At 47.3% G+C, this 144,179-nt stretch overlaps 1 protein-coding gene across 4 annotated transcripts; it reads left to right on the top strand.

Moving 5' to 3' along the window:
• Positions 1–29,078: 29,078 nt before the first annotated feature.
• Positions 29,079–137,323, top strand: PLAT (plasminogen activator, tissue type). 4 transcript variants are annotated; one of them, XM_085634076.1, is made up of 14 exons: positions 29,079–29,833; positions 80,645–80,728; positions 84,974–85,016; positions 96,237–96,365; positions 100,801–100,911; positions 101,230–101,404; positions 106,632–106,723; positions 111,247–111,421; positions 123,751–123,836; positions 125,599–125,794; positions 126,644–126,780; positions 128,098–128,238; positions 128,537–128,685; positions 135,633–137,323. In XM_085634076.1, exons 2-14 carry the CDS (start codon positions 80,672–80,674, stop codon positions 135,789–135,791), a joined length of 1,650 nt encoding a protein of 549 aa, XP_085490202.1. In that variant the 5' UTR covers positions 29,079–29,833; positions 80,645–80,671; the 3' UTR covers positions 135,792–137,323. The 4 variants fall into 4 exon arrangements, with proteins under 4 accessions (XP_085490202.1, XP_085490204.1, XP_085490201.1 ...); XM_085634078.1 differs by lacking the exon at positions 29,079–29,833 and adding an exon at positions 38,673–38,792; XM_085634075.1 differs by lacking the exon at positions 29,079–29,833 and adding an exon at positions 58,354–58,521.
• Positions 137,324–144,179: the final 6,856 nt, after the last annotated feature.

The following is a 144,179-nucleotide window of genomic DNA, read 5'->3' as shown; positions in this document are numbered from 1 at the left end:
TTTGCAATGCAATAGGTTTCGCATTTGCGAGAGTTTGAGCTGTTAGCATTGTAAATGACAATGCCTTTTATTTACGTGTTGGTTTTTAAAACAGAAATGAAAGGAATGGCTATTTACAATGCCAATAGCTTAAACTCTCGCATATGCGAGACCTATTGCATTGCAAATGCTTGTTAGTTATGCTGTAAAGTTAAATGCAAAGATTACTTTCCTTAAAATATATGTTTTTTTTAACGGTAAGTGTATGACCATCACACGTAGAAGACATTTTGCAGCATATTCATGTAATTAAAAAAAACTGATTAAAAAATATGTAACCACCCACCAGCTTGTCAAGGTCAGACTGTGAGACCGGCCTCGTGGCGTGGGCCCTCCCGACCAGCAAGTTACCCTGCAACCACGCCGAACCTCATTGATACAGCCTTCCGGCTCCCGTGGGCCAACATCCCGAGGGCCGACCAGATCCCCAACACGCATGCCCGGCCGAGGGAGAGTGAAACCCCCCCCAAACCAGACCGAGAGGCGCCGATCCTGTCACACCTCTGGTCTCTCCCCCGAGGGAGGTTTCGACCGACCACCAGGCCCCCGGGGAGCAGGCGCCTCGGCCGCTGGGTGTCTGGAGTCCCTCCCGGACCCACCTGAACAGATCAAAGGGCCGAGCGACAGGAAAACCCGGCACACCGCCCCCCAGGCACCAGACCCCTCTCCGCGAGGACTCCGGACTTCAAAGAGGAGGGGGAGTATAACAAGGGGTGCTGAAGGGACGAGAGGACAGAAGACCTGGACTGACGAGAGCCTGCTGACCTGGTCGCGGCTCGATCGCTCCCCGAACCGAAGAACGCTACCCGAACTCTGAACCATCTGAGCCCTGCTGATGCTGTCGCGGCTCCCCGAACTCTGAACCATCTGAGCCCTGCTGACGCTGACGCGGCTCCCCGAACTCCGAACCATCTGAGCCCTGCTGACGCTGTCGCGGCTCCCCGAACTCTGAACCATCTGAGCCCTGCTGACGCTGTCGCGGCTCCCCGAACTCTGAACCATCTGAGCCCTGCTGACGCTGTCGCGGCTCCCCGAACTCTGAACCATCTGAGCCCTGCTGACGCTGTCGCGGCTCCCCGAACTCTGAACCATCTGAGCCCTGCTGACGCCGTCGCGGCTCCCCGAACTACGAACCTCCGGTGCCTGCTGAGTGACTCGCGGCCCGCTCGTCCAAGAGAAACGGCAGAGATTGCCGAGAGAAGCAACATCCCCTCAGCTCGAGGATTGAGAGCTGTGCGCCGGATACCTCGCAGAGACACTGATTCAAAGACTGTCCCGCTACCCCTTTTCCCTCATCACGAGATCGCTGCAGCTTGTGGCATTAATTCTGCACCTGCCTGCCGGATCATAAAGATCCCTGACAACTACAGATAAAAGCATATTGTCTTACAACGAATTACTGTGTGGTGTCCCTCTATCCGAAGAGAGAGTAAGCGCAGTGTGTGCGATCCTAGGTACGAGACCCTTCCAGGAAGGGCCTCCCCGCTCTTGCTCGGCCTAACTCTGGGTAAGGTGGGCCTCCGGGTGGTCGGGAACGCATCCCGTAGCCTCCCCGGGGAACGCCTTCCAACATTTGGTGGCAGGCGACGGGATCCGAGCCAACACCTAGAGATCGTGCAGTAGACGGCTTACGCACTACCAAGAAGAAATGGAAGGAGAAACTTCCCTAGGTGCCGCAGGCACCAACCCGAGCACGACATTCCAAAAGGACCAGTTAGAATCTTATACGCACCGAGAACTGAAACAATTTTGCAAAGACTTTGGAATCGCTACCACCGGACTAAGCACGAAAGAGGACTTCCAGGGGGCATTAAAAACCTGGGTCGAGGCGGGAACTCCCCGGACACAAACAGAAGGAGAGCCTCCCAACGAACCACGAAGCACCCCGGGGAGGAACGGCGCCCCCGAGGAGGACCTATCCCCAGAGGAACTAGCGGACCGAGAAAGAGGTCGCAACCACGAACTAGAACTAGCAAAATTAAAAATCAAAGGAGAGCTAAAACTGGCTGAAAAAAAGCTGGCGGTGGAACAGTTACGCCTACAAGGAGAACTCGAGGAAAAGAAACGACAAAGAGAACACGAAGAAAGAAAACTCCAACTAGAGCACGAACGTAGCCTAAAAGAGATCGAGCTCAAGGCTAAGAATGCGGAGGCCAGACCCTCGGAAACCCAACCCCTCTCCTCCACCGTGGAACCAAAGGTCCACATCCCCAAAGATGTGGTGAAAGAATACTATAAGAACGACGACATCCAGCAATGGTTCAAAGCCTACGAAGTCGCCATGACCTCCCACCGAGTCCCGCAGAAAGACTGGGGGGCTGGGCTGTGGGGCCGGTTCCTGAGCGAGGGGAGAGATACCCTGCTGGACCTGCCCTCCATGGTGATGAACTCCTACAGTCACATGAAAGAGGCCCTAGTAGCCAGATATGGGCTCACCCCTGAAATGTACTGGCAACGGTTTAGAGACTGAAAGAAGGTACCACCTGGGTGGAGTACGTGAACTTTTACAGCCGGGCCTTGGATGGATGGATCAAGGGCAGCAAGGTCTCCACCTTTGAGGAGCTGTTCGACCTAATCGCATGGGAACACTTGTCCGCTAATTGCTTTGTAGAGCTGCGCCAGCACCTCCTGGACAGCAAACTCACAAACCCTCGGAAACTGGCCGTCGAGGCTGACCGGTGGGTAAACACCCGGGCCTCCCGGGGCCCCGTGGGAGACTACAGTCGCCACAGTCAGGGACCCCCCCGCCAGAGGGGCGGAGGGAATCAAGGCCGGCCAAGGGAACTCCCAGGGGGATCCCCGCTCAGCCCCCCCAGAGGACAACCTCCGCCCTTTCCAGCTCCACCTCCGGCCAGCACCGGGCCACCAGGGAGGCCGGGGCCCCGAGTGAGGATCACCTGTTTCCGACTGCCAACAGACCGGACACTATGCCAGCGACTCTCAATGTCCCATGTACCAGCGAACCGCCACAACAACCCCGCCGGCTCGACAAATGGCCTCCGTAGCCCTGGGGGAAGAGATGGAAGACTCCGAAGAATGGGAACCAGCCGCCATGGCCTTGGTCTCCCTAGGGGACCGGGAGATGGTCCCCGGAACGTCCCTGCCCGCCAACACGAAGAAGTACCGACAGCAGGTAACGGTCAACGGTCACCGCGTCGAGGGCCTCCGGGACACGGGGGCGAGTGTCACGGCGGTTCATTGTCACCTGGTCTCCGAAGATCAGATCCTGCCCGGCGCCTTTTGTCCCTGTGAGGAGGTGGGGCCGGGGCCACGATGTCCAACCCCTGTCTCACCTGGTGGACGGGGAATACGAACGCCAGAGGGACAGCGTAGGTCTCGAAACGTAGTACCGAATCGTCCGTCTACCACACCCCCCTTTCCTCTCTTCCTGCAGACGGACCTGACGCGGCACGAGGGAGGGGCTGACCCCGGAAGCAGTCCGGCTCCACCACTCAAAGGAGACCTGACCCAGGACGTAGGGTCTCGAAGCGGAGCAGGAGGAAGAGGAAGGACGATGCGAGCAGAGCAGGGAGAAGAAGAGACGAACAACCGCGAACCGGACCAGGACGAGACCGAGGCGGAGGAGCCGGAGGAGTTCTGGAGTGAGGACTGGTGGTGTCCCCCGGAGGAGGCTGTGGAGCGGCCGCAGCTCTGGAGAGTTGCGGCGGGGCCGGGTGAGTAACGACACTCCAGGGGAAAGGCTGGTAGGGTAGAGGGCGGAGGGAGGACACTGAGGGTGGGTAGGGCGGAACCGGCACGGGTGGGATCCCGGGGCACGGGTAGTTTATTCCCCCTGCACTGTTTTTTGTTGTCCTGCGTATCCCTTCGTGCTTTCCCTGAACACCGAGCGGGTCTGGCGGGTCTTGTATATCAAGCAACCGGACACAAATCCTCCTCACCAGACGTACCACTCCCCGCACGACCCTTTGGTCCATTTTCTTTTTTTTCTTTCTTAGCGTGAGCCGAATTACCCGAGTCTAGGGTGAAGTAGAGGATATACCCTCCCCTTACTATTGGTCTTTTCTTAATATACAAAGTGGAGGCACGGTGTTCCCAGTAACAGGACCAACCCACACAGAACCACGGGTGAGGTGACGGTTAAAGTAACCCTTACAATAAGTGAATCTGACACTGACGGCCCCCTGTTTCTTCTTTTCATGAGCCTTCGGGAGGAACCAACCACGGCCGAAGAAGCAAAGCAGACACCTTTGAGGTCCAACTTTGAGGAAGAAGACGACGACCAGCGTGGCCCCAGTACCTCTTCAGGAACAAGAACCGATATCTTTCCAACCCCCATAGCAAAGAGTGGCCTGTCTGACAATAAATCATTCTCACTTGGAAAATATATTCAGCCTCCGCGTCTGTATATCCGACCCGCCCTCCCACAGTCCCGTCATATCATCAGACAATTCCGAGAGCCTCTGCCGGATGGCCCTAGTCCCCTTCGAATGGGGGAGAGTCACCGGCAAGTTAAAGGTGGCGGTCCGAACCTCCCAGCCCGTGGACTGCCTCCTGGGCAACGACCTTGAGAACTCCCCGTGGGGACAAGTGGAACAAAGAGCCCATCTCGAGATGATGGGCCTACCCGAATGGGTATGCGCCGCCACGTGCTCGATGACTCTCAGAGTGCCTTCCTCTGAGGGGGGAGAAGCCCTGCTGCTAAGCACCGCCACCATCCCTGAGGTCCAGAATACGCCACCAGGGGCCAACGACCCCCTTCTGGACGAAACGACCGCTCCCGACGAAGGGTCCGTGCCTTCCGAACCCGAATCCCTGACCGAACTCGGGGACTTGCCAGAACTGGCCCAGTGGCACTGCGAAGGGGGCCCCTCCCGTGAAGAATTCTGCCAAGAACAATCCACCTGCCCGTCCCTCATTGGACCCCGACAACAGGCCGAGGCCCAAGCAGCAGGCGACCGGACCGGCACCCACTGGGTATACTGGGAAAACGGCCTCCTGTACAGCGAACAGAAGTCGGCCGAGTTGGGATCGGCCCGAGTACTAGTGGTACCCCTGCGCTTCCGAAGTCTCCTCCTGGGCCTGGCCCATGATGTACCCCTGGCCGGACACTTAGGCCAAGATAAGACCTACCAACGACTCGTCACCCACTTCTATTGGCCCAAGATGCGAGCAAATGTGGAGGCCCACTGCAAGTCCTGCCCCACGTGCCAGGCCAGCGGAAAAAGTGGGGGCAAGCGCAAGGCTCCGCTACAGCCCTTCCCAGTCGTCAGTACCCCTTTTGAGCGGGTAGGAATTGACATCGTGGGACCACTGGACCCCAAAACCGCCCAGGGCCACCGGTTCATCCTCGTCCTGGTGGATCATGCCACCCGTTATCCCGAAGCCATCCCTCTCCGCACCGTGACGGCCCCCGTGGTAGGCCGGGCCTTGATGGGGATCTTCTCCCGCGTGGGGTTCCCCCGCGAAGTCGTGAGTGACCGGGGTACGAACTTTATCTCCCGATATATAAGGTCCCTCTGGCAGCAGTGCGGAGTATCGTACAAGTTCACCACCCCGTACCACCCCCAAGGAAACGGCCTAGTCGAGCGCTTTAACAAAACACTGAAAGGAATGATCATGGGCCTCGAGGAACCCCTACGCCGGAGGTGGGACGTCCTCCTCCCATGCCTCCTGTTTGCCTACCGGGAGGTACCTTCGACCTGACAAGTGGATACTGGCAGATTACCCTCACCGAGGGAGCCAAGGAGCGCTCCGCCTTCTCCACCCCGGATGGGCACTACCGCTTTAGGGTGATGCCGTTTGGAATGAAGAATGCCCCGGCCACCTTCCAGCGGCTGGTGAACAGGGTCCTGTCCGGACTAGAGGGGTTCAGCGCAGCATACCTCGACGATATAGCGGTATTCAGCTCCCAATGGACCGAGCACGTCCAGCACCTCCGACAAGTCCTGCTGGCTCTGCGCCGGGCCGGCCTCACCATCAAAGCCAGAAAATGTCAAATTGGGCACGGCTCCGTAACCTATCTGGGGCACCAGGTGGGAAGTGGGCAGGTCGCCCCCCTCCAGCCGAAGATCGACGCCATCTTGTCCTGGGAACCCCCCACGACCCAAACGGAAGTCCGGGCCTTCCTGGGCCTCACCGGTTACTACCGGGGGTTTATTAAGAACTATGGCAGCATCGCAGGCCCCCTCACAGAACTAACCTCCAAAAAACACCCCAAGAAAGTACACTGGACTCCCTCCTGCCAGAAGGCGTTCGACGCCATGTGCGCGGCTCCGGTGCTCAAAGCACCCGACTACGCCCAGGAGTTTGTGGTCCAGACGGACGCCTCGGAACACGGCATCGGGGCAGTCCTCTCCCAGTTCGACGACAAGGGCATAGATCGGCCCATAGCCTTCATCAGCCGAAGGTTGCTGCCCCGAGAACAGCGGTGGAACACCATTGAGAGAGAGACCTTCGCAGTAGTCTGGGCCCTCAAAAAGCTACGGCCCTACCTGTTCAGAACACACTTCCGAGTACAAACGGATCACCGCCCCTTGCGGTGGTTGATGCAGATGCGAGGGGAAAACCCCAAGCTGCTACGCTGGTCCATCTCCCTCCAGGGGATGGATTTCACGGTGGAACATCGCCCCGGGACGGACCACGCCAACGCGGACGGCCTGTCCCGATTCTTCCGCTTCAGCGAGAAGAACCCCCAAGTGGATGGGTAGTTCTCCCCGCCTTTCAGTTGGGGGGGGCACGTGTGAGACCGGACTCGTGGCGTGGGCCCTCCCGACCAGCAAGTTACCCTGCAACCACGCCGAACCTCATTGATACAGCCTTCCGGCTCCCGTGGGCCAACATCCCGAGGGCCGACCAGATCCCCAACACGCATGCCCGGCCGAGGGAGAGCGAAACCCCCCCCAAACCAGACCGAGAGGCACCGATCCTGTCACACCTCTGGTCTCTCCCCCGAGGGAGGTTTCGACCGACCACCAGGCCCCCAGGGAGCAGGCGCCTCGGCCGCTGGGTGTCTGGAGTCCCTCCCGGACCCACCTGAACAGATCAAAGGGCCGAGCGACAGGAAAACCCGACACACCGCCCCCCAGGCACCAAACCCCTCTCCGCGAGGACTCCGGACTTCAAAGAGGAGGGGGAGTATAACAAGGGGTGCTGAAGGGACGAGAGGACAGAAGACCTGGACTGACGAGAGCCTGCTGACCTGGTCGCGGCTCGATCGCTCCCCGAACCGAAGAACGCTACCCGAACTCTGAACCATCTGAGCCCTGCTGACGCTGTCGCGGCTCCCCGAACTCCGAACCATCTGAGCCCTGCTGACGCTGTCGCGGCTCCCCGAACTCTGAACCATCTGAGCCCTGCTGACGCTGTCGCGGCTCCCCGAACTCTGAACCATCTGAGCCCTGCTGACGCTGTCGCGGCTCCCCGAACTCTGAACCATCTGAGCCCTGCTGACGCTGTCGCGGCTCCCCGGACTCTGAACCATCTGAGCCCTACTGACGCCGTCGCGGCTCCCCGAACTACGAACCTCCGGTGCCTGCTGAGTGACTCGCGGCCCGCTCGTCCAAGAGAAACGGCAGAGATTGCCGAGAGAAGCAACATCCCCTCAGCTCGAGGATTGAGAGCTGTGCGCCGGATACCTCGCAGAGACACTGATTCAAAGACTGTCCCGCTACCCCTTTTCCCTCATCACGAGATCGCTGCAGCTTGTGGCATTAATTCTGCACCTTCCAGGAAGGGCCTCCCCGCTCTTGCTTGGCCTAACTCTGGGAAAGGTGGGCCTCCGGGTGGTCGGGAACGCATTCCGTAGCCTCCCCGGGGAACTCCTTCCAACTCAGACCTATTGGCTTTCCCAAAGAATGTTTAGTAAAGGAGTCACCCGAGCTCTTTTTAGACTGTTTGGAACAGTCTCTTTCAAAAAGGAGTAGGTGACTAGTTACAAACTGAGCAGGGGCCAATTGAAAGGCAGTTTCCTTAACCAAAGATCGGGGGCAGGATCACCAGGTCATTGGGTAACAATTATCTTTTACATAAGTGCCTCAGTCTTTGATACTGCTGTTATTCTCTTTAGCAAATTAGGTGGAAACACAAAGAAGGTAGATGGTCTCCTATAATGCAAGATTAAAAAAAATATCCCGTTTCACTTTTTACCTCAGAGACCTCAATGTGTTCTTGAACTGTAGACACTTTAGGGTTTAGGCTAACATCGTTCTGAATCATTCACTGGTGTCACCGAGTCCTGGCATCACCAGTGAGACCCAATGACTTGTTCACAGCTTATGAAGTGAGGTGTGAGGGATGTCTGTAGTGTGTGTTTGTGTGTGTTAGTTAGTTGAGAAAAGCCTGTTAAGTGTGTATTTGTTTGAATGTCACTGACGTTTCCCCTTCTCTTGAAATGATAGTGTTTAGGGATCTTTTATTGACATGTCAGATCTGCTTTGAGTAGGACTTTTAGAGGCGCCACTGACTTGTTTAAGGATTTGACGTTGACCGTGAGTTTTCCTCGCGGGCCTGCTTGAGTCCATTGAGTTGGTATAATACAAAGAGAGTCCCCTGTATACTAATGTCTACACACAGAGACTCTCCGAATAAACCTTGAGTGATGCAACTAAAACAGTCCTGAGGAAGTCCAGTCCCCAATGGGCCTTCAGGCGACGTCCTCTCAGCGGGACAACGCAATAACCCTCCCAGATTGGGGCCATGGGAGGCTCGTAAACAGCTGATAATCAGCCGCGCTCGGCCCTGCAGGCCTTGCATGTTAGCTACTTCTTGGAAAGCCAACATGAGGTAGGGTCTGCAGCACGGGCTCTGACAGAGGCTGAGGCAGACACAGCGGAGAACTCCCCGGACTCACGAGGTTCCCGGCTCTGGTTTGCATTACTACCGCTAGGTTACCATAGCAACCCACTAGGCTTCACCATCACGGTGGAGATATCTTTCATGCAAGCACAGCATGTGTGTCTACTGTTAGAACAAGACGTACTGCGGGAGATAGTAGTGATTTGGAGCGAGATACAACATAACACGCTGTAATCTCAGTGAAAAGTCAGAGACATATGTTATAGCAAGCAAAACAGAAAGCAGCTCCACATCCGGGCCGGGGAGGAGACCTGGGAGGGCGAGGGCTGCCCGTGCATGCGCGGTACCTGTCACTTTCGCGTGCCCTGTGGCGGCGCATGCAGCCGGTGCAGACAGCGCCTGTCCCCTTCCGGGGTTCCCGTGGTGAAGAGGGAGCCCTGGCGCCAGAGGGGAAGTGCGGGAGATGAAGTCCCGGGTCCCAGGAGGGGGCCCGGGTGACGAGCGGCAGATTGCTGTGCGGGGCTCCAATGCCTAAGGAGAGAGCCCCGCGTCGTGCTGGCACTAGTGGAGCTGGAGAGCTCCGGAAGCGCCGCAGCCAGCCACCGTTCAGGAGGATTCCCCCCGCAGACCGGGTGATTGGGGGATTCTACATTTGTCCAGTGGTTGTGCCGATGAAGGCACAGTGGTAATGTTTGTTTCCTGAGCGGACCCGCCATTGCGGACCGCTCCAACAAAAGGGCGAGTTTTAAAAAAAAAGAAACGAAAGTGAAACTGCATGCTGGCTTGCGAGGGAAGGGGGACAGGAGATGTGCACGCCGCGTGGCTGTAAGCGCGTACACGGGCTCCAATCCGCCAAAAGACTGCGCGTGGCCATCTCCTGTCCCACTTCCGAGGCAAGTCAGCAACAATAGATCTCGCTAGCGACAGCAGCGCTTCGCGCTGCGTTCGCCAGGCGAGACCTAAAAAGAAATCTTGGTGTTACTTGAGTAAGGTAAAGATCCGTTGGACAAAGGATGCCGATTGTCCAAAAGCCAAGGAAAACCCTCCTACCACCACTGCCCCTAAGGCAACTGCACCCCCTAGCACAAGTACAGGTGGTGGTACAGGGAACAAGGGATTAGTAAGGTTAACCTTGGGCTCTGAGATGGGTTCTGGCCTAGTCAGAACTCTAGCTCAGGCTGTGCTTGTTTGTGATGGTGGCATGGATCTTGCCACCTTATTTGTCAGTCCCAGTAACCTGGGCACATACAGAGAGCAGCCATTGATCAATGGTAAGGAGGCCAAGGCATACAGGGACACAGGTGCAAGTGTCACTATGGTGACAGAGAACCTTGTGGGCCCTGAACAAATCATACTTGGAGAAATGTACCAAGTGACCAATGCTAACAATGTCAGGACTGATCATTCCTTGGCAGTTCTTAATTTCAGCTGGCCCTAAGAAAGTTGTGGTTAGCTCAGACCTTCCAGTGGAGTGTTTTCAGGGCATGATTTGGAAACTTCAGCCTGGGCTGAAGTAGAGTTAAGGACTCTTGCAGCATTGCTGGGCATCACTGCAAATGTGTTTGCTGTGACCAGGTCACAGGCCAAGCTGGCTAACACTGAACAGGCCTTGGATCCTGGAACAATGGACCAAGGACCTTCCAAGAGAAAGAGCAGGAGGGGTAAGGCTGTGTCTGCCCCGACTCAGTGTGGGGATCAGTCTTGTAAGGGAGATGATCTCAGTCCCTGTGAATAAACTGTCTCAGATGATCTGGAACCTGATAAGGTTGAGTTCTTGGGGACAGGGGGCCCTTCCAGGGCAGACTTTAGTTTGGAGCAGAAAACCTGCCCCTCTCTTGAACCCCTCAGATAGCAAGCTGCTGCTGAGGCTGCTGGGAGTGTCAGTGGATCTCACAAGATCTATTAAAATGAGGGACTCCTATACTCAGAGGGTAGAGACCCCAAGCCTGGTGCCACCAGGAGGTTGGTCATACCTCTGAAATTTAGGGTATTCCTACTCACCTTGGCACATGATATTCCGTTATCAGGACACCTAGGCCAGAGTAAGGCTTGGGCCAGGCTTGTCCCTCACTTTCACTGGCACCACATGTCAGAAGATACAAAGGAGTTTTGTCGCTCCTGTCCCACCTGTCAAGCCAGTGGTAAGTCAGATGGTACCACAAAGGCCCCCCTCATACCACTACCTGTGTTGGGGGTTCCCTTTGAGAGGGTTGGGATTGATATCATTGGTCCCATGAACCCTCCAACTGAATCTGGGCACAGTTATATTCTAGTGGTGGTGGACCATTCCACTAGGTATCCAGATGCAATACCCCTTAGAACTACCACAGCTCCTGTGGTGGCAAGAGCCCTCCTGGGAATTTATTCCAAAGTGGGGTTCCCTATGGAGGTCTTAACTGACAGAGGTACAAACTTCATGTCAAGTTATATCACTGCAACGTGGAAGGAGTGTGGAGCGAACTATAAGTTCACCACACCCTATCAACCACAATGCAATGGGTTAGTTGAAAGGTTCAACAAAACCATCTAGGGTATGATCATGGGCCTCCCAGGAAAGCTTAAGCAAAAATGGAATGTCCTGTTGCCCTGCCTTCTCTTTGCCTACAGAGAGGTCCCACAAAAGGGGGTTGTCTACAACCCTTTTTAACTTTTGTTTGGGCATCCAGTTAGGGGTCCCTTGTGTTTGGTGAAGGAGGGATGGGAGTTACCTCTCAAACCTCCCAAACAAGACATCGTGGACTATGTACTTGGTCTCCGCTCCAAGATGGCTGAGTACATGAAGAAGGCAAGTAAAAACCTTGAGGCAAGTCAAGAATTTCAAAAGGCTTGGCATGGCCAAAAGGCTGTGCTGACTGTTTTACAGCCAGGACAGAAGGTTTGGGTGTTGGAGCCTGTGGCCCCAGCAGCTCTCAAAGACAAATGGAGTGGACCCCATACCATACTTGAGCAGAAGGGAGAGGTCACCCACCTGGTGGACCTTGGTACTCCCAGGAGCCCACACAGGGTGCTCCATGTGAACAGGCTCAAGCCATACATTGACAGGGCTGACATGGGCTTGCACATGGCAACTGATGAGGGACAGGAGGAAGAGAGTGACCCTCTTCCTGACCTCCTTTCACAGAACCCTGATGATGGATCAGTGATGGTGTAGTCTTGGCAGACAGGCTCACTGGTCAACAGCAGATTGATTGTAGGAAAGTCCTCAATCAATACAGGCATTTGTTTTCTCTGAACCCAGTCAAACCACCTGGTGTACCCATGAAGTGGACACAGGTGAGAGTCTACCTGTTAAGAATAAAATCCACAGGCAGTCTGACCATGTCAGAGATTGCACCAGGACAGAGGTGCAAAAGATGCTTGCATTGGGAGTAATTAAGGCCTCAGATAGCCCCAGGGCTAGCCCAGTAGTCCTGGTACCTAAACCTCACACCCAGGGTGGTAAGAGAGAGATGAGGTTTTGTGTGGACTACAGGGGACTCAATGCAGTCACTAGGACTGATGCTCACCCTAATCCTAGGGCAGATGAGCTTATTGATATTCTGGCCTCAGCCAAGTATCTAAGTACATTTGACCTAACTGCTGGCTATTGGCAAATCAGACTAACTGAGGATGCCAAACCAAAAACAGCATTTTCAACACCTAGTGGGCATTATCAATTTATTGTGATGCCCTTTGGTTTGAAGAATGCACCTGCCACATTCCAAAGGCTGGAGAACAAAGTCCTTACAGGCCTGGAAGCCTATAGTGCAGCATATCATGATGATATAGCTTTCTTTAGCTCCACCTGGGAGGATCACCTGGCCCACCTGAAGAATGATTTAGAGGCTCTCCAGAAAGCAGGCCTCGCTATCAAGGCTACTAAGTGCCAGGTAGGGCAGAGCAAGGTTGTGTACCCGGGCCACCTTGTGGGTGGAGGCCAGGTTCAACCATTACAGAGCAAAATCCAGACCATCATGGACTGGGTTGCTCCAACTACCCAGACTCAGGTTAGAGCTTTCTTGGGCCTGAATGAGTATAACAGGAGATTTGTTGAAGGATAAGGGTCTATAGTTACTCCCTTAAATGATCTCATACCAAAAAGAATGCCCAAGAAGGTTCAGTGGACAGTTAGCTGTCAGAAAGCATTTGATGATCTCAAGCAGGCCATGTGCACTGCTCCCATTCTGCAAAGTCCTGACTACTCCAAATAATTTATTGTCCAAACAGATGCATCTGAGTTGGGGGTAGGGGCTGTGTTGTCACACCTTAATGCAGAGGGTCAGGATCAGCCAGTAGCTTTTTATCAGCAGAAGGTTGACCCCCAGAGAGAAACGTTGGTCAGCTATAGAGAGGGAAGACTTTGCTGTGGTCTGGGGCCTGAAGAAGCTGAGGCCATACCTGTTTGGCACTCACTTCATTGTTCAGACAGACCATAAGCCCCTCCTATGGCTAACACAGATGAAGGGTGAAAACCCCAAACTTTTGAGGTCCATTTCTCTACAGGGGATGGACTATACCGTGAAACATAGACCTCGGAGTAACCATGCCAATGCAGATGGACTTTCCAGATATTTCCTCTTAGAAAATGGAGACTCAACTGGGCAAGGTTAGTCTCATCTCCTTACATTTGGGGGGTGGTGTAGGAAAGTAGGATCTGCTTCTTATGGTTACCCCCACTTTTAGCTTCATGTTATACTGTTTTTGACTAGTCTGACTGAGATCCTGCTAATCAGGAACCCAGTCTATCTGCTTTCTCCTAAACCAGTTATGTTATGTACTTAGGTACACTCCAGATTGGATAGTGGGATACCCTTGTCAGTTCCCAGTATATGGTACCCATGTAGCCAGGGCATAGGTACCCCCAGAGGCCTCCCATGGGCTGAAGCATGTATTATGCCACCCATGAGAGGCCATGCAAAATGGATCTACAGGCCTGCCATTGCAGCCTGTGTAAGTTGGTGCATGCACCACTTACTTGAGATATAGGTTTACTATATCTAAGGGTCACTACACTTAAAACCTATAAATAACCCATATAGCAGGCCTTGACAATCCTGAAGGGAGGGTGCTTGGTTCTAAGTGAAAGGGTGCCACTGCATGAGCAGGACACTCCTGCAGCCTACGGAGTCCATTCTCCCGGGTTGTTGGTGCTGCAGCCATTTACTTCATATAGAGTGGCATTACGCGACCGCATGATGACAAACTCTAAAATGGCTGAAAGTAACACTATCTGGTTTATTATCAAACATTGTGGAAAATACCCCCACACTGGTAACCGATGTGGGAGGTATGATTCCACCCCTCAGAAATGAGCTTTGTGAGGATCCTGGTATTCCCGGTACCAGCCTTCTAGTCCCAGGCAGCCCAAAAGCGCTGCTGCTGACCAGAGACACATTTCTGCCCTCCTGCTGCTGAGCCAAGCTCGAGCAGGGGAAGGCAGAACAATAGGCATCCTGTCACAGGGAGGTGTGACCACCTCCCAGACAGGATTTAGTGTATTAGGCCTGGATGGGTGCACTTGCCATCGACCGAAAGTCTGCATGAGGGGCACATTTGGTGTCCCTGTGCATAGTCCAGTTCAAATCAGTCCTGGGAGCCGTTGTCTCCTGCTCTGGTGCGAAACTGGACAAAGAACATGGGAGTAACCTCCCCACTGTCCAGACCCTCCCCTGGGAGGGTACCCTGAATCTGTCCAACCCTCTACCGTGGGTACAAAAGAGCTTACCTAGATTCAATGTGGACAAGATTCTGAACCAGAAACCACTGAACTTCAACCATCTGGACACTCTGGACTTCGCTGGACTTCGTTTGGGCCCAACTTCGTCTCCCACTCCGTGCAAAGCATCCTCTGTGCCCGTGCACCATACAGGCTCCATGCAAGACCTGTGGTTCATCAAGGACAACTGAAGATATCTCCCTTGGAGTGAAGTAGTCACTCCCCTGCAACCGCAGGCACCACATCACGATTGACCGGTCTACTGCTCCTGAGCTCCTATGGACTCTGAAGGCTCCAGCAACACAGGAGGTGAGTTTCCAAGTCCCTCGAAGGTCAGAGCTGCCGTTTTACCAAGTTTGAGGTCAGAATCCCTCGTGGGGGCTGCAATACCCGTACCCCTGTGCATGCATACTTTTGCAAGTGCATATGCTTGTTGGCGTTTCCAAAACAAGTGCACTGGGCTCCGAGTAGCCGCATCCTCTGACACCATTTCTTACAAAGAACTCCGGCCTCCTCACATCGAGTGCCTCATGGGCTGCTGCTTTGTGAAACTGCTCCAGGTCCCCTCGTGACCCCAGTGCCTCCAGCCTGTGGGTCCTCTTGAGGGTCAATACTGCTCTTCTTAGGCTCTCCTGGTTGCTCCCGGCCTGCCCTGACTCCCCTATGTTTGGTGAGTCTCCTGGACCATTCTGGTCCAAACCGTAACCTTTCTTGACCTTCTTTCTGGGTTGCCGCTGCCAAGGCTTGTTGGTGCTCCCGCCAGACACCGACCCCTCAGCACTTGACATCCTTTGTAGGACTGCTCGAATCTGGCTCCTGGTCATCCTCGAAGTCTCCTGGTCCCGGTGGCTGCAGAGTCAAGAACCCCCCGCAATGCACCTGAAGCACCCGACATCGGTGGGCATTTGTCTACCGAGCTCCTGGTCACTACTGAGTGACCCAGGCTCTGTCCCCTCTGCTTTCAGGTACTCTTCAACAAGAATCCACCCTTGGATTCCGACAGACACTTTTCTTCTTCCCAGCAGTAGCTATTCTTCGAAGTCCTCAATAGAGATCGACGGCGATTTCCGACGCCACTTCAGACCTATGTACCCGGCTTCCCTGGGATAGGTAACTCTGGTACTACGATATCCACGGGTGGGGTGGCTCTCCAACCTCCTAACTTCCATGGGGTTTCTTCAAAGTCCACTTAGAAGGGTCCTTAAACTTTAAAACTGCAACCTCGACTCTCCCATAGAATTGTACGGCCCACCCAGTCGTGTTCCCACACTGCACCCGTTCTCCGTGGGGTCCCTACTTACTCACTTCTTTGGGTGGTTCCTTGGGGTCTCAGTGATTCTACATCCTGTAGACACTGTCTTGGCTCGAGTCATGGTTCTTATACCACTATTTTAGTATATGGTTTGGTCTCCCCCTGGAGCGCACTGTGTATTAGTGCTATTTACTATTGTTACTGTGCTACGGTATTGTGTGCTTTGTGATTATCTGAATGTAGCAGATACTTTATGGTGCTTAGTGTGTGTTATATTAATAAATACATATTTTTATAACTACTGTGTGGTTCTCCTTTCATGTAACCAATACTATATGGTTGCATTCTAGTAAAACAGGCTGCTTAATATTCCTCAAGACTAAGCTTGAAGGCTGCTCTCCACAGCTACCACTTGGATAGCTTTCTAAGGTTATCTTTGACCTCTTAAATCACCATGGGGATTACCAGCATGAGAGCAGCGCCTGGATTGGTGCAGGGGCGTCTGGGGGCCTGTGATCAGGAGAAGAGCACCAAGGCAGCAGGCGGAGAGATGGCAGGTACGTTTTAATTTTAATGTATTTATTATTGTACCCCGCGCTGCCTCACCACTTTTCCTTCCTGGCATCCGCCACTGCCTTGGTCTCCATCATCGCCCATTATGCCCCTTCTCCTGTTGACTGCCATCCATCTCTACCTACAATTTCATCATCCTGAGCGGGTGTTAAGATGCTAGACCATAGTCAAAAGATCCGATGATCCAGTGCCCCCTGATTATTCCACAGCATCCTCCATTGGCCCTGACTGCCACTGCAGTTCCTTCCACGATCAGCAACCGATGCAAGTTTGGTGCTTTCTTCCCTGACTCACAGGCTATCTTGGCACTAAGGGCAGTCCAGTGAGTCCTCTTTCAGATCAGACTACAGGCAATGTTCTCTCAATTCTGGGGAGAGTTGGCTGTCAGTGTGACACCAACCCTTGGCTGCAGTAGTCTCTGAGTATTCTGTGGAGTACCACCTCCATGGTAGAAAAGATCACAACAACATACAACAAAGCGTCTTGATCTCCCATCTTTTTACAGATTTCTCATTCAGCTGATTTGTATTTCAGGTCTGCTTATTTGGAACCGGTTTGGGTCAGTTCCGTTTTCATGTGTCGGCACGAGGCCACCTTCTAGACCTGTCATCCATTTAGCACCCCAAAAGCAGCAGAAGCCCTGAAGAAGCAGCCTGTTTTGTTTCGAAACATATTTTGGCAAATATGATGTTGATTATGTTGGCTCCAGATTATATTCTATGCAGATTATATTCTATGTAACCTCTGAAAAAGACAAGCAATTGGTGTTGGAAATTATTATCTTTATTGCAATTGCCATTATCATGCTATCGGAATAATAAATAAGAATCAATCGTAGAATATGAGAAATGTTTGATTATTACATTTAAATATGAATGACAGTAGCTCCCTAGGAAATAGAATTGTTCATTTTGAAAATACTAATCAGGCTGGGCACTGGTAAAGTAGGTGGTAGCTTGCACAGGGCCATTATTATATTTGCCTAGATACATTGTACCTTCTAGACCAGTGCTTAATTTGTGAAATATTAAGTGCCAGGTCTCTGACCAGGAGGCCACTGCAGCTTGCACCACCCATCGCCCCTGTCAGCGCTGCCAAAACAACTACTAACCATCTCTCTCGCATGTAAATGCGACAGTTCCGATTATTCCAGGTCCCCCAAAGCTAAAGGAATGGCTGGGGAGGCAGGTATTAGTAATTGTTTAATGTATATTATTTTCCTAAACAACTGTTATACTGCTCATCTCTAAATGACATGAGCAGTGCCACCTTGTGGCAGACTGCCCTAAGTGTGGTGTTGACAAATAGGTGCTGGTGCAGAGCACCGGAAACCAATTAAGTGCCGGTGCTCAGCACCGGAAAGCTCCGGCTCAAATTAAGCACTGTTCTAGACCTAGCTTTTGTCTGAAGTGCTGCACTGCCCAGCAGAACAGAGTCCAGGTGGAGTGCCTACCACAGAAATACAAAGAGGTGTAAGCAAGTGGCATCCAGCTATTTACGACCCCTCCTCACAGAGATCAGGAAGACAGACAAGATCTGAGCCCCTTCAAAGGACTCCTTTCCCTAACAATCAATACTGTATGCCTCTCCATGCACCACCTGCCATCTATCTGATGGCTGCTGCAATCAGATTCTTTTACAGCCCAATGTATTAGGAAGGGACCATCATTAAACAACAAAAGAGTTTGTACTACAGAAGAACTAATCTAACGTGTGTAAGTGTACAAGACAAATCACTCTATTTTGATAAAAGAACCCTCGCTCACCAACCTGGTTGGTGACATGCTTCATCATAGGGCTCCACCAGGGGTGCCTACTGACACCCAGGTGTGCTTCGACGCTGAACTAGAGCGGAGCTTGAAGCTGATTGTATACTTATCAAAAAAAACAAATCTTAATGTGATAAGTGAAAAAGTGTGTGAGATTAAAAAGTGCAAAGGTTTTAACCAAAAAGGAAGGGACCAGACACTTCTGAAGAAAGCCTAGCTCCTCTTTCCTCACTATAGCATCTGGTGTCCCCCCGCCCACCCCCCGATCCCCCTATCTAGAAGACACCAGCTATAAACATAAGAGGGCTTATTTACAAGCCCCTTGTGCCGCTGGTGCATCACTTTTTGTGACGCACCAGCAACGTAGTGTGCTGGCAGATATTTAAAAGGCCACGCAGAGCCACCCTGTGTGGCTTTTCATGGCCTTGTAAATATGGCTCCTTTTCACGTATCACTTTTTGAGAACGGGGCGTGCCATGGGTGTTGCTGTGGGTGTTCCCATGAATTCTGCTGCATTCCCAGAGTTACAATATTTTGTAAACCTGGGAATGCGTCAGAATCCTATGACTCCTCAGAGGAGGCGTAAGGAGGCGCAACAAGGAGAAAAACTTTTATTTTTCCTTGTTTTTCTCTCTTTCTATGTGTGCTGCATTCCACAGCACACATAGAAAGAGGAAAACACCATCAATGATTGTTTTTGTGCAGGAAGGTATCCCTTCCTGCACAAAAATAATCATCCCCGCAATGCAGACACAATTGCACCATGGTGCAAGGGTGCCTGCATTGGCGTATGGCAGCCAGTTGTGCACCAGCGCAGGGGAAAGCACAGGGATGCGTCATATCGTTGTAAATATCAGATATCCCTGTGCTTTTAAAATTATGCAGCTTGGTGCAGCAAAATGGTTTGCAGCACTGTGCTGCATCATTTTGTTGTAAAGGAGGCCGTGGGTGTCTGGGCGAAGCAAACTCTCCTCCATCCTTTACCCTGGTCCAAGCTGTGGGCTTCCAAAATGGAACCCGCAGACCTGTATCACTCGTGCATGTCACACTATCAATCCAAGCACACACACACATGTACAACGTGCGGGATGTCGATGCTCCTGATCCCGTGTACATTGTGAGCAGTTTAAATTTAGATGAATGAGCCGGTAAGCGTACATTCATATCTCACTGGTAAAAAGGGGAGTTACTATAACTCACTATTGTGGTGTGCTGCCACCACTGGACTCCATGCATGAAACCTGTGACGGACAGTAGTCCTCCGTAGGTACGAGCGCTTGGTGCTCCCTACCTTATTAAGAACCAGGTGCAGAAACGATCACTCCTGGGCTTAGGTCTTTGCGCCCACACAAGATTAGTTTGTGGCGTGACCAAAAATCCAAAACACTCAAAAACCAGGATTATAGGTACGTGCAGTTTGCAGGTAACATTACCGTCCCAACAGGGACCAAGAAAGGAAAAAGAAGAAAATGTGGGGAAAAGGTCACAGAGATAGAAACAAAAAGAAACAGTGTGCAGGAGGTAGAAAAGTAAGAAAAAAACATTGAAAAGTGCCAATAGAGCTGGCTTTAGCAAGCTGGTGATGACTAAAAACATTTTTTAATAGCAGCTGTATGCCACAAAATAAAGGGGGAACTTTCCAATGCCTAATCATGGAAGCCACATGCTTGCAGTACAAATGTTAACATAAAACCAATACCCACTGCATATAGCTTTAACAGAGCAGTACAGGGGGTTCCTAATAGAAAGGTGTATTTGCAAAATGTTTAGAAAACCTTTTATTTTTAGTGCACATCACAGGAAAATATTTTTCTTAATTCTGCAAAGAAAATGTTTTGTTGGCTTTGAATTATTGTAACCTGCAGATAAAATGTAAACACAGAAAGGATGACTAAAAACATAAAATAATTATAAAGCATGGAATGAAAGGATTTGCGAAATAAAATATTGGCCACAATTGATGGCATTGAAGTGCACTTCTTTTTAGGTGGATGTACACAAGTGATGAGAAGAAATGCTGTCATTATGTGTTAGAAAGCCAATGGATGAAGTAGGCTGACCCATTGCCCCATACGGTATGTTGTGGTGAATGGATGCAGAATGTGATTGACATTTGACCAAACTAATTAATGAAGAGTGCTGACCCAAAGGCCTTCTACCTATGTATATTTTTTTTTTTTTTTTTTAAACCTTTATTGCACACAAGAATCAATACAAACATGGGCCTACAACCACCAGGGCCGGCCGCTAATATGTACATGTTTAACAACATCAAGAAAGCGATGGGCCCCCTGGGGCTCAGCTGAGTTGACAGAATACTGAGTGCACCTCAGAAGGTATCCGGAGACATAAATTTTGAGAAATACAAACAAAAGAAAAGTAAAATAACACCAAAAGACAAGGCGGAAATCATCGAGAAAGAGGCGTCTAACCACGGCTGGGGGTCCACACAGTACCAAATCCATCCTCGGGTGGTCAATGATGATGATCAAGGGGGAGGTGGGGGCGACGGGAGAGCCACAACCATCTGCAGATGAAATGCAATAGTCCGGGAACCTCAGGATCAGGGGGACAAGTCAGCATCAGATGAGTCCACGAGGGGGGGTGTGCAGATGTTCCCACGGTACGCGTTCCATTGGCCCCAAATTCTGCCCCACGCCCCCGGCTTGCCCCGGGCCACATACACAGTCTTCTCTCTGCACATGCACCAGTCCATGTTCTCCTTCCATACTGACACAGTGGGAGGCCGCCGGGAACCCCAAAGCTGTGCGATGTCCCTCTTAGCAACCATGTTCCCGAGGGCCGCCCACCGAGTCTGAGCCGCGTTATAATCGTTAGGCTCCCACACGTTCAGCACACATCGGCGAACCTCAGGCAACAGGGCGACCCCAGTGACACTTTCCATGACCGCGTGCACCCGGCGCCAATACTCCGCAACCTCACGGCACTCCCAGAGAACATGGAGAAAAGTGGCGCTGAGCCCACAGCCGCGCCTACAGAGCCCGTCCTCGGAGAAACCCATCAGAACTAAACGAGGGCCCGTCACGTAGACACGGTGAAGAATTTTAAGCTGAACAAGACGGAGACGCGCGGGTATAGCCACCTCCTTAGGGGAGGACAGCGCAGACTGCCAGTCCTCGTCGTCCAGTTCCACCCCATCTCCGATCCACTCCTCCCGCAGATGCACGAGGAGATCCGCCCGAATGTTTATTAGTTTTTTATAGATAAGGGAAATAGTACTGTCGGGCAAGTGACCGTCGAGTATGCGGTCCTCGAGTGGCGAAGACACAGGGACTGCAGTCCCCGCTCCGATGGCCGAGAGCAAAGCGTGGCGAACCTGAACGTACCGAAAGAACTCCCTCTCACTCAATTCGTACTCACTCTGCAGCGCAGCGAAGGATTTAACCGCACCCTTCACCCAAAGGTCACCTACTCTGCTGATGCTACCTATGTATATTTATATGTATTTGTTTTTAATGACATGAAGCTAGTGAGACAACTAAAGCCGTCCCTATGCCATATATAGAAGGAGATGAGAAAAGTGAAAGCAAGGAAAGAAACTGAAAGACAGGAAGAGAAGGTGAAAGAAAAGTGGTTATCTATGCATTTCACAGTGGCATAAAAAGTTGGACCATATTTTATTCCACAATATGTTTCTTACATATATGATCATTAACATCCTCAACTTGTCTGACGTAACCTTATCCTATCCTCGTTGTTCTGTCTCACGCAAATATACTTTTATTTCTACCCCAAAGGTAATGCTCTGATGTCTCATGGAACAAAGGTCTTGCTAAATAAAAATGCACAATTAAATAAAAAAGAAAAAAGGGTGAAAGGCAGTAAAGATGATAGAATGGTGAAAGGAAGGGAGAGTGTAATGAAGAGTGAAATAACTGGAGGATGAAAGGATGAGTAGATGGAATGGTGAAAGCAAGGATAGGTAGAAGGAATGGTGGAAGGAACCGTGTGTGAATAGAAGGGTGAACAGATAAGAGAGATGGATGGATGCATGGATGAATGGATGATGGGTAGATGGAGGTTTGAAAGGACGGATGTCAGGGTGACAGGATGGATGCGTGGATGGGTGGATGGAGGACACATGGGGGGGATGGATGGGAAGTTTGAACATATGGTTCAAAGGATGCATTGAAGGAAGTGTAGATGAATGGAAGGAAGGGTGAAAGGATGTATGGGTGGTAAGCGGAGAGGGTGGCTAGATGGATATGTGAATGAACAAGTGGATGAAAAATACGAAAATAGAAATGTTAGATAAATGGGTGGATTGAAGAACGGGTAGAAATGCGAAGGTGTGTATGGGTGTATGTGTGAAGGCTCAAGGATGAATGCGTGGATAGATAGCTGGAAGAACTTATTAAAGGCAAAGGGGTACTCTTTTAAGGAGGGTTCGAATCACTTCCCTCGGTGCCATCTGCGGTATGGGGTGGGATGTATTTTAAGTCTGTCCACTCCTTGATTGTGCCCAGTATTGCTCTCACCAATCTAACTCTCTCCACGCCTCTCTTCAGTAACATCTAACTCCGTTTATCTCTCCCCACGCTACTTAGCCTATGGTGGAAAATGCAGAGGTGTCTATCCTGGACAGGGCTCACTCATCCTGGGGCTGTGAAAGTGAGGCAAGACGTCTCCCCTCCTGCCTGTCCTGGGCAGGAATCATCTGGCCTGGAGCTGAGCTGTGACACCGCCTTCCACTGGTCTGCTGGTCCTCAATGGGCCTGGACAGACCAGCATCTCTCCCACCAGACCACTGGTCACCTTCCGTTGGCTTGCGCAGTGCCATTTTCCTCCTCCCACCTTCACGCAGTCAGGAGCAGACTTCCCCATCCCACCACTCTCCTAGTCATGGGGTCTGGTCTGTACCACATGTTCCTGTCTGACTCCTTTCCCTCCCATTGCTGCGAGTTTGGGCTCCAGAGAGATGTTGTTGGCTAGAGTGTTTTGAGCCTGGGTTCAGCCAGATGTTCCCCTGTGGTGGCGTGGCTCCTCCTGGGCCCCCTCTGGTGTGTGGCATGCCTGGGGAGGCTGGTTCTTTCCAGAGATGAGCTGGTCCTGGCTGGTGTATCCTGTGACGTGGGTGTGTCTCCTTCCTCCCAAAACCTCAGCACAGATTGAGCAGAGATTGGTGTGCAGTGGAAAGAGGGGGCAGAGTCTGTAGTCTGGCTGCCAGTCTCCCTGCACAGCACACAGCATGGATGTGGTTAGTCTTTCGTTTTTATCTAGCGCTCACACTGCTTCCTTCGCTGTTTCCATTGCGCGTTTCGTATACTCCTGACTACCAAAAGGCAATAGTGCAAAAAGCGCATTTAGGGGTGGATTTTGAAACCTTTTGCACTCGGTTAGCGTCACAAAAGTGATGCTAACCAGCACAATTTTTATTTTAGTTACTTTCCAGCGCAAAACTTCTTTTGCGCTGGAAAGTACCTTAACGGTAGCGCAAAGTTGCGCAAAGCACTGTTTTCTGTTACTTACCGCCAAGCGGAGTTACATGGGTGGTACATGAGCGTTCCCATACAACCACCCATGGCTTTTGACACAAAACCCTAGCTACAAAGAATTGTAGACAGGGTTTTGCGCCAAAAGTTAAGACCATTTCAAACGAGGCACTAACAGGAGAAATGTTTTTTTCTCCTTTCTTTTCCGGCTTTGCATGTGTGCTGCGCTGTGCAGCACACGTACAAAGTGGTAAAAGCTTTTAAACTTGTATAGGTATGGTATTTTTTACAGGAAGGGTACCCTTCCTATACAAAACCTACACTGGACCCAAGCACACACCCTAACTCTGTGGTGGTACGGTGTGTGCGTGGCGCTCTGCAACTGAAATCAGCGCCTGCGCTACGGATAGAGGAGGACAGAGCCATATCTCTGAAGATATGGCTCTCTACTGCTCCCTCCCTGTCAAGCAACACAGCACAACCTCTTTGGACGCTGCACTGCCTTGTGTGTAGTTTTTGAAAATCTGCCCCTCTGTGTTCTATACAGCTCCCATCGCCATCCTGATGTCTGTATGCAGCACGGAATGTATGGATCTTCGGCATTTCGAAACGTTTGGTTCCAGAAATGTGTTCTGTAACAGCCAGGTAAATATTTTTTACTGTATCATCTTCATTTGGAATGAAGTATTTGTACAGTGCTTATGACCTCTGTGTGGGGCGCTGAAGTGCTCACCCATATGGCTGACGATACACAATTTGGGGTGTGCAGTCGGAAGGGTGTTCTTGTTTTGATCCTACATGGGAAGTGTTTCCATGTTGTGCGTGATGACTACCGAGGTGTGGTTATCATATTATGGATTGAGGCACCTAGCTGTGTGATGGGTTTGGAATGTGAGCGACAGACGTGCAAGTTATAATTGTAAGGAGTAGTAAAGCATAAAGGCAGCTACACTGCACCGGCTAGGCCATAGGGCCAGCAAGATGCTGACAGGGCCGGAGTGGCCTTTTACTCCATCGGGCATCTTCCCAGTGGGCTCTTGCCATTGGAGGCCAGTTCAGAAGGCCCAGGGCTGCTCCTGGTGTCTCTGTCACTTTCCCTAGCTCCTCCAGATTAACTGCAGCAGGCACAGGTGGCTTCAAGAGGGAAAGAGAATGGAGAGTAAAGAGAAGGAAAGCAAGAGAATAGGTGCATAGAGGAAAGGAGTAGGGCAGGTTCCAGCATTTGTGCCAGGGCTGCTTCTGCTTCCCCAGGCAAGCCCTGGAAGCTCAGTGTGTGTACATCAAAAAGAGGGGGAATCAAAGAAGGCCCAACAATCCCTATGGCAGCATGTGCCAGACACAGGCACTGTGAACAGTCTTGCTCCTCTCATTCTTTTGCCTGCTCATCACCCTGAAGTCTGCTTATCTCCAGGCTGGTCTCTCAGTCTGCCGCCTTCCTATAGTTCGACAGCCACCCAGCAACCTCTCAGTCTCCTCGCAGAGCCCTCAGTGCCCACCACCCAGCGGTCTGTCCTTCTACCTCCTGTTTAACAGCCACCCTCTTCCTCCTGAGCCCTCTGTCTGTCGACTTCCCCTTCAGAAACAGCCATGTCTCGCCTCTCAGCAGAACGAAACTTCTCCCTGCGTCAACAGTGGCGTAGCAAAGAGATTGTGAGGCGGGGCGGTCCGCCCCAGATGGCAAGAGTTTTGGAAGCCCGCTCTTACCTGCGGCATCTCCAGCAGCCTCCACCCCCTTCTTTTACATAGGGCCACGTGGTGGCCGCCGCGGGGACTACCACAGGTAGCAAGTAGTCTAGATATGCCACTGCGCGTAATTGCAGAGATAGCCTCATTATCACCTTGCTGTCTCCTGGGCGCCATCTGTTACTCTTCTTCTGTACTGGCTTCTTACCACCTATTACTGCCCCCTCTGGTGCCTCTATAGCTCCTTGTATAGACAACATGCTCCCATTTCTCTCCTTACGCACCCTCTGTTACTACATACACATTCCCCTTACCTTGTTAGAGAACAAGTTTTTCTGCAACTGACTTGCTCACATGAAGACCAGAAGGTGGTTCTTCTAGGCCAGTGGTTCTTAACATTTTGACTTCTGTGGACCCCCACTTAATCATTAGTGCAATCTGGAGTTCCCCACTGAAGCATTATTGGAATTTGGTGGGTCCCCAACTGAGTCATTCGTGGAATCCAGGGACCAAAGCCTAAGCAATTTTGAGAATTTGAGCTGGTGTTTACTTTTCCTCCTCTGACTTCAAGTGAGAGAATTCATCTGACAATCTCGTGGTGTAAAAGAAAAAGTTATTTTCTAGCACACAACAACATTTAAATGTTTGTAAATGAACTGTGCAAATATTTCAGAATATATCAGAATTAGAAAAGCACAAACAAAGCATATTTTTTTGTAATTCTCAAGTGTGCTGGAGGCAAACATTTTAAGAAGATCAACAAAGAAAATCCATACTCTAGGTAATGCCATTTCATGCATTATTGTTTGTATGCAATATAGTTTTATCAGTAGAACTGTATGTCTGTGCAAACGTAATGGTCATTTCAATTGAAAATGTGTTGTCTGTAATGACAGTGCATCACCACACTATGCATGCTCCACTCTAAGCCACTCAACTCTATGACACTCTACTCCACTCTGTGCCATTCTACCACCCTTTACTCTGCGCCACTCCCCTCTATGCCACTCCGCAACACTCTATGCCACTCTACTCTACGACACACTACTCTACTCCATTACACGCTACATCACTCCACTCTATGACACTCTTCTCTACTCTATGCCATTCCACTCTAAGCCACGCCACCTCATTCTATGACACTCCACGCTGTGCCACTTCGCTCTACGGCATTCCACTCTAGGACACACTACTCTACTTTACTCTATGCCACTCCACCAGTAGCAGCTCGTAGTGGGAATGCTGCGGGGTGGGGCAGGGGAGGGGCAGGGTGGGGGATAGTAAACTCTGGCATATGGCCGACCAAAGGTAAGTACATAACTAAATAAATCAAACAAATTACATTGTGCGCGCTGCAATGCCATTTGCGTTGCAGCATGCGCAATGTCATTCGTTTTATTTATTTAGTTATGTACTTATCTCCGCTTGGCCGTATGCCGGAGTTTACTAACCCCCACCCTGCCCTTCCCCCGCCCCGCCTCACCACCCCGCAGCACTCCCACTACGAGCCGCTACTGCACTCCACTCTGCGCTACTCTACGCAACTCTACTCTACGACACTCTATGCCACTCAACTCTTGCGCCACTCCACTCTATGACACTCTACGACACTTAATTCTAGGATGCTTCACTCTAGGTCACTCTACTCTACTTTATGACACTCCACAACACTTTATTCCACTCCATGCCACTCCACTCTACAACACTCTATGCGACTCTGCGACACTCTATGCCACTCCACCCTACTACACTCCACTCTATGACACTCCACTCTATACCACTTTACTCCACTCTACGCTATGCCACTCTACTCTACAACACTTTACTCCACTCTACGGCACTTTACTACACTGTACACTATACCACTTCAATTTACGTCACTGCCCTCTACAACACTCTGTTCCACTCTGCACCATTCCACTCTAAGGCACTCTACACCATTCTACGCTGTTCTTTGGCACTTAACTCTAGGCCCCACCACTCCACTCTATGACTCTACTTCACTTTACGCCACTACACTCTACAACACTCCTCTCTACAACACTCTTTGCCACACCACATTACTCCACTTTACTCCACTCTACGCTATGCTGCTCCCCAACACTTTCCTTCACTCTACGCTATGCCATTCTACTCTACAATACTCTACTCCACTCTACGCAACTCCCTCTATGCCACTCCATGCCACTTCACTCTACTGTACGCCACTCCACTCCACTCTACTCCACTCCACAACACACTACTCCAATCTAGACCCCTACACCACCCCACTCTATGCCACTCCACTCTATGACACTATACGCCACCCAGCCCCACTCTACGCCCCTCCACTTAACCCCACTCTGCACCACTTCACTCCACAACACTGTAATCCACATCACTCCACTCTATTTCACAGCACTCCACTCTAGGTCATTCAACTCTATGCCACTCCACTCTACAGCACTCTACTCCACTTTCTGGCACTCCACTCTACTCTACGCCCCTCCACTCTACGACACTCTACTCAACTCCATCTATGCCACTCCATGCCACTGAACTTCACTCTACGCCACTCCACTCCACGACACAACAAACTAGTGAACTCAACTCCACTACTACACTCTATGCCACTCTGCTACAAGCCACCCTACTCTATGCCGTTCCACTCTACGACACTCAATGCCACTCAAATCCACTCTGTACCCCTCCACTCTATGCCCTCCATTCTACGCCACTCTATGCCACTCTACTCCACGCCACTGTACACCACTCCACTATACACCACTCCTCTCGACACGATTCTACAGCACTCCACTCTATCTATGACACTTCTCTCTACTCCATGACACTCCACTCCACATTACTCCACTCTACACCACTCTACAACACTCTGCTGCACTCTATGGGCCTCCACTCTTCAACACTCTATGCCCCTCCACTCTACGGCACTCCACTGTACTCTACGCCACTCTCCTCTACACCGTTAACTTTTAGTTATGTTGAACAGCAGCCACGCTGGTGTACAACATGGGTAAAACACATTGACAAAGTTAATAGAGCTTGTAATAGGAAAGGCCTATTGGATTTGCCAATGCTTGTTTCACTTTTTCCTGTTTCGTAAACCCTTTTTTTGTTCTCTCTCTGCTTTCCCTATCTCCTCTCGTTTTCTCTTCCTACACATTCAGCTTTCTATTTTCTTTCTCCTCTCACTCTGTTTTTGTCTCTGTCTCTGCTCCACATTCTTTCTTTTTCTAGTATTTTACTGAAGTCTCTCCTTTCTGTTGCAACCAGTCTCCGTGTTTCCTCTACTTCCGGCCTTTCTTTGCTGTTTCCTTCCTGTCTCAATATTTATTCTCTCCGTGCGGTCTTCCTGTATTTCTCCCCGCTCTCTTCTCCTCTCAGCGTTTCTTTTTCCTCCCTCTATTCCCTCTGCTCGCTATGTCTCCTCCAGCTTTCGCTCTCCATCTCCTGTCTGTGTTCCCTCGCCTCCCTCTACAGCTGCCCTTTCCCTGCCTCTCTCCCTTATCTCCACCCTGCTGGGCTCTGTTAATCTCGTCACTCCTGCTGGATCACGGAGTCACATTCCTGGTGCTTTCACTGTAAATATTTTCAGTTAAGCTGATTTAATATCAGTTTGAGTTCTTTCCTGGCACCAGGGAGGGACTGAAATAATTAGACTCACCCCTCTCCCCCCCTATAGGCTGTGAGGTCACTGGCACCTGCCCGCTGACCCGGTGAATAACTGATGGGCTGAGAGCCCGGCCACAGACACCCTCCGCCCACGCCTGTCCCGCATCAGTGCTCCATACCCCGCTCCCATCCTCGGAGGAGCGTCCATCAGTGCCATCTTCACTCACAACCCCTCCCCTTACTTCCTGGTGAGTGCCCCCTCTTCTCCCAGCCCCTCCCCTGCTGCTCAAAAGCTTAAGATGGACTGAGGCAGCCCTTGGTGGCCAGAGCTCAGTCAAGGCGCTGAGGAGAGGAAGACTGTCAACCGAGACTGAGGAGGCACCCAAGGCATCGTGTGAGACTGAGGGACAGCAGAGGCCATACCTGAGGCGTCCTGGGAGACTGAGGGACAGCAGAGGCCAGATCTGAGGCGTCCTGTGAGACTGAGGGACAGCAGAGGCCATACCTGAGGCGTCCTGGGAGACTGAGGGACAGCAGAGGCCAGATCTGAGGCGTCCAGGGAGACTGAGGGACAGCGGAGGCGCCCGTGAGACTGAGGGACAACAGAGGCCAGACCTGAGGCGTCCTGGGGGACTGAGGGACAGCAGAGGCCAGACCTGAGGCTTCATGTAAGACTGAGGGACAGAAGAGGCGTCCAGGGAGACTGAGGGACAGCAGAGACGTCCAGGGAGACTGAGGGAGAGCAAAAGCGTCCAGGGAGACTGAGGGACAGCACAGACGTCCGAAGAATCTCAACGGGGCATACAGTGAAAGTCTAGGACCCAGAAACGTGCTAGAGACTTCCAAGGAAAATAGAGCGTCTAGGGAGGGTCCACGTGACAGCCAGGGAGCATCAACGAAACAGAAGACATCAAGAGAGAGCGGAGACATCCAGAGCCTTGTGAAGCCTGGTACAGCCGGGGGCACAAGAGACACCCAGGGTCACCGAAGGACCGCAGAGGAGGTAAGCGTCCTGTCTGGGTGCATGCAGTTACATGTGTACAGAGCTCCTTACCCCCATGGGGGGCTTGTGTGAGGCGTGCTCACCTGGGAAGCGTTTGGTGTCGTCCGTGGGGGTCTGGCCGGTGCTGTTATCCCGTCTTGGTTCGCAGCACTTACAGCGCCGTCGTGGGGGAAAGACAGACAGAGCGCGTGCAGTTTACATTAATCGGTTACTGAGAATGACTCCGCACGTCCCGTAATGAATTCTGGGTGACGGCCAAAGCCATCAGTCCACATCTGGGGCTGGACCCAGCAGACGAGACTGAAGCTCTTTGCAGCCTCGGAGCCACAGGTGAGGGACAGGCTGGAGAATCCCTCGCAGGGACTGGGTTAGAGTCACCATGGTACAAGCCTTTATTTTAACAAGATGGGTTATAAATATAATGCTTGATAGTGTCTAGTAGAGAGCTTTGTGCATGAAGCAGCTGTTATGGAAGAGATAGCGCATGAAAGGCCCCAGCTGTGGTGCTGGGCGGCAGGCCTCTTCGTGGGTTGGTTGCCTGGCTCTTAGTAGCTTGCTGGACTGTTTGAGCAGGGTTGATGGTGGCTCTATGCAGGGCTTTAAGTGGGGTGAAAAAACTGAGGGCTCTCTCTGTGGGGTGTGGCCGATGTAATCAAGAGCATGGCTTAAAACATGTGAGCTAAAAATCTGTGCTTGGCATAGTGTGCTGCCCGACTGGTGTTTTGCTGCGTCTGTCAGTGCACCCAGGTGGATATAGAAAACAAGAAACATTACACCTACAATGGCCATGGACTATTGACTTTGCCAATGGCAGTTAGTTTCATATGCTAAATAAGCAACGATTATGGATTGGCTTCCTAGTATATAATATTGAAAATGCTTCAGTTGTGCCATTATGAGACAGGTAAACGAGTCTCTTTGACCTTTCATCAAAGGCAGTGAAGGGTGGAACTGCTGCAGAGTTAAATAGAAATCCACCCTGAGGATAGAGGCAAAAACGGAGAGCTCGATAGGGACCCGTCTCGGTACCTGCTTTTCAGAACTGCCGGTGCTGAGCACCGGCAGGACCCGGCCCACTTAAAGCCCTGGCTCTATGAATATTGAGGCGTGTCCTTGGTAGTCCATCTTGGGGGAGGCCCGGGAGGGCGGCACAGAAGCCCCGCTCGGGTCACCCGGTAGAGGCGCCGGTGATAAATGCCCTAGCGGGACATCCTATGGTTGTTAGCTCTCATGCAGTCTGCCGTGTGGCACACCCCTGCATCCCTGCTGTGAACTCTCTTCCTTAATCCATTGCAATTTACACCTCACTGCAGTTCGGATATAATTCCTTAACTCGTGCAGTTTGTAGAGACAATTTAAATGTTCTATCAAGACATAAATGTTAATCGCTTTTATTGAAACCTAGTCGGATTGTGGCTCAAACAGCGAACACGGACGAAGCCACTAGGGTTTGCTTAGAGTGAAAGGGTTTACCACTCTTCACTGAAGCACAGAGGGGCAGTGCATGTTTCTCTCAGAAGCGGAAAAGGGACAGTGTAACAAGGTGCTAGAACAAGATGCACGCTCACACGGAGACACTGAAGGCAGATAGGTCAAAACAACGCACCTTATAACCGGATACAAGTTACAGTTCGAAAAACCCCATAGGGACACAGCGTGGAGCATCTCAGCCTCAGCAGTGCAAGCATCAGTTGTACACATAAGAGATGGAGCACAGTGCAAGCTTCAATCACAGAGAGCAGGAACGTCATGCACTGTTGCTGTGCAGGGTGCATAGGACAGTGAGATAGTACTGCAAGCAAACTTACACACACTTATGAGAAGTACAACAAAGACTCCAGCAGGACACGCTTTCTCACATGCGCATGCTCACACGTGAAGTACAACACAGAGCAGCGGGACAAGCTTTCTTACATGCGCTCGCACTCACACACACACACGAGAAGTACAACACAGACAGCAGCAGGACAAGCTTTCTCACATGCTTGTGCACTCACACACACACACATGAGAAGTACAACACAGACAGCAGCAGGACAGGCTTTCTTACATGCGCACGCACTCACACACACACACGAGAAGTACAACACAGACAGCAGCAGGAAAAGCTTTCTTACATGTGCACGCACTCACACACACATGAGAAGTACAACACAGACAGCAGCAGGACAAACTTTCTCACATGCGTGCACACTCACACACACATGAGAAGTACAACACAGACAGCAGCATGACAAGCTTTCTTACATGTGCACGCACTCACACACACATGAGAAGTACAACACAGACAGCAGCATAACAAGCTTTCTCACATGTGCACGCACTCACACACACATGAGAAGTACAACACAGACAGCAGGATGACAAGCTTTCTTACATGTGCACGCACTCACACACACACGAGAAGTACAACACAGATAGCAGTAGGACAAGCTTTCTCACTTGCACACGCACTCACACACACGCATGCAAGAAGTACAACACAGACAGCAGCAGGACAAGCTTTCTCACATGTGCACGCATTCACACCCACACAAAAGGAGTACAACACAGACAGCAGCAGAACAAGCTTTCTCACTCGCGTGCACACACATACGAGGAGTACATCACAGACAGCATCACACACACAAGTACAACAAGGACAGCAGCAGGAAAGCTTTCTCGCACGCGCGTGTGCGCGCTGACACATTCACACACACACGGGAAGTACACCACAGGCAGCAGCAGGACAAGCTTCCTCACACGCACACACACACATAAGTACAACACAGACAGCAGCAGGACAAGCTTTCTCACATGTGCACGCACTCACACACACACGAGAAGTACAACACAGATAGCAGTAGGACAAGCTTTCTCACTTGCACACGCACTCACACACACGCATGCAAGAAGTACAACACAGACAGCAGCAGGACAAGCTTTCTCACATGTGCACGCACTCACACACACACGAGAAGTACAACACAGATAGCAGTAGGACAAGCTTTCTCACTTGCACGCGCACTCACACACACGCATGCAAGAAGTACAACACAGACAGCAGCAGGACAAGCTTTCTCACATGTGCACGCATTCACACCCACACAAAAGAAGTACAACACAGACAGCAGCAGAACAAGCTTTCTCACTCGCGTGCACACACATACGAGGAGTACATCACAGACAGCATCACACACACAAGTACAACAAGGACAGCAGCAGGAAAGCTTTCTCGCACGCGCGTGTGCGCGCTGACACATTCACACACACACGGGAAGTACACCACAGGCAGCAGCAGGACAAGCTTCCTCACACGCACACACACACATAAGTACAACACAGACAGCAGCAGGACAAGCTTTCTCACATGTGCACGCACTCACACACACACGAGAAGTACAACACAGATAGCAGTAGGACAAGCTTTCTCACTTGCACGCGCACTCACACACACGCATGCAAGAAGTACAACACAGACAGCAGCAGGACAAGCTTTCTCACATGTGCACGCATTCACACCCACACAAAAGAAGTACAACACAGACAGCAGCAGAACAAGCTTTCTCACTCGCGTGCACACACATACGAGGAGTACATCACAGACAGCATCACACACACAAGTACAACAAGGACAGCAGCAGGAAAGCTTTCTCGCACGCGCGTGTGCGCGTTTACACATTTACACACACACAGGAATTACACCACAGGCAGCAGCAGGACAAGCTTCCTCACACACGCGCACACACACATGTACACACACGATAAGTACAACACAGACAGCAGCAGGACAAGCTTTCTCACACACGTGCACACACAGGAAGAATTTGCTGTTCTTATTTTACACTGTATTTGATTGCTGGGGAATACTCTGACTGAGCGCTGGCGCGCCATGCCCATTGGGCGCACAGGGCTTCAGCCCCCCGCCCCCCCCTCCTGTCGGGTGTGTCAGCCCAGGCTGAGACAGCTTCCAGGGTTGGCGAGCGTCTTATCGCAGCCACACTCGAGTACTTCACAGGCGGACAACATTGCACTACAGAACTCACCCTGGAAACCAGCAACCAGAGGGATGTGGAAATCACTCGACACATACCTAGACTTCTACGAACCCCCATGAAACCAATTCGTCCCGGCGACACACCCCCCCCGACCCCTTTAAGTGCGGTAAAAAGAAGGTAACTGTGCGCAATCACTATGGCCCTACGGATCGGTTGGACTGACGAGTCTCCCTAACTCGCCATAAGCAAGCGAGGGATGTGGCGGCTTGATCAGGCGTTTAAAAGTCTCACAATTACTGAGCCGTTCTTGTGTACTTCTTTCACCCCTTTCTCTCCTGCTTTTTTCTATCATCTTTTTTCTTGTTCTCACTAAACCACGTCAGGTGGGGTTAGCTAAGCATATGTTTCGAAGGGACTGTTAACACTGTTGTACAAACTACGATTGGCTAACCTTGTAACAGAAATGCTAATGTCTTGTCTATAAAAATTAATAAAATACTTTGAAATTAAAAAAAAGACAATTTTCTTGTTAATGAGGCTTTGTTGTGTTTTCACCCCTTCTTAGAGCCCCCGCATCTCCACTCTGCCTATTGCTGGAAGAATTAGCCCCCCCCCCCCCACGCTGCACCCCCCCACGAAATTTTCCTTGAATTAGAGCGTTGGAAGATTCTCTTTACCCTGCATTAGGTCATAGAGGTGAATTACTATGATTACTCCCATGTATCTTAAATAATTGATTACTTCTGCCCACTGTACGGCTGCTCTGGTTACTTTACTGCATGTGATAATGGAAGCCGGAAGGTCACTCTGCCTACTTTATTATTTCCTGGGTTAACTTGGAGCTAACACCAGCTGGGTTGTCTCTAGCTTTACCTGCACTGTGTTCAAGGAGGTCATTCTGAATGAGTTACATCACCTTCAGTTACAGAAGAAGAATGATTTATTCTGGGGTAAATAACAGAATGCAGCTCCTGTAATTACTTTGCACTGCATTGGCTGATAGGGGAGTAATCCAATTACTTTGCCACTGACCGGGTTACTAAAAAAAATAGTTTTACTCTGAATTAGATTACAGAAATAAAGTACTCTCTGTGCTTTACCTTTTATTGGTTTACAGAAGATACCTTTGAGTCATTTACTCTTGAGTAATATTTCAGAAAATTTTTCTGATTACTTTATCCTGCATTAAATTACAGGAGACAATTGCCGTAACTCTTTTTGCTCACATTAGACTAGGGAAGATTACTCCAAGTATGTTGCCATGGCCTGGTACGAACATTTAAATTAATGGATTTACTTTGCATTAGATTTGACAAATAGACACCTCTAATTACTTTATCCTTTTCTTGATTACAGAATATTCATTTGAATATGATATTACAGGATGAGATTACTTTATACAGTATTTGATTACTGTAGATTACCCTGATTGCTTTACTGCAGATTACATTACAGAGAATATTGCCCCGATTACTATCATTCATTAGATTCATTTTTGATTTGATTTATATACCCGTTATCTGGTTACAAAAAGTGATTATTCCATTTACTCAGGTGTTTGTTTGTTTGCTAAGCGCGACTACTCACCCGTAAGGGTCTCAAGGCGCTTGGGGTGGGGGGGGGGGTCGCAGGTTGCAGTCCATCAAGGAGGGGGTCTGTCGAAGAGCCAGGTTTTGAGGTTTCTTGCGAAGATGGGATTTACTGGACCCATGGCTGAGTTACAGGAGACTCCTTTGATTGGTTTACTCTGCATTAGATCACAGGATGCAATTATTCAGGTTATCGTACAGTAGGCGGTGGTCAAACTATGCAAGACACGCAAGCCCATGGTCTAGCACCAGAACAGACCATCAGCCGAGTACTTTTTACTGTAGATCGGTTAAAACCCATACACCCCGCCTGCCCACTCATGGAAACGCAGCAATAAAACAAAGGATACTGTAGTAATATCCTTAATTCATATTTCAAGTCTCACTTAAAACAGGTTTGGAGAGAGCCAAAGACCTGCACCTCCACTGTGACAGTGATGTATCCACTGTGACAGTGATGTACCCTGCGGACAACCTTAAAAAGCTTGTCATTCACATTGTTTGCCAACAGGTCACATGAACCAATCCTCTGGAACAGTACAGCAGTGAAAATCCAACATCCGAAGCAGCTTCACTCGCACTTTACTGGGCAAATTCTGTCTAGGGGCAACTCTATGGAAGCTGACAACAGTAGACATATACTTCTTCATCCACAAAGTGCGACGGGGCCAAGAAACTGGCAGCTATGAGCTACCTAAGAATCCTTGTAACATAATATAACTAGGCCACCAAAAGCCTGCTGTGGCAGCACTTTGAAAACCCCGATACTAAATGTCTCGGTGCAGCGCATGCGCTGGCTCAGTGAGGCCTAAAAAATACAATAGGATTAACCTACATTATGTACTTGGTTGCCTAAAGGGATTACCCTAATTCAGGTTTCTTAGATTACTGACTACTTTATCCTGCCACAAATTTCCTAAAATGACACTGACTACTTTACCCTCCCATCAGAGTACGGAAAATTACTCTGGCTGTTTCTTCCTTCATCGGGTAACTCTCTGCTTTATTAAGTATTTGATAATGGAAGTTGTGCGAATGGTTAAACCAGGATCAATGCATCTTGCTTCCACGCAGCGGCGCCCGGCATTGATCGGAGGTAGGAGGGGAGAGGGGGGAGGTTACGGGAGGTAGAGGGGAGGACACGGGAGCGTGGGAGGATGTGGGGGAAGCGGCTATAAAAAAAAACTTTTCACCGCTTCTCTGTTCCGTAGACCATCCTTCACTTGGCCACAGGAAGCACAGCCAGGGTCCCAGTCAGCGTATCACAACGCTGCCTTAGCAGTGTTACGGCGCTCAGACGCTGACTGGAGGTCTGGGCATGTTCTCCACGTAGGCTGTAATGCAGCTTGCATGTAGAACATGCAAAGTGCCCAAGACTCTTTTTGTTATTGACCAATCAAACTGGCACCGGCTACCTTAGACTGATCAATGAAAAAAGAAAAGATCAATCTAAGGTAGCCGGTGTTAGTTTGATTGGTCAATAACAAAAATAGAAATTACAAGTGAGCAAAAAAGCACATTTGTGGGGGGCGAGCAGTACTTTGCTCCAGAGGAAAGGCAACCACAAATGGGCAAGAAAAGCCATCAGGTGACACGCAAGGAAATGAGAGTGGCCAAAGCCGGCCAATGGTAAAAACGGATGGACTTTAAACCCGCTATAAATTCTTGGTAAACCCACAATAGGTTTTTCGAAACGAGACAGTGAAAGCTGTAGGCGAGACCTAAAAAAATCCCATTACTGACAGAGTGACTGAGCACAGTCCGAAGAAGCCAGGTTCAGCCCTAAATAGGACTGAGCAGGACAGCACCCTGGGTGGAAAGAACATTTGTTGTTTGTTGTGGAGGTGGGGGGGTCTTTGCGGTGTGATGGCAGGATGTTTGAGGAAGATGGGAGGAGGGCAAGGGGTTTCTGGGGTGCTAACAGTTACCCTAAGATACATTAAGGGCTGATTACAAAGTCTTTAACGGGACCTGATTGAGACCAAGTGGGATGGACGAGCTGCTGTTCGCATCACATTAAGTCAGGGAGACCCCTGCTGCACCCCTCGGAAATTTGCTCCCCGGGACTGGGCTCTGCTCGCCTATGCCCAAGGCCGGCCCAGGAAGAAGCATGAATGTGAGAGTGGTGGCAGAGTGCTCTCTGCTCCACACTCAAGAACACACTATCTTCTTCACTGATATAACTAATGACATATTAAAAACAAAATGAAAGTTCAATTACACGAGGACATAAATGAGTAAGAGGTCCAAAATGGACAGGCATGGGTACCGTACAGGTCAGTTTAGGCTGAGCCCGACGCAATACAACGATGGATGCCTCCACAGTCCAACATCTGGTGACTACTGAACTGACTCATACAGAACGCCATGGGTCGCACACTTGCCTCAGACTGTCCAGAACTCAGAGCCTCACGGTTTAGCTCTCTGGCAACAAGGTTCAAACACAATAACTTGAGGGTGACCCCCACTTTTCTATCTGTTAACCCGGCCATCACACAATATGAAGGCCTTACCTCGCGCTAGAGAGTTACGTACGTTTTAACAAGATTACAAATGGGACGAGATGCTGCAGACATTTTAGGGTTTCTCTATCCCAGTGCTTAATTTGAACCGGTGGTTTCCGGTGCTCAGCAACAGCACTAAATTTTCAGTATTGGAACATATGACAGCCTGCCCACATGCTGGCTGTGTTTGTCTAATTTAGAGATTTACACAACATTTACCTATTATTTCAATCTACATTCTAAATGAATTATAGCTTTGGGGCGCCTCGAATAATATGAATTGTCACACTTGTAGTGAGAGTTAGTAGCTGTTTTGGTATTGTCATTGGCAGCACTGGCAGGGAAAATGGGCGATGCAAGGTGCAGTGGCCTCCTGACGAGGGAACCTGGTACTTTTTTTCTTCTTCAAATTAAGCACTGCATTTATTAGCTCGAAGTTAAGCGTGGCTTAGAAGGAAAGCGCGCGAGATTCCTGGGCTTGGGTGTCCGAATGAGGAAATCGTCCAAGCAGGAGTGGATCTGAATATCCGCTGAGTCACCACCGCAGCTTGCGGGAGAAAGGAAGCCAGGCTGATGGGAGGCACTTGTGCTGACAGTGCACTAAATCCTCCCGCGCGCCCAAAGGCTGTAACTGTTAGAACTGTTCGGTAGTAGCAGTGTTCAGGTCCCGCCCACAAACCTTCAGGCTGAAGATAAGCAACCGCTGCTTACAGTAAAAGTGTTTTGATGGCCCGCCGCAGAGAAAGTGAAGCACTATGTAGTGTTAAATATTTCATCCTGGGAGATGCAAGTTCCGTTTTCATAGCAACAAGCGCAGAACCCACCGAGCAATCTCTCATCGGTTTGTCACGTCGCTGACTCGAATTGGTGTCCAGTGACAACAGAACTGGTAGGCATATGTGTGACTTGCGTTGGGGGTATACCAGAGGCCCAACTAGAGCCAAATTTCGGGGGGGACGGGGGGGACTAAGTACAAATTGGGGGGGGGGGGGCGGGGGCGGGCTAATTCTTCTAGTAATAGGCAGAGTGGAGATGCAGGGGCTCTAAGAAGGGGTGAAAAAGAACAAACCCTCATTGACAAGCAAATGGCCTTTTAAAGGCCTGTGAAGTACTGGGGTGCGGCTGTGTGTGTGCCCAGGAAGCTGTCTCAGCCCAGGTTGACACACGACGGGTGGGGAGGGGGGCTGAAGTCCTTTGAGCCCAATGGCCGTTGCCCGCATGGTGTATACAAATCCTGTCATAGTGGAGTGCCAGGGAAGATTCAGGCATACTTCATGGCACTGTGTTTGAAAAGCTGGTAGAGGGACAGCACTACTAGCCCCTCCCCCCCCCCCCCCACCTTCTGTATGAAGGAGCTTTCTTGTTTGACTTCCAGCAGGACCCAAAAGAAAGACCTGATTTAAGGGTCCATCAGCCCTCTTTTTGCTCACCCTGAATGGGAGCCTAACACCTAGTATTTACTTTGCTCAACCCATGTATAATAGATGCACGCACTGTAAGCATGTCAGCTGCATCTGTCTGTGTGATTAATTACACAAATAACAATTTATATAGCGCTGATTTCTACTTAATATTTTGTAGCACTACTCATCCCAATGTAGGGTGTGAGAGCGCTTTACATCACACATTATACAGAGACAATATGGTAAATATGTAAAATGTAAGAGTGTAAATCAATATATAGGAAATGTTGCATAATACAAGAAAAGAGTAGAAATCACTTATTGTCCTTACTTGTAGGCATTATACGTTAATAGCACATGGTCGAGAAGAATCACAATGTAAGGATTTAAAACGTAGCACTGTTGTTGTGGTTGTTTGTACTAGTAAGACTTTATTACTATCCAAAATAACCCTTTTTAGCAACCTTAGAAATGACAGATTGAGAAACAAAACAATACGTTGCTAAACCCATGCATTGAAGTTTGCATATAGTTCCTTGATGACGGTTTCTTAGCTCACTGTGCTATATTAGGAGGACCTCAACTTAGGGACCACAAGTAATTAAAGGATCTCTGTGTCAAAAGCAGTAACCCACTTCCATACCTACATACAATAAAATCTGTGATCTGCATGATGGGCTTTGCAGTAGGCACATTAACCCTCTCTGCTACTTTATGAGTCAAAACTGTGACTAAACAAAGCACAGATCTCTCATGCGTGCATTAACATCCAGAGTTATCGTACCATTAATATTTCTCCCTCAAAGTTTCTAGGCACACAAAATCTCTGCAGCAGGTGCCTTAACCCTATTAAGATGAAATACTGCCTCTTTGTAACTGAATAAACCACAAGTTTTCTGTCATGTTTCTTCTTCTTATCAATGTCCTTGCAGCAGAGTTATTAAGAAAAATGATAAATTGACTGTCAGACTCCGCCTTTCATGTTTCTTACTCCACCTTCTTTCTGCTGCCTCATTCTAACCCCAAATTTCTGAATTCCCAGAGTAACTGTTTTTTCAACTCCAACAGTGGTGTTAATACTTCTTTAGTGATAATTCTGTCCCAGGATGATTTTATTCCCAGAAGGGCTTCTGTTTCCCACGGTCCACGTATCCCAGAGAGCAACCATGTCCATCAGAGTACCTACAGATATGTTTTTATATGCTTTTGTTCCCCAGAGTTGTCATATTCCTTTGCTTACCCAGATAATTGCTGTCCCCCACTCCTATTGCTGTTAGTTGCCAGAGTACTCTTTTTTCTTTTATTCTCTAGAACACTTCTATAAGTAGTTCTAACATTTCTCAGAATATCTTATTATCCCTCTCACCTGGGGCATTTCTCTCAGTCCTATTGATTTAAGAACTGACATTCCTCAGTTGTATCACACTGAGTATTGTTACTCTGCAGAGTACGCCATTCCTTACTGAACTCCTATTTCCCACATTACTTTTATCACCCAGAGTACTTTGTATACCAGTGGACACTTTTATTCCAAAGAGTACTTCTGTTCCTCAGAATAGCTGTTACTCCTGTTCCCCAGAGCACATTCTTTGCCCTGAGAACTGCTGTTCCTAGCTCATACCTCAGACAATGCGTTCAATCCCCGGCTTATGCACATTCCCTAGAGTACTCCTATTCCGCAAAGCACTTTTATTTCCCAGACTTCTTTTTCACCAAAGTACTTGTGTTTTCCAGACAAATATTACGCGAAAGAACACTTTCATTCCCTAGCATTTTCACTCCAAGTGCCTGAGTAGCTCTCTTCCGCTGAGGACTCCCAGTACCTACAGTACTCCGAAAAACCTGAGTACTCCTGCTCCCCAGAGCAGGGCCGGCTTTAGCGCTGGTGGCGCCCGGTGCCAGAATCATTTCCGGTGCCCCCATACCCCAGGACCGCCTCCTCGGATTCCCTCACTACCAGCAGGCATAAATTCCACTCAACCCTCCAAACATAAATTATTGCTAAACACAGTGCCCCCCTCCCCCCTGGAGTTTGGCGCCCCCTCCACAGGTCAGCGCCCAGTGCGGCCGCACCAGTTGCACTGCCCTAAAGCCGGCCCTGCCCCAGAGTACCTGGGCACCAGGGCACTACCTTCCGAGCGGTAAGGGGAGGATTCCTAATGGAAGCTTGAGGCGGCGCGTGCAGCAATGGCTGCCGGAACTGAAGGAAGACGATCTCTACGCGGAGCTGGGGTTCCGGGTAGGGGACGGCGCCAGCCGGTATGAAAGGAATTGATTTTTGCTAATTCGAAGCCTATTCGTTTTCTCAGCTGCTTTAATATTTCATGCGCTGACGCAGCTAGGCTCACTTCCTCTCGATTTGTAAACAGTGGCAGTCTGAGCGCCTTCCCGCGTACCGGACGGTGCACTGTCAGACAGGCCCACCATTCACTTCCCAGCTATTCTGGGGCTCTGATGGACGGGCCTGACATGTTGGTGACACTTCCGCAGCTCTCTTGGCTCTTCAGAGCTGCAGACATTACTTGGGGCGGCACAAAATAATCAGGCAAAAGGCTGCTTTATTAGGACAGGTATGAAGCTGAACTTCTTGTTTAAGTACAACATATACCAAACCCCACTTCACTAATACATTAGTCAGCCTATCCCTTTCCACCCTTAAACCCCCCCACCCCAACACGAACAAACCCCCAACAAATAATCCAAACATTCAACACCCACCCCTTTCATTTCATTCACCGTCCTTCCACTCCTGACCCAAGCCTTACTCCCCTGTACTCCATCTGCCATTGTCTCCAGGCAAGGTCTCAACCCTTTGGGCCTGTTGCCCGAGTCCTATGCTGGTCTGCCATCTGTCCTCACAGCAGCAACAACGAGAAGCTCATATCCATCCTGAAAGTTTAACCCCAATAAAACAGACCTAAAGGCAATGAAGTATTCATGGTTCTAAAGCTGACCCAAATGGGAAAGAAGGACCAGGATTAAAATCGATATCTACTCTACCTGGCAGCGTGGCGGGACCACAGTGTCCCTGGCAATGTGCCCATGGCAATCCGACTCTCTGTAACTGTCACGTAAGCCCTAACCAATAGTGCTGTCCCCAGGCCTGGTCAGCACCGTCCCTTCAAAGCATCCTGGGGGTGGACGCCTTCCAAGCTGCCCCCCCTGGCAGTCCCACTTTGGCCCATCAGACAGGTCTCTCTCAGCATTGTTCCATGAACAATTCACCTGACTTTAACTTTTACACATAGGCCAGCTTACTTAAAGCATCAAATCCAATTATAAAGACATATACAGAAAGGTCAATGCCCATATTACCAGTAGCGGCCTGTGGTGGGAGTGCTGTCGGGCGCTGACGTGGGGTGGGGGAGGGGCAGGGTGGGGGTAGTAAACTACGGGTGTTAATTTGCAGTTCATAAGCCGCAATCCATGTATTATAATAGCACCGTGAGCTATGAACCGCAATCAGGTAGCTGCGTGCAAACTGCAAGGCATGGGTTTAGAAACATTGGGGCAGATTTATGAGCCCCTTGCGCCACTTTTGCGTCACTTTTAACATGGGAAAAGTGACGCAAAAGTGGCGCAAGGGGCTCATAAATCTGCCCCATATTTTTTACCTCCATCTTTCATTATTCTAAAGTTGCAAAGAAGGTTTTTTTGCACAGTAATAAAGTCTCATTAGTATAGACCACGATATGTTTAAAATCCTGACCTTGTGTTTCTCCTAACCATGCTCCCTTAAAATATAATGTCTACCAGTATGGATGGACAATATGTGACTCCTAGACCTTGTAATCCTCATTGTTTTTTTATGACATTTCCTGTACATTTATTTACGTACTTGTACAATTCATTGTCTCTGTATAATGGGCCTGTGTGATGCCAAGGGCTATATAAGAAATTACGTAGAAAAAATAAATTAGCTAGTGCTATTTAAATCATTATTAATGAAATTAATCATACATATACATCTGACATTCTTACAGTGTTTGCATATTTCTTACATATAGAGGTTGAATAAAGTCAAAAACCTGCTTTCAAATTATACATTCTCTTAAGTGCTTGTGAAGTGATAACACACTGTGTGCATTTTTCTCTTCTATTACATCGGCACCTAACTGTTAGTCCTCAGTTACTCCCAGCCAGGATGATACTCGAACGAGGACTAATGACCCTTTAAATGAGGCCTTTGTTTTGGGTCCAACATAAAGTGTAAAATCAGAAAACCGTTTGCAGCTTGCTGTTCTGAACTGAAAACAGACAAATTCAACATATTTCACAGGGGCCAACCCACATCCCAGATCCGGATGAATAATATTTGCCGGATCTGGGATCCAGCTAGATCCCCATCATTTGCTGCACTGCTGGTCCCCAAAAATGAGTGCCGGTGGGCCCCATCTGCAACAACCTGCTCAAATTAAGAACTGAATACAACATGATTGGCAGAAAGAGCCCTCTTTCATAATGAACTGCCCATCCAGATGTTGTACAAACCCAGCGTACGTACAGCCGTAAGAGCTCCACGTATCTAGAATTCCTCAGATACAGTGTGGGGAGTCTTGCCCTGAAGGACCTGGATCAACGTGTCTCCTTCCACATGCCAGCTTTAGGGCTGTGCGACTGGTGCCGTTGCACCAGGCGCCAAGGTCAAGTTGGCGCTCTCTGCATGACAGGCTGAATGGAGGCAAGAGCTGCCTGCAGAGATCTTTGTGTGTGCAGCATTTTTCAGGCGATATTACAAATGGCTTGATAATGTTTGTGGTTAATGGCATGAGGAAAGGATCTGTGATTTCTTTAGTCACAGTCATGACTCATGATAAAGTAGCATAGAGGGTAAATGTTCCTGTCGCAAAGCACCACATGGGACATACAGACCCTCAGATTAGTACTTTATATTGAGGGTTATTCCTTTTTTCTCAGAGATCCTTTCGTTAGTTGTAAATAATTCACAAGTTACAACCTTCTAATGAGCACAGTGAGCTCTGAACTGCCATCAAAGTGCTGCATGCAAATTGAAAGGCATAGGTTTAGATCCTTATTGTTTGTTCTCCTCAATCTTTCACTATTCTAAGGTTGCTAAAAAGGGTTCCTTTGGTTTGCCAAAACTTTTTATTAGCGTGTCACCCCAGTTATTGTGTTACATTTATAGAGTGGATTAACTAACATTTTATGCCTGTTATTCATCACAAAAGTGATACAAACCTGGCTCAAAGTGTTGTTTTGTAACTTACTTTCCAGCTCAAACCCTGAATTGCATTGGACAGTAGCCCTAAAAATAACACAGAGTAGCACTATGTGCTACTTTATGTAAAAGAGGCATACCATAGGTGGTACATGGACATTCCCATGCACTCACCTATGGATTTTGATGTTAATCCGTATCCACTAACTTTGGTAGAAAAATTATGCCTCCTCGGGAAGGAATAAAGTTTGAGAAAATATTTATTTTCTCCAAACCTTTCCAACTTTGCATGTGTGCTGCACCACACAGCACACATACAATACAGTAACGTGTTAAACTAGAATCTTGTGCTGGAAGTGTAACCTACCAGTACAAAACCTAAGCTTGACATCACGCAAACACCCTGACACTATGGTGCAAGGATGTGTGCACTGGTGCAAGTCAGTCTACGGTATGCCAGCATTAGAGGAGAGAGCAACACCCCCATATCTGTGCACATAGAGTGCTGTTGTGCTGTCATTTTCACACAGTGCAGAACAGCAACTTTGGTTACTGCGAATCATAAAAACTTCTGCTCCTTCAACGCTCCAGACCAAGTACTCTTAACATGTAATTCTTACCAGTATATGTGACTCCTACACCTTGTAGTCTCCACTGTCTTAAGTTACATTTCCTATACATTGATTTACCCACTCATAGGAATTTTGCCTCTCCCCCTCAACCTGTTTCGTCTGCTAGGAACCTAGGGTTCAAATTTGACTCCACCCTCTCATGTAAGACTCCTTGTCGTGTTTTTGGAAAATGAAGTCCTTACAGAGATTTCTTCACCTCCTACCCATGGACTGTAGGAAAATGGTGGTCCATGCACTGATTACGTCTCAGCTGGACTACGCAAACAGTTTGTATTCGGGTTTGCCAGCCTACCTGATCAGGAAATTACAAACCATACAGAACGCAGCCGCCAGGCTCATCAGAAATGTCCCGCTACGACACCACATATCCCCACACCTGTGCAGCCTGCATTGGCTGCCAGTTAAAAGGAGGATAGAATTCAAGGCTCCGACTCTCGCCTATAGAGCAGTCAGAGACACTGGCCCTCAATATCTAATGAAGAGACTCCGTAAATACCATCAGGCAAGGGTCCTGAGGTCCAATCATCAAGAACTCTTAGTCACTCCCTGCTTTGCAAAAGCCAGGTTGGGTGGCCGGTCATTTACCATGATAACTGCTTCTCTTTGGAACTCCATGCCCGAACATATTAGGAAGGCCAACTCAGAATCTGTATTCCGGAAACTTCTAAAGACCTGGCTCTTTGGCCTTCCTTAGCACCTGTAGCACATGGCAATCTGCCCATACCTCTCTGTATCCGTTGCAAGTGCCGGGACACCTCCGTTGGGGGTAGCCGTGTGCTCTACAAGCTACAAATAAATAAATAAATAAAATATGTTTGTGCTGTAAAGCGCTCTGACAGTATACTTAAGGGTAAGTAGTGCTATAAAGTAACAACAGTTACTGCAGACTCCTCGCATCTCCGCACATCTACTGACCAGGTCCACGGAACTGACGTTGTCATCTTGTGGATCCATCAAACCACGTGCTATTGCATCTGTTGTGGAAATGCGACTCCCTTTTGCTAAATGAACAGTGTTAACCCACTGTACTTTTCTCCAGCCTCCACCGTAGAATGCTCCATGGTGGACCTGTATCTGAGAAGTTATATTTAATTGCATGTTTTACGGATTTTTTTTACAGCGCTGCGTTATCTACAAGTGAAGACTGTAACCTAGAAATATATTTTTTTAAACACACAAATCAAATACAGGCGTCTTCCCAGGAGCCCATCAGATAGAGCTGGAAACCATCACTGTTGTGTGGGACAAGTTTGATTCTCATCAAAGAATCAATTTGGTCCACTGTGGAAGAATCAATGGCTGGGATAGTTGGGTTGAACAGTGTTGGAAAATAAGGGTTGGTACATGTTTGTTGAAAAGGTTAGGCACATGTCGGCAGCTGAAAGAGAAGCTTAAGAGAGCTGCTGAGGGCATGGACAGGAAACCTGTAATTGAAATGACCTCCTCTGAGGACCTGTAATGATTCTCTAACACAGGCTCCTGGAATGGGTTCAAAGACAAGCTGATGCATGCAAGCTTGAGCGAATGACCCGTTCCTCACATTGCGGGACGTCAGGCTGGGTGTGATGGTGTCTTTCGGGATAGGAATTGGAAAGCTCATTGCAGTGTCACTACTTTTGGCCCAAAATGAGAATGATGACGTGGGTGAGGTCTCGGAACACATCCCGTGATTTCCTGGTACAAGTAAATAATTGAGGCGCTTATTCAGGATGAGATCACGTCCGTGCCAGATCTCCCTCTGTAGCGTGTTTGCTTAGCTTTCATCTGACTGCTTCTTTCTAGATGATCTCTGGATCCAGAGACCACCAGGTGAAGGAAGCATTGCCACGTAATGATGCGGTAGAATTGAAATGTGGTGAGGTGAGATGACATGCAGATAGGTGATGTGTGGTGAGATATGGATTGATGATGTGATTTGTAGCCAGGTGATGTGTTATGAGGTGGTAAGTGGTGAAGTGTGGTGATCTGTATGTGGTACAGTTATGCATGGAGACTGCAGTGATTTGCGGTGAGGTGTGGTAAGGTGTGGTAAGGTGATGAGGATAGACAATGTATTGCTGGATGCTATCTATGTGTAATGAGTTGTGATGTGATCTGTGACGGGTGAGGTGAGTTATTGTCGGGAGCATGATTTCAGTCAAACCTTATTTATGCATATAAAATGTGTGTGATCGTTACAGATTGGTCAGTTTACATAAGTGTTAGGTCTTTTGTCCATGTCTTGGAGTTTGAAGGGAGCACTGTATGTATGTATGTATATATATATGCTGGTATTCATAAAGCAGGAATTTAGCTGCTTAGCACTGTACATTATGTTGAGATGATCTTTATCGTGTACATTAAGTGGGAAATACATTACACACAATTTTTGTTTTTCTCTTTCCCTGACTGGTGGATGATTCTGGATACGACTCGCATACAGGGTTAGCCACGACTCCCAGAAAAGCTTCCATGTATCTCCACTGTGAAATATGCTTCAGCCGTCAAAATTTGCTCAGAAGAGGTGGTGTAAAAGTGGGTCTTAGCATTTCCGGGGTTGGCAGCCAAAGTCCTCCACCTGCTGATTATGGTTCCAGACCGCAGAAGAGCACACTCTTAAATGCCTGTTGTGGTAGGTCGCCAGCTGCTACACCCATGGGTATTGACCAATGCAGCCATGAACAGCAGTCGCTGTATCCTTGACCACTGGCCAGTACATCCACCTTTAAAGGACACTAAACTCTCTATCTGGCACTGTGCCAGAAGGCTCCAGGTTCAATTTCCCTTGGCCAGTCGTTTTGATAATCCGATGATTAATAGGTTTCCTACATTCACAAGGCCTATTTGCAATCATTGGAGGCCCCAAGAAGGGTAGTAGCACTTTCTTTTGGCACTGGACATTTCTATACTACCCTAGCATGTATTGGGACCTAATGTTCACTTTTAAAGATGCTCTGAGATTCCCATTCCCAGGTGAAAAGGGTCAGAATTTGGGCAGAGATATGTGGATCATTCCACACTCTCTTGTGGTGCTCTTCTGATGGCGATTCTGGGTTGAGCTGAAGTGTGTTATCATTTGTTTTCTCGTTTTACACCACAGTTGCCTGGTGCTGTGGTCCAAGCCACGTGGAGTCTGTGAGATAGGACGTATCGTGTTATCATGCCTGACACACGCTTGCATTGCAGCAACCAGTCTGTCTCACAAATGACTTGATGTTTTCACAACTAGGTTTCCTGAGTACCAGGGCATAGATCCAATTTTACTGGTTGGAATAACTACCCAGTAAAATCGCTTCAGGCTTCAGTTGCAAAAGCAGACAGGCCCTCCCCACCCCAGCCTCCGCCCGTCCCCTCCTGTCCTCCTTATCTGGCTTGGGGAGAGCATGCGATGCACCCACCGCCAGGGCACTCCTGAGGCGCTGTTCATGACAAAGGCAGAGCCAAGGTTAGACAAGCCCAAGGCAGAAGCATTTCTGCCACCACACACTGTGCTCCTGGGCATTCTCCACGACCACCCAACACCTGTCATGGGGAGATTGGGTTTATACCTTAAACATTGGGATGATGTAATCTTGTGCCAGTGGGTGATATCCACCATCGCCTGCGGCTACTGCTTAGAATTTCACACTACCCGCCCAAATATTCCACTACACCCAACAAAATCAACCAGAACCACAGAAGAGGGGCAGGCACTTCTACAAACATGGGCTCTTGAGACCGTGCCAATCAATCAGTGGGCACAAAGAGTGTACTCTCTATACTTCCTAATATCCAACGAGAACAAAACCCTAAGACCAGTTTTGGATTTACAGTCACTCAACCGCCTCTACGGGAGACACTTGACCTAAAGAATGCATACTTTCAAATCGACATACATCAGGCACATCGCCAGAGCGTAAGGTTTGTGGTAAGTGGACCAGATTATCAACTCAAAGATCTACAATTAGGAGTAAGAACAGCTCTGTGATTATTAACCAAATGTCTAGCTTTAGCAGTAGTATACTCAAGGGCGTGCCAAATTAATATTTTCCCCTATATTGACAATTGACTATACTTGGAAAGTTTGGGAGTACAATGGCTCACCCACACTTACCAAGTGAATCAACTTTTACACAAGTTAAGCTTCAAGATCTGTGACAAGAAAATCTCACTTCTATCCACAGCAAACCCAGAATTTGAAAGAGTGCCTCCCCTTTATCAGATGCTGTGTCATTTGGCAGTGAGAATGATAAATAAGTTGTTAGGAATGGGGGCACCCTGGATTGCACTGGTACCAAATTCAAGGTTGCACATATACCCTTTATAGGAATATCTAACCAGACAATGGTCACAAGCACCGGGAGCTGAAACAGTCTGGTGTTCGTGGAGCCCTGTGTTCAGCACAAATTACAGTGGTGGAACAAGTGTAGTTTGTTACTGGGTACATCATGTCTCAAACACCAGGCACAGGTGGTTCTTAAATCTATTGCCACCCTCACAGGTTGGGGAGCTCAGATATGCGACCTAAAATCCCTGGACCACCGTCCCCGTAGGAACAGCACCTACACATTGATGTCTTGGAGCTCATGGCATTACAAGTAGCTCTTTGAGCTTTCAAGACAACACTTCAACACAAAGTTTGAACAGAAAACATGATCACAATGTACTGTATACAGAAACGGGAGGGCATACACTCTGCACCCTCCCTTTGGCCCTACGGTCCTCTACTAATCTGCTTCACTTTAGGAAGAGCCTGAAGACCTGGCTTTTTAACCTTTAGTATTTCTGCTGTTCTTTTTTTCGTTGTTCGCTGTATGGTGTTATGTTGTTTATTCTGAGCTGCCTTGTTAAAGCGCCGGGACACTCCTTTGGAGTAGCCGTGCGCTATAAAAATAAATGTATAACATAACATAACATAACAATCATCCAATCTAGCCTAAGTAATTTGGCAAAGCACCTCTCTAGGTGGACAACTTTTGAGATCTACGCAGCGAAATGCATCAGAAAATTCATGATTGTGAGATAATCTCTCACATTCTCAACCAATACCTCTACTTCTGAGTGACCAGCAGAGAGCATGTTCAGCGCCCAAAAGAATGCCAAATGCCCAAAATTCAGCTCCCAAGTATCACCACCCACATCATAGGGCAATGCCCTATCGATGAGTGGTCAGGGATATTTGCTTATGCTTTGCCCCACTACCATGGATTTCTTTAATGGTACAGGCACCAATGAGTGTAGTCCTCATTGCCCCAATTTGTGCAAGTCAGCCACTGCACTCTCTGCGACTACAGATGTTCATTCATCCACACCACAAGCTTCCAATCAGCTCAGACTTTCTCAATCAATCTCAAAGATGGTTAGTTCATCCCAAACATAAATAACTGACGTTTGCAGTTTGGCACCTGACGTCTTAGAATTTGGGTACTTCGAGCTAGCAATGGATGCTTGCAACTTAAAACAAGCATTGGCATAGCCAATAGGTCTCACCTTTTGGACCTTATAAGCGTTTATCCATGCAACAGTTGCATAACTAAATACTTATAAGGTCCCAAAAGCGAGACCTATTGGCTATGCCAAGCGGCCGTGTGGCCGCGAAAGTGAAAGTGATCGCGATCACGATCAAAGCGGCCGTGCGGCCACGAAGGTGAAAGTAATCACGGTAAAGCGCTGCGCGCGCGCCCGCGCACATGCACTGTAGCTCTAGGCTGGCCTGGTAGCACTTTTTGGAGCCCTCTCAAAAAGTCTTGCCAGACCAGCGCATGTGCTGGGTCAGGCGAGACCTAAAAACAGAACCTGGTCAGGGTACTTCTCAGGCATGCTATGTGGCTAAGTGGAAACATCTTCTGGTTTACTCTTACAGTCATCACATTCCTTCCTTAATATCTGCAATCCGACCTATTATTTGCTATTTATTACACTTATTAAAATCAAGACCAGCCTATGCTTCCGCAAGAGCACACTTAGCAGTCATAGCTGCGTACCTGCAGAACAGAAAGCATCAGTCAATTCTTAAAGTTGCTGTTATTAAGGTACTTATACACAGCATTAAAAGGGCCGTGCCTCTTAGGCTGCCCTTGTCCCATTTGGTTACCATGACATTGTACTTACTTGACTTCAAGCCACTGCACTTGTGTCCATGCAGTGTCTTTCGTAGAATGCCATCTTCCTTGTGGCTATTACCTCTTAGACGAGTTGGTGAACTTCAGGCCTTCTCCGTTGAGGAACACTTTATTGCAGGCTCACAAGACAGGGGTGTGTTGAGCACAATCCATCGTTTTCTGCCAAAAGTTTATCACCCGATCAGATCAATTTATCTGTTGAGTTACATCCTTTTCTCCCGCCCCACGATAGCTAGCTGAAAAAGCACTACAAATATTAGATGTTGGAAAGGCCATTATGCAGTATGTCAACTGTCCGCAGCCTATTAGACAGACGTACCAAAATGTAATTGCTTTTGTACAACCATGGTTGAGGAAGCTGCACATACGCCGGAGGGATGCGGCAGGGGGGATGAGTTATCTGGTAGTCACCCCAGGGGCACGTGAATAGAAGACACGTGTTCCACTTTGAAGACGGCTGCGGGTATGAGGAGACTTCACAACCCTCTGAAGTTGTAGGTGCACCATTTGTGAAGGTGATTTGGAACCCCTTAGCCCTGAAGAAGTTGCGTGATGAGTCGGCAACGAAACATGTTGGCCCTATAGAACTGGGTATGGTTTGATTGAAACCATTTTTATTGTGGGAGCTTACAGTATTCAATAAAGTTATGATAAACTAGTAAGCACCACTGCTTTTTAGTAGTGAGAATAAAATCTTTTATGTTCTCACTGGGGTTCATTGGACACATGTAAATACACATGGCACTATTATTATTATTATTTTTTCACCACTTTTATACACTGAAATTATATATTAGGATATTATAATCTCTGTGTTTTTCACATGGAATAAGAGCAACCTATGATGATAAGTGGGTATACTGGTGAGTACCAACCAGCAAGACCCTCCTTGGTGTTACTACCGTGAGGTGCTCTGTTTCCTTTCTCTCCTTTTTCACCTTGTTTTTGAAAGTTTTTGGGGAAGAATTGGTGCTTTGATGGTTTTTCTGACACTTTTAATTGACACAACACAAACATATGAGGTGTGATAGGAAATATACACTAGGGAATCATAAAAGATTTGAAATCCCATTGATCAGTTAATATATGAATTGATGTGTTGTAGAGCAGCCCATTGGTTGTTATAACAACCATGGTAGGCCCATCTCACAGATAGCTCAGGCTAGGTGGATTATTAGGTGCATTAAAATCTGTTATGCCAAAGCCAAATGCACACTGTTCCCAGATCGCATTCCACTCGTAAAAAAGAAGCCAAATGCCATCCCTAAACTATATTTTATTGACAGACGTTTGCAAGTCTGACACACAGTGTTCTAGCCAAACATTCACTAAACATTTCTTTGTAGATATTCACGTTCTAGAAGAAGCATTAGTCAGGCAAACAGTACTTTAAACATTGTTCCAAACACCGTCCACTTCTTCTTACACGCCACCGCATTAGATGTGTTTGGGTACTACGTGTCAGTCTATGCACAGCATGTGATGTACAGCGACTTATTCTGAAAAAGGAACACATCGCTTACTTGTAATAAGTGGTTTGCAGCCTATGGTGCTGTAGATTCACATGCCACCTACCCACCTCCCTGGAAGCGAACAAGAAAACGCATATGACTATAGTCAAAGTTGTACGTGATTCATACACAGACATTATAAAACTTTATTTCGTCACATGCATACCTACCATTGGGGGGGGCGCACAATCTGAGGTAGAGGCTGTGCTCTGGTGCATTGTGGATTTTATAGGAGGTACCACAAGTCACCTTGAAACCCCTTCTTCGAAGAAAAAACACTTGTATCATTCTAAGCTCAAAACTAAACAGCAGAAGTATGCACAATCAATCAATCAAGGACATTTATAGAGCGCACTACCTACCCATAGGGTCTCAAGGCGCTGGGGGGAGGGGGGTGCCGTTACTGCTCGAACAGCCAGGTCTTCAGCTTCTTCCTGAAGGAGAGGTGGTCTTGGGTCAGGCGCAGGTCGGTCGGGAGGGAGTTCCAGGTCTTGGCGGCCAGGTAGGAGAAGGACCTTCCTCCTGTTGTCGCTCTTCGGATGCGGGGGACGGCGGCGAGGGCGTGGTTGGCTGAGCGGAGGTGGCGTTTGGGAGCGTAGAAGTTGATTCGGTTGTTGAGGTAGCTCGGGCCTTGGTCGTTTAGGGCTTTGTGTGCGTGGGTGAGGAGGCGGAAGGTGATTCTTTTGTTGACGGGGAGCCAATGCAGGTCTCTGAGATGTCCGGAGATGTGGCTGGTTCGCGGGATGTCGAGGATGAGTCTGGCTGAGGCGTTCTGGATCCGCTGGAGTCTCTTCTGGAGCTTGGCGGTGGTGCCGGCGTAGAGGGCGTTGCCGTAGTCCAGTCGACTGGTGACGAGGGCCTGGGTGACGGTCTTCCTGGTCTCGGTGGGGATCCACCAGAAGATCTTCCGTAGCATGCGTAGGATGTTGAAGCACGCCGAGGAGACGGTGTTGACTTGCCTGGTCATGGAGAGAGAGGAGTCCAGGATGAAGCCCAGGTTGCGTGCGTGGTCTGTCGGTTTGGGTGCGGTGCCCAGGGCGGGGGGCCACCAGGAGTCGTCCCAGGCGGAGGGTGAAGAGCCTAGGATGAGGACCTCCGTCTTGTCTGAGTTCAGTTTCAGGCGGCTGGTCGTCATCCACTCGGCTACCTCTTTCAAGCTTGTGATCTACAGTAAGTAAGGGTGCAAACCTATTGCTACAGGTAAGTAATGTTTTCCTTTTTGGCCGTCAGTGTGTCTGCATGTCTCCATAGCTCCCCATTTGCTTAAATTGTACTGAAGTTTTAGATTGGAGAAACCTACATTACATAAGTTTAGCTTTAAAGTCAGAGAGTTTGCGTGTTTGTGTTAGCGCATGTGAATTTCTGAGTCTTACCACGCATTTTTAGCGTTTTCACACCATTTTAAATAAGTCTGTGAGAAGACACTGTAGGTAAGACATCAGCACAAGCTATGTTTGTGGTGGTCTTCTGAAACTCTAACCCTCATCTAGGGAGGGTCAGGAAATTTAGACTAATAATACCATTCAGCTATTGTTTTTTAACCACAGGTAAATTGTGACATCATAGACTCAGGTGGGAATGAGATGTGATGTTAGCACACAGCCTTGGCCGGTGCTAGGGTGCGTTGAACCGCAGTGATGCGGTATTACTTCAGTGAAATTGAGTGCACACCCTTTGCTTTTTGGCCCACTTGTTGGTCTAGTAACGATTACACGACCTGCTTATCTTACGTGACTGTAATTTTCAGCCGGAGACGTCAGAAGTATGCAATGCAATAAGCCTTAAGTGCTTATATAGTGTAAGTGCTCACATGTAAAGTGCTTTGTCACCCTCCAGTGTTGTCCACACTTCATAAAACTGTAAAAAAAAATTTTTAAAAAAATAACACATTACTGTAAATAAGAAAACAATGCTCAAATGCACAGAAATGTGCTCGTTGGACATTTCTAAATGAGGTCCTTTCCCATGCATTTATGACTCTAGTTCTCTATTCTATTTCCCCTATTCTTTCCTTGCTTCCTTCTCCTTTTTCCCAGCCCTCTCTCTTCCCTTTCCCCTTCTTATGACTTTTCTTTTCGCTCTTCCTTCTCGTCAGTATCTTTTCATCTTTTTTTACAATCTGACTTCTCTCCTTCTCATCTCACTGTTCCTCCTCCTCATTTCCTGTTCTCATTTTTCTTCTGACCTTGGTGCTCCTTATTCTGATTTTTCCCTTTCCTCTTTCTCCCTTCCTAGCCTCCTTTCTGTATTATAATCTGGGCACTTAAATTATGCGATTCTGTAGCTATGTTGGTTTCTGCATAATTATGGATTTCTTGTACTTGGCAAAATTCCCCTCATCTGCTGTATAATGTGTTAAAATGACAAAATAGTGAAATAATTCGGCCAAGGACTGTGTCAAAATAAATTGCCTTTCTTGCCGCTCAAGTTAATGAACCCTGTCAACTAATTCGGCCCTCCACTGGTGCATAATCCCAGTGACCCTGCTTACATGGTAGCATTAGTATTATGCCTCGAACCCATAAGGAGGCCTCGATCACTTCCTTGTTGCAGTCGAATAGGAGGAGGCTGCCCACTAGGCCCAACTCCAGGAATTTTTATTTGGGTGGGCCAAGGGTGCATTTGGGTGGGCCACTGCGGGCTCGATTTGTCGCATATATGTCTAGCCAGGCCTGCTTCAGGGCCCTCCTTTATCTCTCCTTAGTCTTACAAGGCCCAGTAAAACGCACTCTTTTCCAAATCTCTTTCTAAATATTATCACTCTCAAAAAGTGTTTTTTTCCATGTAATGTTCCTTTGATGGGAAGAGGAGGTTTCTGAGGTGGTAGGTATCAGGCAAGTGACACTTCTCGGGCTCCCTCTGTGCGAGCCCCAGGGAGAATCCCTCTTCAATACTACCTCCGCCTGACCCCGGACTCTGCAACCCACTCCCTTACAGGCTTGATTATCCACTACTCGTCTCCAGTGCACCTTATCTCACAGCTGACCTTGGGCCCCAGCCCCATAACAGGCACCATCGGGCTCCACTTTCATTTTTCACGGTAAAAACCTTAGTAAAATCACCTTCAAACTTTAAACATTGGATATAGCAGTGAATCTAATTAGCACACGCTTTAAAGTATGTTCCACAGTAGCCCTTATGACCCGACTGCTAATTAAATCAACAAAAAACAGAAAGGCCATGACAGGGCCGGCTTTAGCGCTGATATGAAAGTATTTTTGGGCGCCTCACCAATAACCTCTTTCTCTGTAAATACCATTATACCACCTTCCAACAGTGCCCCTCATCCCTCCATTGCCCCCCCCTATTGACCTCCTCCTCGGATTCCCTCACTGCCACACACCACAAGTGCCCCTCATCTCCCCATAGCCCCTCCCCCTCATGACCTCCACCTCGGATTCCCTCACTGCCACCCTCCACCAGTGCCCCTCATCTCTCTGTAACCCTTCCCATCATGACCTCCTCTTCAGACTCCCTCACTACCACCCTCCACCAGTCCCCCTCATCTCTCCCTAGCTCCCCCTCCACCCCATGACCTCTTCATCGGATTCCCTCACTGTCCCCCTCCAACAGTACCCCTCATCGCTCCATAGCCCCTCCCACTACCTCCTCCTCGGATTCCCTCACTGCCACCCTGCAACAGTGCCCTTCATCTTTATGTAGCCCCTCTCTCATATGCATTTAATTTGTTGTATAGCGCTACTCATATCATTTCAGTGTATGTCAGTACTTTACAGCTACTCATATCATTGCAGTGTGTCAGTACTTTACACCACGCAGACATTATACAGAGACAATGAGTCATACAAGTATGTAAATCAGTCTACAGGGAATGTCACGTAAGCCAATGAGGATTACAAGGTGTATGAATCACATGTCATCCATACTGGTGGGCAGTGTATTTTAAGAGGGTTTGGTCTGGGGAAACACAACCTTAGGATTTAAAGAGTATTCCATGGGGGTCAGCTTTACTGATAAAAATGTATATCTGCCCAAACATACTCATTTTAGCAGCATTAGAATAGTGAAAGACTGAGGAAGTTCTAACTATATTACAAAACAAAAAAAGCGAAGTTCTAACTATAACATTCATGTTTGTCTGGAGCTCTTTGATGACAGTTCATTGGTCACTGTCCTATGTTAGGATTGTAACTTCTGAACTGCAAGTAACACAATGATCTCTGTGACAAAGGCAGTAACCCACTGAGCTATCCACATAAAATACAGTTCATCTGCATCTAAAAACTACTAACAGACAAATGGTTGCTCTCCAGCAGGATCATTAATCACCAGCGTTATCTGGGCATTTTGTATTGTCTTATTTTTGTCCTGCATCTGCCATGATAATGATAAAAACTGTTCAAATGAAGCACTCACGAAGTATGTGTTCTGCTGGGCCTGTGCAGGTTTTAAAAAGAAAAACAAATAGTAACACATTCTCTTACCTACTCCATTAGTCAAACTATGTGTCACAGCCTGATGTGATAAGCAAGTGCAGGGGTCAGGAAAGGTGAATAGCAATAAACAAACTTCTTTTCTCCTGCGCTGCATAGAAAAAGAATATCCACGCAGCACAGAGGACAGTAGGCAAAGGTTACCGTTGTCAAAGTAAGGATGTGTCGCCTTTCGCCATGTGGAGATGAAGGGGTGAAAAAAATAAACAAAGCCTCGTTAACATGTAAATGGTCTTTTACAGACCTGTGAAGTACTCGGGTGCGGCTGTGATAATCTCTAAAACTGTGTGTGTGCGCGCGCCCGGGAAGCTGTCTCAGCCGGGGCGCGCACACACACAGACAGCCCTTTGAGCCCAATAGCGTCGCGCGCCTGCCTTCAAGCCCTCACTGCGAGGGCCAAGATTCCTGTTTGGGGGGGGCCAGGCTCATGTTTGGGTGGGCCTGGCCCACCCGGCCCACCCGCTAGAACCGGGCCTGCTGCCCACAGCGGGAGGAGTTTAGATTTTGAGCATGATGTTCCAAGGGGTGATACTGCTGTGATGAAGCAAACGTGTTCCTTCTCTTTCTTATTTCTTCCTCCCTTCCCTCTGGCTGCCGCCGCCCAGTGGTAGCCCGGGGGTTAAAAGCTGTCCTGGATGATGTCATCATTCCAACCCCCTAGTGTACCGATTGAGTGTACCCTGTGAGGGCGACTGTCGCATGGGGGGGGGGGTGAGGGAGGGATGATATACGTGACTACAAGAAATTGTGATATTCCCTTTGGATTCATTGCCACGCTTGGACGGGCCTCCCGTCCATCCTCCACTGACCGCAGCACCCTGGCCCTCGGCCTGGGAGGGGGTTTCCTGTGTGCGCCATTCCATCACTCGCCCTTCTTCCCTCTCTCGGTCTTCTCTCTACTCTCGTCCTGACACTTCCCTCATTGCACCCCTCTCCTTTGCTCCCTCATTCTCTGTTCTTCTTCCATCTATGTTTACGGCTCTCCCTGCTATTTTCTTCTCCGTCTCCCGGAAGAAGACGATACCATTCGATACACCATTGCTGTGTTGTCTCACTCGTAACGAGCGGTCCAGGCCCTGCTGAAGGGAGGTTGCTTGGGGTGGGGGACATGTTTTCAGATGCTCTGCCCTCCTCCCCCCGTCCGTTTCTCAGACTCTGGCTCGGTGGCTGCTCTGACTCACGCCTCTGTCACGCGCCCCTCTCCCGGAGCCGCGGCAGCTGCAGCCCTGCTCTGTCGAGGCAGCTGAGACTGCAGCGCGAGCTGCAGAGCACAGAGGACCGAGGGAGATGGGGAGAGAGCTGCGGAGGGACGGAGAGAGGTCCGGAGGGAGTGACGGGGGATCGCTTCACGTCCAGCGGGTGAGAATGGCGCGCATCCATCGCCCTCTTTCCACTTCTTAATGTCACGCAGAAGGCTGAACTCTAGGCTAACGTGGAGCTGCGCTGGGCTCCCTTCCTCCCACGGGTGCACGTGGCCAGGCCGTGTATTCTGGCTGAACTCCTAAAGCCCATCTATGTGGGCTGCACATATCTCCGACATGTCTTCGGCGTGACTTGATGCAACTACCCACCACATGTTTGGACACAGCCATATGCAAATCAGCCTCGACCCTGCTCCTCATGGGAACAGTCCAGTCCGAACTGCCAGGCCAGGTCCTCCTTGGACAGTAAACAAGCATCCTGGGACCGGTTTCAAGGTAACACCACACCCTCATCAGCCACTAGCTTGAATCCATATCTGGGCATACCCTTCCCACTTAGGGTGACTATACAGAAACAGATGATATACAGAATGTTAAACATTGTCAAACATTCACCCCTAGTCACAGATCTAGGTTGTATACACCTTTTTTTTTGCTCACGACGCCACCCCAGTTTGGACCCAGCCATATGCAAATCAGTCTTGACCCTGCTCCCCCAGCTGAACTGCCCGAATTTGTTTGGGGTGCACATGTCACGCATGTCTATAACTGTAGATGACAAGTTCATGTTTCTGGGGTACACGTCCAGGATATGTCTTTGGTTCTGGGTGCCCAGGGCATGTCTTCTGGGAGTGTGTTCCAAGACATGTCTTTGGGTATCCATTTCTGGGCTTATCTTCAGGGTGCATGTTCCAATACATGTGTATGGGGTGCTTGTGTCAAAAGTATGCCTTCAGGGTGCATGTTCCAGGATATGTCTTTGGGGTACACACATGTGGGGTATGCCTTCAGGGTATTTGTTCCAAGGTATGTCTTTAGGTTCTGAGTCTCTAAGGCATGTCTTCATGGTGCATGTTCCAAGACATATCTTTGCAGTGTTTGTGTCATGGGACTGTCTTCAGGAAGCATGTTCCAAGAGATAACTTTGGGATACGGGTGTCCGTGGCATGTGTCCTGAGTGCATGTTCCAATTCACGTTTCCGGGGTCTGGGTGTCCAGGGTATGTTTATAGGGAGCATGTTCCAAGACATGTCTTTGGGGTGCAAATGCCTGGGGCATGTCTTCAGGGTGCATGCTCTAAGAAAAGTCTTTGGAGTGCACATGTCTGGGCCATGTCCTTAGGGTGCATCTCCTAGGACATGCCTATGGGGTTTGGGTGTTCAGGACATGGCACCAGAAAGCATGTGCCAACACATGTTTTTGGTGTGTTCTTGTCCAGGGCATGTTTTCAGGGAGCATGTTCCAAGACATGTTTTTGGTGTACTCGTTTACAGAGCATGTCTTTGGGGGTCTGGGGAATGTCTTCAGGGATTGTGTGCCAAGACATGTCCTTGGGGTGCACGTCGCCAAGGCATGTCTTCAGGGTGCATGTTCCAGGACATGCTGTTAGGGTGCGCCTGCCCAAGGCATGTCTTCAGTCTGCATGTTCCAGGACATGCTGTTAGGATGCGCCTGCCCAAGGCATGTCTTCAGGGTGCATGTTCCAGGACATGCCGTTAAGGTGCGCCTGCCCAAGGCATGTCTTGCCTTTCGTGATGCGCCTGCCCAAGGCATGTCTACATGCTCCTTGTCCTAAAGGTGTCTTTTGAGTGAGGGTCCATATCATGCATCTGCAGACCCCATTTGTAGTAAGAGACTCCATCTTCGTCCCTTTGAGATGACATAAAACCCTGCACGCTGTGGTCGGCTGTAACGGGGCAAGGTTTACCTTTCACTTGCACAAAGATTAACCGAGAGGCTGTGGACCCAGGAGGTGGTGACAGTAGGTGTGAGTGACCTGTGACACATTTAGTCTGTCAGAAAATCTGCCTTGCTTTAGCTCTACTCAGTCTAAACAAGAAGCCGGGGTGTAGATGAGTCCATAGTGAACCCCCTTTCTATTTTTATATTTCCCGAATATCCTGCCATATATTTTAGAACCAGAGTGATCTGGGAGCGCCTGAGAGACAAGATTGAGAGTCACAGGAGAGCCCAATCTGCCCCAAAATGATTTACGTAAGGTTGGACATTAGATGAGGACAGTCTCACCGTTTTTATTCGGTGCAGTGTGACTAGAAAGCCCTTCTCTGGTGCAAACACTTTTCCATGTCCACAAGACTCGGTCTCTGTCGATGATGCATCCCAGCCTAGAGTCTACCGAGATATTGCAATTTTTATCAGAAAACACGTGCAGAACCAGCAGAGACAGAGTCCTTTGACCCGGAAGACTAAGGCTCTGAGCCTCCTGAGCCACCTGCTTGCAGGTGAGGTGAGTACCTCCCGTGACAAGGCTCTTCCGTTCCCACTGCCATAGAAAGGAACCCAAAGCAGCCCTGGCTAAATGCTCCAACCAGCCCGGCTCCCTCCATCCCCTTGCGCAATCTCTCTTTCCATCAATCTCTCCCTCTTTTTCTCCCGTCTTTATCTAATCGCTTTTTCTCTACCTCCCACCTCCTTCTCTTTCTCTCTTTGTCGAAGCCTCTCTGCGTCGTTAATCTTAGGGAAAGTTTCAGAGGCACCAGGAGTTCCCTTGGGCTTTCCGAACCAGCCTTCAAGGGCTCCAGCCCAGAGCACGTGCAGAGCTCTGGGAAACAGGTCCTGGTGGGGACGGCTGAGCGTGAACACTTCTTTATTTCAAAGATTTTTATTGAAATTTTTGCATAAAAAAAGGAACACAAAACATAAGCACACAAAACTAAACATATAGTCATACAAAAACATAGAACATGCACAAAATCTGCGATTTCTAAGATCTACAGTACCTTCCGCTTCCCTCTATTTTCTTCATAGTCTGCCTTCCCCTTCTGTTCTAATAAGGGGTCTCGGGTATATAGGAGGGGGAAAGATGCCTGATCTGCGGTAAGTGTATAGGAGCACAGAGAGAGAGAGAGGGAGCTTGGTGTATGAACACTTCATAGCTCCCTTAGACTGCAGGCATTGAGTGTAGCGCCTAGAGAAACAAGACGTTCGCCACATGCTTATTTCAGCTAGACACTGTGGTGCTTTTTTGGAAAAGTCCTAAGTAGACCATCAGTGGGAATCTATCCTGTCTGGCAGTGTCTTTAACCGAACAGTGAACGATGTTTTGAAAGACATTTCAAAGTCTAGGGTGACGAACAAAAACAAATACCAAAGATGCAGAAACTTCTCACCTGGAAACTAAAGCCCGCATTACAGGTGGACCAGAAATGTCAGATTGGGCAAAAACGTAGGACATTTTAGAAATAATCAAAATCTGTCATTTGTGTGAAATGTGTTTTTGTGTGAAATTTTGGCTCGGGTATGCATCTCATGCTTAAAAAAGTGCAAAAAAGCATTGCGAACAACCACTCGTGTTCTGTTCTTGTGCGTTCGCGACAAATTTTTACTGAGAATGTGCTTTTAAAGTGAATGGTGCGTAATTATGTGAGGTGGTATAAGGCATCAGTTGGGGAATTTTGTGTAACAAGTGTGATGCACAATTCTTAAAATTATATGAATTTTGCCAGTGTAAAATCTACATTTCTGCCAGGCCTAAAGACATCACAATTGTGCATATTTTTCACTGACAAGCATTTTACCCCCATATAGTTTTCAGCACGAGTAATTTGATCAGAGGAAAAATCACACTATTCTGAGTTTTGAAGCTCTTACGATGATGGGAATTACAGCATTATCCCTCATTCTGACTTGTGGAACTTGGAATGGGGAAGCAAAACCGCACCATATGATATTAATAGGTTCCTGGACAGTTTACAGCACCCACATCTGTTCACCTTGGCAAGTAGGCCCAAGTGTTTGTGAGCCAGCTGTTGATGCTGTCTTGGCAAATAAGGTGCCTACCTTGTTAAACCTCAAACATATAAGATGCAAGGTGTCCTTAGACAGCACCCAAATATACAGCTTCAATAAACATAATTTCAAGGAAATAAGTCCTCAGGAGTTAGAAATAAAATGAAAACCATAAAGGTTTATTAAAATAATTCAGGTGCAATACTGAAAGCAAAAAGTAGTTGCGCAATAATTCAGTTTAGGGAATTAGCATTAAGCTCAATCAAATGCAGGATTAAAATGACATGAAGTCAAAGCAATAAACGCGCCAACAATAAACTAAGAGGCAGATTTATAAGCCCTTTGCAACACTTTTGCGCCGCAGTTGTGTCACTTTATGTGACGCAGCAGCGGCGTAAACAATGTGCCACGTTGCGGCCCATTTACAATGTTACGCAATTAGGGAGATGGGTCGCCTTGTAAAGCCCTGCCACATCATACCTGCGTCAGGTATTATGTATGCAGAGTTTGCGTCCCAATGCAAAAAAGCCTCGTAGAAGTGATGCAGTGAAATCTACAAGATTTCACTGCGCTCCTTCTAGGACGCCCCTGCGTCAAATCCCTACACCTGCTTGGAGCAGGCATAAGTAGTGACACAGTGTATTAGGAATAGACCTCCCCATGCTTTTCTGGAGTTGCGTTGTGTTTGCAACACGACGCCAGCAATGTGTGACTTTTGCGTCGACAGATGCGTCACATTTCTGAAACATCTGTCAATTCTTGCGTCATGGTGCACCATATTGTAAATACGGCGCATCCATGGTGGCGCAGGAGATTCACACGCAGGCAAACTCATGCATCTATACTGATGCGTCAGTTTTTTGTAAATTAGCCCCTACGTTCAAAGCAATAAACGAACCAACAAGGGTTCTGCCTCCAAAGTTGAGGAGTCAGAAGACTGGCTCTCCTCCAGAAACACATCATTTTATAGCCTATTTTACTATGGAAATCAATAGAAATGGCACAGTCAGCATGGTGTGGGCAAATGTGTCAATGAATTAGCAAATCACATTACAGAATTATACAACATCATCTAATGCCACCATTCTAACACTATCCCCTAACTTGGATATCAGTGTGCCCTATTCTAACCTAAAGTCTTCGTATGTGGCAATACAAACTAGTTACAAAGAATGGAAGTTATGCAAGTAAATGGCTACTGGCAGGAAGAGCCTTGAATGTTGCAAAGACCTCCCCGTGGTTCAGTTTGAGTAGAGCATGCCATAGCAAAATATTATGAGTGCGTGCGGTGAACAGTAGAATGAAAACAAAACATTATGGCTGGAACAGAATAAAATAAAGTCAAGGCCTAGTTTGGGTCCAGTTGTGTTAAGCATAAAAAATATAGTTCTATCAAGTGCAACAGTATGGTTTTAGTGCAAAAATGCACATAAGGGTTAGCCCACATTTTATTAAACCAAAATCAGGGCTCACACAGCTGACAGTCACAGGTGACCACGGTTCCTTGAATGACAGTCTCGACAACCTACACAGCCTACATTCATCATATCCACTATGGCTCCCCAAAGCTATTGTGCTCCCAAAGAATGCTAGAAGAGCAGCTTAGCCCTCAGCCTGCTACAAAAGGAGTTTGACAAAAAGTGTTTTTTAAGAGGTCAGTACTTCGGCAGCCTCAAAAGGAGACAAGCAGTACTTAATTTGAGCCGGTGGTTTCCGATGTTCCGCACCGGCACTTAAATCATCAATACCTGCACTTTTCATGAGCACTAGTTAAGGACACGTTTGTTTATGGTAGGCAGCGGGAGACTACGTGATTTGCCCAGAATCACAGGATGTTGAGCCGACGCCGAGACTCAAGCCTGGTTCCCCAGCTCCGAAGTCGGCAGCTCTGGCCTTTACACCACATCATCTCCCCATTGTCATGGTTAGTAGTTGGTTCTGTTTTAGGCATGTGAAAACAGAAGAAATGGGCCGGTGCAGGCTGCCTCCTGATGAGAGACCAGGCGCTTATGTTTTTGCAAATTAACCACTGGAGACAAGTGATTACTTTGTAAAAAAGAAAAGTATAAGCGCCAGTGTCCAAACATTTTCTTGAGCGGCCATTGCCCAGTTCTATCACTTTCAATGAGGACTTTCATAACTGGCACCGCCCATACGTACCACTTCCAAGCTAGGTTGAGAGCGAGCTCAACTTATTTAAAGAGGATTTGGGGGGGGGGGGTACTCCTTAAGGATATTTTGAAAACATGGTTTAAACTAGGAAAGTGATCCCCTGTTGGGTAGTAAAGAGCAGACATAATGATGGTGCCCTGGGGCACTCATCCCCTGGGGATGGGTGCCACTGTCTCTGCTGCACTAATGATACCTACACCCCTCATTCTGTTCATTATGGTGTGCAGCACTTGCATTTCAAGTGATGTATTTGTTCTGTGGATATCGAAAGTCTGCACTGCTGTTGTCTGCACCATAACAGCGCTTCGGGCACCTTACATTATCTTCGGATAACATGGAACGAGGACATAGTGAATTCCTTGGCATTATAGAAAACGTGGCTTGGCCGATTCCTTTTCATAGCCACCATGAGTGCTGTCATCTGATCAGATACGACTTAACAGGGACAGTGAGTGCTGCTGCTGACAGCTGTAGAGTACTCCAGTGACGTCAGCCACCCTGCTCCATTCATTTCTGCCAAGCACCCACTGCAGGGTGGCGGGGGTCACTGGGGTCTGTAAGGAACTGTCAGCAGCAGCAGGGCCTCTTTACATTCTCAGACTTGTTCAGTGCTCACGCCTTTCTTTCATTTGGTGCTAAGTAACTGGAGATCCTCTAACTTAGGTACTAGGTGACCTGGCAATGGAAGTCTTGGGGTGTACACCTCAAGGGGATTTCTATGGGGTACCTATATCTTGGAAATGTTTTGGAGGTTCACATGTCCAGGGGGTATCTTGGGATGTTCATGTCCAGGGGACGTTCTTTGACGGCACATTTCCATGTATGCGCTTTGGCGTGTACGTTCCATGGGATGTCCCTGGGGTGCACATGTCCAGGGGATGATGTTGGGGTGCACATGTCCAGGGGATGTCTCTGGGGTGCACATGTCCAGGGGATGTCGTTGGGGTGCACATGTCCAGGGGATGTCATTGGGGTGCACATGTTCAGGGGATGTCGTTGGGGTGCACACATACAGGGGATGTCTCTGGGGTGCACATGTTCAGGGGTTGTTTCTGGGGTGCTCATGTTTAGGGTGTGTCTCTGGGGTGCACATTTCCAGGGGATGTCATTGGGGTGCACATGTTCAGGGGATGTCGTTGGGGTGCACATGTCCAGAGGATGTCTCTGGGGTGCACATGTTCAGGGGTTGTTTCTGGGGTGCTCATGTTTAGGGTGTGTCTCTGGGGTGCACATGTCCAGGGGATGTCATTTGGGTAGCACATGTCCAGTGGATGTCTCTGGGGTGCAGATGTCCAGATGATGTCGTTGGGGTGCACATGCCCTCAGGTGTATATGTCCACAGCATATCTTCAAGGTGCTTGTCTGGAGCCTTCCCCTTGGAATGCGCAGTAAAGTATCATATCATTGAGTCATATATAGCGCCAACATGCTGCGAAGGACACGCAGGTACACATGACCAAGACAGATGAGGAGACCGTGCCAGGCTCCTCTGGGAGGCTCCATGGGGCATTCTGGCAGTGTCCGAAGGGCTAGTCTGGCAGGACCGTATGTGGGTCGGTTTTCTGATTGTTTGTGGGCCTGTTTTTTGTTCTGGTAGGCTGGTTTTACTGTTGATTTCACTGATATTACCACAAATATTGCCCGCAGCAAGCACAAATGCATGCAGTCGTCCATAATTTGCAAAACAACACTACAACGTTTCTTCACATGTTAAAATCTTCCTTGCTTTGCATATGTGGGCCCTTTTTGTAGCTGTCTGATTCGCTAATGGGGGCCACTTTTATTTTGGTGCCCGGGACTATTTTCTGTCCCAGTCCTATCTTGGACAGAGGGTAAATTCTAAAATAAAGGAGTTAGAGGCATCCAACTCAGTTTAACCGCAAGGTCTTTTATCGCACATGGGATCCCAGTCATGGTCATGCCTCAACTGATGGCAAAAGCTGTAACACTGAGAAGGGATTTAAGAACAGGCGAGCCTTGGCCCTGAGAGGGAATGATACTGGCACCAGGAGCGAGGAGGGGCATTGACACCAGCAGGGGCATAAGTATAGTGCCCAAAAAGAGAAGATGAACTAGTGCCAATGAGTGTTGTCTGAATCTGGTCCTAAGAGGCAGATGGGGATCTGGCAAATACTCAATTTCATTTATCTTTACCCACTGTATATGATGTGTAGGTAGGTATGCATGCTGTATAATTATTGCACAAGTAAACTGCATTTATATACAAATACTTACGTTTATGTTTCCGTACATGTGAAAAAATCAGCAAAGCAATACTGTAACCCTTTTTTGTTTACTTACACACTTCTTTCTAGTTTAAATATAGTTCATTTCACTTGTAAAACACATAAACAGACAAAGACTTTGTTATAGAGTCTCTTAAATTCTAAGCTTTAGATTACCAATAAAATTCATTTCCATAAGCCAGTCCAACAGAAATAAAATCAGCAGCAAAATAAATGTAATAAGAAACTTGTATTTCTGTTTGAACTAAAAATAACTCACCAATGAAGTCGAAAACAGAGCCTTTTAGGAACTTACAAGGACATAGTGTTGTTTACATTATCTATACTAGCCCCTTCAATTAGTGACTATACATACAGTACTCCATCTCTATTCCCACTATAAGAAGTGAAATGTATGTAAAGGGCAGGTTCAGCATCATTCTCGAATGAACCGGCAATGTTCTATTCTCAAATGGCGATTGCGACCACTCATTTCTGCTGCAAATATTAGCACCTAAAGAAACATTTTGTGTACTTCCAATCTATTAAAATAATAGAAATCCCGTAAAGTGGTGCTTAATTTCGGCCTGTGGTTGCTGGCGGGAATCTCAATCACTCATTTTTGGGGACCTGGACGCATTTTTCATCATCAGGCTTCGACGAAGAGCAACAGAGAGAAAGGCGGTAGCGGGTGGAGGTAGGAGGAAAAGAAAGATTAAAAAAAAGACAAAAGGAGGAAATGGATGACAAATAACAAACAAAAATTAGATAAAGAGACAGGAAGAATAGGGTGGTGTAAAAAAAGATGCATGAGGTGGAATTAAGACTATGCAGCTTCGGTATTCTTCGGCCCCCTGAATTTGACAGCACCTGCAGCTGGATCCTAAGGAAAACATTGGGTCCAGACATCAGACCATAACATTTCATGTAGCAGCGGCAGCAGGACTTCAACTTCACAGGACTGAAATCTGTTCACCAAATACATTTTTGTAGACTTCAGCAAATTGTTGACTGTTGACATCTGACTGAAAATCAAGACCTGTTATGTTATCTCAAGAATGCTACCTCCCATAGTTAGATACCTTTACTGAGAACATTGTATTGAGTATCTCAAAACACAAATATCTAATCCTCAATATCATTTACAAAAGTATCTCCCTAAGTGGAGTTGATAAAAGAAAGTCTACTCCCAATGAGGTGATAGCTTTGTAAACTTTATTTAGTGCTCAATACTAGTATTAGACATTAATTCTGTACATGATATTTTGACATACAACCCTGCCTGCTCCTGGTTGAGGTGCCCCAGAGTGGTGGTTCTTGGTTAGATTGCGACACACACACAGGCTTCACCTCCACACATCTTTGAAATCTATGCACAATGTCACGTGGACTACCACCTGACCCTTTATGTCTGACCCAAATATGGACTCTTGAGATAGGGACTCAACCCGGTTTGGTGGCTGCTGAAGATTTATTGCCATCAGACAGAAGCCGTTTGAAGAAACCGCCTCTGCTCTGCTGCTGCACAAGCACCGCCAATAACATAGTAGGCACTGACCGAAGGAACTGTCTGGTGCACTATCGTCTACATCTTCTCCAGATCAGGGGCTTTCCCCAGCAGTAGGAGATTCAGCAGGAGCTACTGAAGAGTATGACTGAACCAGTAGAGTGGGTACTTCCTTCAGGCCTCTGATGATTTGCCCTCTACTGGTTGCCCTGGACCAAAAGTAAGAAGAGTTGGAGTAGATACAGTGAAACATACTATCGTCGCTGAAACCCTAAAAGCCTTTAAGGGACAAAACAAACTTTCCAATGCTTTCTGCAGTCTGAGAGGAGCAAAGCCTTTCTTCTGCATTATTGCTCTGGGAGATTCCCACACCTGATGGAAGGCAGAGCGCCCTATGGAGAGAACAGAACAAAGTGGAAAGGCTTGTCTTTCCTTGCATCCTGGCCAAACGAATGCCCCTATAAAGGTTTTCTGAAGATTTTATGGTAAAAATGAATTCTTTAATGGATGGTGTGACTCGTTAGGCCTTTTATCTCGGTCCTGGGGCAGTTAGTGGTTACAGAGCAGTGTCCTTGATGGCGACTTAAATTGACATCTGGGAGTCACAGACCAGGCTTCTCCTGTTATTCACTCAGCTCTGCATGGATGGTGGGGGTGAGCAGTCAAGACTTACTGCAGGATGTGGTAGAGTGTTGAAACTCAGATACTGTATGATATAAGTGATTACATACAATAAACTCAGTGTTCACTGAGGGCTATTTCTTTAAAATGGAATGGTTCTTTTAATTGAGCATAGGAAAGTAGGGCGGTTAAAATTAGGGTTTCTGTGACCTACTCTGGTCAAGATACAACCACAGACCCAAGTGTGTCATTATGTGGTGCATCACTACATTTGAAATTACATGGTGCTCTGTGGCCAGTGTGAACCCATAGGGCAAGTTCCAAGTATTCTCGGGTATCTTTGAAAACTCTCGGGACTCACATTTTTCACAATGGCAACATTTTTAAATTCTGTAGAGAACATCCTCAAACCCAAAGGGCTTTAGGGATGATCTAAACAGTTTTGAAATAAAGGCAACTGGCCTCTGTGAATGAGACACTATTCTAAAACAATCCCATATTTTGGCCTTGTATTGGGGTGGGTAAATCGCTCAAAGTGGGGATGGCACAGGACAGATCCGTGTGAAGCAGTCTCGCCATATATGCTCTTCTGGAAGGATGTTAGCAGGTGCTCAGCCTCATGCAAGACAGCTGTCTTCAGGTTGCTGCTTGATTGCAAGGTCCCTGAGCTTCTAGGCAGCTAAGTTTCCGAAAATGACCGTACACCATTCTGTCTGGACACACATTCAACCGTCAAGGAGTTACCACATATCACTAAGTGGCACAGCTGGTAGCTCAAGAGACAGGCTTAAAGGTCTCTTTTCTTTAGCAGCAACACATCTGGAAAGTGAGACAGGACATACAGACCACACAAGCAGAGCCTTCCCATCATCTTTGTCCTGTTACCTTCACCTCTTGGTTTTCAGTATATCCTAAAGTGTTGTGGCCAGCTGGGACTGGACCCCTTTGCCACAGTGGAGCCCCTTCTGTTCAGTAATTCCACCTGTGCGGCCTTGCGTCCATATGTCCTGTTTGCGTGCTGCTTGTAGGCTTTGCACCTTAGTTAACATTATATATATATGAGAGGGAGAAAGAGAGAAAGAGAGAGATAGAGATGCATAACAGAAAGCTAGGAACTCTGGATAGTTCCCAAGTTTAGGTGGACAGTAGCTCCTTTATATGGAGCACCCTACAACACCAGCTTGCGATCCACACCGAGCTAGAAAGGTACAAAGCCTTTCACCATTTTTACAGAAAAGTCTTTACGCATAGGATTAGCACAGTGCCATCCACGCCCAGCTGAAAAATGTCAAAAGCCTTTTACCACTCCAGGCAAAATATTGCAGCATTGGACTGTTACAATGCTATCCAAGTTAACCTGGAATGAATAAAACAACCCCCGACACTTGTGTTTCAATCTAGTTGGAGCTCTTCGGAGAGTGCAGCTTCGTCCAGGTACAAGGGATCACCCTTGCTAATCCTATTCTTAAAGATTTTGCTGTAAAAATGGCAAAAGGCTTTCTCTCTTACTAGCTCGGCATGGATGACATTATGCTAATCCGATGCTTAAAACTTTACTAGAACAAGCATTGGCATAGCCAATAGGTCTCGCTTTTGGGACCTTATAAGTATTTAGTTATGCAACTGTTGCATGGCTAAACACTTATAAGGTCCCAAAAGCGAGACCTATTGGCTATGCCAATGCTTGTTTTTAAGTTTATGAGCATGATGACAGATTTGCAAGTGGTGATGGAAGGGCAATTTAAGAGATGCGAGCGGGTTCCATTTAAGTGAAGTAGGGCCAGGTTGCCGTAATTGTGGTTGAAGTGTGGAGCAATAAAGGAGCTGGGTGAAGGGGGATTGTGAATTATTTTTTAAAGCGAGTTGAGGTGCCTGCGATATCCCGGGAAAAACAGTGGACGGGACGGGGAGAGTCAGCCATTCAGTGGCGCCAGCAAGGGATAGAATGTAGGGATGGTTTAAATAAATTAATTTTAAAAAATGGGAAGGGGTTGTGGGGGAAGCAACTCGGAGAGCAAGTGTAAGGGGAGAGCAACTCACAAGAAAGAGAGTAAACAAGCGGCCGCGCGGCCGCGAAAGTGAAAGTAATCGTGGTCAAGCGCGGCGCGCACGCCCGTGCACATGCACTGTAGCTCTAGGCTGGCCTGGTAGCACTTTTTGGAGCCCTCTCAATAAGTCTTGCCAGACCAGCGCATGCGCTGGGTCAGGCAAGACCTAAAAACAGACATTTGAGGTGAGCAGATTCAGAGTGTCGCTGGTGTTGTAGGGTGCTCTGTATAAAGGAGCTGCTCTCCAGCTAAACTTGGTTCCTACCCTTTCTCTTTTGCACTATCTTTCCGGCACTCTAAGCCTGGCAGAACTGTTGAAACCAGCCCCACATTGCACGAGGCCACAAATACAATGGAACTATGAAGGCTTTCATTTCCAGTGTATGAAATGTAACCCTAAACCAACAAAAAATAATGATAAGTAGTATTTGACCACTGTCTAAATCGTTTTTAAATGATTATTAAAGCAAATGGAAGAATGCTGTTCATTCTACAGAAATCCATTTCCATCTATCAGCTCATGGCCCTTCCAGAACAGCAAAACGGAAACAAATGTCCGGTCCTACTTTTTCAGAGAAAGAAACCCTAGATGTGCTGAAACACTCCGACGGACTGAGAATGTTTAAACCTGCCGCCATTAATGCCAGCCGCACCGCTTGTACCCACCTGATACAGAATTGTTCCCTGAGGCAGGGCCTGCCACAGACATACCAATCCTTTCTTTCTGCCAGCGGGGACTGCGGTCTCAGATTGGGGGGGTGGGGGCAGAGAGTGAAAGAATGGAGCTTTTGTGAGGAAGAGGAGGGGGCAGGGTGACGCGATGGAATCTTCCCTGCAGGGCTTTAGGTATCCATGGGATGTCGAACGGAGGGAGGAGGGTGAGACTGCGCGGGGGCAGGCATGGGGTTACGTTTTGTTTGACTATTGTTCCCCTGAAAATAGTTCAGACGTGGTTCATTCAGATGGTGACAGAGCAAGGCAGAGGTGTCTGGGAATCGCAAGGGGGGGAGAGCTGTCGGGTTGCGTCAGGTGGGGGGGAGGGGGAGTGTGGTGGTGTGGGGAGGCGAGTCGGGTAGAAAAGAGCATGCACGCCCCGTGTGACCCTGGGCAAAACCACAGGAGCAGAGTCTTATATAGCAGAATGTAATGAGGGGGCGAGGAGATGAAATGGAGGCGTGGGAGACGAAAGAGGAGTGATACAGGCCCCGGGGCAACACAGAGTCTGTGAATTGATAATGAAGGGAGGGGAGAACGTCGAGGAGGCAGATGACAGGAGGGCGTGAAGGCACTGGGAGGGCTGGGGGTAAGAGGAGGGAATTTCAAGGAGATGAGAACAGAAGAGAACCCTGTGTGGGCAGGAGGAGTGCACATCCACAAGAGTTAATTTACAGACTCGATCAGTGCACTACAGTGCAGTACAAGATACTCCGTCATCCGGATAGACCAACAGGTGTTGCCAAAGTCCATGGAATACATTGAAAAGCCGAATTTTCGGGCAGAGGCCATTTCAGTCCCTCGGCGATGCTAAGGCCAAGCCCTGAATTTGCAGGAAGTTTTTAATGACTGGCCATGACCCTACATCCTACCATACCCAAACCACCCCAGGAAATTGGGATATATGGATGTATCTGTATGTATGCCATTGAGGAGAACAAAAAGTGATGGGTGCTTAGAGCCCATATTGGAGGAATAGTTGGGTGGGTGGTGGACCATCTCCCTCTAGCTTTAAAGAGGCATGGCACACTGGAGTACCAGGCACAGCCGGGTCTGGGGGGTATGGGTCATGGACGGAACAGAATAGTAGTCGTGCATAGATCTGCTGCTTTGACTGGATGGACAGTGCGATGGGTGGGGGAGTGGGGTGGGGGGTGGAGTTATGTTTTTTTTAAGGGAGGGGACTGCTTTGGTTCTGCATGTCTCTTTTGTAGTCTGTATACGATACTTCATGAGAAAAATGTCAAAGCTGGTATGTTGTCTTTTGATATGGTTGAAGCCTCTGGGTCACAGAGCTTCGCTGGATGTGTCTTTGACGAATAAAATTTGTTTACAAAAAAAAAAAAGTGATGGGTGGATTGCTTGAAATGATCTCAGCCACTGGTAATTACCCAGAGCACAATCCAGTCAGTCGTTTTTTGCCCCCAAACCTCCTCAGAGAAGAACCAGCTATAGGAAAATCTTCGTCAATCCTGCTACGGTAAGAACAATCCAACCTGTGTTGCCCAGACAGATCCCCACTGAACAGAAACACAAACAATCCTACATCGGTTTCTGTCTATTTGGGCCTCTTCAGTAGGGCGCAGCTTGAGACCCATGGGCCAGTGAGCACGGGACCCATGTCTGTGCATATCCATCACACCTGTTTCTTGGTCACGTGGTCATGTTGTGTGCCTTAGCTCCTGTTGCCTAAAAGTGGTTGGTTTAGCTGTCGGTTCTGACTTTGAAGCCAGTAATCATCTTCAGACCTTCTGACTAGTCCCTTGTAGTACATTTGGCGACTTGTCTGAACCTTGGCGCAAGAGACCCCTACCCTCCAAACTTTAGATAATTTAAAATAGGTTAATACATATCTGCCAACGCCACGCTGTCACGTATGACCGTTGATCCAGCCTGGGTTTTTGAGCCAACGGCAGGCTGCACCCTGGGATTTGTAAGCTGTGTTTGTAATAGTAAACTCAAAGCTGAAGCCTCAGTCTGCAGAGTGCAGGTGTCTCACCAGTCCTGGCTGGCTGAAGGTACCAAACATCACCTGAGGCCATTTCCCATCAGTTAATGTGTATTTAAGACGATATATTATAAGGCTTGTGAGCTGCATGGCATGCAAAAGTAAATATGGAATACTTTTACCTTCCCAGGCATGAACATTTACAGTAGTTAGTTGCAGTGCTTGAAATGGAAACACCGAAGTGAAGATATTTCCAACCTAGAGTATGTTTGCTGCTAAGAAGTGCTGGTACTTTCCCATTAAAAGTATTGCAACCCTGCTGGAAAGTGCAGCTACTCCCCCTTGCAAATGAAAGAAGTGCAGTTACTCGGTCGCTCACAGCACCTAGTTGTGCTTTTAAAGTGTGATCAAACACTTTCATCCGCTCATTTTATACTATTTGACAGTTTACACGTCCCAACAAAAAAGGAGGTGCAATACTGCATTATCGTTCACGCCTTTCAACTTAAACTGTATTTTAGCCAACTTTTTGATTAATTTATGATGTTACAGCTGATGTTTTTGCTTCATCTTATAAGCTCCCTTTAAACAATATATATATATATATATATATATATATATATATATATATATATATATATATATATATATATATATATATATATTCTCCACAGGTTTCCCAAGTTTCAAGACCGCACTCCACATCAGGTAAGTTTCCACTTTATTATTCAAAAGGCATGCAGCTTCCCATCCCAAAGTGGAAACTTACCTGATGTGGAATGCGGTCTTGAACCTTGGGAAACCTATGGAGAATATATCAGCGGCAGTTCCAGGCCGCGTGAGACGACACACCCCCGGAGAGAAAAAAACAACGGACCCGCAAGAGTGAACCCTTTGCTTTTTGAACGGACACTTCAGGTACCTTAATGCAGGCATGCAGAGTTTTATCCTAAGCCCAATGGAGGGCGTTGATTTTGTCCCACAGTGAGTTGCAGCAACCACACCCACTGGAGGGTTGTGAAATAGAAAAGAAAAAAAATATTAAAGATACTACATCTCCCAGAGTGCTCAGCAAATGTCGTTTTTTCCATCGTGAAGGCACACCTGAGGCCCAGTAATTAATAAAGACTCAAGCAGGAGAATGCAGTTCATTTTAAAAGGGTTGCTACACGGGCCTCTGATGAGAAACAAAAGGATTCGAAATGCGTAAGGCCAGGGACGGCATGTAGGGATGGGAAGCTGCGTCAGACGTGTGTCAAAAACGGTACCAGGTTGTGCTAAACGAAGCCCAGGATTGTCGCCAAAATTGTTGTGATGGGTTCACCGAAGGAAGACCAGGAAACATCAAATAAGGTAACGTAGTTTACTAGTAGCACAACCTGCATCCAGTTACCTCCACGACCTAGCTGCAACTGTCACCCGTGGAGTGCCGTCTACCTCACATTCTAGGCACGAGCACAGAGAACACAAAGAGCATGAACGCTCCAAACAAGGTAAGAATACCTTAAGATCACTAAGCAAGGTAAGTATGTAAAACTACATAAGTATGCATCACAACACATGCCTTTTGAATAATAAAGTGGAAACTTACCTGATGTGGAGTGCGATCTTGAAACTTGGGAAACCTGTGGAGAATATATATATATATATATTCACTGAATAAACCATAGGTTTCACACATGTTATAGTTAGCGGAAATTTTACTGATAAAAAACCAATGAAATTCCCCCGTTATAGTTAGTGCAGGCAACTATAACTCACGCGACCACAATCCTCTGCTGATGCTAATACTGTATTTAGACACTTATTTGCCCATGTCTTCTTCCATACATTTTTAGCTATACATATATTACAAATATTTTTTTTTCATAAAGACACATATGTCATCAGCAGAAGATTGCGGTCGCGTGAGTTATAGTTGCCTGCACTAACTATAACGGGGGAATTTCATTGGTTTTTTATCAGTAAAATTTCCGCTAACTATAACATGTGTGAAACCTATGGTTTTTTCAGTGAATTTGCAAGGTTTTTTAAATGCTAATTCCTAACTATAACGTGTGTGAAACCTATGGTTTTTTCAGTGAATTTGTACGGTTTTTTAAATGCTAAGTTACTTTACGCCATTCGTGGCGTGCGCGCCCACTTAACGCAGTTCGTTCCGTGCGCGCACGGTGCGCTTCGCGCACTGCGCGCCCACTTTACGCAGTTAGTGCCGTGCACGCACGGTGGGCACGCGGTGCGCTACGCGCACCGCGTGCCCACGTTACGCTAGATGGGCCATGTACGCACGATGCGCTTCGCGCACCGTGCGCACATGGAGGACATATGATGCACTTCGTTTTGAAAGGTAATATTTTAATTTTTTGTATATTTTATAAGCCATGCACAAATGGTGCCCTTCGGGCACCATTTGCACACGGGGTGGAGAGAGTGTGGATAATTTTTTTTTTTATTATTTTTTTTTAAAATATTTTAGTTTATCTCAGGTGTAATAAGCCATGCACAATTGGTGCCCTTCGGGCACCAATTGCACACGGGTTGGAGAGAGTGTGGATAATTTTTTACCGTACGCGTACGGTAAGCGTAATCGGCGAAATTACCGAAAAAATAAAAATTCCGTTTTTGGCCTTGGGGGATCTTTGGGGACTCCCTCAACATGGCTATGTGTGTGGGAGCTGTCTAAACAGCCCCTTTACATGTTTTTGGGCTTTATATTTTAAAAATCACTCTCAGTGCGAGAGAGAAAATGGCGGCCGCCGCTTCCTGGTTTCGGCCGATTCGAATGTTTACTTAGATCTAAGAGCCAATCAGAATTGCGCTCGCGCACGCCACCGTACGCGTACGGTAAGCGTACCGTAAGCGCACCGTAAGCTGGCTCAGATATATATATTGATTTAAAGGCTATTTTCTCAGAATCTACTGAACAGATTTACACCAAACCTACAAAAGGCACTTCCTTGACCTGAGGACTACCTCTCTGCCAAATTTCTAGTAATTCTGTTCAGCCGTTCGGGCTGTAGCCCTTTCTAAAGGTCCTATGGAAAAATGCATGGGAAAAACGCGTTTTGGGACCCCCCTTTTATCTCAGCCCCCGCTTGACGAATCCCCCCGAGACTTTCAGGGTAGGAGCGGAGCGTAGCGCCCCACCTATTTTGAAAAATTCGCGAGGATTCGTCGACCGACGCCAAAGTTATTCAAAATAGAATGTTGCGGATTTCCTATGGAAACGTGGTCCTAACTATAACTACCTACTGGCGACCGCCAGTAGGTAATACACACATTCATACATATATATATTTATATATAGTTAAACCTAAGAACCCCTTTAAAGAAGGAAAAGCTTTCAGGAAATGCTAGAATATTGTGCCTCTGCCCCAGTGGCACCTTGACACCCTCAGTCAATTGCACACCTCTACCCAGGGCAGCCTTTATTCAGCGGTGCACTCACACCTTTCTCGCGGTCGATTTCGAATTGAAAGAGACCGACTCTAATTTGTAACTAAAAAGAGGTGCGTAAAAGTAAAAAAAAAATAGGTGCAGGGCTCCAAAGTCATTCTTAAGGGCCCACTGCCGAATGCAAGGTTGACAACTACCAAGGCTGCCTAACTTTAATTCAGCCTCTTGCGCAAAGACATAAGGCACAATTAAGAGAAGACAGACTAGGTTTCACCGCCTGCACATACCATGGTCCTCGAAGTGATCAGCCCGCTGTTCTCTGGCTGATAAGGTTACAAAAAGGTAGCAGTGTAACTGAGGGGGCCAGGCACCATGGATATACCAGGGCAGACAGGTTTTCCATCATTTGTCCTAGGAAATTTGAGTACATTTAGCATGTCCCTGTTTTCAGAGATGGTTGGCTGAACACCAAGGGGTGCAAGATTTCACGAGATCCATTGTAGGATTAGAGATGTGCCTTTACTAGAGAGCAATTTATTTAAAACAGATGACACTGTGTGTAAAAGTTGTATTTCATTTCTCTTAGTGCTCCGCTGTCTGTATTCTAAGATCATGAGCGCTGTCAATAAAGTCATTATGTGTCCCTCGGTCCATGCAAAATTGCAGTGTCATTTCTATGTTTGTTGAATGTCCCTGTTTGTGGCATTCAAGATCTGGTCACTCCAAGCGAACCTTTTAGCACAAGTTGTTTGGAAGGACAGCGCCACCATTGTTATGCAAGAGTTAAGAGCCCTTCAGACCACCTTTCGTGGAAGGCTCAAAATGAAAGTGTAAAGGTAAATACTTTTACTAGTCTTTTTTTAATATGGCATCAGCAAAATTTGAGCATCTTGTTTGGTATTGTATCTGAGATGCTGGGTTTCTTTTTTTTAAAATTTCAATATACTTTTTAATGTTTTTTTACACATTTGACATATAACATATAACATGTAATCCTCAACGCTTGTTGTTATAGGGCAGCCTAAACTGGTTGAGTTATCTGTAGTACATTTTCGGTAACTTGACTGCCCCCCATCCACTGTCTTCGTATAGGAAAAGGAAGGAGTGGAATGGACAAAGATAGGGATTAGGGTAGAGAGAGAAAGAGATAGCATGCCAGAGGTTTTCCTCGCTAGTGTCAAGTTCTCGTGAGGTTGTGCTTTTCAAGTCGTTCACCTAGCGCTACTCAGGGCGGCTCATATGGGTCTAGGTACTTGTCTAGGGATGCCCACATACGCCTGCAGGGCTGTCTCCATGGTGAGTCTCGTAGGGCAGCTGTGTCAGCGCCTCTGAGATACGTCACCCAATTGAGCCATCCCTTGAACGTTGCCTTGGCGGTGTCTTTCCATTTGGTGACTATCATTTTGACTCCCGCTGTTAGAAGGAGATCCAGTAGGTCTCTATCCTGTTGTGAGTCTACATCTGTTGTAATAAATGCAGTTGCCAGGGTAGCAAATTCCGTGATAGTCATTTTCTATGCCTTCTTTCAATTGCATTTGTCCTTTGTCACTGGTTCATCTAGGGGGGTTCTGCTGCTCTTACTGGGGTATTCCAGATTCTTTGACCAGTCTTTTTCTGTTATCACTGGGGATATCTTTGTGTAAATTTCTAAAGTGGTCTGCTGACATCTGACCACTCTTTTTTTTATTTTTTTTTTATTTTAAACAAACTTTATTGGCGTCCACAAAAATTACAACTTCCGTCATCATCAATACACTGCATAACAAGGCAATATCGACAGATGCTCCAAAGAGGCCTCAATCTAGTAAACCGCAAGACAGGTCCCAGCCACAATGTGTGGGTGCAACCCCGTGGGGCAACCAGTATCTTCAGTATGTGCAATCGATGCCTCAGTGAATTTGCTATCCCCAAACCAATTTGAAAAACAGTTCCCCCCTCCCACCTCCCAACCGCGTCCCCTAACCCAACCGCCTCCCAATCCCTCCCCCCCCCTCTGCCGGGTCACTGCAACGCAAGGTTCGTTTCCCTACGCACTCACTCGGGGTCAGCGACGATCTCCCTCTCTCGACCTGGGGTCTCTCCCACCCCGATGGGCATGTCAGCCGTACTGGATATAGTGACATCTGACCACTCTTGATAGCTGGATCCAGGCCCTTGTTTACGTTTCCCAGAAAGAATTTTTGTCAGCAGCATTTGTCCGTGAGCATATTTTATGTTGCATTTTCTGTTTTCCCTACCTTATTGTTGATTTATATTCCACGAAAGTGCTGAGACATTTTGAATATAACCTAGTGTTTGCATGGTGCTTGTGCTTTTTAGTTGGACAAGTTTCTACGTTTTTGCCTAAATGTTTTTGCCGTCGTTTCTACACCATTTAGTCAGTCCTAGTTTCCTGTTGCTGCCCTCATACGCTTTTGCTTATTACTCTGACAACTCGATTTGAGTGAATTGAGGTCTGATTTTGTGTTTTTATTAAGGTAGGCACTGACCTCATTTTACAGAATACGACAACCAGTTGATAGACGGTGGTCAGTAAAAGAGCATAGGGAAGGAGGCAAGAAGAGAGAAGAGGAGGACGAGGAAAGACAGTGAGAAAATGAAAGAAGGTATGCTGGGAGGTAAAAGAGATGGAAGTGAGGGAGGTGAGAAGGAAAGAGGGAGATAAGAAGAAACAAGGGAGAGGGGGAAGTGTGGCAAAGGAAAAATAGGATTGAGAAGGGCCAATGGAGACAGTGAGAAAGGTGAGAGGAAGACAGGAAAGAGGAAAGATGCAGGCAGATAGGACTCAAGGAGTTTAGACAAGGAAAGAAAAACTAAAGATGGAATGGAGGGAGTGGCAGGTGAAGATGAGAAGAGGGAGAGAGGTGAAACAGAAAGCAGAGTGAAGGAAGTTAACAGAGAGCAGACCAAGGATGCGGGAAGGTGTAGCGAGGAAGGCAAAAGGTAAGAAGGAGAGAGGGGTTCGGCTAGAAGGATAGGATGGCAGGAGGCTGGAAGTCAGAAAACAAAGCAGAATATATAAAAAACAAGTGATGCAAGAAAAAGGGAGGTAGGAATGGAGGTATTGGAGAAAGGATGGCAGTGACATATATAGTTCTGACTCGCGTCTTCAACTTGTAAAAAATGGTTTTCTTCCAACATGCTCCCTTTCAAGATTAATACTTGGCTACAAAAATACCATCTTCTGTTGTTTGATACCTGCCAGCGTATGAAAGGCTCTCCAATCATTCTGGAAGCTGGCAGCCAAAAATATGTGGCAGCCTAAAACTGGCATCCGCCTTCAATCAGAGTTTTTTTTTACTTTAGGCGAACAGAGGTTAAAGTTTCAATGCATAATCTGACAAATCACAGTGCAGCAGTGCCGAAAGTGGGTTATTATTTGAAGGGCTAACAACTTTATTAAAAAAAACTTCTTAGATTTGTAACATAGTTTTCTGACAAACTCTCTGCAACCCTTGATAGGTATGACACAGGAGCAAACGTTTCCCTAGAAAAATGGGTGATAAGTTCAAGCAGTACAAGCAAAGTTAAGGACACTACATAATAATATTCTCAAACCAATTCAGAAAAAAAAAAAAAAATGTAATAAGTAAAATAAAAGAAAAATGTTTAAACCCGATTATGGGATGGGGATATACTATTTCCTACAGCTTCTTTCATTTTGCATTTTCTTTCTCTAGACATCTGAAGGAAACCCCGGACTCAAGATGATTTTTTTCTGCTTCCTCCTTCTGCTTAACGATGTCTCCTCTTCCGCTCATACGGTAAGACTTTCTCAAGATTCTCTTGCCTCAAGACCTTGTAGAGTGGGACCTTCAGTGCATCCCAGTCCCCAGGTTTAAGACCAAAAAGAAAGGGCGCTCATGACACCCCAGACTCTGTAGGTCACAGCTTTCCAAACTTTTCAAGTTGGTGACACACTTTTTGGAGATGCATCATTTTGGGACACAGTAAGGCAGTGCAGCGAGCGAGTGTAGCAAGCGAGCCCAAACCACTTAAGGGGGATTCGGGGGGGGGGGGGTTCTTTCCCTGGAAGAAAATTTCGAAATAAAAGTGGGTAAATGGTGCATTTGAGAGCCACCAGACCCGGCATACACACATCTCTCTCTTCTCTCTCTCTCTCTCTCTCTCTCTCTCTCTCTCTCTCTCTCTCTCTCTCTCTCTCTCTCCATCTCTCTGTCTCCCTCCCTCTATCTCTCCCTCCCTCTCTCTGTCTCCCTCCCTCTCTCTGTCTCCCTCCCTCTCTCTCTCTCCCCCTCCCTCCCTCTCTCTCTCTCTGTCTCCCTCACTCTGTTTCCCTCTCTCTCTCTCTGTCTCCCTCCCTCTATCTCCCTCCCTCTCTCCCTCTGTCTCCCTCTATCTCGCTCCCTCTGTCGCCCTCCTCCCTCTGTCTGTCTCCCTCTGTCTGTCGCCCTCTGTCTCCCGGTCTCTGTCTCCCTCTGTTTCCGTCCCTCTGTCTCCCTCCCTCTGTCTCCGTCCTTCTGTCTCCCTCCCTCTGTCTCCCTCCCTCACTCCCTCTGTCTCCCTCTCGCTCTCCCTTTGTCTCCCACTGTCTGGCGCCCTCTGTCTCCCTCCCTCTCTCCCTCTCTGTCTCCCTCCCTCTGTCTCCCTCTCCCTCTGTCTCCCTCTCTCTCTCTCTCTCTCTCTCCATCTCTCTGTCTCCCTCTCTCTATCTCGCCCTCCCTCTCTCTGTCTCCCTCCCTCTCTCTCCCCCTCCCTCTCTCTATCTCTCTCTCCCTCTCTGTCTCCCTCTGTCTCACTCACTCTGTTTCCCTCTCTCTCTCTCCGTCTCCCTCCCTCTATCTCGCTCCCTCTGTCGCCCTCCTCCCTCTGTCTGTCTCCCTCTGTCTCCCGCTCTCTGTCTCCCTCTGTCTCCCTCTGTTTCCGTCCCCCTGTCTCCCTCCCTCTGTCTCCGTCCTTCTGTCTCCCTCCCTCTGTCTCCCTCCCTCACTCCCTCTGTCTCCCTCTCGCTCTCCCTCTTTCTCCCTCTGTCTGTCGCCCTCTGTCTCCCTCTGTGTCTCCCTCCCTCTCTCCCTCTCTGTCTTCCTCCCTCTGTCTCCCTCTCCCTCTGTCTCCCTCTCTCTCTGTCTCGCTCTCTGTCTCCCTCTCTCTCTGTCTCTCCCTCCCTCCCTCTGTCTCCCTCCCTGTCTTCCTCCCTGTATCTCCCTCTGTCTGTCTCCCACTGTCTGTCGCCCTCTGTCTCCCTCTCTGTCTCCCTCTGTCTCCCTCCCTGTCTCCCTCCCTCTCTCCCTCTCTGTCTCCCTCCCTCTGTCTCCCTCTCCCTCTGTCTCCCTCTCTCTCTCACTCTCTCTCTCTCTCTCCATCTCTCTGTCTCCCCCTCTCTATCTCTCCCTTCCCCTCTCTCTCTCCCTCCCTCTCTCTCTCCCTCCCTCTCTCTCTCTCTCTCTCTCTCTCTCTCTCTCTCTCTCTGTCTCCCTCTGTCTCACTCACTCTGTTTCCCTCTCTCTCTCTCTGTCTCCCTCCCTCTGTCTCCCTCCCTCTGTCTCCCTCTATCTCGCTCCCTCTGTCGCCCTCTTCCCTCTGTCTGTCTCCCTTTGTCTCCCGCTCTCTGTCTCCCTCTGTCTCCCTCTGTTTCCGTCCCTCTGTCTCCCTCCCTCTGTCTCCGTCCTTCTGTCTCCCTCCCTCTGTCTCCCTCCCTCACTCCCTCTGTCTCCCTCCTGCTCTCCCTCTTTCTCCCTCTGTCTGTCGCCCTCTGTCTCCCTCTCCCTCTCCCTCTGTCTCCCTCTCTCTCTGTCTCGCTCTCTGTCTCCCTCTCTCTCTGTCCCTCCCTCCCTCTGTCTCCCTCCCTGTCTTCCTCCCTGTTTCTCCCTCTGTCTGTCTCCTGCTGTCTGTCACCCACTGTCACCTCACCCCAGCTTCCATGGCACACACACAGCCGCACCCGAGTACTTTGCAGGTCTTTAAAAGACCATTTACTGGGAGACGTTATGTAATAGATGAGGCATAGTGAGAACAAAGCTTTCAAAGGAATGCCTCTTAATTAGCAGCAGTTATGTGCTCACTCACTCTGTTTCCCTCTCTCTCTCTCTCTCTCCCTCCCTCTGTCTCCCTCCCTCTCTCTCCCTCTGTCTCCGTCCTTCACTCCCTCTGTCTCCCTCTCGCTCTCCCTCTTTCTCCCTCTGTCTGTCTCCCTCTGTCTGTCGCCCTCTGTCTCCCTCTCTGTCTCCCTCTGTCTCCCTCCCTCTCTCCCTCTCTGTCTCCCTCCCTCTGTCTCCCTCTCTCTCTGTCTCCCTCTCTTCCTCTCTCTCTGTCTCTCCCTCCCTCTGTCTCCCTCCCCGTCTTCCTCCCTGTATCTCCCTCTGTCTGTCTCCTGCTGTCTGTCACCCTCTGTCTGTCACCCTCTTTCACCTCACCCCAGCTTCCCAGGCACACACACAGCCACACCCGAGTACTTCACAGGTCTTTAAAAGACCATTTACTGGGAGACGTTATGTAATAGATGAGGCATAGTGAGAACAAAGCTTTCAAAGGAATGCCTCTTAATTAGCAGCAGTTATGTGCTAAGTGCCCGTTAATACCAGTGTCATCCCGCGACACACCCACCATTTGCAGGCAACACAGTACTGTGTCGGGACACACAGTTTGGAAAGCTCTGCTGTAGGTTAAGACCCGGAAGAGAGGGATCATCCATACAACCAGACCTATCACTGTGAGATTCCAGAAAAAGTTGTGCTCTTGACACCTCTGTGTAGAAAGAACTCAATACATCCATGCCCTGGTGCTATAAGACCAGAAAGAAAAGGGCACTTAGAAGACACCTCTGGCACAAGCGATCAGTATCTTGCAGAGAGGGACCTTTAGTGCACACACGACCAGTGCCCCTGAGACCCCAAATAAAAAGGTACTCAAGATACCCCTGAACCTACAGGCGAAAGCCCCGTAGAGAGCCCCCTTCAGTATACCAATGGGCCAGAACCCCGAAACAAATGAAAAACAAGTTCTAAAGCTACCCATGACCTAGAGCTTTGAGTCCCCGAGAGAGCGACCTCTAGGTAACGTCTAACCCAGTCCAAAGCAGGTGAAAGAGGTCCTAAAAAAAAAACTGACACTAGGCAACAATACCTTGGTACGGGTAAGACTCAGATTCCATGATGATTTTATTTACGGGTAAGACTCAGATTCCATGATGATTTTATTTACGGGTAAGACTCAGATTCCATGATGATTTTATTGACCACTGTACCAGAATGAACCTCATGGGGTGTCTCTCTAGGACCTCATCACTGGCCACTAATCTTGCACTCTGATCTTAGAATCCTCCTGAGCAGAGGGCGTTTAGAACAAATCACGGAACCAGCCAAATTACTTTCCAAACATATCAGAGAACATGGTACTACTGTTATGTCTGAAAAATCCAATTTTTGAAAGGTAATTGTTCTGTCTCGTTTTGTATGCTAACATCCCAGTATCGGAATGTGATTATTCTAATTTTCTGTAGGACATCATGGTGTGTATTTTGATAAGATGCATCCCTCTTTATGTTTCTGGACCTTATATTCCTCCTCAACAGATTGAAGTTTATTTTAAGCATAACGTCTCAAGTTGGTTTGGACAGCATGGCGTCTTTCTCTCTGGTGCTGTAGCACCTAGAACACCATGACATCAAGTTTGTCTGGAATCTGGCCATGAAGGTCACAGACTAATACTCTCCTAACGGGCCCGCTGAAGTCCTAATCGAGATAACTAACTGGAAATACCATTGCGCTGAAACTCTGAGATCTCTGTGACTGAAGGCATAGCTCTGCAGTCTGGGACCCAATCTCTGCAATATGTGCAAATGTAATTACCTATATGCACACCTAAGAAGTGTGGGGGGTGGGGGTAGTCCCCGGATCTTCTGCTTTTTTCTTATCTAGAACATAAAGATTCGTTAATAAAATGTGAGAAATTGTTTTAAAGATGGGGTTGTCGTCACAGGGAAATGAGCCATATTGTAAAATGTATCAGTATAGCCGTAATTTAATAAATGTTATCTTTCTTGGTTGTAGGCTCTTCATCTTCGACTGAAACGTGGAACAAGGACGTATAGAGGTGAGGGATTCTGTCACACAGGAATTATGCAAAGCACACTAGCATGTTGTGTTGGCCTTTGTTGGGTTTTGCCAAGATCAAGGATGCAGTAAGCAGTGGACTGATTACAGAATTAGCCTTTTGTCTGGAGCTTCAGACACTGGGGGAGCTGGCAGATAAAGAGTTAGCAAGAATGTGTAAGGCTTAGTATCCTGTATCAACATTTTGAAAATGTACCCCATTCGATATCAAAATCTAAAGAAATCAGTGTTAGGTGTGTGGTCTTATGTTCATGGGTTGTAGAATTACATTTTCCTTAGGGTGTGGCCTAGATACATAGTTTATATGGGCTTGATTTGTAGAACAAAGTCTGGCTTCAGGTTTTGTGGCCCTTGTATTTGGATGTTTTGTTAGGGTTAAAATGGCATTGATGTTTGGAGTCTCTTTGTAACATGTTACCTAATAGAAAGGGATATATTTGAAATAAGATAGTAGGGGCTTTAATTAGGCTACGTTGCTTTGATTGGCACAGAGGTTTTGGGCCTTCCTATTTATTTAGTGTAGCAGTAGGAGTTTTGGGACTCTGTTTGGTTGTGATGTTACCGTTAGAGTTTAGTATTTGGCTTTATGTTAGGGTTGAGGGTTAGAAGTGCGCCTTTTTGGGCTTGGTGGCGGTGTTATGGTGAAAGGCCTCTTTTGTACTTCTGTTCTCTTCTGGTGTTCAGGTAGATTAGGGTTTGGATCACTGACCCAGTGAAAGTTGAGGAAAGCCCTATGCTCCAACTTCCATAAAACGTAAACTTACGTACTGTTGACCAGAGGTGTACCACTCGCTCAGTAGTACGGGATCAGAATTATTGGCTCACCTTTTTGTAAGCTAGCCGTGTTCAAGGCAAGAACTGAAGGAGTAAACACAGAACACAATTTGCAGCATTTTGAAGGAATAAATAATTACATTTTTAGGTAAAGCAAATTCTGTAACATCAAATCAGTACTATAACTACCACTACTACAGCTAGTGCTGCAAATAATAATAATACAACAATATCAATAATCCTCATAAAAACAGAATAATACTGCAGTGGAGATTAAATGGGGTTTAAAAGATCTGGCCCAAGGATAATGGTTAAATTTAGAGTCACATTAAAGTTGTTGGGATACAAAAATGTTCAACAGCATTAAATAGAAGTATGGAGATTTTCAGCAGAACAATGCTCAAAGCTGAACTAGGCCTGGAGGGGACCCAGCAAGCCTGCGATTAGGGTTCAGCCAGCTGAAAAAGTTACCACTGCAGATACAAGATCTTTCTAGCAGACAAGAAGCACCGATGGTAGCCAGTGAACTCAACATCCGTGGCCCGAGTGAAATTACAAGTATGGATGGGAGCTGGTGCTGGCAGAGGCGAATCACGACGCAACGTCTTCTGTTTGATGCAGCAGTGGTCCCCAGCCATTTCTTTTGTTTTTAAGTTTAGGGGGTCACTGAAGAATTCTTGAGGCACCTTGCATGGAACTTTGAGGTGCTCCATGAGATGCTTTTGATCAACACCTATGGTTTTCTTACTCTCCGTTCTGCTGCAATTTCAATTCCAAATGGATTTTTTAAAACGCCTGGAGGTCTTACGATGCAAGCAACAATTGGACTTACCCTGATTTCTCCTTGTATAGCTTCTCCAAGACACAGGATAAACATTTTGCCTTCACCTGTCCATTTGCTGGGGTTCAAGATTCATACTCAATCGGTCATAGGAAATAAAGTATGGGAACCAGTTATTCTAATATTCTAAATGTTTGCCTAACTTTGCATATGGCTAACACATTAATATTGATCTGGGAAGATTTAGCCTGTGTGCTTCATTGTGCACAGCAGTAAATAAAGAGAAAGAGGCCTGCAAAGGATAGCAGATCTATGTTTCGTTTCGATATTCAATTTTGGAGTGTGCAGGCGTTGCAATTTCAGGGTCTAAAGGGGAGAGGGATCACCAGGCAACAAAAATAGACAAGTTGGGAATGAGACATTAGGGTAGTAGCTGTGTTAGTGGTTATAGTTCAAAATAGACATCTTCAACTTTGTAAATGGTAACAGATGGAGACAGAAAGCATCTGTGTTCCTCAGGAACCTTGAAGAAGTGGATGATGTTCCTGTACTGTCCTAGTTCCTTGTAACTTTCAACGGCTTGCAATGTGCGCATTGTGGTCCAAAATGGCCATTGTAAATCACAATGCTCATAAGGTCTTCTGAATTGTAACTTGCATTCACAAAAGCAACTGTATTGCACAGCAGTGTCTTTGAGAATTCATGATCAGTTAGTACCTGTGCGGCCATCTCTTAAAATGTCCAAAACCAGAGTTACCGAATATTGAAAGTATTTCATACCAAGAGGCATCCGGCTGCTCCTCGTTGGTTCTTCGCCAGTCATTGAGCTTCTCCACCCCGGACCTGCCGGAGGAGTGCTGGTCACAAGTCCTCCCTTGACTGGCAAAGTTCCCACACCCTATCAATTATAGAAGCTTTGGCTCCACACAGATGCCAAGCACCCCTGCCTTACACATGCACCAGATCTCAAATGGATTGATTCTACAAGGGACTCCCGATAATGCTGCCTGCAACGCTGGTTGAAAAGTTTCTATTGAACAGCTCAGGAGTCCAACCAGGCATTTTTTCAGGATTTACATGGACTCTTGAAATTTCTTCTTACCATTTAGACAACGTACCCGAAAGAGGATTTTATTTGCGGCCCATTGCTGTCACAGACCTTAGGCTCTCAGTTTTCCATTTTTATAGATACAGAGAGAAGCCATTTATTTTCACGTTTGTATTTACTTTAAAATATGGATAAAATGAATATTAGGTTGTCTTTTGAGTGATTCTATGTGCTTTCAGTCATGACTGACAAGCCTATAGCTGTGCGGATTGACAGATAAGGAAGTAAAAAAAAAAAAAGAGAGAATGTTTCCTAATTAACAAAGTCAGATGCCAATTCGCACAAGGTTCACACTAAAATGGGCTTATTTTCACATGTCTATTAATTTATCATCTTTGGGTGTTCATAGCACTGAGAGTTGTCAAGAATTCAACCATGAGTGTACAATTATTTATTGGTAACAACTTATTGTTTTTCACAAAATACAAAATAAATATGGATAAAGACAGATAAAATATGTAAAAAATAAATACTGATAAATACAGCTGGAAATGTCGAAAACAAATACCATAAAACTGGGAGCCCCTCATATAATGTTTATAGTAAAATGTAGCTGTGTTATTGGTGTGGACCTCAAGCTGGTTGAGCAACCAACTGCAACCATATCTGAAATCTGTTAACCCAAACTGAGGGAAAAGGGAAGCAAAGCTGAATCACTGTAAACTATTTCTCTTTTAACTTGCACATTAATTATTCTTATTTCCTTGTGGGAAAAGTAGCTCTCCTGTAGACGACTATATGACTTGTAGTGTTTCTGCTGTCCTTCCTTCTCCGTGGGAGACAAAGCAAGCCTCCCCGTGTGGTGGGATCATTCCCCTCTCTTCTCGTAAATTGGCCTGAGGACTCAATTGGCAAGGATACCAATAGAATGTCTTACTGGGCCCTCATCAGGGGCCTTCTAGGTCTCCCTATGGCAAAACAAATACCATTCCCTTTCTGATTAAGGGTACCAGGGAGGGAAATGGGAGAAAATGTGGGACAATTGGCACAGATGTAGAGATGCGTTTGAGGGATAGGATTTCATTCCTTGCGATTTTGAAACTCAATCATCCCTTTCTATGTGCAGATATGATCCTATTTGCACATTGTTTCTTCATGCTCCATGGCGACAACGTTATGTCCATGATGTTTTGTTTAATAATGTAGACACTTCGATGGATGTAATATGTATTTATGCTTCTTGTTTAGTGAGCAACAGTTTAATAAAAATAATCCCCAAAAAAGTGTACCAGGGAGGTTCCTGTCTTCAATGAATGCAGCCCAGAGATGGGACCAACCAAAATGCACTGGGTACTTTAGGTATTAATTTATTGATTTCTATCGTAAAAAGTCCAATTGCAGTTAAAGTCTTTGCGTAACTAACAGCATTTAGAAAATGCGGCTAAACTGTACCAAAATACAGTTTTTGTGCTTCTTGTTACTAAGCGAAAGGCCTGTCTGCATAGTGCTCTTGTCAAGAATTCCTGTCATGCGAGGGGAGGAAAACGGTAACCAGCGAAAACGGACTACATCTCCCAGGATGCTTAGCGGTTGAGAGGTTATGTAAACAGGAGAGCTGTTACATAACTCAAGGAAAACACGCCCTTATGTAAACAGGAGAGCTGTTACATAACTCAAGGAAAACACGCCCTTATGTAAACAGGAGAGCTGTTACATAACTCAAGGAAAACACGCCCTTATGTAAACAGGAGAGCTGTTACATAACTCAAGGAAAACACGCCCTATAAAGGGAGGAACCGGGAGGTACAACGCTGTCGGATATTGTGTTTACACCGACGTACCTGCTTAGTGAAGAGTAGTGTTCCGGAGTGGTGCTCCAGTAAGGCAAGAACGGAGGTAGGTCGAGTCGTTACTCCCTGGGCCGTGTCTTGCCCCATCGTCACCTGTGAAGGACCCGGAAGCTCTACCGGATAACCATTGAGCTTCGCTTTTTGACTCGGCTGAGTCAAAGCGCAGTGGCGCTTTTGCTGGTTGGAGTCGTAACTCCCAGCCCGACCAGAGATACAGGGACTGCCAGCTGTAACGCACACCAGGAGGTGTTTGCCGCGTTATAGACTCGGTAGTCCACAGGATCGATCGAGCGGCTGCTCTCGGTTCAGTCTTCTTTGCTTGTGATTGGGGTATCGGTGACGCATCACCAGGAGGTGACTCCGCGTCCCGGTGCAGTCTGAGGAAGAGGTTGAGCGGCTGCTCCCTTCAGGTAGAGACCCCGGCTGGGTGTTTCCCTGACTCCTCGATTCTCCCCAACACTCTTCGTGCCCCTCACAGCCTACCGATTGGCATTGTCGGCCATTTCATTTCTGCCCTCTGTTGGCATACGCCGGGATCGGCGTATATGCAGAGGACGGTTAGGACCATCCGTGCTGTGGGCTGGTAACGTACTTAGCCTGGAGGATTCCAGTGACTATAACCTTTGTTTATTCCTTGTATTATTTTTGCCTTCATTAAAATAACTAAACCTTCACAAGTGGTTGCGTTCTCATTATCGTGTCTGTTAAACGATCCTGAGACGTTCAGGGCGTTACAAAATATCCGACCTTAATAACACTAACTGTCTCCCGGTCGATAACAGACATGGCAACACTTGATGATGTGCTGGCTGCTTTAGCGACCGTGCAAATTGAATTGGCTGCCTCCAGGCAAGAAACAGCCGATGTAAAAGCCAGACTGGATGCTATCCAATTGGACCCGCTCACGCCCAGCACCTCCCTCACGAACCAGACCCCTGCGGTAGTAGTGGAAATGCCGGTAGCCGTCCCCTTGGCAACACCAGAGAGGTACAGTGGGGATCCTAACACAGTGCAGGTATTCCTCACACAAGTGGCGCTACATTTATCGTGCAAACCAAGGGCGTTCCGCACGAGTCAGGCTCGTGTGGCTTTCCTTATATCCTATTTGGCTGGAAACGCGGCACAATGGGCCGTACCTCTGGTGAGCAGGGACGACCCCATCTTATGTGATTGGGGTGCTTTTCGCGAGGAATTCCTGAAAGTCTTCGACAGAAGGGCTGACTCGTACACGGCGGACCGTGAAATGCTTGAGTTGAGACAGGGATCCAACGACCTGGTGCAGTATCTCAACGCGTTCCGAAGGCTGGTTGCGGAAACCAAGTGGCCTGTTGCTAAACAGACGGCGCTCTTCCATCACGGGCTGTGCGATGAGCTCAAGGACGCCGTGGCTCATATTGACCCACAACCCAAGACATGTGAGGGCCTTATCAACCTGGTATTACGGCTGGAACATAGGCTAAGTGAAAGAAAGGGGGATCATGGGAGAAAAGGAAACTCCCTTCCATCCTATGTGACAGTGGGAAGTCCAGAAACTTCCAACGCATCCAAGGGAGAACCCATGGACATCGGCGCAATACGAGCGAGCCTCACAGCCACGGAGAAAGAGTCACGCCGTAAACAAGGATTGTGCCTATATTGTGGCAAAAAAGGCCACTACGTACGTGAATGCCCTGCCAAACCGAAGACGTCACGTTATCGGGCCAACCGGTCGGTAACAGCCGTGGTGGACGTACCGGCGGAAAACTAGAGGACTCCCAGACCAAAGAAGGGGCATCTCGGAGTCACTCATCCATCCCTTCACTTTCCAACTCGGTCACTAAGGGACAACGACACCTGTTTCTCACGGTGCACGTGGGAGTGCATGACCAGTGGATACCCGTTGTGGCCATGGTGGATTCAGGGGCCACTGGCATGTTTATGGACCACAACGAGGCATGCAGGCTAGGGCTAGTGCTTCTTCCCAAAGCTGTACCCGAAGACGTCTATGCTGTAGACGGAAGGCGATTGGTGACGGGGCCCATCGGGCAGCACACGGGGGTCCTTCCGATGAGATGTGGGAGGAACCATTTGGAACAAATCGATTTTAACATCATCCGAGCGCCCCAATATGGCGTCATATTGGGATTGCCGTGGCTACAGAAACACAACCCCTCTGTGGATTGGCCAACACATCGCATCGAACTGACGTCACCGTATTGCATCCTGCATTGTGGAATAAGAACGGAATCCCTTGACGCAGATGAGAGCAGGAGTCAGACGGTGGCTACAGCGGCAGAAAAAGATGTGGCTCTCCCCCAGGCTTATCACAGTTTTGAGGATGTATTTGATGAGGTGAAGGCGGAAGTGCTACCACCACATAGACAGTTTGACTGCCAGATCGACCTGGTGCCAGGGGCCAGCGTTCCCAGCGGCAGGCTGTATGCCCTGACGGAGCCTGAAAACGTGCATCTCCGGGGGTACCTGGATAAACTCCTCAAGCTAGGATTCATCCGCCCGTCCAAGTCTCCGGCCGCTTCGCCACTCTTCTTCATCCCGAAGGCTAATGGGGAGCTGAGAGCCTGTGTGGACTTTAGGGCATTGAATGCGATAACCGTAAAGAATCGGTACCCCTTGCCTCTCATCAGTGTACTTCTGGAACAGGTCAAGAAAGCTCGTATCTACACCAAGTTGGATTTGAAAGGGGCATACCATCTGGTGCGCATGAGGGACGGAGACGAGTGGAAGACCGCCTTTAAGACCAGGTTCGGCCTTTTTGAGTACCTCGTCATGCCGTTCGGTCTGTGCAACGCCCCGGCAGCCTTTCAGTACTTTTTGAATGAAGTATTCAGAGAGGAGTTGGATATCTACGTGGTCGTATATATCGACGACATCCTCATCTATTCGTCCAGTGTGGAGGAGCACGTACACCACGTCAAAGCTGTGCTCCAAAAGCTGAGGGAAAACATGCTGTTTTGTAAACTCAGCAAGTGTGACTTCCACGTCACATCCGTGGAATTCCTTGGAGTGATGCTGAGTCCAGAGGGACAGGAGATGGCAGAACGAAAGATCAAGGCGGTGAAAGAATGGCCGGTGCCCCAAAGCGTGAAGGACGTCCAAAGTTTCATTGGCTTCGCCAACTTTTACAGGCGGTTTATAGATGGATTTTCAGGATTGGTGGCCCCAATCACACAGCTACTGAGGAAGTCCAAGGAGTTTGTCTGGTCCCCTGAAGCGAACAAAGCCTTTGAGGCCCTGAAAAGCGCCTTTGGTAAGGCGCCGGTGTTGGCTCACCCCGATCCGGATCTCCCCTACGTGGTGGAAGCGGACGCATCGGATGTGGTGCTGGGGGCTATCTTGTCCCAACGCAACCACGACACAGGGGTGCTTCATCCCGTTGCGTACATGTCCCGCAAACTCAACGACGCCGAACGCAACTACCATATTGCGGAGAAGGAGCTTCTCGCAATCAAGGACGCCTTCACCGAATGGAGGCATTGGTTGATGGGGGCAAGACATGTGGTATCGGTGTACACGGACCATCGGAACCTACAGTTCATGACGGCCACAAGACATCTTTCTCCCAGACAGCTGCGGTGGATGATCTTCTTTGCGGGGTTCAACTTCCGCATCATATATCGGCCGGGGACGGAAAACCGGAAGGCGGACGCCCTGTCCCGTCAATCTGCAGTTAAGGAACCATTGCCTGCGACCGAGCATTCCATCATTTCCTCGAGGATGGTATTGGGGGTTATCCAACCGGATACTTTCCTGAGGGGAATAAAGAGAGGGATCAGGTCATTCGCATGGCGGAGGTGGCTCCTCAGTCACAGAGAATGGCAGCTGAAGGACGGGATACCCCTGAAGGGCAGGTGCCTATTGTTACCCACGCCTAGGCTAAGGAAACAAGCATTCATCTGGTGCCATGACTCTCCATGCGCAGGTTATTTGGGCTTTGAAAAAACGGTGGCTAGCATGGGACGGCATTTCTGGTGGCCAACCATGAGAGTGGATGTCAGGAGGTGGGGACAGGAGTGTCCTACGTGTGCTACCATGAAGGCCGACCATGGCCGAACCCAAGGGCTCTTACATCCACTTCCGACCCCGGATAGACCATGGGATAGCATATCACTGGACTTCGTGGTGGGCCTACCGGTAGACCAGGGGATGACGGCAATACTGGTGGTGGTGGATTACTTGACGAAAATGGGGCACTTCATCCCCTGCAAGAGAGTCCCTACGGCCGGGGAATTGGCGTCACTACTCCTAAAGAATGTGGTACGACTGCATGGATTACCTGGGGTGATCGTGTCGGACCGGGGGTCGCAGTTTACTGCGCAATTCTGGAAGACTTGGTGCACTGCGCTGCATGTTCAGACCGCCCTGTCCACCAGCTACCACCCTCAAACGGACGGCCAAACCGAGCGCCTGAACCAAACGCTCAAACAGTATCTGCGATGTTTTGTGGACCAGGGCAGGGAAGAATGGGTCGACTTGCTATGGGTTGCAGAGATAGCCTATAACAACGCCACTCACAGCTCCACACAGTCATCTCCGTTCTATAGTAACTATGGCCAACATCCCAGGTTCTTGCCATTTCTACATCCGTTCAGAGAGGACAGGATTCCCGCCACAGCCGACAGGGTGGCACACATAAAAGACACGTTGATGCGCTCAAGGGCTGTCCTAATAGAGGCCAAGAGAAGATACAAGGCTGCGGCAGACAGGAAGAGAAGGCCCGGGCCACTGTACCGCACTGGAGACTACGTCTGGATATCCACAAGAAACATGAGGTTTCGAAAGAACAGTGTGTTCCATCCCAAGTACATGGGCCCCTATCGAATTACCAAGTGTATGGGTCCCGTGAACGTGAAGGTGTGCTTGCCCCAGTCATTGCGGATACACCCTGTCTTTCATGTATCATTGCTCAAACCAGCACCCTCCAAGCCGTCTGGGACACCTAGGCCGGTATGCGTGGAGTCGGAGGTGGAGTATGAAGTGTCGGGCATACGGGCGTCCAAATGGCGCAGGGGGAAGCTGTGGTACCTGGTTGCGTGGAAAGGCTATGGCCCGGAGGAGCAGTCATGGGAACCGGCTGAAGGGGTTCATGCTCCGCGCTTGGTCTCCTTGTTCCATCGGCGTTTTCCTGCCAGCGCTGGACCCGTGGGGAGCCGCTGAGAGGGAGGATGTACTGTCAAGAATTCCTGTCATGCGAGGGGAGGAAAACGGTAACCAGCGAAAACGGACTACATCTCCCAGGATGCTTAGCGGTTGAGAGGTTATGTAAACAGGAGAGCTGTTACATAACTCAAGGAAAACACGCCCTTATGTAAACAGGAGAGCTGTTACATAACTCAAGGAAAACACGCCCTTATGTAAACAGGAGAGCTGTTACATAACTCAAGGAAAACACGCCCTTATGTAAACAGGAGAGCTGTTACATAACTCAAGGAAAACACGCCCTATAAAGGGAGGAACCGGGAGGTACAACGCTGTCGGATATTGTGTTTACACCGACGTACCTGCTTAGTGAAGAGTAGTGTTCCGGAGTGGTGCTCCAGTAAGGCAAGAACGGAGGTAGGTCGAGTCGTTACTCCCTGGGCCGTGTCTTGCCCCATCGTCACCTGTGAAGGACCCGGAAGCTCTACCGGATAACCATTGAGCTTCGCTTTTTGACTCGGCTGAGTCAAAGCGCAGTGGCGCTTTTGCTGGTTGGAGTCGTAACTCCCAGCCCGACCAGAGATACAGGGACTGCCAGCTGTAACGCACACCAGGAGGTGTTTGCCGCGTTACAGACTCGGAAGTCCACAGGATCGATCGAGCGGCTGCTCTCGGTTCAGTCTTCTTTGCTTGTGATTGGGGTATCGGTGACGCATCACCAGGAGGTGACTCCGCGTCCCGGTGCAGTCTGAGGAAGAGGTTGAGCGGCTGCTCCCTTCAGGTAGAGACCCCGGCTGGGTGTTTCCCTGACTCCTCGATTCTCCCCAACACTCTTCGTGCCCCTCACAGCCTACCGATTGGCATTGTCGGCCATTTCATTTCTGCCCTCTGTTGGCATACGCCGGGATCGGCGTATATGCAGAGGACGGTTAGGACCATCCGTGCTGTGGGCTGGTAACGTACTTAGCCTGGAGGATTCCAGTGACTATAACCTTTGTTTATTCCTTGTATTATTTTTGCCTTCATTAAAATAACTAAACCTTCACAAGTGGTTGCGTTCTCATTATCGTGTCTGTTAAACGATCCTGAGACGTTCAGGGCGTTACAGCTCTCCAACCTTCATTCCTGACTACAGTGGTAACACACCAGAAAGGTTTTGGCTGCAGGTTTACAGATCAAATGTAGGGCCAGGATAATGAACACAAAACACATGGAGTTTTGAAAGTTGTGCTAAGGCTCCCCACAGTTAGCTTTGGGTTTTGTTGAGATTATTATTAATTTCTGGTGTTAGATGGATTTCCGGTAGTAATAATATTTGGGGGCTCGTTGTCAGGTTCTGGTGTTGGAGTTGATTATTAGCAGAGAACTCTAGGTGCTCAGGTTTCCGTTGCAATGCAAAAGGAACACAGTTTGGGGTGCTGTGTTAGGTTGCACTGCTTGGGTTAATTGCTGCTGCTAATGCTATCCTGGGATGTGTGTGGTTGAATTGCATAAAAGATGGGATGCTGGTTGTACACCTTTAAAAATAGCTATAGAGTTGGTTTTAAGGGATGGTGTGGGGTTTTTCCCGAAGAGTTTCTTTCTAAAGATTTACCATGTTGATTTCCTCAGGCACCTGCACTGAAAATTCTTCCAATCAGATTTACCATCGAGGGGAGTCGTGGCTGCGTCCTGCAGGCCGTCGGGTGGAGTTTTGCCGGTGTGATGGGCAGATTCGTTGTCATACAGTCCCAGTGATAGGTGGGTGCCTAAAGGTTTGATGATTAGTTGTTTCTGGTGAGTTGAAATCACAAGGTTCCCTGCCTGCCCCGTTCCCCCACGTAAGCTCTGGATCCATCACTTCACCCACCTGAGGAACTCCTTAAGTGGGCAAGGTCCACTCTTTAAAGGTCACGCACGAAAAGAATAGAAAATGTGACCTAATCCCTAAAAACTCTAATTCGATCTCTACGATCAGGTATTTGACTGCTGAACTGATAGATTTAATGGTAAACAGTGAATACTTCAGATTCCCCTCTGTTCCTCAGCACCAAGCATCCGGGCATTGACTTTTTAAAAAACCCTACTACTCCTTTATATTTTTACTGCCAGGAATTGACTACCCCCTCTGACCCTGGTGAACATGGTATCCCACTATAGCCCCGACCACCCTATGCTGACAGCATCTTCCAAAAATACTCATTGTTGATCCTACCAGATATCGTTGTCGTACTGACCCTGCAGAAGTCATCCACGGAGTGATCTTGTCACCACCATACTAACCATGGCAGACACTATCAGCCAAGATGTCTAGTTAGATATCAACCCCAAGGGAAACATCTCTTACATTGTAGTGCCTTTACAGCGCAGTCCGTACCACGACTGCGACGTTACCATGAGTTCCATTACAACGCGTCATTACAATGACTTGCTTTAGAGAATGCGGCAGTGGCTGGTGTTGGATTTTAAATCCAACAACTTCCCTACTGATACACCGACTGGCGTTGGAATAATAATTTAAACTATTCCAAAGTCAAGCACTTCCCTAAGGCAAGTTGTTGGAATGACTTGCGTTGTAATGAAACTCGTGGTAACGACACAGTCATGGTATTGTCCTGCGTTGTTAAGCCATGCATAGTTTTGACATGTGTGGTAAAAGATGCTGTTCCAACCCAAACACGCATACTGACTCTGCCAGTCATTGCGTCCAAACCAACCTGCCAGATATCTTTTCACATTTGACCAGACATAGTCCCCCATACTGACCCCTCCAGAGAGAATCCCTCCTACAACGACCATAACGCTGATCCTGCTGTGGCCCATGCAACGTCTGCCAGAATTCATCATCATCATATTGGCAGTGGCAAGTACCTCTCCCCTTCTGACCCTACCAAATATCATTCACACTCACTGATGCTGCCAGACAAAACCCCTTTGCTGACCAACCCAGACAATGTCACCATTCTGATCCTACCAGTTGCAGCCCCATAATGACACTTCCAGACATTATTCCACCATAGTGACAATGTAGGCACCTTCTGAAAATGAATCTGATAAACAGATCCTCAGCACCACTGAGTGGTACACACTACAATATGGTATATTAATAAAGACTACAAGCTTGGTGCATTTCATTTGAGAGACTGTATGAGTGTGGACGCCTTTCTAAATTTCAGGGAGTTCAGTTTAGCAGAATTTGGATTCTTAGGATGTTCTTTCTGCTGCGGAGCTGGAGTTTTGTGGGTGTATGCAGAAGGGACCACCTTATGGGTGAAGCATGCAGTATTATATGCCGAGAGAAATTCCAGGGGAAGCCTACCTAGGAATACAAAAACAGGCATGGTGAGCCAATATTGTTCCGTATTAGAGGCCCATGAAGCTGCCACATGAATGACTGCTTTGAGGGAAGAAAGGCAATATTTGGGCACCCCACCTAAGAGGGTATTACCATGAATCATACATAAAATTACTGAGGCAAGGGCAGTAATTTTCAAATCTTAATTTAGATGGAAAGGGAGGCAGAGGCTATGGGGATGTTCTAATTGGAATGTGGCTTTTCAGGAGTAGTTTGGCAGGTTTGAAGCCAAAGGATTTTGCTAAGGTGACCAATATAGACATGAGGCCGCCCTTCTGAAGTTGTTTGTCGAGTTAGTAGGAATGTCCTGGCCTTTATTCACTGAGGGAAAGTCTGTCTCCTCTGAATGAAACCTTAGTTTCAAATTAATGGTTCACCTCTTATTTACCTTAAGAAGGGATGATAAAACCTTGAGGCTCTTTGAGCATTCTAGCCTAATTTATAGTTGGGTACCATCCACATATTGTAGAAAAATACACTGTTTTGTTAAAAATTTGCTTAGTCGATCTGAATGAAGATTGTAAATGCAGTGAGGTGGGAACTGTCGGGGACCTTTTATAGGACTTGAAGTCGGAATGAGAAAGAATTCCCCAATTTGATGCATTGTGTTCTGTGTGAAAAATACGACCTGAACGAGTTACGGGCTGTACCTCATTTTATCGCTTAGGATTGTGAGGAGGGTTCTGTGGTCAATGGTACCAAAGGCTGCTGGTAGACTGAGAAGGTATAAATATCATTTGTTTAAATAATATGAGAAGAAATTATTAAAATAGTAACAACTTTGAACATATTTTTTTTCTGTTTTCCTTGGTCTTCTTATTGTCATAAATATTGTGTAATTTGTTTACTTTATTGATATTGCCTAGGAGTTTTTGTCATTACTATTCAAGTCCCTGTCCTAGAAATTTAACTATCCATTGTTCAGGGGGTCCTTGTTTTTTCTCATTTGGTAGACTGAGAAGGACCAGGAGGCAGGAGTTTCGTTTATCAGAGAGGTGGAGGACTCCAACTATAATTTTGAAGACAGGGTTTAATGCTGTGTCCAGAACGAAACCAGATTGGACATTTCCTAAGAAATAATAGTTATTGGTGTTGTCCTCTGCGATCTTGGAGCAGAAATAGAAATACATGATGGGCATGTAGTTGTCAAGCAATTCCAAGTAAGCATTAGGTTCATGAAAAAACAGCCAAGGGCGGCCCATCCTAAGGGAGTACAGATTAGAGCAATGGTTTAAGGAGAAGTTGAACTGTAATCACAGAGGTGAGAGGGCGTTTGAGTGTTTCTTAGGTAGAGACGGTGGGATGAGGTCTGAAGATTCATTAGATAGTTTAGTGTTTGTGATTGCTGCCTCAAGCATTTCAGTGGTACTGAGGAGGGTTGCAGGGTACGTTTGCCTGTGTCCTCTCTAATTGCCAGCATTCAGTTAGAGAAGTAGGAGGCTAGGGTTTTGCATTTAGGTTCTTTGGGGGATAATGGGGGTGGGTTCTGTAGATTGATATTGTGTGATCTTGAAAAGTTCTCTGGAATGATTAGGAGCAATTGGAACTTTTAATTTCCGGAAGGAGTATTTTGCATAGGTAATAGTTTATAGGTTTTCCTGGTAGTTTTGAGATTAAGGAGGTGGGCAGATGTGGGGAATTTTTGTTTATTGTCTTTCAGTTACTCATTAGGTTTTCCACATCTTCTTAATATCTTCGTTGCATCAGGTACACATTTCCATCGATCCTAGTTTATAGCTGGCAGGAGCTATTTTGTTCATGATGCTAGAGCAGCTGGGACTGGTCCGCACTGTGATCTCCGGGTAGTTTTAGTGTGTAGATCAAAGCATCTAGGTTCTTTTTGTCAATATGTTTAATGTCACTTGAACGTATCATGGCATTCTCTGGTTTAGTATATCGAGGGAATAGTGAGAGAATTATTTTGAAGGAAATGAGGTTGTCCTTTGACCAGCCCAGTTGGAGATGTATCGAGATTTCTGGGTGGTATGTGTTGCGAAAATCAGGTCCAAGGTGGAGACCTTATTATGAGGAGGGAGGATACAATTGTCGGATACATTATTGCTATATAAGCAGGATTTGCGCTGCAGAGCAGTAATGCATGAGTATCTTCTTCCTCTTCAAAGTATGAAGGCCGAAATCCCCCACGAAAATCTGATCAGAGGAGAAGAATTGATCTGTGGTGTATTCAAGGATGTCTTCATTGGAATTCCCTTTGCTGTTAGGCAGGCAGTAGAGGATTTTTAGCCTCAGAGATTTAAGTGTTGTGTTGACAGTCTAAACAGTGGGGCATCTGGAGATGGAGGAGTTAAAATGTGCTTTATCTCATTGTATAAGGGTAGTCTCATTTATAATCTCTTTTGAGATGTAGAATGTTTTAATCTGCTGTTAAGTTAGTATCAAATATCAGGCAGAAGGATGGGTTGAACCAGGTTTCACTGATGGTGATAGCATTAAGCTTGTAGACTGGAATGAGAGCAGATATGGATGAGGCATTTGAAGCCGCTATAATTTAAGCTGGCAGTCTTATACTGAACTTACCACTCCCATACTGATGCTGCCAGACATCCTCCTCCATGCTGCACCTGACATCATTCCTCTGTACTGATCTATGAGACACCATCCCATATTGACACTGCCAGGCATCATTTACACATACTGGACCTGGCAGACCTTGAGGCCAGATTGATCGCGTGAGACATCATGCCCCTACTTACTCTAAATTTTTTGCTGATCATTCTGACCCCCATCCACCTCCATGCTTCCAAATCCACTCTCCCACATTATAATGACCTCAAGCTCTCACTATTATGCTCTTAATCCCAGTGTTTCTTTTTTTTCCAGACTGCCTTGAGCAGAAATGCTACAATGGAGGTCGGTGTCGCCAAGCACTTTACTCTGCCGAATTCCTTTGTCGCTGTCCCAGAGGTTTTGCTGGGAAGCTGTGCGAGATAGGTGAGTCTGAGTTGAATGTTTGACATGTAAGTGTGAGACGTAAGTGAATGAGAGCTTGTCTGGCCTGAGGAGGTATGTGCACAGCTGGAGTTGGCACGTGGTAGTGTGTCATTAATATATATGGAAATGGCACAGCTGTGTGCTGTGGGGTAGGCACCTGCCATGACTGCTGCAGGGAGATTGTTTTTGGGGGGGGCTCTCTGGTCTAGGGGAAACACTTATCATGAGTCACCCCACCAAGGCTCCTATGGGGAGATGAGATGTGTGCCTGGGAATTGGGCGCAAGGCAAGGCTGACCATTGATCTCCTCACCTACAGATACACTGACCACCTGTTACCAGGACTCAGGTGAAACATACCGGGGCACCTGGAGCCAGACAGAAACAGGGGCTGATTGCCTGAACTGGAATTCAACTTCGGTGGTACAGAAACGATACAATGCCCAGAGGGCCGATGCTATTCTTTTGGGACTGGGAAACCACAACTACTGCAGGTGAGTCAGAAACAACCATCAGTGGTATTCTGCAGAGATGTTTTACCTTACAGACTACCAGCAAACTACTTCACAGATGTGCTCAGTCATAACGTTGCAGGGTATTATACCACTATATCACCAAGGTTTGTAGATGTTGGGGTGTAGAGGTAGTTAATACAGTGGATCTAAAATTTTGTAGGTGGATATTTCAACCATGATACATACATACAACATACAGCCCTTTGCAAAGTTGCCTGCATGGTGGGTGCTGGTCTACCTTTCTGCACACCAGCGTCCGGGCTGGGGAACTATTTATCTGCTGTGCTGCAATGATGGTGTCTTGTCTGCCTCAATGGTGATGGAGTTTGCCCTTGGGGGTCTCGGATTCTGTTGTGTTAGAGATGTTCACAGCCTTCAAGAGGGTATCACATGAAGAAATGCAAAATATATCATATGAGGAAGAAGTTATCTTCTTCCTCAAGGAAATGGGCCTACTCTCTTGATCATTGAGAATCTCGCAGCACTATTCTCTGATGCTGACCTCTTCTTGGGCTACGGAGCCTAACCCAGATTCTCAAAAAGGTGAAACTTGACTTTCTGGCTCCCTCTGTTGACTTGGCAAAGATTGAAGCTTTCCAATTGGCCATACTGGTAACCCTCAAGTTGGCCCCTCAACCTTATCCGTAACTCTCCAATGGGGGTCTGATTCTTCTGGTTAGACAATTCCAGCAGCTCTGGTCCCATCACGATACATCTCTGCAGAGCCACAGGCACTGGCTTTGGCACATGTTCCAAAGAAGCATAGGACTCTTACAGTGGTAGCCCATATGACAGCGACATGACCTACAACACTGATGCTGTCTTCTCAGCTGATTTGGCACAGCTTACAATTTTTTTAAATTTGGGTAACATCTATTGGGAGGAGAAGCATGTTTGGGCCTGTTATCAGGATGAGTCCCTGGCTAAATCTCTTTCTAGGTCCAGGAGTTCCAAAGGAACCTTTTAGATCAGATTCAGAATGTTTGGAGACATCCAAAAAGGAGTATTGGTACACAGCAGAAGACAATTCATAGGCTGACAAACTCCTTCCCATACAGATGCTGTGCTCTGTATAGACTTACAAAACACAAGTGGCCATGGCACATCTTCAGCGAAAGCCTGATCTTTTACTTCTGTGGTACGAAAAGCAGTGGAATTATCAAGGTCAAATACAGAACCGAAATTCAACATACGGAAATCCTACAGCTATCATTTTCAGAACTCTTGCTTACTCTCAGTGAGGAAAGTTTGTACCCAGTTTTGGTTGCCTGGGAGAAGATGTTTTTGGGCCCAGCAGTCCACAGATAGATCACAAATTGGCAAAAACAAGTGCACTCTGATATGAAATTCTTGTCCTCGTACCCTTCACCGGATGGTGTAGAGGTGAAGTCGTCTGCAAAATTATAATCAAACAACTTCCCTAAGGCTCCTCCACCAGGGTCTGGGCTGATTCACATGTGGCTGAGTCCAATCTGGGGAGATGTGGCGAACAAAATAACAATGTGTTCAACCCTGATCTGTGACTGAGGGTGAGTGTTTGAAAAGTTTCAACACTCAGCCATCATCACAAAAACAAAATGATGGACGAAGGGTATGCCCAGAGGTGGGTCCCTTGCTTGCTGCACCACTGGATTAAAGCTAGGCTGGCAGATGAAGGGTGATACCGCGAAACCGGTCCCAGGATGCTTGTTTCTGGGAGGACCCGGCTTGGCAGTTCGGGCTGGACTGTTTCCAACAGGAGCAAGGTCAAGACTAATTTGCATAGGGCTGGATCCAAACTGGGGTGACATGGCGAGTAAAATAACAATGGATTACGCCTAGATCTGTGACTGGGGATGAGTGTTTGAAAAGTTTCAACACTCCATCCATTTTATTTTGTGATATTCCTCCAGACTGGGTGTCAAAAAACTTGGCTCTGTAGGCAGAAAAGATGTTGCTTATGGCAGTCATTTTACTGAAGTTGGCAAAATGCTTGTTATCGCCCACCCAGAATATATCGAAAATTAATTTTCTGATCTGGTTAGTGATAGTTCACATGCTTCAAACATGACTTCTTAGCCGACATGTCCACATTTTGCTGAAGTTGGCAAAAGGGTTATCACCCTCCCAGAATATATGTGAAATCCATTTTCAGATCTAGTTAGTGATAGCTCAGATGCTCCAATAAATATTCTGAAGTGTGGGCTACACTTCACCAATAGAGTATCTCGATCTATGGCCACAGCAGGTACTCAGTGACGACAAGTGTAGGTGGGCTCCACAGGCTTTTTGGGAAACGTTCATGCAACCTTCACTGGCATATTTTCACTGGTGAGCCCCTCTTCAGAATATCACTGACTCCCATCAGCTATCTCGCTCCTTGTGGGGCAGAGGTTGTCCTCTGGAATGCCCCTATCAGCACTGGCAGCTCCAGCTTTCCCCACATTCTATTGGGTTTGCTACTTCCAAACCTCACTGACTTCTGCCACTTCTACTTCCGGCTTCAGGTAGGGGGTTGGGTCTCCCACATTTTCACTAATTAGTAGATGATAAAAATGGATCACTAGGTGCTCCAGCTTACCTAAAAGGGATATGCTCCTTCCTTCCATTTCTGCCACCCCCAGACTGCCTTCTTTCTGCAAGTAGATACTCTTGACAGACACCTTGATTTTAGGGGTGTAGGTTCTGGCCATGCTAACCAAAGTAGCCATTTAAGTGGTGCGCATGGAAGATAGGGGCACAGTATTTTGCTTCCTTTACTTCTTGGCCCCCAAAATGGCGGGGCGTCAGATCCTTCATGGATCTTCATGTCTTAAACCTCTTCGTTTCAAAATACAAGTTCAAAATGCTGTCCCTGAGCCAAGATCAACTGACCCTCAATGCATTGGGTTGGTGTTCGTGGATCTCCAGGATACAGTTCTTTCCACTCGCAGGGGTTATTGCTGATTCACTATGGGGGCATAGCACTTTCTGTTTGTGGGTCTAACGGTTGGTCTGATGGCCGTTCCGCAAGTGTTCACCAAAGTGTTGGCTCTGGTCCACTCATGGGGTCAGTAGTTCATGTATTTCCATACTTGGATTCATGGCTGGCAAAGGCGCGTGTGTCAGGACATCTTCAGTGCACCATGACCCTCTTTTATGGCTTGAGATTTGCCATAAATGTCCTGAAGCCCCATCTCACCTGAAGGGAGAAGCAGACCTTCAGAGGTGCAGTGTGGAGCATGACCTGCAGATAGGCCTTTCATCCTCCTCAGAGGATTGCAGACAATCAGGATGGGATTCTGATGCTTCTTAATTGGGTGCTGATCCCAGTTTTGCAAGTGTTATGCCTTCTAGGCCTTATGGAATCATGCATCCTGTTTTTCCTACAAGGCAGAGGGTTTATGAGGGGCCTCCATTGGTGCCTAAATCGGCTTTGGCTGGAGTACCAGGGGAGCCTTTCGGCTGTTCTCTTGAATCTGCCCATTCCCCCTGTCAGTCACCAGAAACTGTGGTCATGGATGCCTTCTCCTTGGACTGGGGCACCCATCGAGGTGAAATGACAGCGTGGGGCCTTCGGTCCATTTCGGTGCAGCAGCTACGCATAAATGTGTTAGAACTGTAGGCAGTTCACCTGGCCCTGAAGAGCTTCCTCCCTTCTATTTTAGGGAGTATCATCCAGATCCTACCAGACAACACAGTCACCATCCACTATATGACCAGTTTGAATGGTGTGAGATCTGGACCCTGTATCAGGAGGCCTTACATCTGTGGTGATGGGCTCCCCAGAAAGACATCTTTCCAGCGGCAGCCCGAATTATGCGGTCTGTGAATATGAGGGTGGATACGCTGAGCCGTCTCTCACTTGAGGCTCACAAGTGGGAACTTCATCCTGAGGTGACATTGTTGATATTCTCTAAATGGGATGTCCATATTTAGATGTGTTTGGCATGGCTAAAAGCATGAGCTGTCCCACCTTCTGTGCACAACAGTGCCATTCTAATAATTCCTTTGGAGAGGACTTCAGATTCAACTGGGTTCCGTGGAGAACTATGGTCAACAGATCTTCATTGCCCTAGACTGTGTCAGGAGGTTTGGTTTTAACAGTCTTTTGGGACTGATCATTCGCTCACCTTCACTTCTTCCGCAGAGAGTGGATCTGCTCTCACAGCAGCAAGATTGTGTCCTCTGAAGCTGCACATTTGAAGTTTGAGCAGACCGAGTGGAAAACTTCTCCTTACCAACATAATGGTCTTAAGTGGATTTGGCAACCAACGTACCTGTGTTAACCTGTTTATGCAGACTACTTGTCTACGCTTTCCTCCTGGTGCGAATCAGAAGGCTTGAACCATTTCCCAACTTGTCTTACAGATTTTCTACATTTTGATCTGTCTCTATCTAAGCCGGGCTTGATAAATGCCACAGCTAAATGTAATTTGGAAGGTTTGTCTGCTTTCATTTGTCTTTTTTAGTGACATAGAAGTGCACCAGATAATTCATTTCTATAAAAGAAAATACATCTCTTAATTCCTATAAAACAAGACCACATGCACAGCCTATATAAGCCATTAAGGGAAAGTTTACCTTTCAGATGAGTGGTTGTTTTTCAGAGCCATCTCCCCGCCTAGTGGCCACACCAGATACCACGTTCCCCTTGTATATGTACGTATACCCTTACACACAAGTAACACAGACTTTGCCAAATCTTTTCTAAGATGGAAACTACACTCAAAAAGAGCTGGCAAGACCTATCTTCCATCCACTAAAACAAGAGACAACTGTGATAGAAGAAAATAATGAAATGATGGTTATCGTCCACCAAAGACCGATCGGATGCTTAAACAAGGTTCTCCTGTTTTCAGTGAGTTTCTCCGCAAGCTGTCATTCCAACAGGGCACCATCTACAATGGGTCTACTCACCATGATAGCAACTCACAAATCTATGTACACTCAGAGCTACTTAAAAAGAGACCAACATACTCGTCAACAAAGATTTCACAACAGCCGATCTCAGTCTCGCAGACATGTTGCTTATTGTCTAGCATTCTGTTAATGTTTGATGTTGGAGTTTGTGTTTTTTTTACTTGATGCAGCCTGTCTACCAGTCTGTGTTGATAACTGCCTGGCAGAAGTGCTGCAATACTGGAATCCATCTGTCTGTGACCGAGTCTGTCTGTGCGTCTGTCCTGATATAGAAATAGTAGTGCCTGTCTGCTGTAATTGTAAAAATTCATTTTGTACTTTTCAGGAACCCCGATAAGGATTCAAAGCCATGGTGTCATATTTTCAAAATGGGAACGTACAGTTGGGAGTACTGCAGCACCCCATCCTGCACCAAGGGTAGGTATCAGAGCAGCACCCAAGACCTACAGGGTAAAAAGTCCTACTAGCCTTTGATTACGCATCAGGACACCAGGTAAAACCAGACTCGTGTGGCTCCCAACATGTTCCAAGTGTATGTACTGACATGCACAGCACTCCAGGTGTAACGGGAATACGTACAGGACAGAACAGGTTACACTGCATCACCCAGACTGTACACAAAGCAAGTCTTGAAGACTAGTTCAGAACGAGCTATTAATCTGGGTGTCGCTGGCCTCCAGATAGTGCCTCTGGAAGACATCAGACACGGTCCTAACCTGACCAAACGAGGCAAAATCGCAGACCCTGAATGGGATTGGACCAAAGTAGATATATTGGAATCCAAGGCCACCAAATCAGGCCTGTGACACTCTCTGAAGACAGGAGAGCACACTGTCTGGTCATACTGGCCTCCCATCCCCACAGACCTCAGGACCCGGGCCCCTCTTGTTGCTTGTGGTCATTGTTTTCAGAAGGTAGTTTGCCCAGCATTAGAGAACAACCAGAATTCACAACTGGGAGTTAAATGGCATCAAATTAGCGAGCCCAGAAAAGAGAGCAACCTGACCCTGCTTGACAGCCACAAAATGTAAGTGTTTAGATATGTGTTGCTCTGTTTACCGTCAGGCCCCAGACGTAAAAGCTGACAGCCTCCTCTCGGAACTTATTGGAATCTCGCCACTCCAGGCCACCACCGCCTCAACCTTCATCCCATCGGACAAGTGGGTAGTACTTTTGTGCCTGTATTGTCCATGACCCACATGCATTCCAGACCACTGTGTGAGGTGGCCACATTGACTGGACACAGACTATTCTTTCAGATCCCAAATCACTCAATTTCCTCAAATATTGAAACTGATCCTGCCCCTCCGCACGCCACAGAAATCATGACATTGATGCAAATCAAAAAGTAATTATTTCTTCTCGGAGCTGCCTGTTACAGAGAGCATTATGAATATATTGTGGATAGTGTGACTACCCCTCTCCCAGGGGTTGCCTAACCAGCATTCTTCGGCTTTCTCTGTCTGTAGCATATGTCTCATAGTGAACCGTCTCTTCTGAGTCCTCAGACATGAATAGCAATTAGAAGTAAATAACCCTGGGGAAACATCGTTTACATCGCATGCGATACATCACATGCCATTACAACACGGTTGTCACAACGACCTCATTGTTACATTGCAAACTATTACAACGTAAGTCATTACAACGACTTGCTGTAGGGGGCAGAAGGTGTTGGATTTAAAATCCAACACCTTCCCTACTGTTGCACAGACTGGAGTTGGAATAGTAAATTATACTATTCCAACATCCAGCGCCCCCCTACAGCAAGTCGTTGTAACGACTTGCGTTGTAATGGTATGCGATGTAACAACGCGGTCGTTGTAACAACTACATCTTAATGGCATGCAATGTATTGCATGCGTTGTAACGTGGCATATTCATCACCCTGGACAAGGTCAATCCCATCCTTTCCCTGTCTCAGTCAATTGCAGAGGTGAAATAGCTCACCGGATAACAAAGAGGTGCTTTGATAATTCAATGTCTCTGGAAGGTCAGAAGGACTTGGGTAGACTCACTTGTCAGAAGAGTCTTTAGAAGGTCAGTCAGCGGACAGACTCAGTTAAGTTCCAGATGGTGCCTCTAAAAGGGTGGTTAGGTTGTGGTTTAAAGGGCCAATAGACCTCTGTGATTGAAAGTCGCAAGAGATAATGTTTAATGGCCCACTGATGAGAAATGAGGGTCCATGAGATGTGGTATGAGGAACGAAGTGAAGAGATGTAAGAGTCCAGGAGAAGACATTTAAGGGTTCTGGGGAAGATCTTTACATATTAGATAGAGGGGGTCTACATGTGGAAGAAAATAGGTGTAAGGCTACACGTGATGGTGATTATAGGACCAAGAGATGACAAAACTGCGTCCAGGATGTAGGGTGCAGCAGCCGTGGAGGAAAGATAAGGTTTCACAAGAGCAAGTTTAATCTAAAGGTTCATTAAATGGTGATAACGGTGCATATACTAGGTTTAAGGGCAGAACGGCTGGTTTTAGGGCCAAGAGACAAGTATACAGGTGGAAGAAGATAGATTTATAGTTAAAACAGATGAGTTATGAGTCCAGAAGCTAACGTTTAAATTTAAGCAGTGGGGCGGCGCTTCTCCGCCTTAGCGGAGGAGCTTCCACTGGGTTTATGGTTCAAGGGCTGAGACATAACAATTTCATTTGATGGTGTAAGCTCTAGATTGAGGACACATACCAAATGCAACACAACATTCAAAATACAAAGCCTAAATGAGTGGCTCACCATCTCCAGAACAGGATGCTTGTTAAAAAAACACTTCCTTTTGGGTAGAACAAAAAAATAATCGATTTGTATATTGTTCTCCAAAGTGCATAGTACAACACATGCATAGTGAATAACAGTGTCTCCTGATGGATTTTGGCTGGCTGCCCAGCCTTTCTCACAGGGATTGCATGGTCAGCCATATTGAAAGAGACCAGAAGACTCATTCATTTATAATTTCTTAAAGGCACATACACCAAAACAATCAGCATTTAAAAATAAACAGATAATCTTATAGAATTCTTATTAGTTGCTATATCAATACCTATAGGAATACATGTAATCCCTCTTCTTTGTTCAGACCTCCTATAAATTAATTCTATAACCTCTGAATGATCCAGGTTTCCATGTGGCGTAATCTCAGTTCTCTGTTACCTGTGAAGTTCCATTTCCGTTCCCCCCAATACTCTAAAAGGACAGGGCTTGCTTCTGTGTTTCTCTGCAAAGTGCAGTGCAACAGGCTAATTCGCATCAGTATTCCTCTTTTTTTTAAATAACATTTTTAAAAAATTCAAAATTGTGTACGTAAATTAATGCAAAAAAACTAACGTTAACCACTATTTGCATCATCAGATACATTGGTCCATCCACGTTTAAGTTATACGTTTTCACTAAGGTTGCATCTTCAATCGCAGTTTAATGTATTCCTATTTTCCCCACATATCGTAGACATTGACTCTAATCATATAGTTTCTGTCGTTCGGATGCCTGCAGTCTACGCACTTATACTTATGGGTGGTCACATGTACCTACATTTATTCCCTTTACCTCATTCCTTAGGTATAGTCCATGGGCCCAGATCTCAACAAATTTCTGGGAGCAACACCGTCCTTATAAATGCTCTTTACTAGTATATAGTGCTGTTACATCCAACTCACAAGACAGTGTTTCTCTTCGCAAGGTAAGTCCTTAAGCGGTTTAACACCTCCACTGAGCCCCAAAAATAAGAGAGTTGACTATCAACACGAGGGAACAGAAATGTATTTAAATTGATCGCCATTCATTCTGTGGTTTAAACTAAGGTGTCAAGACCGGGGGACCTATTCACCAAAAGGGTCAGGAGACCTTTATGTGAGACAAAGAATACGAGGGTACGTTCTCCTGGGATCATACAATTAAAAACATAGCGTATCCCTCTGCCATACGAGAGAAGATGTGGCGAAGTGTGTGCCACGACTATACGCCATTCGCGAGAAAAGAGGGAAAAATAAAAAATGATCCTTTTTTATTTACAAACCTCACTCACTCTAGTAGTGACAAGCTTCATCATCGGTTCACCCTGAATCCTAAAGGTGAAGGTGGGCTCGACCATATTCCAGGGAGCTCTTTGTATATGAATAGTAAGGGGAGCTAACGTGGATGGCAACGGTTAAAAAAGACAATGTTATGGGGCAATTGCTATTTAATGATCCTATGACTCTTATGGTGCCAACATGCTTCTGCTTCTTTTACTGGCTGAACACAGTCCAAGGCATTCGTCAGGGCGGGATTGCTTTTCTAATGCTCCCCCGTCGACGTGGATCTTAAAACAATAAATCAGGCATGCACTATAAAATTATTTAGGCATGCAGAGGCAGTGAATGAATACTTGTCTAATCAGAGGTACCCGGTGGGGTACTAATATAGGCCCCACAGGGAGCGGAGGAAGGTTGGCCCTGTAGTCACACTTTCATCAAGGGTCCCTAACCATCCATTTTACCTACTAGGTCCGCTCATACCCAGCTCTTAGTAAACAAAAAAGGATTCTTTTTCCTTTTTCACACTTTCCTGTCAAGTGGCTTATAGTCGTGGGACACACATCACCGCATCGTCTCTCATGTGACAGAGGGATACTCTATGTTTTGAATTGCATTCATTCTGTGCGACAATTAGTACTGGCCACAGACGATCTCCCTGGTGATGTCTGCGGTGCTTTATGCACTTTGGGCACATAGAAAGTGTCAGTGTCACAGGGTACCACACTCGTAAATACTGTAGCCCCAACCCCCAGACAGTATCCCAAATTCACACTGTTTATTTACCATACTCTAAATATGATATGATGCTGAAGGGTCAGAGGTGGTGTGTATTTAGTTCAGGTGATGAGATGTAAGGGTCCATGAGACAAACATTGCCCTAACAGTGTAGTGTGGGATGAACATACAGTCTCATTCTTTTCTAGTTTCCTCTGATGACTGCTACTCCAGCCGGGGCACAGAGTACCGAGGCAGTCACAGTGTCACAGCTTCCGGCGTCACCTGCCTTCGATGGGATTCCCCAGTGCTCATCAACAAGTTCTACACAGCCTGGAGGAGCACAGCCAGAGAGATGGGTCTTGGAAGCCATAACAACTGCAGGTAAGTGATACTTTTTTTTGTAAAATATATTTATTGATTAACAACTTATATTGCTCAGAAACAATTAAATCAGGAGCCTCCACTCACGTAAAAATTTCCGAATATACAATCATCTTCGTACAATCATATCTATTTTTTTAACTGATGGTTTACAAACGGAATTACCCACGGTCACTGAGAAACCTTGTGGCGTTCCACCCCCAAGTTTCATCATCAGATTTCCTTAGCAAGGTATAATGTGGCAATATCAATAAATGGAAATACAATCGGAAGCTCTATATCGTAATAAAGAAAACGAGCATTCAAAACCTAAAACCTATATCATGCTGCATTCCCTCCTCCCTCCCACAACTCCCCCGGCATGACTTATTGGTTGGATACAGAACAAGGCACTCAGTTCTTTACTCATGATAGCATCTCCTACAACTGTAAGGTACACCTCAAACTTTCCTAACACAGGACCACTGATAGACTAATTGGGGTAGCGCCTATTCTCCCATCATCATGCTAACCAGACCCAGAGGAGGGCAGGTTTTGTGTTTCACTAATCTCCGAATCTCCATCAATATCAGAGTCTGTGGGTTTCAGGAGTTCTGCTAATGCTCCCCAGGCTCGGGCTGAGTCCAGTGCTCTATCACTATGAGCTCGGGTAGCCGTTTGCAGCCGAAGAACCGTCTCGCACTCTGCCCACCGAATAAATTCCGCCTTCCACTTCTGCAATCTCGGCCCACGCTGCGCCTTCCAATTAGCAGTAATTTCCCGCTTGGCCAGTACCAGCCCTAGATCTATAAATTTACTAGTTATCTTAGTCTTCGAGGTGTGGGGAAACCAGTGTAACAAACATGGACCTATACCAAATTCAATCTCCCTGTCCATAACATCGCAAAGCAGCGTCCACACTTCCCGCCAGTAAGCCCCGATCCGAGGGCAGCTCCATAGCATATGGCGGAGGTCAGCTCCCTCTTCGTGACACCAGGGACAGGGCGCCGCGAGTGTGTGAAAATAGTGTTGGGTTTTGACTGGAGTAAGATAAGCCCTGTGCAAAATGAAAAATTGGATCTGCTGGAATCGGGCATTCCTGGAGCATTTCCAGGGACGCTCAAGCAATTCAGCCCATATTTTATTGGGTATTTCCCCTTCAATATCCTCCTCCCAGTGCTGCTTCAGCCTTATAAGGGGGACCAGCCTTTCGCAGGTCATCCGTCGATATAAACAAGCGACAGCTTTAATGGTTCCAGCTGCGAGCACCACATATTGGCAAGCCATGGAAGTCGTAGGCTCAGATAGCCCTCCCTTCCACCGTCGTTGAATGGCCGACACCAAGGCCGCATGGAGCAGGTAGTCCCCGCGAGGGAGATCAAAACGTTCGCGGATGGTCTCATAGGGCAACAGAACATTATCTTCGTACAAATCTCCCACCACTGTCAATCCCGCATCGCGCCACCCCGCAAGCGCCGACCAGCTGCCCCCATGAGGCAACTGCTGACACATTAACAGCGGGATCTCTGGCGCGTACGGGCAAGTGATCCGCGCCCTTTGTTGACTCCTAGTCCAGCACAACCGAAAGGTCTGCACGTCACTAGGGATACTCCCAGGGCGAATCGGCCGTTGTAAAATAATCCTAGATAGCAAGTAGGCAGGAATCCGCCCCCCCCGCATCATCCCTACTCCCCGAAACTCTCGAGCCACCGCTTGTGTCAACCATTGCAGCTGGGCGGCTAAATAATAGGTCTCCAAGTCCGGAACTGCCAGCCCTCCCTCCCCTCGCGGTCGCATCAACGTATGCAAAGCTACCCGACGTCTGCCAGCGAGCCAGAGAAACCCCGTTATCATCTGTTGGAGCCTCTTAAATGTCGACGCAGGAATCCAAACCGGAAGCATCCGAAAATAATATAGCAACCTGGGGAGTGCCACCATCTTGAGAAGTGCTACCCGCCCCATCAGAGACAGTGGCAACGACTGCCAAAAGTCCATACTGCCCTGAAGACCTCGTACAGCCCTACCAATATTACCCTCCACCAGATCTTCTGAGTCATGGTAAATACGCGTCCCCAGGTATGTTATACAGGTGTATTCCCACTGTACCTCTTCCGTATATCGAGGACCCTCAGCTGTCTTGGAGGTGGGGAAAAGACCACTTTCAGTCCTGCCAATTCTTCGATACATCGAAGCAGTCACTTAGCTCCCATCAACTCCCCCTGAGTATCGGCTAAAAACAGGAGGATGTCATCCGCGTAAAGGGCTATATAATGGGTATCGTCGTGCACCTGGAGTCCATTGAACCATCTCCCCGTTCGGGCCTGGGCCGCAAACGGTTCTATGGCCAACGCAAATAACAGCGGGGATAGAGGACACCCCTGGCGCGTCCCCCTACCCACCGCACAAGGAGATGATATCAGACCTCCTGACTTAGTTCGAGCCGTGGAATCCCTATACAACAAAGCTGTCCAAGCCACGAATCGCTCCCCCAGCCCAAAGGCGCGGAATACCTGGAATAAATAAGGCCACTCCAGACTGTCAAATGCCTTTTCTATATCAACCGAGAATATGGCAGCAGTATGCGATGCATACGTATCGGCCTCCAAAACACGGAGCAGGCGACGAACATTACCAGCTGTATTTCATTTGGGTATAAACCCCGCCTGGTCTCCATGGACCAGTCGGGTCATAAACGGCAGGAGGCGAGAGGCCAATATCCTACTCAAAATCTTATAGTCGGTGGTAAGCATGGATAGCGGACGGTAGGCAGTCATGTCAGAGGGAGACTTCCCAGGTTTCAATAGTGGGATTATAAGCGCCTCACGCGTCGTGGCAGGAAGCCGGCCCACCCTCCACGATTCGTTGTAGAGGGTCACCAGCCTAGGGGCCAATAACTCGACATAAGAGGCATAAAATTCAATCGGCAGACCATCCACCCCTGGAGTCTTCTTCCGCGCCATGTGTTTGATTGCACCTCGTACTTCCCCCAGTGTGATGTCTTGACCCAACAGATCTGCTTCCACTTTGGCAAGGGCCGGCAAGTCCCCCTCAGCCAAGAACCCCCCCAGTCGATCCTCATTCAAGTCCACTCTACTGGAGTAAAGCCCCTCATAGTAGCCAGCAAAAAGACGATTAATGCCCTGCTGGGTGTAACACAGACCCCCCACTGGGTTGCTTATTGCCAATATAGGGGCCGCCTGTTTCATGGAATTCGCAAGCCACGCCAGTAATGCACCTGATTTGTCGCGCTCCGCATGGGCCCGTATCAAATACTGCTTGTAATCGTAACACCATAACTTCTCAACCCCCACTGCTACTGCCTCTCGGGCCGCCAACACGTCCCCCTGTCCCTAAAATGTAAATGTAAATTTGATACTTGTATAGCGCACTACTCACCCGCAAGGGTCTCAAGGCGCTTGTACGAATACCGCTGTGGAACCCATACTGGCTTTCCCTGTGAGGCGTCCACTCCTGGGCACCCCCAAGGTGGAGGCCAGGCATCCTTAGCGTTGTGGGGGCCGTTGTGGAGATTAAGCAAGCTATTGCCCAGAGTTGCAGAGTGGGACTCCATGATTGGAATAGGCACCGAGGCGAGAATTATTAGGTCTGTGGAATTTTTGAGCCCAAGACCCGCCGAGGCGGGGAATTGAACCCTGGTCCCGGGCTAGACCTCTGCATCAGGGTCTGCCGCTCTAATCATTGAGCCACACTTCTCCCTCTGGATGTTCTGGGCGAGCACGCTCCAAAACACGCAATCGCTGGTCCGCAGTATCTATGTCCTGAAGGAGAACTTATCGCATCCCAATCTTATGAGCGATGCATAGCCCCCTCACTACCACTTTAAAAGCGTCCCACTCTACAGCCAATGAGGAGGCAGACCCTGTGTTCTCCTGAAAATACTGGGTCACCCCATTTCCTATCACCTCTCGGAAGACCGGGTCCTCTAGCAACTCCGGACTTAGACGCCATGATGGGATCGCTGTACAACCCAGCAAAGCCTCAGCAACAGGGGGTTATGATCTGAGATCGTTCTGGTCAAATATTCGCTGTGCTGAACTGCCGTGTGTATATCAGGGGAGCAAAGTATCGCGTCTAATCTAACGTGCAACTCATGAAGTGGGGAGAAATAGGAGTAGTCCCTCTCACTTGGGTGATGTTCCCTCCAAGTATCCAACAACCCCCAATTCGATTGCCATGCACCTCGAGCCCTAGCACTCGTAGCAGTCGGCGCTGTCAGAAGCGGGGGATGGGACCTGTCAAGAGCGACGTCTGTTACTGAGTTAAAGTCACCCCCAAGCATGATCGGGCCAGACAAGTAGGATGACAACTTACTGGACAATAAATTAAAAAAGGCCTGCTGCTCAGTATTCGGGGCGTAAATACTGCCCAATGTAACGTCCCTCCCATCTAGCCTACCCTGCACTAATACATAACGCCCTTCTGGATCTACAATTTGCTGCACCAGTTGAAAGGGGACCCCAGCTCTAATCCACACCAAGACTCCTCGCGCAAATGCAGAATACGAAGTATGGTAAACCTGTCCCCTCCACCTACGCCACAGCGCTACACCCTCTGAGCCTGCAATATGTGTCTCCTGAAGGAACGCTAAATGTATCCCCCTCCGCACCAGGTACGCATGGATCTTATGTCTACGGCTCATGGTGTGCAGACCCCTTACATTCCACGTTATACACTTTAAGTCATTCAGTGTCCCCATGGTACACGATACTTCCAGCGCCTCATCAATAAATCACAATTGTCATGCCGGAGATGTTGGTGAACATTCCCCAACTCCCAAACCCCCCTCCCAAGGACAGTTACCTTAAAACTAGTGCCCATCCAAACAAAATACAAACTTAACATCTAAGCAAATTCCTCTGACTACTTCAGAGGCAAGGGTGAACGCAACTGTCCCAGGGCCGGCTCTACAACCAACCAGATGACACCAACCGCATAGAAACAGCCTACCTTCCCATGAGCTTCTCATGCTGCGCACAATCAATTTCTTTCAGCGAGGCACCCAATGCTTCCCAACCTCCCCACCGTAAATTCAGATTATCTCATCCACTCTTTGGGGCGTAACCACCGGGAATCTCGTACTACTAACAGTAGAAATTTCTGTACCACTCTCTTCAGAGTCCTCAGCAGGACCCCCCCCCCCCAGCCAACAGAGGTGGGCTAGCAGAGCCCGACACAGCCTCCACCGCCCTGAGAGCAGTCGCTCTCTCCAGCCCTGCCTGCACAGTGGAGGGCCTCGTCCGGGATCTTTGTCGCAGCCTTCGCGATCCACGCCTGCCGGTCAATCCACCTCGGGCGCTGACCTCTCACGTCTGTCCGCGGCTGCCAAACCACCTGTGTACTTCTCCAGCCACTCCCAAGCCTCCGCAGGAGAGTCAAAGAAATGGGATGCATCTTCGAGAGTGACTCGTAATCGTGCTGGAAACAAGAGGGAGTACTGCAAGTTTTCCTTCCTCAGCGCCTTTTTGACCTCCAAGTAAGAAGCCCGCCGTCGCTGGACCTCCAGGGTATAATCCGGAAACAGTGTGACTCTACTGTTATCCACAGTGAAGGGGCCCATCGTTCTCGCCCTCTGCAACAGTAGGTCCCGGTCGTGGTAATGTAGGAGGCGAGCAATCACTGGTCTCGGCGGTCTGCCCGGTTCGAGTGGCCTAGCCGGAACCCTATGGGCCCGCTCCAACGTATAGAATACAGATAGGCCCTCCGGAGCCACCACAGTTTTGAGCCATGTCTCTAAGTACGCCACCGTATCAGCCCCCTCCACTCCTTCCGGAAGCCCCACTACGCGGATGTTGTTCCTCCAATTTCTACCTTCCGCATCATCCGCACTGCGTTCCAAGGAGTTCACCCTCGCCGTGAGAGTGTGCAGCTGTTGGGCCGTATCTTTGTTAGCCGGGAGCAATTCCGCTATGCTAGTTTCGGCTTCCTTGACCCTCCCCGCCAGCTTCTTATGTTCGTCGCGCAGGAGCCCCAGCCCAACCGCCACTGTAGTAATGTCCTGGTGGAGGGTAGCTTTAGTGTCTGTTATGGCTGCCAGGATTTCTTGAAGCTGCCGCTGTATAGGGTCTCCAGTGGCCACCTGCGACAAGTCAGTCGCCGCTTCCTCAGAGTCCCGGCCCGTGTCAGCGTTCTTGGGCCTAGGCTTACCCATGTCGGCAAACCAGCGACCCAGGCTCTATCAGAGAAGCCACCTGCCCGCAATCCAAGACTCCCCAGGCCGGGAAGTCTCCGCCGCACCTCTCTCCTCTCACCGTCAACAAGGAGGCCCCAGCTTCAAGTGTCCACAGATTCCCACACGTCCTCACAGCCCTCACGCCTCACTGTCCAAACTCAGAGGAGGGACCCCCGCACTGCCCATAGGCCACAGCCAGGCCGCACCAATCTTCGACCCGTAGTTAGGCCCAATAAAGCGCGAGAACACAGGAAGCACTGGCCTAGGGCAACTGCAGCGCCAGCACCTCCGTATCCCCCAGTTCCGCCGAGCCAGCGAACCGCTCACCAACCTGCAAGGCTCCGTCGCCAGACCTAGGCACCAGCACCAGTCGTTTAAAGCCCGGGAAGGGCCTCAGCAGCAATATCCTCTCGCAAACCCAATAGGCACCGGCCCTCCAGCGTAGCGGGGAATCTCAGCCCCGTCGTGCTCCAGCATATGGTCAGCTAAACGGTCTGATAGGGATCCCAGAGCCGCTCACCTCAAATGATCGCAAGTCCAATGGCCGCAGGTCGGTCCCCAAGGTCCAAGGGTCCATTGACCGTCAGTAGAAAAGTCTGCAGTTGCCCCGCAGGGGGAGACCACCAATCAGTCAGCGGCGCCGTGCTCCCTTCGCACATGTGCCCCAGTCCGTTCCGACTCACCACAGAGGGCCACTCCCCTTCGCTACCACTCCTCTGCACAGGATACACCGCTCCAGTTGTGGGGAGAGCGCAACCGCCCAGTGCTCCAGGGCGGCCGTCGCCGATCACCGCCTCCGGACGTCCTCTCCTGAAGCCGCCCGCGGCGCATCTCGCAGCTCGCCCCCAATCGCCACAACACAGTAGGGACTCCGCTCACCCCTGAAGGCCCCCAATGACAGCAGGGGCCTCTTTCACATGGGCCGATGTCTCAGGCGCAGTCGGAGGTCGGCCCGGCTCCCAATCGCATCTCAGGTGAACGCAGGGCGTCCCGCCATGCCCCTCGTGACTCGTCCCTCACCCAGGGTCCACACGATCACGGCTGAATCCACCAGGTCCCAGGAGGTCCCCGAATGCAGCGGGCACCTCCTCCACACCAGCCGGACTCACAGGGGCAATCGGATCAGGATTCGCCGTTTCCGGGCAGTGTTCAGGCGGATGTAGGCCGCGTCCCCGACCTCGCGTGATCTTGGTCCGTCAGGCAGGCGGGTCCAGAGACGCATCAGGCGGTATCAGGTCGGTAACTAGGTTCACCCGTTCTCCGGGTACCCACGCCGCTTGGAGGTTCTCAGACGCTCTCTAATCGCTATCGCAGGCGTCAGTGGGAAGGTTATTTCAGGATTTTAGCGGCTGGACGGTCGGGAGCTGAAGAAGCTCACGTCCTGCCGGCCATGCTGCTTGGCCACGCCCCCCTGCAGGTAAGTGATACTTGTGACATCATCACCCATGGATCAATCACCCAGTGTCCGATCACATCACTGTTACTTGATCACCCAAGCGAAGTCATCTCTCGCCCCCAGCCTGTGACAATTACCGCAGGGATTACTACAAACCGAGACCTCAGTCACCCACAACGTGCAACTTCAGTGCCCCACACATCACCCATCCAGCATCTCTGGCTTCAGTAACCATGGAGACCACTACTTCCAGAATACACCACTGGAATGTGTTCAATGGTGGCTATCACGTGGCAGGACGGAAGCTTTGTAGGTAGACAGGAATTAGAGAGGAGAAGCAGTGTCACTTTTACCAGACTGTGGTGAGTAAGAGCTGGGCAGAAAGTGAAGGGAAAGGAGAAGTAAACTATGACTTGTTAATATCAGTGGGCTGGAATAAGGTAAGGACTGAAGCCCTAAAGAGGCTAGAGTAAGCTGTGATATGCAGCTTGACAAGAATGGTGGAAAGGAGACATGTATACAGTTGTCACACTTGGAACTCATAGCAATAGGACATTAGTTTAGGGGCTGGCCACAAGAGCGAAAGTGGAGCATCAGATGAGGAAGGAATAGAACTGAGAGATGCCACTAGGAAAGGTGTCAGGCGGCACAACGAACATTTAATATCAAACGCTATAGTTTTGGCTTTGTTACAGTGTTATGCAGCACACGTATGTGTGGCCCAGGAGAACCACTGGCCACCCGCATTTTACACACTGTTGAAATCAGAATGCACATGTAGTATTGTAGGTGCGGTGGTGTAGTATTGTAGGTGCGATGGTGTAGTAGAATAGCTTAAATGTGGTAAATATAATGTACACTGAATGTAATGTCATGTTGTTGTTGTAGGATTTTCATTGTAGTAATCTAGCTGTATTTGTTGCAGAGTTGCAGTTATGAGGTGGTTATTGCAATGCTGTAGCTGTGTTGTTGAATGATGTTGCTGTAGTGATGCCATGTTGTGGTGGTGCCTGTGGTGGTCATGGTAGTGGTGCTAATGACTACAGTTGAATTGTTAGTGAGGGTGTGGCTTGTGGTGGTAGTGCTGGATGTTCTGACTGTGGCAGTTGTGATTCCGTTAGTGGTGGGGTATGTATAGGTGTTGGGGGTGCTTGTGTTGTGGGTAATGATGTTATTGGTACTCGTTAGGCCTATGGTGGTGCAAGCCTGTGGTGGCAGTTTTGCTTGTGGTGTGCTTCTGTTCGTGGTGTTGCATGTGCTAGTGCCTATGGTGGTTGTTTTAGTGGTTCGTGTGTTGTGCGTCTGTTGTTGATGAAGCTTGTAGTGATGGTCCTTGTGCTGGTACTTACGGTAGTGACAGTGCTTGTGGGGCTCACTGCACCATCTTATGCTGCAGTGGAAGTGCAATTGTGGACACAAGCACAAAGTAAAAGTTTTCCCCCCTATATTTGGACCCAGCAACTGCAGGCCTTCAAAAGCAGGTAGCTAGCACTGACCAACATAACTACACCACCCAAAACGGTTTAGCCAGAATTAAATGCAAACCTATTAAACAGCACTACAGTAACAATCATGTAGTACATAACTTTGTATTTACTTCATGAGCAGAGCCTGACAGAGAGGTCAATTGTCCTATTGCATCAGTTTGCTCTCACAGAGTCACCCTGCATTCTTCTATAGAAGACATTTAAAGTGGTTCATGTGTGAGAAGTGCTTCCAGAAACCAGTTGCGCCCATCAAAACAGATGAGTAGTGCACTGAAACACAGAAGATAAAGATAAAGAACACAACAGGCAGCAAAACAGCAGTGGAATCAGCAGTTAAATGAATGTTTAGAGGGCCTCGAGCAGCTACAGAAAAATAAATCACCTAGAGACTTTTGCACAGCCGCAGTCGGTGGGGTAAAATGGAAAGAGCCCCCTTGTCACCTCCCTTTCCCTTGTGAGCAGTTATCTGTAGTGGCCATACCTGTAGGTTGACTGTCTCAGTCTGCTCCAGACAATTCGGCCTAACCGAGGTTTTCTTAAAGGGTTCTTAAGATCCTTTGTAGAAGAGAAATGGCTCCTCCTGTCCTTCCTGTGGGCAAAAGGGGGAACGCTATTGTTCCAATCATGGTATCCGATGAGAGACCACACAACACCTTCCTTTGCCCCCCAAGGACCAGGTTGTGCACCAGCAAAAGGGGGAAAGGAGGCAGAAGGGGATGTGAAGGGAAACCAAGACATAGCCCAGATAGACAGCACTACCTTTCCTAGGCATTTAGAAAAATACCCCTTCCCATGATTTTATGACAGCTGTCCTGAATGTGTTAGGTGACCCCGAGTTACCCCTGATTTTCATCAAATGTACAAGAGGGTCTGGCTCTCACCGCTTCTTCAACACCCCAGTGCGAGTATTACCATTTGCCGTGTGAGCAATACTGCCCAGTGAACGTAATAAACTTGAAGTATCAAAGAATCTTATAAGGATCCAGACATTTTTTCTATTAGATTGGCCAAACTTTTCCTTTATAAAACTTGTTTCTGAAGGATTCATTCATTTGTAAAACATTTTTTCTCGAAAGTGGATGGCACTTTGAACAAAATGGAACACTTATCGTGGCAACATATGTGAACCCCCAAATGTTACCCCCCCCCGACGAACCGCTGACTCCCTGATGTATTAATCTGTTTATCCTAAATATTTGTTCTTTTCTCTCACTGTAATGATGTGCGTAATAACCTTATGCCTGCGTAAGTGTGAAACACATATATTTGATGATCTATTGATTGTATGCATTGACCACCCTACCTACATTGTTAATAAAAAGAATTAAAAAAAAAATTAGATGCATAACATTTTTAAATAAACAACAAAAAAAATTCTTATCAAATCGGGAAGATTCAAGATTGTTTATAGGTAACGTTGACAAATATTGGCCTACTATTTGAGCAGTTTACAATATCTTTCTAATAGTTAGCAATTTATGTGATTAAATTCATATTTATTGAAACGGGTTTACAATACTCATACATCATATTTGATAAGACTAGCCAAAAGCGTGGCAAAGAATCTACAAAATGTAGACACAAATTCATACGTAATGAAATTGTTGTTCAGGTTACAATTTATTTAGGCCTGTTGAGTATCTTATCTCTCCTATTTTGTGTTATTTTACAGTCCTTTATTTAAAAAATGAACTTACAGTAATTGCTTACATTCTGTGTCAAATATTATGTGTGATTTACTCAGTTAATCTGAGTACAAATAATATATGTGTATTGTATGGCCACCCAGGATGTTCTTGTTTTCAGCGAAGTATTAATTTCTCATATGATAGAAGACGCCCACTACCCTGAGCTATGTAACCAGAGATTGTGCACAATGTGGGAATAAAAAACTTCCAGTACCACACCCAAATCTGAGACACTGACCACATAACAGCCCCCTCACGTGCCATCATAGACGCAGTTACCCCCAGAGATTGCTGCTTAAACTGCTAAGAAATTCTCATTGCCAGCGACCAATGACTAGTCACCCATAATGCCCCACATACCACAGCTCCAACATGTGTGACATTAGCCTTGCGGGGCATTGGTTCAATACCTGTGACGTCATCACTGCTCCTCCACTTGTGGCCTCACCCCATATATTGCTATATGCACATCAAGCATCAGCTCTGCTACACACAGAGTAACTTGTAATAAAATGTGCGGGGCCCAACGCTTCTCTTGAGGAGCTTGCTGCAGACACTGCTGAATGCTGGGGTTACCAAATACAACCGCTGTCTAGTTTTCATTCTATCTACCCTGTGCCTCTTTATTCCACCACCCTATAATGTCTGTCTCTTTACCTCACCCTTGCAGGTTTCTTTTCATCCCTGCTTCTCCATTTGTAGCTGTTTTATTTCTCTCTTCCCCCTTGCTCCGTTTTCTGCCTTTCTCTGGCTTGCTGTGTGTCTAACGCCAATGATCAACAAGCATTTGCAATGCAATCGGTATCGCATTTGCGAGAGTTTAAGCTATTGGCATTGTAAATGACAGTGCCTTTTATTTATCTGTTTTAATAATTAACACATAAATAAAAGACATTGTCATTTACAATGCCAATAGCTCAAAGTCTTGTAAATGCGAGACCAATTTAATTTCAGAGAAGCGGCTGACATTGTCCCGGACTGCTTGGAAAGTGAAAGCATGCAGGAAAGCATGTCGTGCCTGCAGTTGGAGAAACTCATTAAATGAAAATAGTGCTTACAGACTAAATAAGACATACCGTGTAACAACAAAAGTCAAAGGGCCAGTCCTCATAGGAGGTTACAAATGAAGACAAGGCGGTACTAAGGAGGGACTAATAAGTCTATTAACGAATCAGCAGCCAGCATTTACAAAGGACAATTTCACAAACCAATCAAAAATATGGGCGGAGAGTGAGCTGAGCGTCAAGTCCATACTTAAATACAACATGCCTTGCAGAGCAGCACATGCGATGCCCAGGCTTGACCAAAATAAATTAGTCCACAACCTCAATAATGTATGCTAGGGCCCACCAACAGTAATCTCCGGCATAAATTAAGCCCTGCTACTACATAGATGGCCAAGAGCCTCTAGCTGTAAATGTATAAAATTACAAAACAGCTCACCTGTGGTCAGTTTGATGCAAGATTCCAGAATTTCAGCCATCTTGTAGAATTGAACTTTTAATCTTGATAACCCACACAAAGATAGAAATGTCACAAAACATAGAAATGTCACTATTCCTGACCTCACAACGTATTTTCTTTTACAGAAATCCAGACAATGACACCAAGCCCTGGTGCCACATACTGAAAGACGACAAGACTTCCTGGGAGTACTGTGCGGTGCCCACCTGCTGTAAGAGAGCTCTCACCAATCTTGCTTCTCACTGCCATCAACACCCATAACTAGCTTCCCAGACCTCTTGATCTAAAAGCACTAGCACCATGTTATCTGTGAGCCTCTCTTCTCTCACCCACTACCTCCCCTTGTCGTACAAAATGTGAAGGAGGTAAATTCGTTCTGCATACTACCACCTGCTGGCATAGCAGACCACTGTGACATCATCAGTGTGTGCCAGACCAGATTGTGTTAATGTAGGTGTATAGCCTATAGTGCTAAAGTTAAACTTTACAGTACAGCAGGTACCGACTCTTAATGTGATAGAGTGTGGTCCATATACACAAATGCCCTTGGGGTTTATTTTATTTTTAGAGTTTTGTATAGTGCGAACAAGACCCGAAAAAGGGTATCAGAGGTCTTCACAGTATTCGAGTAACATATTCTAGACAGTTTGGACGTGTCCTAATAGATAGAGATCTGGTATCTATGAAGATTGGATAAGTACAATTCGATAAAAACATGCTAAGAAGACATAGGTATTTCGGTTCGGTGCATAAGAACAAGTTCAAGTACAAGCAAATCATATATAGCGAGGCAGTCCTCACAAGGTATCATAGAGACAAGTTTGGAATAGCAAATAGGTAAGATGTAATCGGAGGTAGAACTTTGTCAGGAGTCAAATCTAGTGATCATAGAAGTAGGGAGAGTCGCTCTAAGATAGGGACGAGTCGAAAGGATATCTGTTGAAGATTAACGAGCCAAGGTGGGCGGAGAATGCTGAGTATTTAAGGGAGAAATTTGCTCATCAGAAAGGTTTTAGCTTCCATTTTAAATATTTTCGTTGAAATGATTCTTCGGATTCTCGGGGGGGGGAAGAGTTCCAGATTATGGGATCTTCTGGTGTTAGAGCCTGAGAGGTGATGGTGGGATACATGTCAAACTTATTAGATAGTGATATTGTTATTGTGCGATTGGTTTATATTCTGGCAGTTTACAGAGATAAGCTTGGGGTGTAATGGTGTTAGAGTTTGATGCGGTTATTGTGTGATAGGTTAAAAGAGTAAAAACATGATGTAATTCCTTACAGTGTGGTTGGGTTTGAGTATGAAAAGATTAAAGTGTGGTGAGGCTGATATGTGATAGGTTTATCAAGGGATAATATTAATGTGTGATAGGGTTTCGGTGTAGTAAAGTTAGAAAGTATAACATTAGGGTGTGATAGGATTATAGTGTGATATGTTGACATAAAGGTAAGCGGATGTGTAATATTACCACATGACTAGGTTAATATTACCATCATCGTATTCACATTTTGTTTAGCATGTTAGTGTGCTACAATTTGAAAAGGCTACTATATTATAAAGTTAGTGTATGATAACATTGTACAATTCTGATAAGATTTAGGCATGTGATAACGTTCATGTGTGAGGACATGAGTTTGTGAAACATGATTGTGTGATACTTTGATGGCTGGTCTCTGTCTGCTGTGGCGCACTGAGTGAAAAATGATGGATTGGAATATGACACAATGTGACCGCCATGGGCTGAGATCATTTCAGGCATTCCTTTCATCTCATTGTTTGTTGTGGAATAATATTAGCATGTGCTGTTAGCATGTGACAATATTTGAGCGTTACAGTTATAGCAATAAAGTGTGTAATAATGTTTACATGTGATAACATTGCTGTTTGATAGCACTTGTTCATGTCAGCTGCAGCTTGCACCTTGTTCAGGTACCATAGCTCCCTTAATGTTTCCTGTTCTGTTCTCTCTGCAGCAACGTGTGGTCTGAGGCAGCCCTCGCAAGCCACGTACCGCGTCAAAGGCGGGACGCTTGTTGACATCACCTCTCATCCCTGGCAAGCAGCCATCTTTGCCACATACCGCCGTGTTACAGGGGAGCACTTCTTGTGTGGGGGAACGCTCATCGGCTCCTGCTGGGTGCTTTCAGCGGCCCATTGCTTCGAGGAAAAGTAAGAGGAGACGTACATATTACTAAAACATTATCTGGGTGAAGCTATTGTTTCGAACCAGGTTCCTAAAATACCTAAACCTTTGCTCAGGACATTTTTTGTCTAGACTTCAGATGTACCCTCGCCTTTTCTTTCGAATTTTCACCCCTTTTCACTCCACCTCTTAAATGTTTTTCTCCTCCACAACACCTCCTTTTGTATCTATGGAAATATGGTAGAAGAAGACCCCTCGAATTCCCCTAATATACCTTCTGTGTTTTGCTGAGCCCTCGTCCCACTCTCTTCTCTCCTTCGCCGCTCCTCCTCCCACCCTCTTTTCCCTCTCACTTCCTATTTTTATTTGTTTGTCCTCTTCCGGGACACGTGTTTTTTTGGTCTAACCTCACTAATCCCATCCACTTTCCCAACTCCTCTTAACTTTGCTTCCTGCTTCGTTATCCATATCCGGCCTCGGTAATCCTTTTTGGCCTTTGACATTTTTTCCTCAGCCTTAAAAATATATTTTTTGTTAAATAAATAATAAACTGTATGTTGTTATATATATTTTAGGAACTTTTAAGGGTTTTCTTTTAGATCAAATCCAAGATTCAATGCCAGTCCCAGTGCTTTTTATTTTTTAAAAAGCGAATCATCAGATTTTCATCTCACGAGTTTTCCTCTATTTTAGTTGTTATCCAGGCTGGACTACTGTCCCCCTTTTCCTTCACTTTAGTATTCCACAGTGTAAAAGAAAGATAAATCGATGGAGAAAACAAACCCAGGCCATTGGTACCCCTGTTAATGGGCTCTACGCAGCAGTAACTGATCTCTTGCTTACTATATGCCATTAACTTCACTTGTGATCCACAGGTTTAATGTGAATCGGCTCAAGGTGGTGCTGGGACGGACCTACCGGGCTTCACCGTCGGACGAGGAACAGCGGTTCAGCGTGGAGAAATACATTGTTCACAATAAGTTCGACATCGACACGTTTGATAATGATATCGGTATGTATTGGTCAGCCGTGTACCCAACTGTGTATTTCCCTACAAGTGCAACATCCCTTACTTCAGCACTGTATGGGACTCCCCCACCTACTTGAGCATGCGCCATTCTACTTCCTCACCCGCCTCAGCACCTTTTCTCCTTGCACTCTTGCTCCCTACTCATCATCCTCCCGTCCTTTTCCTCACTCTTTTATGGCTTCAACCACACCTTTTCATGTGAAGTCTCTTCCTTCTTCTGGGCATCTGTCCCTTCTGTCACCTGAAGCATGACCTTCCCTACCCTGTGGCTGGACCTGGCACTGTATCCCTTCTCAACCTAGACCACATTTTCATTACCACCTCTCATCAACAAATGATTTTAATTGCCTCGTCACCTCACTCACCTTTCTATCTGTTCCTGACCTAGTATCCTCCTTAGTCAGTCTCTTCTCATCTCCAGCCTTTCCTACCATCATCTTCTAACCGCAGGCCACTCCACCCCTTCGCGCCAGGAGCCTACATCCCTCATTCTCACCCTAGCCCCCTTCATCAATACCTTCCTATCCTCATCCCAAGGCTCGCTGCCCACTGGTCTTTTTCTCATCCAGGGTTCTCCTTCCTTTTTTCGTCTCAGGCTTTCCTTCCCCTTGTCACATCCAGTCTCCTCTTTTCTTCTCACTTCAACCCTTCCTTTGCTGTAGTCATCCATGCGCCCTTCAGCTCCCTGGCCTTCCTTCCCCAGACGGCATCTATGCGCTCCTTTCTTCGCACCACATGCCTCGCACCTCAAGCCTCCATTTCACATCACAACCACTCATTAGCTCCTCGTCTGTCTTCCTTGCCACAGTAACGACACAATGAGCTTTAGCCTCCCACAGAAACTCCAAAAGTTAAAGTCCGCATACCAGCCTCCCATCCCTCCAATATGGCCGACTCCGTCACCCGCCAATAACATAAAAGAAACAGCCCCCCCCACATAACATCCTGTAACCAAAGCCACAAGAAAGACGAAGCCCCACACAAAACAGGGCTGGGTGGGATGGGAAACTACACTGTGGTGAGGAAGACTAGGACTCAGAGTAATGAAGATTACCAGTAAGTAATCGGGGCATTACCTCTCCTTATCAGGTCAGACTCTCTGTCCCTTTTTCCTCCTTCCATGCTTCATACAGTCTCCACCGTCCTCTTCTCACTCCAGCCTTCCTCCCCCTCTTACCTCAAGCCCATCCTATCTTCTCCCTTCTCACACTAAGCATCTCCCTTCCTTCCTTTGTTATCCCCTGCTTCTCCTTCACTCACCCCTTTTCTTCTCACCTCAGATCTCTTCTTCCCATACAGTGCTGCTGAAACTAAAATCGGAGTCTGGTGAGTGCGCCACAGACTCCCCCAGTGTCCGCACCGCCTGTCTCCCAGAGCCGAAGGGACAGCTCCCTGACTGGACAGAGTGCGAGGTTTCTGGATTTGGAAAACACGAGGAATGTAAGTGCCTTGGGGGGGAGGGGGCATGTGTTGCAATATCTTAGGGTTAAGCATGCAAGGGTGTGTGTATAGTCAAGTTTTTGTAGTCAGCAGAGTATTGTACAATTCTGTGTTACACTGCTGCTGAGGCGTGTTCCAGACACTCACTGCAACTGCTGAGGCCTTTTCCACACACTCACTGCATCTGCTGAGGCCTGTTCCACACATTCTTCAACACTGCATGGTTGTTACGAGACAAGACATTCTGAAAGTTTGCAAGGCACTCAAAAGTTAAACTTCTTCCTTCCCTCCTTAACAGTCTCCCCTTTCTACTCTGAGCGCTTGAAGGAGGGCCATGTCCGCCTCTATCCGCCCAGCAGCTGCACCCCAGCTCGTCTCGCCAACCGTGTAGTGACTGAGAACATGCTGTGTGCTGGTGACACGCGGAACCTGGATGACGCCTGCAAGGTAGGTGCATCCACATCAGGAACAGTCAATAAGTAAGGACTGGGGCAAAGGGAGCTTTCAGGCAGGGGGTGCGGGCCTACCACTAATCTTAAGGCTTGGGGGCTTTAAGAAAGATACCTTTGACATCTACCTAGCGGATCAGTCTTCAGCCAGGATCCAGGTATGCGCATGATATCTGCATCTTGTGCGGGTGCTGAGCTGGATTAGTTTTGGTTTCAGCAGAACCAACTGGACTAGAGACTCATAAAACTACAGGGGATCCCATTTGTTAGCAAAACTACTTACCCGAGTTGAAGGTACTGAGACTGTCGCTGCCGGAAGTGACTGCTCTGGAGCCGTAAACCTCTGCAATCATCTGGGGAGCCCTGCAGGAGCAGAAGGCACCATTCAGGCTAGATAATGAGACATCATTTTTATGATTTTGTTGGCAGTTATTCTTCCCCGTACATTATGCTTTCAAGTGCCAGGTAAATTGTAAAATGGTGATAGTATGGATTTTTAATATAACATGAAACATTTTACATTATATTTTCGAAAATCTTTTGCAGTTGACGTGGTATACAATTGTAATTAACATAACTTTTTGTTATGCGTGGCTTCTGTAGAAAGCCTCTCTTGTTTGCACCACTTTCTAAATCTGATAACTCACTGTTATGACGTAGTAACAGTTGAGAACACAACTCGTTATTCACTGTTGCTGCATCATAAAGACACCCCAGGCCAGGCTGAAAGCGCTGCACTGCTTTGACTGAAAGCAGAAAGCAAAACCAAAGGGGATGATGGACAGAGTGTTGAACATTGCAAGCACTCACCCCCAGTCAACGGAAACAAGCATCCTGGGACCGGTTTCTGGCTAATCAGCCATCATCAGCCAGGCTAGCTTGATTCCAGTGGCAAAGTGAGCAAGGGACCCACATCTGGGCATACCCTGCCAAATTAGGGCGAACAAAGCAAAACCAAAGAGGATGATGACGGAGTGTTGAACATTGCAAGCACTCACCCCCAGTCAACTGATCTGGGTTTAATCCATCATCATTCTTTAGCTCACTCCGCCACCCCAGTTCAGACATGGCCATATGCAAATCAGTCTGACCCTGTGCCTCACAGGAACAGTCCAGCCCGAACTGCCAAGCCATGTCTTCCCTGGACCGGAAACAAGCATCCTGGCACCGGTTTCAGGCTAATCAGCCGTCATCAGCCAGGCTAGCTTGAATCCAGTGGCAAAGTGAGCAAGGGACCCACGTCTGGGCATACCCTGCCAATTTAGATTGAACAAAGCAAAACCAAAGGGGATGATGGACGGAGTGTTTAAAGCAGAAAGCACCAGTGCCGGACTGGCCGTAGCGGTCCCCGGGCATCTTACCGATGGGCCGGAAGGAAGGGGGCCGGTTTTGGACTGGTGGGGGCAGTTTTTGTTACTGGGGGCGAGTTCTGCAATACCCCCCCCCCCCCCCCCCGTAACAAATGTGCAGCCCCCCAAACGCGGCAGTCCGACTTAATTGCCAGGGCTGGTTTGCGTTGCCAGTCCGGCCCTGGAAAGACCAGCTACAAGAGGGGTAAGGAGGGACGGTGGTGGGGATTGCTTAAGGGTGGCAGGTAAGGTATTGTAAGTTTTTTTTCTTCACATTTGAGTCAGGAAGGAGAAGACATGTTATCTATGGCTCCCCCATTACTCCTCTGCTCCTGCGTACTGGCTGAAGGAAGGGGCAGAAGATTATAGGGCCCATACTTTACATAAAATGATGGTGGGTAAAAAAAGTTAAGAATGACGTCAAAGATAACTCGAGCTTCGCTCTTGTCTATTTCATGTCACTTAGAACTCCTCAGTCAAAAAAATACTAGTAATTTACTCTTATCCACCTGTATCTTTATGTTAATGTTAGAAATTGATGCAGATTAAGAAGTTGTGTTCTCCACCAGCGCGGTATTATGCTCTTAGAAACTCTGGGGCAATCCGAATAGACAGATGTCGCAGTTAACAGAATTAGACCTGATCCACAGAGAAATGGTTTGAAAGAGCCCCGATTATGTCACCAATTGACCTGCACTATGATCTCTGACCCTCCAGCAGGGATCTCCAGGCTGGGATGGCCTGTCCTGGAAGGAGGCAAGGCCCATTTCTAGCTTGTCAGCGGTTTAGCCATATTTCTAGCTTTACCAAGGACCAAAACATTAAAACGTACACATCAGATGCTCTCTTTGGGCGCGAGGCCTGGTCATATCACCCTCACTAGTTCACGCTACATGGCGAATAATAAAGAAATGGAGCCAGTGCTTAATTTGAGCCGGTGCATTCTGGTGCTCAGCACCGGCACCTAATCCTCAGCACCGGCGCTTATAGCACCAATTAAGGACATGCTCATTTAGAAGGCACATGGTTTCCCGCCCCCCAAATCACAGGATGTTGAAACACGTCGAGACTCGGACCCAGTTCCCCAGCTTTGAAATCGGCAGCTCTAGCCATTAGGCCAAGTCCTCTCCTGAGTATTGAGTGCCGGGGCTCTAGTCAGGAGGCAGTTTGCACCAGCTCATTTCTCCTGTTAAACGCTGCCTCCTGAGGAGAGCCCCAGCACTTTTTGTTTTACAAATTAACCACTGAATGGAGCGATTTATTATATCATTAGTGTTCTATTCATGAAAGGCGGCACAAGTGAAAAATGTAAGCAACAGACTGCGTTCTTTAAACTATCAATAGATAAAAAATAAAAAAAGAATGGTGAAACCCTTGTAGGCAAAAGAAAAAATACAAGCTGAAAAATTCATGCAATCCAGTGTGAGCCGATAAACTGCTTTCTAGAAACAAACCACCAGATGGCAGTAAATCAACGGAAAAACTGCCTTAAACTTGTGATGATACGCGACATAGAAGTGTTAATTCAGTACACGTCGATAGGACATTAGGGAGTAATTAGAAGCTATTACAAACAATTAGTGCTGCAACTGATGTCATTTGCCTCTGTCCCCGTTTTAGTACTAACACACACTGAACGGGGGGTTCAAATCGCTCTTCCTTGTTTACTCGAACTTCACCACCAGAATGTATCTGGTGGTGATTGGTTGGACAAACATTTCACAAGATGAAATAACTTAACACTTTATCCGTGAATCGAGAGCACATAACAACCTGAGCAAAGTGCAAAAGTTACTATGGTGGCCTCAAAGTGGCGAATGACATCCTAAATCCGTCAGGGACATTGGAAAGACTGATTAAGGTTCGGTGTGTAGCCACCCACTGACGGCAATGTATATGTTTCATTATTTTTAAAGTTTTATATAGCGTGCACTAAAGGCCCTTGCGGCATCAGAGCGCTGAACGGAGGTGGCAGCCATGCATTTGTATCAACTACTGTAGTAAAAGGTGCACAAACATTATTTGTGAAACATAAGAATCCCACTGCCGATATCGGGGTACTCATGGGGCGACCCTGTGTCCCTCAGGACTTGGGTATTGGTAATATAGAAAACAGTTGGTTCTGTTGGGTAATACAATTGCTGTGATTCATGTATTCGATACAAAGGCAATGATGTATCTCAATTTGATATCAATAAATGAAAAACAATTTCTGATAAGCACACACCAAGAAAAGGAAATTTCTAACAACAGAGTTGATTTACTCTTTTTGTTATTCCAAAAAGCATTGAATATAAATATATATGGCTGTCACAAACACTAATCAATTGCAGCAATATAAGGTGACTGTTGTGAAAAAGTGACATGTGGTGACTGGTGAAGTCAAAGGTGCACTATATACAGGACATACTCAAGTGACATAGATCAATTCAATTTAAGATGACTGTCCTGTCTACTGATTATTAACATGAATGCAAGACCCAATAGTGATTTAGAATTAGGATCAAGAAAACTGTATAGATATGTGTGGTAATAATGTCGATGTTTCGACCCTGGAGACAGCGCAGAGTAATATGCGTCACAACAGGTCTTCCTCAGGACTGTAAAAACGCGGAGTGGACAGCCACAGGAGTCGATAAATCAATCAATGAAGTAAAATTGGAAGCTGTGATCCTAGTGAAAGATCAAAAAGTAGCGGCGATCCAATAATGGTATCGAAACATGTGAGCGATCAAATCAATTAGTTTGGGTCGGGTGAGAGTGGAGAATACCATCCGGTAGGTTTCTTATTGTTAGGAAAGCGCTCAAACCGTTGAAGATCTCCACCAGCCGGTTGGAGTCTTCGCCATGGGCAATGAATCAAAAACACTTGGCTTCCACCAGCAGGTTGGAGTCTTGTGATGCAGGATTTATTCGTGAGTTAACATCACCAGAGAAGGTCGGGTACTTCAATGCGGGCGTATACGTCTGCCGTCAGTCCGGATCATTCCATAATGCCTTAGACTGTCAGGTCTTTGTGACCAAGTGATAGGTTTGAGGCATAAGTCTGTTAGTTCTGTGTAGAGTGAGACACGGTCCTGCTATCCAAGGCCTGAAGCTGTAAGTTAACATGAGGGATAGCTCTGCGGTCTACAGCAAACACGTTTGAGATTTTTGTAATCCAGGAGGTAGGTCTGTTGTCTAAAGTCAAGACAGTACAGTCTGTATAACTTGATGGGTAGCTCTGCTATGCCAGGTCTGGATTCAGTTCTGTAGCCCGAGGAATAGCTCTGCTGGCTGCAGCAAACACTAAGGGCCTGATTACGAGTCTAGCGGTCCAAGGACCACCAGACTCGCAGGTGCGTAGTTGAGGAGGTCTAGCCACCACAGCACCGGCGTTACGACCACCCTATTACAACTTGGGCAGTCGGACTGCCACTTCACCGCCGCATCCACCAGGGATCAGAGATCCATGGTGGTGGCGCGGCAGTCTTGAGGCAGCACTATTCTTGGCGGGACCGCCACGATCCCACCAAGCATATTACAAGTTTCCTCTCCACCACGGTTTTCATGGCGGTTCATACTCCATGAAAACCGTATTAGAGAGGAAACAAAGTGGACCCTAGAGGCCCCCTTTGTGCCTTAGGGCCATGGGGTGCAAGCAGGGAGGCACATGTTGTGCCCCCCTGTGTACATACATCCCAGTACCTGCACGGCATGGACTGCGCCAGTCCATGCAGGGTAGGTACTGTGTTTGATGTTCCAATTGCAGTGCCTTTTTCATAGACACTGTCAAAGAACCGCCTGTCCGTGACAAAAAAAATAATCTGGCGGGCACACAGGTTTGGCGGTCAAGGAGTGGGCCGCTGGTGTGGCGATCCCTCTCCCCCACCGCCAAAGTGGTGATAGCTTTGATGTCTAAAGTCAAGGCAGTGTGTCTGTGTAACTTGCTGGGTAACTCTGCTGTGCAAGACGTGAATGCAAGTTCTGTCTGTTGAGGGATAGCCCCGCTGCCTTAACCCAGAGCCTGTTGGCGTCTGTAACCGGAGGTACAATCCTTCTGTCTACGGCCTCAGACTGTCAGGTCGAGTAACCCAGGAGATAAATCTGCTAACAAAGGCGAGTGCCTGTGAGATAGTTCTACCGTCTGAGTCCTGAACATGTATGTTATGTCTTGGGTGAGGTGCAGCTCTCATACCCAAGGTCTGATCCTGTGAATTCTGTGAGCTCACGAGCTAGACCAAGCCTGAAAGTTCTATTCTGCTTGACGAATAGCTCAAGTGGGAGTTTCACAAATCACCCAGGGAGTAGTGGCTTTGAAAGCAAATGCGAACCATTTAAACCTGCTATACATGGTGTCACTTGGCATTTCACAGCTATGTTTGGTTTGAAAATAGCAGCAAAGTACAACAAATAAAAACCTGAGCTTGAAAGGCAAACACTTGATCAAAGGGGACTTCTGTCAAAGTCGGAACATTTATAAAAATACGTTCTCTCATTACATATGGAAGTTATTCAAAATCCGTGATTGGGCCATGGCACAAATTTATAGCCATTCTGAATACATATCAAACTCGTAAAACGGGTCTCTCTTTGAACCACTCTGGGCTTTGTAAGCCACGTCACTGTGCATTTTAAGGGTTATAGTTCTACGAGATCTCTTTAGAAGTATGTCCGCTCTACAAAGTGATGATGCCGAAGAAGCCGGTACTGGCTGAAAGTATCACACATGCATTATTAGATAATCCATTTTGCGTTCTTTGGATTCTGATAATTGCTGTTTGCTTTTTTTCCCACAACTTTTTTGAGTTTAAGCCACAGCAAGGCACTAAGAGGCGATATATATTTGCTGGTACATACATGTGCATGACTATGGATTTTTGTTTAAGAGAAAAACATAGAAACAGAGCAATATATTGCATCATAAGCTGTTTGCTTTTTTAAATCGGAAAAAAAGACCCCTGGAAGCAAAGGTAAACAAGGAAAAGATGAGCTAATAACGCTTTCTTTGTGAGAACTTGAGGACCCTGCAAACTTCACCAGAGCACTGCAAAAAAATGCAAAGCAAACTGTTTTACAAACTATCCTGACTTGCTAGTTCCTTCCAATAGCTACAGTACAGAACAGAAAATGCTAACGATTCATGTTTAACCCCTCTCTCTTTACGGCTGTCACTTCCCTATCGCAAAAATGAATACTGTAGCCCCTTATCAGGCTGAAATTCTGTTGTTCCTCCTGACAAAACTGGACCCTATAAACTCACTTAATGAGCATAGCCACCATGATCACTCTTGCAAGATGTTCCCTTCACTATCACTCAGGCCTGAGCACAATGGGTCAGCATAGGAAGCATTCCCTTCCCCAAGCCAATACAGAAAACCAAACGTTAAAGCTCTGTAATAGCCTGAAAGCAAATTTGACACTGAGCTCATCGAACCTTCAAGTCATCCAAAAAAGTGGACAACTTAAGTTCGACATTCGGTTGACCCTGAACTCATGACTATCTTTGAAGTGAACCCAGATCTATTTGTCATCATAAAGCGGGGAATTGGCTGGGAAGGAGTAGATCTTGGGATGCAGTAGCAAATGATCTAACAAGATTGTGTCTTTCTTTCAGGGTGACTCAGGGGGACCGCTGATGTGCCCTCACAATGACCGCATGCACCTGACAGGCATCATCAGCTGGGGCGTAGGCTGCGGCCAAAAGGACACACCCGGTGTCTACACCAACGTCACTCGTTATCTGGGCTGGATCCAGGAGAACATGAAGCTCTGAGTGTGAGGTGGTGACTCGTTGCCTTGGGGTCCCGGACCTCACCCCCATCCCCTTACGCACTGAGAGGATGCCAGGGGCCCCAGGGGATCTTCGAGCCTTACCCGCTGATGGAAGCTGGGCTTCTAGCAGAGGAATCCTTTGGGCTGCCTATCAATGTTCAACAAAGCATAGGAACTGTGAAGGACAGAAAGAGGAGAAAGGAGAAGGAGACCTTCGGCACAGTCTGGTCAACTTGTTACTACATTGAAGGATGCTTCCATTACTTGGGGTTCAGTGACAGGAACCACCAAACACAGTGAAATGTGATAGGACCCAAAGTCATTAGCACCACAATGCAGGGTCAAACCGCAAGAACACCTAGATCTAGGGCTCTTTAATAGAGCTAAGCACGCCTCCTGCGAGCAGGAGACAATATCCTGACCCAGGAGATACTTTAGAGGGGACTTCACCACTAATCTTCAGGGAGCGCGAGGAATGTCTTGATCCTCGGCCCCTTAAGAGGAACTTAATAATTATTCAGGTGCCCAGAAAAGAGGATGTTTTATGAATGATCTTTATTTGATGGTGCTTTGTGGAACACCTTTTAAAAAGAGAACCTAAAGAGCTGGTACACTGCTGACATTGAATGTCCTGGTATGCAGCATTTTAATGTTCTGATCTGGGGCCATTTGGACGACCCTGAACCCGCACCCCCCCCCACTATATTCCACATGAGGCTCCATTGGTCTCCACTCCTCCCAGTCTGCTGAAGCAATACTTCTTCCAACCTAATGCTCCCTCCATGGATGGAGATTTGGAATTGCAACCTACCACGAACACTATGCAACCCTACGCATAAATGTGTCCCCTCGCTGTGAGCTGTAGTCCCCCCTACTCATTTGTTAACCCCAGGCCTTGGGACCTCTCTACTGGGTATCCCCTGCCAACACCTCCCACACCCTGGGATCTTTCAACATCAATAAAAGTGACCTCAAACCCAACTGAGAAACCAATGAGCCCCACTCCTAACTGTTCTTATCCAGGGCATGGGTCCCACCTAGGCATCTCATAAAACAAATAGCTCTTCACCCATCCCTGAGGTATTTTCATCTTTGGCCTAGCAGTGCCTTATCTCATTGCACTGTCATCACCACTTTAACCCATACTAGCTCTTATTGTCACGTCAACACCTTCAGTGTCCCTCAAAACCCTGTTCAGAGATTCCTTCATTCCTACCATCTATTCCTATACCCAGTCTCCACCCCCTCAGCCTCCCCCCGCTCCCGGCTTTGCACTCTCTCTTCTGTTTTCATAGTTTTCCTTACATCAAACCCCTCCCCCAAATCGAAGTTTATTTCCATTGACAAGAATAATAGGCCAGGAGCCCAGCAGGTTCAAAGCACCAGTTATTTACTTTTGCACATTTAATATTTATTATGTTATATTTAATCGAATTTTTAATAAATGTATGTTTACTGCAAAATCTTTACAATACTATCTGTTCTTATTATTCAGTTTGAGATGCTAATAAAGACAATTTTTAAAAAATGTTTGAAGGTGAACTATTTGAGATGATTCCTCACTGCACACTATTCCTTCTAGCAAGAAAGTAGCAGGGGACCATGCAGTGTTTTAAATGTCAGTATAAATGTGCGGGTACCTGCGCGCTACTGAGAAGTTCCAGTATTCTCCCATTACAAGTATTGCACCAGTGCTGAGAAGTGCTGATCCTCAATATCTGCCCGCTTAAAGCACTTAGACCACATGATCAAAGCCAACAGAATTCTGCAGCTCCGCAAACTATTGCCGAGAGACCATTCCTCTTCAATAATACACCACACTCACTTCGATGACCCTCACAACACAAAAACTAAGGGGCAGATTTACAAGCCCCTTGCGCCACTTTTGCGTCACTTTTAACATGGGAAAAGTGACGCAAAAGTAGCGCATGGGGCTTGTAAATCTGCCCCTAAGCGAGGAAAGGCCTGCATGCTTGCAGATTTGAGCCGCGGAGCAGGCTACACAGGAGAAGAATTGAAGAGGTAGCGGCTGAGAAACTCAATGCAGTACTGAAGCCTCAGGAAGGAGTGAGAAGCACTTTGAAGAAGGATCCCTCCAATGAGGAATGGAGGAGCCGAATGACGCCAGCGAACTGTTAGCCAGAGCTCACTGCAAGAGAGCGGATTTGGGAGTGGGGAAGCTCATTTGGCAGGGAAGGTTTGGTATAGCACTTTATCCCCTCTTGCAAGGCCAAAATGTGCATTCTGGGTCCCACCCACTGTAATATTTCTATAGTGATTCATACCCCAGTGAGCATGGTTGACACGCTCACTGAAGCAGGAGGGCTGCCAGAATGAGCCAAGAAGCTCGCTGAAGCAGCAGAGTTGCTAGACAGAGCTGAAAAACTTATAGACGATGGAAAGCCGTCAGTAGGAGCAAAGATATCGCTGAAAGATGCGAGCTGCTAAGAGGGATGAGAAGTTATTGAATCGTAAATTGAGAAGCTCATTGAAGGTAACGTGTGTCTAGGAGTAGTCAAGCAAATCCATCAACGAAGAAGTACCGACTGGAAAAAAACGAAGGACCTAAAATCCCGCAGCGAAGCAACCACAGGAGAATTGTTGTATCTTGCATGTTGTGTGGCGGTAGTATGATCCGAGGGATGGAGTTTGCGCCCTGAAGTGGTCTGCATGGAGAGATGAGCTGGGAGGGTTCCATCGCTAGGAGGTCTTCACTGGTGCCAGTTGGATGGTCTCAGTGTCAGGGATGAGCTGAAGACATCTGGAGCTCCGGGTGGGATTTTGTGTTTGTCTTGACTACTTGTGCACTAAGAATTGTTCTTATGACGTTTCTGTAATTTAATGTGAGGAATAAAATAACTTCTAAATAAGGCTCTCAACTTTTACTGATATTTACAGATAAATACAGACAGAAAACAATGTGCATTTATTTTTAAAAGCTGAAAAATACTGAAAATTGGGCTTCTTTTGACAGAGCGAATCTCCATGCTGTCTTTCATGACTTCCAGGCCAACTGCTGAGCAGCGAGACAGCACGGGGAGTTAGAAATAGGATGCCATCTCCTTAAATAACAGCATATGTCAACATACACTTTTTATATGATGCTAATAATTGCTTGTGAGTGTATAGTTTTATTAAGCCTGGCTGCTTAATTTGCTAAAACACAACAGGCATCAAAGAAGGAATGCATGTGTATCAGTCAAATAAATATAAAAATAATAATTTTACTACTACATTGTTTCACAAAAAAACAAATATGGATAAATACAGATAAGATGGCCAAGAACATAAATATGGATAAATACAAACAGAAATATAAAAAAAATACCATAAAACTGTGAGTTAATCTATAAATATTAATAAGGCAGGAGGGGTTTTTTCGCTGCTCTGCGAATGGACATTTCGCAATGCAACTGATAAGTAAATAAGTTCCATTGCAAAATGACGATGAGATTGTAAAACAGTTGGTGTGCAAAGCACACCACCTGGTTAGTAATCCTACCTTCACACAACAGGCCGCTAATCCCTGTATGTAGTCTCGGGTAGTATCTAGCTCCGGCTCACACATGAACCAATGCACAACTGGAATATATGGTAGTCACTATGTAGCAACCCTCTGCATCGGGGAACAACATTTACAACGCAACTTTTACAACGCACTACACCTACAACGCATTTTTTACAACGCAACATCCACTACAACGCATTCCATTCCATAGCATGACACTACAACGCATTTTTAAAAACTACCTTTACAACGCATTCCATTACATCGCATACTACCTTTACAACGCATACCATTACAACGCATAATATTACACTACACTATCCAACACTTACCTTACTGTTGCACCCCCTGGAGTTAGAATAGTAATTTTTACCCCTATACTATCCAACACTTACCCTACTGTTGCACCCCCTGGAGTTAGAATAGTAATTTTTACCCCTATACTATCCAACACTTACCCTACTGTTGCACCCCCTGGAGTTAGAATAGTAATTTTTACCCCTATACTATCCAACACTTACCCTACTGTTGCACCCCCTGGAGTTAGAATAGTAATTTTTACCCCTATACTATCCAACACTTTCCCTACTGTTGCACCCCCTGGAGTTAGAATAGTAATTTTTACCCCTATACTATCCAACACTTACCCTACTGTTGCACCCCCTGGAGTTAGAATAGTAATTTTTACCCCTATACTATCCAACACTTACCCTACTGTTGCACCCCCTGGAGTTAGAATAGCAATTTTTACCCCTATACTATCCAACACTTACCCTACTGTTGCACCCCCTGGAGTTAGAATAGTAATTTTTACCCCTATACTATCCAACACTTACCCTACTGTTGCACCCCCTGGAGTTAGAATAGTAATTTTTACCCCTATACTATCCAACACTTACCCTACTGTTGCACCCCCTGGAGTTAGAAAAGTAATTTTTACCCCTATACTATCCAACACTTACCCTACTGTTGCACCCCCTGGAGTTAGAAAAGTAATTTTTACCCCTATACTATCTAATACTTACCTTAAATGCAATTTAATATTATGCGTTGTAATGGTATGCGTTGTAAAGGTAGTATGCGATGTAATGGAATGCGTTATAAAGGTAGTTTTTAAAAATGCGTTGTAGTGTCATGCTATGTAATGGAATGCGTTGTAGTGGATGTTGCGTTGTAAAAAATGCGTTGTAAGTGCATGCGTTGTAAAAGTGTGCGTTGTAACGACATACATCCCTCTGCATCCAGTGCTTGTCCTTTTTGAGTGGAAGTCTGTAATTTAGTGCACACTTGTCCCTCAGTGCATTCTCTTTATCCAATGCGCTTTTCACTGCTTAGGATAGTGGACAAGAAACGATGATCTGGAATACAGCTCCGACCGAATACTAGTAGCCGAGGGTCATTCAAGCAATCCTTCTAGCACCTTGTTGCTCGCTACAGTAAACACCCTAGGACAGAGGCCCAAACATACACCCATTGTTGTAGCCTTACTCCTGCTCAGAAGCATGGGCATGAATAAGGCATAGAAAGGAATGGCAGTTTCACCTGACATATCCCATGCTATCCCTGGACTCTGTAGACAGGAAGGTATTGGAAGGGCCTAGACATTTCTCAAAGTACCCTCTTCCATATTCGCACACTGAATATATGTTATAATGAAGCTTCATAACACGTATCAGTAAAATGTTATTGCGTCCATTTCTAATTCTCACTGGGCATCAAAATCTTGTAGAAATGTACGGCAACACCATGGCCGCACCATGGTGTTAAGTGTATTTCAAAATACTTCTGCAGCTATTGTCAAGAATGATTGTAATATAAGTAATAGGTGTTGTTCTATGTTGTTTTAATTTAATATAGCGCTCAATTTACCCCGGGAGGGATATCTCGGCGCTAGTGCAGTCTCAGGCAACAGAAGAAGAGAAGGCACCCTCAGAACAGAATGATCTTAAGTATTTTCCTGAACTTGTTGTAGTCTGTACACAGCCGTAGATAGAGTGGTAGATTATTCAAGTATACTGGGGCCAAATAGGATAAGGGTCTGCCTCCGCATCTACTTAGCCGAATGTGAGGAACCATCAGCAGTGCTTTGTCCATAGATCTTAGATTCCTCACTGGGGAGTAGCGTCTAAGCCTCTGCTCAAGGTAACTGGGACCTTTACCCATCAAGGCATTGTGTTAGGCAGAACATTTTAAAGATGCTTCTTTGCCTAACTGGTATCCAATGCAGTGATCCGAGCAGTGGTATAGAAGCAGAGCCAGAAGGAAGACTGCATACCAGCCTAGCTGCCGTATTCTGTACCGCTTGCAATTTAGATAAGAGTGTCTCCTTTGTTGCGGCCAGTAGCGCATTAACATATTCCAGACTACTAATTATTACAGCCCAAACTAATGTTTTCCTGGCAGTGAGGGGAAGAAAAGGGAAGGATGTCTTTAAAATACGCATAACATTGAAACAAGTGCCTGTGGTAAATAGGACTTGTTCTTTCCTGGTTAGCGCATAATCAATTTTCATTCCGAGATATTTTAACTACCTCGTTCGGGCTGGGGGCAGCACCTAGTTCAGGTGGCCATCAAATATCCAACCAGGATTTTTGGGACTTACCTATCAGCAAGATCTCAGTTTTACCCACATTCAGCTGTAGGCAGTTAGTTGTCATCCAACCTGAGATCGCTGTCATCCCCTTGGCAAAGCGATCTCTGGCATTGTCCAGGTTTTTGTGAAATGCTATGACTAGCTGCGTGTCAACTGCGTGAGATATTTTTTAAAAGCCAAAGGATTCAGCACTCTTAGCAAGGGGGGCCATATATATGTTGAATAAGTTCGTGCTCAAACAAGAGTCCTGTGGGACGCCCTAATCAATCCTCATAGTCCGGGATTTGAATGGGCTAAGACAGATCGGTTGGGTTCTTTTGCTCAGAAAGTCCTGAAACAATTTAAGCGCTGTCCCGCAGATGCCTATCTCACACAGTCTCTGTTTCAATCTTGTATTTGAACCGTGTCAAAAGCTGCAGACAAATGCAGCAGCATTGAGATAGGTGGAGATCCCACGTCCAAAGAGTCTTAAAGAGTCAGTAACTGCTAACAGTGCTGTCTCCTCACTACGAGAAGACCTAAACCCAGATTGGGAAGGGTCCAAGATTATATTCGCCTCAAGACAGCCTTCTAATTGCTTTCCCAAAAGAGGAAGTAATGACATTGGATGATAGTTAGAAAGGATAGTGGGATCTATATTGTTTTTTTTATAGGTCTGACCTATGTGGTCTTCCATGCTAGGGGCATCCTTCCAGTTTCCACTGTTAGATTAAACGTGTAGGGATAATGTAGCTGTGGTTCCCCCTAAAGCTTAATGGCAATCATCATTGGCTTAACGAGTCACCTATTCCATTTTGACAAGAGGATATACTATCCAATAGTTGCACGCCAACCTGGGCAATTCCAGAACAAACACAGGAGGAACAAATCCACTGTAAAGAGAGGAACAGGATGTCAGACGAGAGGAGTTGCAATTACACTCACACCATAATATGCTTATTTTCACCAAGTGAGCCCTGCTTCACTGTCCACAGCACACAAAACACTGTCCCCAGCTGCTGTAGTCACTCACTCCTCATTACAATGAAGGAAAGAGAAGTCTGGGACCAGGGACCATCTAATTGCACTATATGCTTTTGGTTTATGAAGTGGAGGAAAGAAAGGGAAGAACCCACTCCTGGTGTGCTTGCGGCGTGTACATGTGGGGGCTTATTTACAAGCTCTGTGTCCGCCAGAAGGTCACTGTTTGTGACATTCTGGTGGCGCACAGGGCTTAGCCATATCTACAAGGCCACATAAAGCCACCCTGTTTGGCTTTTCATGGCCTTGCAGATATGAAGTGATGAGACATAGCGCAAGTCGCTGTACTGTCTCACACTATGATGGGGAGGTGTGCCACGGGTGCTACGGTGGGTGTTTCTACATACCACCCATGGCATTTGACGCATTCCCAGATTTACAAGAATATGTAAGCCTGAGAATGTGTCAAAATCTCACATCTCCCCCGGGGAGGCGCAACAAGGAGAAATATCTTTATTTCTACTCGTTTTTGACCTCTTTCTATGTATGCTGCATTCTGCAGCACACATAGAAAGAGGAAAAAACCTCCATGGATTCGTTATGTGCCGAAACGTGTCCCTTCCTACACAGAAACAATCCTGTCTGTGACGCAGGCATCCTTGCCCCATGGTGCAAGGGTGCCTGCGTCAGCGCTATTCTGCCCAATGTGTGCCAGCGAAGGGGGAGAGGACAGAAATGTGCTGTATCTTGTAGATATGGCGCATTACTGTCCTTTCCTTGTGGTGCAGGGCGATGCAGCAATGTCACAGTCTGCGCTGCCCTGTGCCACGGGGCTTGTAAATAAGTCCCTTGATGCATAACACTGTGAAACCACTGGGCAGCCAGTTTGGGGTCAACTAATGTTTACCTCTGTGGAATGCTGTAAATGACCCAGCATGCTCAGCATAGCACTGTTCACAGAGGATGTGGCCTTCAGGAGGGGTGTACAAGGTGGCAGCAGTGTCTTGTTGCAAGCTCTACCAATAGGAGCTTAGCGTGAACCTTCATGCTTTTCAATTACTTAACCACCACATTACTCAATAATCAAAGTATTTACATTGCTAGAATGAATACAGACTCACATCAATTTAAGAATATATTCTTTGTTTCATCTATATGTTGAAATGGCTTGATGTTTCATAACAGTGAGAAGTGGCTGTAAGAATCTGGTAAATGTTGAACATTAAAAGTATATAGATTGATTTTTTTTTAAAACTTCTTTTATTGGAGTGTGCTCAGCAAACAGGACATCAATGATACAATTGTCACGTATCTTAATCCACACATTA

Source organism: Triturus cristatus, chromosome 11 (genome assembly GCF_964204655.1).
Source record: "Triturus cristatus chromosome 11, aTriCri1.1, whole genome shotgun sequence".
NCBI classification, from domain to species: Eukaryota; Metazoa; Chordata; class Amphibia; order Caudata; family Salamandridae; genus Triturus; species Triturus cristatus.
Note: the sequence above shows the minus strand (reverse complement) of the source record. Positions and strands in the feature narration are given on the sequence as shown.

Excerpts from the sequence above, each read along its gene's own strand:
- PLAT (XM_085634074.1), top strand. The coding sequence starts at position 58,737 with ATGTTTGGACACAGCCATATGCAAATCAGCCTCGACCCTGCTCCTCAT. Across the intron at positions 123,837-125,598 it reads CTGTGCGGTGCCCACCTGCT|CAACGTGTGGTCTGAGGCAG; the intron begins GTAAGAGAGCTC and ends TTCTCTCTGCAG. Across the intron at positions 128,239-128,536 it reads ATTTGGAAAACACGAGGAAT|TCTCCCCTTTCTACTCTGAG; the intron begins GTAAGTGCCTTG and ends CCTCCTTAACAG.